This window comes from Chenopodium album, chromosome 20 (assembly GCF_948465745.1).
Source record: "Chenopodium album chromosome 20, dcCheAlbu1.1, whole genome shotgun sequence".
Lineage (NCBI taxonomy): Eukaryota > Viridiplantae > Streptophyta > Magnoliopsida > Caryophyllales > Amaranthaceae > Chenopodium > Chenopodium album.
The window spans coordinates 10171864-10316042 of NC_137853.1; the positions used below are offsets into that span (position 1 = coordinate 10171864).

The 144179-nt window shown below is 34.8% G+C and overlaps 6 protein-coding genes and 1 pseudogene across 13 annotated transcripts; 2 read left to right on the plus strand and 5 right to left on the minus strand.

Moving 5' to 3' along the window:
* Positions 1 to 5053: 5053 nt before the first annotated feature.
* LOC145598885 (echinocystic acid 23-monooxygenase-like) lies at positions 5054 to 10115 on the minus strand. The gene is made up of 5 exons (XM_081655286.1): positions 9821 to 10115; positions 7462 to 7679; positions 6282 to 6526; positions 5697 to 6114; positions 5054 to 5482 (listed from the first exon to the last, which is right to left on the minus strand). Exons 1-5 carry the CDS (start codon positions 10113 to 10115, stop codon positions 5054 to 5056), a joined length of 1605 nt encoding a protein of 534 aa, XP_081511412.1.
* Positions 10116 to 16076: 5961 nt separating this feature from the next.
* LOC145596774 (uncharacterized) lies at positions 16077 to 28711 on the minus strand. The gene is made up of 8 exons (XM_081652973.1): positions 28707 to 28711; positions 28010 to 28120; positions 27856 to 27922; positions 19897 to 20017; positions 19756 to 19814; positions 17400 to 17533; positions 17291 to 17316; positions 16077 to 16573 (listed from the first exon to the last, which is right to left on the minus strand). Exons 1-8 carry the CDS (start codon positions 28709 to 28711, stop codon positions 16428 to 16430), a joined length of 669 nt encoding a protein of 222 aa, XP_081509099.1. The 3' UTR covers positions 16077 to 16427.
* Positions 28712 to 35637: 6926 nt separating this feature from the next.
* LOC145596775 (echinocystic acid 23-monooxygenase pseudogene) lies at positions 35638 to 36485 on the minus strand (annotated as a pseudogene).
* A 17812-nt stretch (positions 36486 to 54297) lies between these two features.
* LOC145597398 (LIMR family protein At3g08930-like) lies at positions 54298 to 66100 on the minus strand. Its single transcript, XM_081653553.1, has 14 exons — positions 65615 to 66100; positions 65414 to 65499; positions 59977 to 60095; positions 59634 to 59744; positions 59236 to 59334; positions 58991 to 59113; positions 58364 to 58426; positions 58198 to 58262; positions 56274 to 56383; positions 56076 to 56190; positions 55928 to 55993; positions 55095 to 55205; positions 54942 to 55008; positions 54298 to 54799 (listed from the first exon to the last, which is right to left on the minus strand). The coding sequence occupies exons 1-14, from the start codon at positions 65962 to 65964 to the stop codon at positions 54752 to 54754; spliced, it is 1533 nt and encodes a 510-aa protein (XP_081509679.1). The 5' UTR covers positions 65965 to 66100; the 3' UTR covers positions 54298 to 54751.
* A 960-nt stretch (positions 66101 to 67060) lies between these two features.
* Positions 67061 to 71273, minus strand: LOC145598978 (meiotic nuclear division protein 1 homolog). Its single transcript, XM_081655377.1, has 12 exons — positions 71162 to 71273; positions 70673 to 70733; positions 69785 to 69865; positions 69385 to 69501; positions 69190 to 69228; positions 68975 to 69082; positions 68822 to 68884; positions 68674 to 68725; positions 68467 to 68511; positions 68296 to 68375; positions 68006 to 68084; positions 67061 to 67222 (listed from the first exon to the last, which is right to left on the minus strand). Exons 2-11 carry the CDS (start codon positions 70673 to 70675, stop codon positions 68013 to 68015), a joined length of 660 nt encoding a protein of 219 aa, XP_081511503.1. The 5' UTR covers positions 70676 to 70733; positions 71162 to 71273; the 3' UTR covers positions 67061 to 67222; positions 68006 to 68012.
* A 2594-nt stretch (positions 71274 to 73867) lies between these two features.
* LOC145597714 (E3 ubiquitin-protein ligase APD2-like) lies at positions 73868 to 81288 on the plus strand. Of its 2 annotated transcripts, none has more exons than XM_081653952.1 (10): positions 73868 to 74317; positions 75931 to 76037; positions 76219 to 76344; positions 76519 to 76609; positions 76924 to 76998; positions 77106 to 77188; positions 78418 to 78564; positions 79185 to 79251; positions 79842 to 80148; positions 80769 to 81288. In XM_081653952.1, the coding sequence occupies exons 1-10, from the start codon at positions 74032 to 74034 to the stop codon at positions 80842 to 80844; spliced, it is 1365 nt and encodes a 454-aa protein (XP_081510078.1). In that variant the 5' UTR covers positions 73868 to 74031; the 3' UTR covers positions 80845 to 81288. The 2 variants fall into 2 exon arrangements, with proteins under 2 accessions (XP_081510078.1, XP_081510079.1); XM_081653953.1 differs by having other exon boundaries at positions 73875 to 74317; positions 79185 to 79257.
* Positions 81289 to 89649: 8361 nt separating this feature from the next.
* Positions 89650 to 114548, plus strand: LOC145597447 (uncharacterized). 7 transcript variants are annotated; one of them, XM_081653616.1, is made up of 28 exons: positions 89650 to 90035; positions 92746 to 92905; positions 94067 to 94159; positions 94299 to 94419; positions 94500 to 94674; positions 97297 to 97471; positions 99954 to 100082; positions 100232 to 100391; positions 100578 to 100798; positions 101707 to 102309; positions 103848 to 103916; positions 104059 to 104175; positions 104258 to 104503; positions 106503 to 106550; positions 106646 to 106774; positions 109066 to 109230; positions 109321 to 109383; positions 109476 to 109583; positions 109700 to 109783; positions 109877 to 109924; positions 110326 to 110400; positions 110863 to 110955; positions 111052 to 111132; positions 111220 to 111291; positions 112735 to 112779; positions 112870 to 112953; positions 113684 to 113787; positions 113884 to 114548. In XM_081653616.1, exons 1-28 carry the CDS (start codon positions 89812 to 89814, stop codon positions 114026 to 114028), a joined length of 3837 nt encoding a protein of 1278 aa, XP_081509742.1. In that variant the 5' UTR covers positions 89650 to 89811; the 3' UTR covers positions 114029 to 114548. The 7 variants fall into 7 exon arrangements, with proteins under 7 accessions (XP_081509742.1, XP_081509738.1, XP_081509739.1 ...); XM_081653612.1 differs by having other exon boundaries at positions 100232 to 100798; XM_081653613.1 differs by having other exon boundaries at positions 94506 to 94674; positions 100232 to 100798.
* Positions 114549 to 144179: the final 29631 nt, after the last annotated feature.

Consider the following 144179-nt stretch of genomic DNA (forward strand, 5'->3'; position numbering starts at 1 on the left):
AACTATCAAAAGGGGACGGAGGTAGTATTAATTAACAAAGAGCTCACATCATGCAAGGGAATGGGGTTTGAAATCAATGCTGACAGTTTTTTCGACGGTGAAGGTAAGCGGTAAAGTTTGTCGCCACATAACTTTATATATTTTGACTGTAAATGAGCTATTACTCTAATCCACTAATCGAGCTCAGAGCTCGTTCAATAAATAAGCTTAAATCCAAATATACATAATAGTCTATTCAAAAAAAAAATATACATAATAGTAGTACCAGGCCTGTCCCTGAGGCAGGGCATCCGGTGCCGTCGCCCCGCGCCCTAGGGAAGGAGGCCCAAGTTATTTACTACTTTAGATTTAAATTTTTTTTTTAAAAGCAAAATATCCTAATTATACTACACAGCTATATGCAGCTTTCCATATCATATTCAATTCCCCAAATTTCAACTTCCAAACATAATTACTGCTATATGCTTTCCTAATTAATTCCCAAAAAAAATTATTAATTGCCATGGTCTTAGTCTCTTCTCAATTTAATATATATATTTAAAGGAGATTTTTTTCCTGAGATTTTAGAGAGTCACGTAGAATTTATATTTTTAAAAAATTATTATAGCGCCACATAGGATTAATATTTTTAAAACGCTACAATAGGATTATGCCACCTAAGATTAGTTAACGTGCCACGTAGGATCTATAATTAATACTAAAGTATCCCGTCAAAAATATAATTAATACTAAAGTAGCAACCGCTGATGTCATCTTTTTTCAAAGTTGTACACGTGGCGCTATTTCATTAAAAGATTTCCCGCTCAAATGCTATTTATTTTTTTTTTTTTGAAAAAAATAATGCTATTTATTTTAAACAGATATATAGTAGCTATTGTTTAGGTAATTAATTTAAAATAAATACATATTATTTTGGTAATTTATGTTCATATTAGTTTGTTAGAGTCTTTATAGGAGTTGTTATCATAATTAAGGTCAATTAAATTGAACTTATGAATATTGTAAACTCATAAAAAATTGCAAAAATCCCAAGATATATTACTGGTGAATCCGTGCATTGCACGGGCACTAATCTAGTTATAATTTATAGTTATATCCAATAAATAATTCAAGTGTCACATAAGCATAATTGACCAATGAGATTTTAATGGTTACATATTATGTTTTGAGATTAGAACTTTTATCTGATACGGAGTATTTTAAAACAAATTCGGAGAAAATGATATATTATGTACAACTAATAAAATAACAATTGTAATCACATATATATGAAAAAATATTTTTTTTAAAAAAATAGATCGACCCGTAAATCACACGGGCTTCATCTAGTTGGAATCTATTGTTATCTTCTTCACGTTAATTTATTTTTACATTTTCTAACTTCATTAATCTCCTAAAACAACTCTAATTCAAATGGTCTTCTTCTTATTTTTCTTTGATTTTCAATGGGATTAGGTTCACAATATTTACCTATACAAATAGTACTACATCCAATTCTTCTTCTACATGTAAACAAATTATTTTCAATCTTTTGATATGTAATCCTTCATCCAATTTTTTTTTTAATTTCTTTTTTTTTCTTGTGTATATAATGTAAATCAATGTTTTTCTAATTTTATATGTTCTTTTGTGTGAATTAACATATTTTAGTTGGTTTCAAAAAAAAAAATTATCATATTTTATTTCATTGCTGGCTGAATTATCATAAAAAATTAAATGTTATTTTACATTTTTTACTTTACACGATAATTAGGGCCCAATTTCTCATTCTGCCCATAGGCCACCAAAAAGCTAGTAACGGGCCAACATAATACATATACTCAGGCCCCAATCTTTAGAACTGTTCTTCTCTGCTCTGCTACAATCTGTTCTGCTTTACTTTGCTCTGCTCTTCTCTACTTAAAAATAATACTTAATATTGAATTATTATAATAATAATAAATAATTAATTAATATTTACCAATAATAATAATTAATACTTAATACTTAATAATAATAATAATTTTTTATAATATTATAAATTAATTTTTAATAATAATAATAATATTATAAAAATTAATATTGAATAATAATATTATTAAAAATTAATATTTAATAAATAATAAATAAATAATTAATATTTAATATTTAATAATTTTAATAAAAATTAATATTGAATTATAATAATAATATAAATATGTAGTAGTAGTAGTAGTAGTAATAGTAGCAGTAGCAGTAGACCAGTAGTAGTAGCAGTAGTAGTAGTAGACTAGTAGTAGCAGTAGCATTAGCAGTAGCAGTAGAAGCAGTAGCAGTAGCAGTAGCAGCAGCAGCAGCAGCAGCTGTAGTAGTAGTAGTAATAATAATAATAATGACATCTGCTCTGCTCTACTTTGCCTAGAAGCTCAAAAGAACAGGGCCTCAGTTTAAATAAGTTCACAAATTACTGGTTTATGGTGGATGAGGCTTTCAACAAGAGTTTCTGAATACAATGAGGCTTGAACTTGAGAACTCCTTTAAGCGACATTAAATTGCTTACTACTTGAGTCAACTCTTGTTCAAGTATACATTTTTTTTTAATCAGTCACAACAATGAGAATTTCACAGAGTCAATGCACATTATATTACTTAAAATATCTTAAGTTGTATTTTAGTATAAATTATAAAAAGTTGTATCATATACAATTTATTATTTCAGGATCCCTTGTAACTAGGGGTGAGCGAAAATTCAGGGTACCCTGATATGGAACCGGAACCTGTTCGGAACTGCAGGTTTCAAACCCGGAACCTGTTGATCAGGTTCCGGTTCCGGGTAATAAAATTAGGAACCTGTTGCAACAGGTTCCAGTTCCGGGTAATAAAATTTTGGTCTAGAACCTGTAGGGTACCCTTTTAGTACAGGTTCCCTATATGGTACATGAAACCGGAACCTATATGGTATTAAATATTCTAGACAATTAGTGTAGGTTTGTTATATTTGAAGTACTATACTAAAGTTGTAAGCTTTTACCGTGATCATCTATTTTTTAAAAAAATAAATTTGTCATAATTTATCAAGTAACTATTAAGCTTACTTTGACAGACAGGGTACCCTGTTTAGGAACCGGAACTTGCAGGTTCCGGTTCCGGTTCCCAATTCTTAGGAACCTGTTGCAACAGGTTCCGGTTCCGGTTTCTATTTTTAGGAACTTGTTGCAACAGATTCCGGTTCCGGGTTTTTCCTGATATTTTTACAGGGTACCCTGCTACGCTCACCCCTACTTGTAACTATATTTAGATGCTATTCAACATAGTGTGATTTCTAACTATCACTTGATAGTTGATACTAAGATTCCACATAACTATAGTTAAATTGAATATGTTTCTAACTAACTCGAATAATAAATCCCTTACCAAACGTACTCTTAGTGTGATTTTTTTTTGGCAGCTGAATCTTAATATCCAGATTCCATTGTTGACTATAGCATCGAGTTGAAATTTATTTTAGATTGAAAACGGACTAACTTAATCAACTATCACTGCATTTTTGTATTGACTGTCAGGCCAAGCCTAGACAGACCTGGCAATCCTAACACGACCCGCGACCTGAAACTTGACCCGAAATCATTAACTCGAAAATGACCAGAACCCAAACTAACCCGACCCGACCCGAAATAGAGTTGACCCGAACATGACACGATGACCCAAACTAACCATATCCGAAATTGACCCAAAACCCAACATGACCCGACCCGAACTGACCCGAAACTGAAGTGATCCGACCCGATTTTAACCCGAATTGATTGACCTGAATCGACCCGACCCGAAGTGACCTAACAAAAGTGACCCGAACCGAAGTGATCCGATTCCTGCAATGAATAGGGTGAAATGGTGAATGAGCGAGTCTAGGGCTTCTTTCTTTCGTTCCTCGATAATCATCACGGTTTTTTTTTAACGATTTTAATTTATTTTTTCAACTTTTTTTATAAAGTGAATTTATTTGGTGACCCAACACAAACTTGAATCGACCCGAACTAACTTGAACCAAATTGACCCGCGCCGACCCGAACTTGACCCGAAGTGTTGGCTCGAATTTGACCCAAAACCTAAATTGACCCGACCCCAATATTTGCTGACCCGAGTTGACCTGACCCGAACCCGACTTGAACAACCCGTTAGCCAGGTCTAAGCCTAGTACAATTTAGATTAGACTCGCTTTAAAATGTGTGTTATCCATTAGAAATTTTGATACTAAGCTGCCACCCCAAATTAGAGGTGATCATAAATTCAGGCTAGGTCGGGCCTTAATAACAAATGTCATGCCCAAACCCGTCCAAAAGTAGCGCACTTGTCAGGCCAAAATGAATTTTTCAGACTTTTTTCGGGCCGGGTTTGGGCTTTTAACTAAATAATTGTTGTTTGTCTTGCCCAAATCCGCTCTATTTTTGCGCCGAGCTAGTAGGTCGGACCATTGTTGATCACCTGCCTCTACCCCAAATATACTACCTCTGCTTTTAAATACTTACTCTATTTCTCCGTACGCGAAGTTAAGGAAAAAATTGAAGAAAATAATAAAATATGGAGGTAGTGGGGTTGGTGAAAGAATAAAAAATTGTAAAAATCAAAAGTAGTTGAGAGAATTGGAGGAGCAAGAGAAAGAAATTAATAAAATATAATTTATGTTGGGTTCACTAGTTGAGAGAAATGAATTAAATATTGTAAATGCTTTCCAAATAAGAAAATTGAGCAAATATTTAAAACGAACGGAAATAAAAAGCGGAGCAAGTACTTAAAAACGGAGAGAGTATTTTCATTAGCTAATGAATAGCATTTCTCAGCCAAACATATTTGTATTTTGATACAAAGTTGCCACCCCAACTATAAATTCTTATTAGCTAATCAATAGCTTATCCCTGGCAAGAGGGGTAGGGACTAGGGAGTGTATGACCATCACAAATTTGTGGGTTAAAATTGAGACCTAGCAAGTCTACATTCAAGCTGATCTAATTTTGAAACAAAACTACAAGGTGAAACATATAGCTTTATAAGCTAATGGAATAAACACAACATACTACGAACATACAAGGCTACAAGCTTAAAGTTTATGTAAAATAACGGGGACACCATGTTGGGGTTGAAGGGCTATAAAGGTTGTAGGAGCATGAGTGTATGATGGAGAGATCTCAAAAGAGAAGCGTTGCAAAATCATAGACAATGCCATTTTAGCCTCAATCAGTGCAAAACTTTGACCAATACAAATCCGAGGTCCCCAACCAAAAGGGAAGTACGAATTAATCCCCTTAGTTGCCTTTGAAATCCCTTCTGAAAATCTATCCGGTTTGAATTCTTTGACATCTTTACCCCAAACTTCAGGATCCAAATGAGCATGGAGTATTGAAAAAGATACTGCCACCCCGGGTGGTATAACTAAATTTCCTAATCTTGTCTCACTATCGTACACCTTTCTTGAAGTAGCAACAATAGAAGGATACAACCTTAGCACCTCATACAGTATCATTGTCACCTGATAAGAGTAATCACAAACAAATTAAGCAATAAGTACGTAATATATGTACTACCTCCTTTTCGTATTAAGTGCAACAAAGGACTGGAGTAATATTTGTGAGATATAAAATATTCCATTGTTTTATGTAATAAGAAACGGAGGCAATATTTGCATTCATTAAAAGTGTCAAAGTATATGATAGGCTTGAGGAACTAATTAAAGATGATCTTACTATCTTTAAACGGCTATTTAAGCCATCGAAGTCAGGGTGGTTCATGCCAAACGTAGCAAGAACCTCTTCACGAGCTCGTGTTTGCCATTCTTGGTGCTTTCCTAACAAAGCGATTGTCCATGCTAGCAACACTGAGGTAGTTTCTTGGCCAGCTATGAAGAATAACTTGCACTCGTCGATCACCTCTTGGAAGCTCATTGCAAGATCAAGACGCTTCTTACGACTACTTTCACTCTCACTCTCACTCAATTGTTTAGCCTGTTTAGAATTTGAATCCAAGAGTATCCCCAACAAGTCATCTTTGGCGGGTTCTCCAGCTTCTATTGCTTTCTTTCTTGTATTGATTATCGTCTTCAATAAAGTCTTAATTTCGACATTCATTTCATCCATCCTCTTCTTGCCTTTTGTTGGCAAATATCTAGTGAGAACATATGATCAAACATTAATATCCAACTGTAATTTATAGTCTCTAATAATGTCAATAAAAAAGTTGGTTAGTTTTGTCAAAATGTTACAAGTTTCAACCCTTGAAAAGCAAATGTTATAGGTAACAAATAGAAATTGAGAATAAACAGTATAACTTACTTCCATCCTGGGATATAAGAATATTTGATAAGACGAATAATAAGTTCCTTCTGCTCTGTGAGAAGTTCAAATATCCTTCTTCCGTCCTCAAAGCTACTGCCAAATGCAGCTCGAGAGATAGCATCTGCAGATAATTTCGTAAAATGAGGCCAAATATCTACTTCTGAAGAGCCTGTTTCAGAAACTATCTTCTCCCACTTGTTTAGTGTTTCAATGACACTAGTTTCAAATGCTGGGAGCATTAGCTGCACGAGCAGTGAAGTAAATCGGATTAAAACCAAGCTCAGATGTTATGTAGTTTCCACATATCGTGTATAGTTTAGACTTATAATCACCCTACATATGTATAATATGTTATGTATAGATATAATGAACATTTGGTAAAACTGGCCTTAATCTGAGTTAATTATTTGAATGGACTAAAACTGAAGTTTATATTGGTATTACTTTTTAACACCCTTTTTTCGTTTAAAAACCTAATTCGGTACGAATATCTTAAATAGACTCCTCAAAAGCAATAAAATTTAATCTCAATGTAGTCCTCTTACGGCTATCTATCCCTTAAACAATATGAAAATTTTAAGCTACAGGCGGTGGTACCAAGCATGGTACCACCAAAAAACGCGGAAAGAACATGTAGCTAATTTGTAAAGAACGTACAACTATTTTGTAAAGAACATACATCTGTTTTATAAAGAACAACTAAATGTTATTTTTTTTTTATTTATCTAAAGAACATCTGTAATATTAATAAAGAACATCTTGTAAAAAAAATACTACTAAAGAACATGATAATATTATGTAATAAACATTATTTATATATACCCACCATAATTTAAAGACGAAATTTAAAGAACATTTCGCAATAAGCAACGAACATACTATTACAAATAAAAGTACATTACACTGACAATAAAAGAACATGGAAATATGTTTTTTTCACTCTTTTTTGGTAAAAATATGTTCCTTTTACTTAAGGTATGTGTTCATTACAATTTAATAGTATGTTCTTTTCACTATAGTTTTATGTTCTTTACATTTGTATAATATGTTCTTTCAGCGAGAAATGTCTATACAATACATGGTACAGGCGCCTGTAGGAACCATGCACTGTAAACAATTGGACATAATAAAAACAGAAATAAGCACTTGATATTGGGACGGAGGGAGTCATATATACCTTTAGCTTATCGAGATGAAAAGCAGGGTTGAGAATTTTCCTGTGTTTTACCCATTGATGGCCTTCATAATTTGCAAGTCCAGTTGAAAAAGTTTGAATAAGTGGATTCAATTTTGGTTTACGGAATTCGTTCATCCTATTGAATCCATCCTTTATTTGCTCAGACTGTGTGATAAGTATCGTTGGCACAGGGCCCGTCCAACTGAAACAATTTGAACCTGCATTTATGCATTTTTCATTAAGATCTTCATCTCTTGTGCATGCTCCAATTTCATTCAACGATAACTATTGAAAATTATATTTTGGGGATTTTGAATTAATCAAAATAAATAAAACAATTTCTTATTAGCTCCATCGATCAATGTACAAAAATACTACAGAGTAAAATATAATTATAAGATAAAATAAAATAAAATAAAATAAAAACAATTTCTTGTGATCAAAAAGGGAAAAAGAAATCTTAAAAGCATAGCCCTATCTATTTCACCTTCAAAGAACAATATTTAATTATTTAGTAAGAAAAAACAATTTATTATAAATAATTTCAATTCAGTAAATATAAGTTCAATTCAGTAAAATCGGTAATTATGAAGAATAAGGGCCTATTCACATACGTTGAAATTCAGTTCAGTTCAGTTCAACTCAGCTCAATTCAGTTCAGTTCATTTCAGCTCCTAATTTCTTCTCTTATAAAATATTCATTTCAGTTCAGTTCAGCTTAGTTCAGTCAATGAGAACAGGCCCTAAATGTAATTGAGAATCTTTCAAAATAATTTCAGTTCAGCAAAAATAATTTTAGTTCTTTAAAAATAATTTCGGTTCAGTAAATATAAATTAAGTTGTGCACCAAAAGAAAAATATTAACTTTGATAAAAAAATAATTCCAATTCACTTAAAATAATTCAACTCATAAAAAAAAAGGTGAAGTGATCAAGGCCACAATATACCATAAGGCCCATGTTCACTTCACCTTGAAAAAAAATTAAGTAAATATAATTTCAAATAAGTAAAAGTAAGTTTAGTTTAATACAAATAATTATACCAATAACTATCCTTAAAAATAATAGAGAATCAATAAATATAATTTTTGTTTAGTAGAATTAATGTCAATTAAGTAAAATAAATTTAAGTTCATATATAACAATTAATTTTAATTCAGCTAAAATAAGGTTGAGAGAACAATGTCTTATATTTTTAAAAGGATCTTGTTAACGAACGCCCCACGAGTGTTAGATAAGCATTTAAAATATTACCTTAAGTGGTATTAATTTGGGAAAGCATGACAAAATCACTTGTCGATCAATGTAATTAATGTTATTTTTTTATTTTATCATTTCTACTTTTAGCTAGCTTATCCAACGCTCTCGTTATATTAGTTAGGTTTTGCCTTTAAATTTTTTTTTTTTAAAATCTTATGTTTGAAGCACTAAAGATTTACCAAAACGTGCCACTACGGCCCATTTTAAGAATAGAATCATATCACGTCATCTAATATACATTACATATGGGAACAAAAAAAATGATTATACAAAGGTCTAAATTTGGGTCCAACAATCCTTAATTCCTTACAATAAGAATATACTACGAGTACGTAATATAAGTGATAGAGACATCGAATATATGTAAACAAAATAATATACTCTACCAAAACCTCTGAATAGAATATTCCTAATACATTCTATCTCTATCAACAAGTCTTCGTTATCAACCTCGTACTTTTAATATACTACCTCCGGTCCAAATTACTCGCAACTTTGGGGTACTATTTGTGAGATATAAAATATTCCAAAGTTGCGAGTAATTTGAACCGGAGGTAGTAGTTTCATTTTGGATTTTACTCGACAAAAAATAGCATGAACTCAATCGTTTTTACATACCCAATATTTAGCATGAACTCAATCATTTTTTATAACGATTGAGTTATATATTTAAGTATTTACCCCGGCCACTACCTACACAACACATCGAAATTAAAATAAAAAAAATTAATTGTGTAAACTGAGCAGGAACAAGAGCAGAGAGAGCCTTATGATGAAGAGTAACTTTTTTAGTTTTTTAACATACAAATTCTTATATGTGGTCACACTGTGTGACCAACCATTATATGGGTTACTTGAATAATGTTACAGGGGTTAATTTGTCAATGTTATAGCTAGGGATTACTCAACCAGTGTTATAAATGTTACTCAGTTAGTATACAAGGATTATGTTACTCGGCCAGTGTATGTAATAATAAGGGTTACTCTGAAGCGGCTAAGGTGTGGTAAGCCACACACAAAACACATTGATAATCCTTTTGTATACAATATATAAACTCACTCGAAAGGTGCACCAAATAAATAAGCTTAAAAAAAATTACCAGATTTGGTGAGAAGTCGATGGAGTAAGGGTTGAATACGATGGTAATAATCATGAGTAAAAGGAATGGGGTTCACCATAGCTTCATTACGAAGTTTGGAGGCTTCCTTCATGTCTCCGATCAAAAACCGGTACGAGTTTCCAACAAGACCTTGTTTTCGAAGCGATTTCTCTAAACTCTTGGGCGTAAACCAAACAAAGTTTATTACTTTCAATAGCCATCTCAATACCACAATGCATAACAAAACACCAAGTGCATTCACAATCAAACTTTGGCTCTTGAAAATGACCATCATTTTTAGACTTTAGATATTTATTATTTAGAGGTCGTTTTCAAAGTATAGAAATATTCCGTGACTTATACGGAGTAATATACGAAATATATAGTTGTACTTGTACAAACTCCAAACTCCGAAGTCCTCGAGGTACACGAGAGAGAGTTGATACAATAAATACGATAGAGGTGCCTTGCATTTGCAATTAGGCAGCTGATTACTATTGGCTGTCTTTAGATCAACAGATTCAACACATTGGAAAATCAATTACTTTAACGATTTTGCTCACATGGCCCCAGTCTGATAGTCTCGTGCTACGGGCAGTTATGATAAATAATTTGTTTTTTTTGTTTTGATTTATGACAAGTAATGTACATACGACATGGCTCAAGAATCTTTTTTATTGCACGAAAATCAGATGTACTTTGTAAAATATTTCCTCCGTTTTTTGTAGAGTTGTAAAAGTTTGACTTTTACACTATGTTTAAATAAAATTAAATGAGTAATCATGTGAGATCTTGTTAGATTCGTCTCGATTAATACAATTTTAATATCTAAGGTTTATAATTTTTACATATTGGTAATTAAAGATATTAGCGATTGAAAACATGCGTTTGCAAGTGTGAAAAGAGAAGTGTTGCAACTATTAAAAACATAAGAAATAAATTTTTATACTCTCTCTGTTTTTTTTATATGCATCAGTTTGACCGGTACATTTGCCGAGACGTTACTTTGACCATTAATATCTTTAATTATGCATTAGTGAAAATTGTAACAAGATTAGATTATGAAACTAGACATTATGACAAATCTAATGATATATTATATAATAACATTTATTTATTTTTAAGAGGTAAAAAAATTAAGTCGACCATGGTATGTGAATAGTGCAATTGTCAAAGTGATGCATATAAAAAAAATGGAGGGATTACTACTATTTTTTTTTTTTTTAATATTACACCACTTGTATTTTAAGAAACTTCCTTGACCACTTTAAGACAGATCGATCTTAAGAAGATCATTGCCTACTCCTCAGTAGCCCATATGAATTTTATGACTATTGGTATGTTTAGTCTAAACATACAGGGAATTAGAGGTAGCATTCTACCGATGTTAAGTCATGGACTAGTTTCTTGAGCGCTTTTTCTATGTGTTGGTGTTCTATATGACCGACATAAGACTCGACTTGTTAGATATTACGGAGGTCTAGTGAGCACCATGCCGAATTTCTCTACCATTTTCTTCTTTTTCACTTTAGCCAATATGAGTTTACCTGGCACTAGCAGCTTTATCGGGGAATTTCTCATTAGGAGGAGCTTTCCAAAGAAATAGCTTAGTAGCCACATTAGCAGCGCTTGGGATGATTTTAGGCGCGGCCTATTCCCTTTGGCTATATAATCGTCTGGTTTCTGGAAATTTAAAACCCGACTTCCTCCATAAATTCTCTGATCCAAATGGCAGAGAAGTTTTCATATTTATACCCTTTCTTGTTGATATTGCACCTTTCAACCATGAGGTTGGGGGTTCAATCCCCACTAAAGGCACTTTGAAGGTGGGGATTCCTTACCCTTCCCCCCTCACTCTCAAAGTGTATGGCCCGCAAATATCGGACCAAAAAAATCGTCAGAGTTGAGGTTCGGTCAGGATCCTTCTCCTTACCATTTAAAAAAAATTGTTGATATTGCACCATATCCATTTAAGGAAACAAATATTGCACCATATACAATAAAGTAGTGTAAATACGACAGTGGTGCCTTGCATTTGCAATTAGGCAGCTGATTACTATTGGCTGTCTTCTGATCAACAGAATGGAAAATCAATTACTTTGACAATGCTGCTCACATGGACCCAGTCTGACAGTCTCGTGCTAGGATTTTTATGGGGGCAGTTATGATTAATAATTAATAATTACAGTAATAATTAATAATTAGTAATTACTCCCTCCGTCCCCAAATGATAGTCCCTTATGAGTAAAAATCACGGTTATTAAGAAACTTAAATAAAAATAGTAAAATTATATTGAAAATATAAATTTACATTGGGTATATAAAATAGAAGAGAGATAACGTAATAAAAGTATATTGAAAAACAAAATTTACATGAAAAAGTAAAATTTGTACAAATATTGTTGCAATTGGAGGAAATTTTGATAAAAAAATGGATATTAATAGTACTTGAAAAAAAACAAATGAGACTATCAATTTAGAACTAAAAATAGGTTGTAAGGGACTATCATTTAGAGACGGAGTGAGTAGTAATTTATTATTAATAATTTATAATTTGTAATTTGTAATTAGTAATTAATAATTACTACTTTATTAATAAATTAGAATTAATTAATTAACTTTATTAATAATGATACTTAACTATTATAAACTAATAATAATTAATATATAAAAATAATTATTAAAATAATTAACAACAATTAATTATTAATTAGTAAAAAATACTCGTATTATATTATTAATATAAATAAATAGTAATTTAAATAATAATTATTATTTATTATAAATTAACAATTAATTATTATTAATAGTATTGCCTCAAAAAAAATTATTATTATTAGTGATTTAAACAATTAATTATTATTAGTAATTTAATTAATAATTATAATTATTTGCAGTGTATATTACAAAGATAATAAAATAACTAATGTCCTTAAAAGTCATTTTCATATAAAACAACCAACAACCAACTTTATTAAACATATTTATTAACAGCCAACAATCAAACAGCCACCATAAAAAGGCAATACAAACAGCTGCTGAGACTAGCCAAGAGAAACAACTTGCAGCCAACAGCACAGTCAATTGTCAAATAAGGCCGTAATGTACATAACGACATGGCTCAAGGATCTTTTATTGCAAGAGAGTCGGGTGTACTTTTGAGAATATTAATTTGTACTACCTTCTTTGTTTTTTTTTTTTTTTTAATATAGTTTTACAAGCATTACACCATATTCATTTAAGGAAACAAAATGTCTCTATTCATACTGCAAATAATCAAAATACCAACTTTACTTTAAAATTTGATTAATTTTTTTTTTTTTTTTAGTTTATGCTTACATAACATGGTTAATTTTGTACTTTTACTCTTCTCTCTTCCTTTTTTCCATTACCAGCAAAATTGTGTCAAACTGACCTATATGGTGCGATAATAAAAGAATGAAGCAAGTATATGTTTTTTTTTTTTAATGTTATACATTGACCCGCACATAATTTTAGAAAATTTAGTAAAAAGTAATGTGAGAAGAATGAAATAAATAAATTTAAAAAAAAAGTAATGCTAGATTAGATGTGGAGCATGACAGTCTCTTCGGAGACATCTGATAAAATTGGAACGATACAGAGATGTGGAGCATGACAGAGAAGTGATGTACCAAATTAAATAATAACTTTTTGCTAAACAATAAAAAACAAATAAAAAAGTACAATTATAACACTTTAAAAAAAAACACACACGCACACACAACTAATCAAAATGGAGAATTAAGGGTTTGTTTGGCTAACCATAAAATGTGTTAGGGTAGTAGTCTAGTAGATAGTCATGGGAATTTGTAAATAGGGTGATTATTTGGTTAATTGTAAAAATATCATAGAGTAAGGCCTTGTTTAGATCAACTTATTTTTGCTTATTTCAGGAAGGAAAAAAAAATATTTAAAAAAAAAAAAGAAAGTTCAAATCAGATCAGAAAAAATAAGTTTAGTTTAGACCACATCAGAAAAAATAAGTTCAGATCAGAGCATCGTTTTATGTGCATTTTTTCATCACTAAATATCGATAATTTTGCAATGAAAAAAATTATGAAAATCACTAATAAAATAAACATTATTACGAATCTAACAAGACCCCACTTGATAATTTTTTCTTTATAGATTATCGTATATGTAAGGTCAAACTTTGATCAAATTTGACATTTAGATCAGATCAGACCAGATCAGATAATAAAAAATAAGGTGACGTAAACAAACCTTAAGAATTTAAACAACTACCACAAATAAAAAACTTTACACAAATTCTTGATTAAGGCACAATTTCATTCATTTATTATAAAACGGGTTAAAAGTACTATCAAAGTACTTAAAGTCACCCTTATATACTATTATAAAAAATTGTCATTATCCTAATATAAAACTTACACTTAAAAAGCACTTTTAATGTATTGGATTAATCATATTAGCCTTCATAACAAGTATCCACACTAAGGGCCTGTTCACATTTACTAAACTGAGCTGAACTGAACTGATTGGAGCTGAGCTGAACTGAACTAATTGGAGCTGAACTGAACTGAACTAAATTGAGCTGAAATGAACATTTTATGTGAGAGGGAAATTAAGAGCTGAGCTGAACTGAACTGATTGGAGCTGAACTGAATTGATTGGAGCTGAACTGAACTGAAATGATTGGAGTTGAACTGAACTGAAATGAAATTAAGTAAATGTGATTAGACCCTAAAATAAGCAATTAGATATTATAATGGAATATTTGAAAAGATTTGGACAAAAAAAACAATTATTAAAGGATGACATATGTATCTTTTAGTAACAATAATATCGTTTTCTTAAATCTATAGACAATATTCTTTAAATCTATAGACAGTATTCTTTAAATCTATACTTCTATACTTCTATAGACAATATTCTTTAAGCAATCAATAGACAATATTCTTTAAATCTATACTTCTATACTCTATACTTAGTATTTAAAAATATAAACCACAAATCATTCAAATGCCACATGTCATCACAAATCACTCATATGCCACATGTCACCTCCCTTAATCTTTACTTTTTTGTATTCCCTTTTTAATATAGAAAACTAGTGTGTATCCCGGATGCCCCGAATTTTACTTTCAATATCAACAAATATTATTTGACCTATAAAATATAAATTTTATATTTAAAATAAGAGTGGACAACAATAACTATGAAACCAACTAAATAAGTGCGTGCTCTCAAATTGATGTTTAATACAAAGTATTTAGTATATTTTAATTGAGTATGAAACATAATTAAACAATAGCAAAGATGGTTAGAACATTAGTTTAATTCTTATTGGTTTTGTGTTCAAACCTTGTAATAAGCATTTTTATTGATGTGGCATATAATACATGTGAAAGGTGATGTGGTATATATCTAATACATGTGAAGGTGCCACGTGGCACATACTCCGTTTTAGGAACGTTTTTTAATATATAAGTATAGATTAAAATTAATATGTTATATAATGTTTAAGTCTTTAAACATTCCATAAATTACAAATTTAAGTAAGAAAATGAAAAGTTTTATTTCCACCATAATAAAATAAAGTTGAACTAATTAGTACACATTACATAACTGTATGAAGTATAATAAAAATAGTCTTTTTATCTCTAACTTAAACTTAAACTATAACTTAAACTAATAACTAATTTCATATCCCACAAAATTCATGTATATATACCTAACTAAATTCTTTCATCCTTTTTCACAATTCCATCCTCACTCTTTTTTTATTTCTTTCATGTTTTAGGAGCAAGTGAACTCCATTCACCGCAATGGTCATGAAACAATAAATTCGTAATTCCGATCCAACTATTAAAAAACATACATATATATAAAAATAACCTAAGTAATAACCCATATATCGAACATGTCAAAATGCTTGTATAAATCTTAACTTCTTAAGTCTAACACCTACCATTGTTAACCTAAATTTCAATTTTGACTAGTTGCATTAATTATCTTTTTACATTATAGGAAGCTCATTTGAATTCCAAATTACCCAAACTAGAAAAACAAAAATTATTGTTCAAATCTATCTTTATTGTTTTAATTAAAATTTATATTAATTACTACCTTCATTTTTTTAGTTGACACATTTTAGCTTTACACTATTCACATACTCTCCTTTGACCGTGTTTAATGTTTTATACATAATAAATATTTCCTTCCTTTCTTTAAATTAGCAATTGAATAGAAAAGAAATGTCCAACGTAATACATATTTTTAAATAGCTGATTTAAGATATATCCTTAATTTCTTTTGTTGGAACCTTCATGCAGAGATGTCCTGCAATCCTATCCTATTCATTTAGCAATTGAATAGAAAAGACATGTAATTACATGAAGATTCCATTTAAACAAACTCATACCCAAATTGTGTTTTCTTCCTAAATTTTCATCAGCAATAACAACCCAAATTCATGACACTTAGATATGAGACAAAAAATAGGAGTAAAAAATACAAAGAAGTATATAAAGTGATAATAGAGAGAACTCTCACGGTTTTTCTCCCCTAGTGCTAGGAAAGTCAATCTTAACCATTTAACCTTACTCTTCATCGAATTAGGTATTCATTCCTTAGAGGTGATGCAGTAAACACGAGATCCAAGATGTTGCACCTCCATACCAGCATCCTCACAACCCTTGTAGAAAAGGGTTTCATCGTCTTTTCCTATTCGTCGTCTCCAACTCATCAAAAATGCAGGATAAGGTAATCCTGAAAGAGTTGCTCACAAAGAACTTAGTTTCTAAACAAAAAGTTTACAAACAGATCACAAGTAATTGACACAAAATGAAGAAAATAAAATGGTCAAGATAGAAGAGAGTATCCCACCATCCTGTTTATTTTGAGGTAGCATATTCATGTTCCCTTTCGGTTGGTAAACTTTTAGAGGCAGATTATGTATATATAAGAAAGGGAGAGTGGGATGTGCGAGGTAGGCAAGATCATAGTAATTCCTAGGCTAGAGAGTGGTGCCCTAAAGGTACTAAAATCAGAGACTAGTAGCCTCAAGCTACCCTTGTTTTGTTACTGCCATTTTCATATTAATCAAAAAGCTGCCCATTTTCCTCAAAAATCACATCTTTATTGCATAACTTAATATTAATACAAGTAACCACTAGAGTGTTACAGATCTGAGGGAGGTAAGCCAATAAGAAAGGTAGGGATCGAAAACAAAGGAAGAACAACATTAATATGGAATATGTTTCTACAAACTTATTAGGGCACAAACAAGAGGGTAAAAACCCAATATTTATCGCCACAATAATAAACGGTTTTACAAGTAGCACAAAACATATTCCAAATAATAAAGATGGTTTGCGCATTAGATGCACACTAGCTTTTTATTTGTTATGGAGACCCAAGAATAACATATTCAAGATTAAACAGAAACATTTTTTCATTCATCAAAACTCAAAATGAAAACGTCACCAAACCAAAAATGCAGATTTAGAAGCCTTAACATAAGATTTCAGCTCCAATCTTGACTAACTTTGCAATTAAAATAAATAATACATAAAATAAGAAGAAAGGGACATGCCTCCCCAATTCAATGACATGCCTCCCTTCTATCATAGAACGGTTTTGGACCAACCATTCAGAAAAAGCAAATGTACCTGGCCAGAGCAAATTCGCATTCAGCTGGTGGAAGGAGAATTCCCGAACGACCAACTCCTGCAATTGCAAGAAACACATAGCTAAAGATGTTGAATAAGACATTAAAGATAGACCAATTCCTCTTCACATGCGAAAGCCCTGAAAACAGGAGCAAGAGGCATAAGGCATGGCATTACAGGCAATATTTAAGTCATATCAGATTTAAAAGCACTTTCCATTGCGGTGACACATCTGACAGCTGTAACCGATTCGTCAATTAAGAAAAATAAAACAGTTTGCCAACTATATACTGATGAACATTTCTTGCCACAGCATACAATCAGACTAGTAAGTATCAAATGTCTATCTGCTGAGTTCCAGTATGCTCAACCTATCTCCTCGCCTCTTGACCCCAATGCTAAGCTGTTAACCCCCTTTTCTTTGAGTCAAGCTAATGTTGCCTTTAACCCTTCCACTTTGGAAGTGGGGATTGGGGATGTCTGTTACTCCTCTGCTAAGATATGGCTAGGAGGATTCATTTGAAAAACTCATGCTGAGGATGCTAATATGGCTGAGTACTTAGCAATTCTTATTGCTGCTGCCTGGTCTAAATGAAAACAATTGGATGACTTACTCAAAAATTGTTGTGGCTGGTGTTAATGGTTTGCAAAGGATCAGAGATAAATATTTCAACGGTGCCTGGAGGCTGGAAACTTGATGTTCTTTGGAGTTTCAATTCTCCTGCTTTTGCTGACTGGGATAGCTCCTGTCATCTACTCTACTGATCCTATGTACTTTGATTGTAATGTGGATTTTTTTTATAGTTCCTGCTACTGATACTTCTCTGAACTTTTGTAATTTAAGTGTCACTTTGACACATAATTAATCTATTCTACCCCTTCAACCAAAAAAAAAAAAAAAAGAAGTAAGATGTGATATTTAAGGCCTATCCGTTATAAATATAGGCAGGCCATTTCACTATTTAAAGCAACTCATTTTAAAGACTACTGATAGAGATTAATGTTACTCAAACTCTTCATTTCTCAAGTACCCATGTCGGAACTCTAAGCCTCTAACACTCCATGACTATGAACACTTGATACTTCACATTGAATTAAAAACATGAAAAAAAAAAAGAAAAAAAAATTAAATAGCAAACATGAACAAGTACACTTTGTCTCTAGATAGTAAGGTTTTAAAAAGCATTAGTAACCTGCCGATGAGATATAGAAGATGTTAACCAAGATATTTTATATAGTTTACTATAACCTAACTTAAAACCTGCAAAAATTGTCCAATAGTGACCGATCAGCACTAAATGAAAAGAGCTCAATCTTTTTCTAGTTACAAGTTAAAGAAGCATCCAGCTCAAGTGCATAAAACAAAAAAAAGGGGTTTCAGATAGCAAGATTCAGCGACCACATATGGGTCATTGATAGCTATTACTTCATTGGTTGCTATTAGTTTTATAGGAGCTAAATCTAGTCATACTTGCAAACATCATTACAAATCATTCCCTCCATTAAGAAACAATAGCCTCATAAACTATTTCAAGATGTCTGGAAAATACAAGCAAGTTCTCTAAATAGTTACTCGTATCTATCGTTAATGCTGGGTTTTTTAAGATGTTATCATCCAGGAGTCTTTGAATTTATAACAGCACCTAAATGACAATTATGACATCTTTGATACAAATCACGAAAACTCCAATACATCTAATGAACTCCCTTCATTCTTTTATGTTAAATGAATAGCTGAACAAGAAAAGTTTAACATAAAAAGTACTGTAAAAAAAAAAAAAAGTACAACCTCTATTCTTTTATGTTCAACTCTTTAGCCAGCTCCTTTTTGTTCTATATACTTTGCTTTATTCTATTTTAGCTTGATCTTTTTATCATTAACACCCACACACATACAGAGTAGAACATAAAAGATCAGATGGAAAATTACTCCACATGTAATATAATTATAAACATAAAATTGTTTTCGAATCAGATTCCTCTTTCTGGGATCTAAATAGAAGCAATTAGCCAATTACATGCCATATTTCAGTGAGTAAGTTCAATAAAACTGCTCTTTTTTACTAGCAGCGAACTAGCAACACAAAATTGAAATTAGATTAAAATAGCTAACAAATTAGAGATTTCAATTTGTTCTTGATAAACATCAAATGGTTTTACACTTGAATCTCAACAAAATCTGAACTGCATTGCACTAAAGCAATCAAAAACTGCATGCAAATTACAAAATTATTAAGGGAAAAGATGAAATTGAAATGGGTATGTATGAAATAAACTCACCATTCCAGGAAATTGGTGGGTTCTTTCAACAAAATTTTGTTGGGTATTGGGTTCTTCATCTGCTTAAGCAAAAATTGGCGGTAAAATTTGTAAGAAAAGTTGAATTAAAAATTAATTACTTAGATTTGAAGAGAGATGTACCAGAAGAATTGTCAGAAGTGTTGCCGAAGAGGGGAGAAGAGAGCAGTCTCCATTTTCGTACTACGAAAAACGGTGAACAAGACGGCGGAACTGCAGTGAGATTCTGACTTTCAAACACATCCTAATAATACAATTAGGTTTGTAATTTAGGCTAAGTGCGCTTGAATGCATGATGCGCATGGTACACTTAATTAGGTGTATGGGTTCTGTATTTCAAAAATTGAATCTAGTTTGATAGACATAATTGTGACTTAATAAAGGAAGCTGAATAAGGCCCCGTTCTTTAGATCTGCTCTGCTCTGCTTTGCTTTGTTTTGCTCGGCTGAAATCTGCTCTGCTCTGCTCTGCTAAAATCTGCTCTGCTCTGTTTTAATCTGTTTTGCTCTGCTTAAAATTAATACTTAATATTGAATTATAATAATAATAATGTATTTAATAATAATAATAATTAATTAATACTTAATGATAATAATAATTAATATTTAATAATAATAATAAATAAATAATATTTAATAATAATAATTAATATTTAATAATAATAATATATAATTAATATTTAATAATAATTAATATTTAATAATAATAATATTATTATTAAAAATTAATATTTAATATAATAATAATTAATATTTAATAATAATATTAATAATATAATTAATATTTAATAATAATAATAATATAATTAATATTTAGTAGTAGTAGTAGTAGTAGTAGTTAGTAATAGTAGTAGTAAGTAATACTAATATTAGTAATAATAATATTAGTAATAATAATAATAATAATAATAATAATAATGAAATCTGCTCTGCTCTGCTCGGCTCTGCTTTGCTCTGCTTCAATATGCTTTGCTTTGCTGAAATCTGCTCTGTTCTGCTCTGCCCAGAAGCTCAAAAGAACAGGGCCTAAGTTACATAAGCCATATTTTATATCCTATTTGAATTACAACTTTTGTATAAATCTTATTTTTCGTAATTTTTTCTTCAACATTGAAAAACAAACATTTATAAAATCAAATCCAATATGAATCATTACTTAATACTTCCTTTTTTTTAAGTTGCGTCACTTTGCAAATTGCGGAATCCTAAGCAATTTTTGGAGTTGAGAGAGATAAAAGAGAGTTTATTAACTAAAAACTAAAGTGATACAACTAATTTGAAACTTCCGTTTTAAGGAAATGATGCAACTAAAAGAAACGGATGAAGTAAAACACGAAGTTTAAACTATGTTGAATCTTATATTGTCGAACTATAACTTATACTACCTCCGTTTTTATTTAGTTGACACGTTTTGACTTTAGCACTATTCACACACCTCCCTTTGACCGTGTTTTGTGCTTTATAAGTAATGAAAAATATAGTCATGCGGGATCTTGTTAGATTCGTCACGTTATATTGTAACACCCCAATAATTCTCTCTTTAAACCTGTGAGGACCCTAAACAATATTCAAGAGAATTACTGGCGTGCTACCGCCACGTGTTCAAACATTAAGGCTTTATCAGAAAATAGCAGCGGAAAAACTAAATCAGTTATAAATAAGTTTCAAAACCAACGAATGAAACCAAATTAAGTCATACAACTTGGAACCATTAAGGCCCTTATTCAAAACCCAATAAAAGTAGTAAGTGATTAAATTCAATGTTCAAATAAATTCAAACCCAAAAGAAATAGTGTCGAATAAAATCGAATTAAAATAAATTCAAACTTGCAAAAGAAATAAAATGCAAACAACCAACTTTCTACTCAAGATCCCACAACCCTGATGAATGCTGCATGTGTAAGAACCTGTGATAATTCTGCTCCCCAATATTACAAGTGTAAAAATTGGATCGTCACATGGTCATTGAAAGGCGAAGGCCATGACCAAAGAAAGACACACAAAGCACGCAATCAGCAAAGCTGAGTACATACAAGCTGCAAAATAAATTAAGAAATCCATAACATGCTACTAATAATCAATCATCATGCATCATTAAATTATAGACTCAACACACGACTCAACTATTTATATTACTAAGACTCCATTAATTAATAATAGGTAAATTATTATTTTTATTCATTGGATTACGCAATAGACAAGGTTGTCCAACCCATGCTCCATTTGGAACATCAATAAAAGAAAAACCCCATGCCTCCTTTTGGAAACATCAATAAACATCCAACGACCACGGGCGCGACTCCGTGACCGTAGTTAGTATGAGATCTCACCTAACTCCTAGTTTTGAAAAATATTTGAAATAAGAGACTCGTAGATCAGACGGCCTCGAGAAAAGTACACGGCTAATACCCCATGTACCCCCAACCCCTGATTGTCATTACTCCAGAAGTGCACCAATCCAGAGTTTTATTGCTCATCCATCTTGCACTTTACATGATTTACAGGTTTAGACTTGGTGATGACTCATATGCATAACAATACAATCAATCCAATATCAATTCAATAAAGTAAAACAACTTTTCAATTTCAATTCTTGATTTATTAGTGGCAAGCAACATTTATTATTTATTCCTTTACTACCTCGGTGTATAAACACCTTGAGTGCATAAGGAACCCCAAAACCTCAACCTCGTCTTAGAAGACTTAAATTCTTCCTTTACTCATCCTGCTTGCATAATCATGAATGAGTAATAAATTAATCATTACACCAATCATATACCTTTGCCTCTAAGCGCACCTTGCATAATTAGAGCACAAATAATACTTGCAATATAAAATAGTGCACGTCATACGAAATTCACAATGTATAACCAAACAATTTAACTTAGTCATCCCTATACATGATACTAAGTTCTCGATTCGTCGTCCTTAAACATGCACCTAAAAGAAAGGTTTCGTAACTTGTACGTACCTTGAGCAAACGAATTGGTATGCCACTTTACTAACTAGAAATCACCTTCAATAAACTCATCTCCTAAGCCAAATAATAACATCTCAATCAATACCCAATCAATCAAATTTACAGCAATACTAACTTACTTTAAAACCTTCAAAATCCAAATCAAACAACACTTTAAAATCTTCCCTTTAGTTAAAATTAAAGGCTTATATATAGTTCTTTAAATTTTTCTTCATAAAAAACTTAAAATACACTCTTATACATGAAATTACAACAAGTTCAAAGTCTAATAAAAATCTGAAAATTATATAAAAACCCCTAAAAGTCTCCCTTTTTAATGGGTGATTAAACCCTCTTTATAAAACATCAAAAGTAGTACTTAGAAACTATTTCCAACACTTAAAACTTCAATAAAAACATATATTTATGCTTAATTAACTTTAAACATAATTAATTTTATTAATCAAACTCAAGGATAATATTTTTAAGTATAAAAAAACTTCGTTAAAATCAAAAACTGCCCGAAAATCATATTTAGAGGCTGAATTTGGCCACGAGAGGGTGGTTCTCACTACCAAAGGTAGTGAATCTTTCTTAAAACGTTGTTTCCACATAGAAAACACTACTTTTTCATCAAAATCGGATGAGTTCAGAATCTGATCGGGATTAAAACGGGATTAATATTAACGAACGAAAATCTAAAAATTAAAACACGAATCTATGTGTTCAAAATAATCTGGAATTAAGTTAAACTAATCATTAGTTATAATCACCAAAATTTCAAAACATCATTACTATAAAAGCCCTAAATCAATTGTTCATAAAAACCCTAAAATCATGATTTTCAATAAATTGAAACCCTAGGTTTATAATTCATAAAATATGAAATTTATAATCTTTATACCATTAAAATATAATTTGATACTAAAAATATAATCTTTATACTAAAATCAAAACCCAAAACAATTAAATTAACATTAAGCAAAATAATGAAACAAAAGAGGATGAAAATAAGACTAACCTTTTTGTGTGGGAAATTTTTGGAGATTCATGGGGTATTTATAGGAGAGAATTATTGTAGGGTAAAAAGAAAGATTGGGCCTCATAAAAATAATGGGTCGATTAAGTAAACAAATGGGTTAGGCTTGTGTGATTGGACATAAATTGTAGAATAAAGGTGCATAAAATAATTTGTTCAATTAATTTTCGACCCAGATTAATAATTTGAAACTTTTAAAATTAAATTATGAAAAATAACAAATAAATATTATAAATAAAATAAATTTTCATTTATAAAATATTTAAAAATACGGGAGATTACATATATACTTTCAAAATATCAACTTTTCATAATTTTTGCTTATCATTAATTAAAGATATTAATGATTGAATAAATGCATTGGCAAACGTGACTAAAGAAACGTGTCAACTAAAAAGAAACGGAGGAAGTATTTTTTTGCACTTAAACTAATATTCATTTCTATTAACTTTTTACTATATTAACCTTTTTTTAAAAAAACTTAATCCATAACTTTCACTAAATCTAACACCCTCTATTTCTAATTTAAGGATTAAGGAAGGCATGACCAAAATGAGATGGAGCAATATAATTGTTGTCTCAAATGCAAGAAAGAGTAACAAAGAAAACAAGAAGAAGAAAAATAGAGATTCACATGATTCGCCAAACAATGTTCTAACTACGACAATTGGAAAAATATAGTTTACAAGATCGATTCTTAACCTAAAAACACAACCTGATTCAGAAACTCCAATTGATTGAGCTAACTTCCTTGCAACTTACAAATGATTTCGATACTAAACCAGAAATGGAATGAAAAATACTCTATTCACTTACTTGAATAAGTAAGGACAAAAATAGCCAAAATATGCCAGCAAAGGGATCATTCAATACTTAACAAGCCTTCTAACCAGTAGATGATTTTCATTCCCCATGATCAATGAAGAAGAAAGAACTAAGTAGATATATCCTAAGATTTGGAAGTGAAGCATTGCGCTGAGGCGAGAGGTCCAGAAAACAAAGGGCTCTGAACTTAACCTTCCTTCTTTTGGAAGAGGTAGCCTAATAATGTATCTCACAGATGTGAAAGTCGAGATAAAGGGAAATTCAATTTTAAAAAATGGGATCCAAAACCCTAGTTTTGCCAACCGTATAACACCCACTCTTGGAACTTATCTTCTAAGCAAGCTCAAATTCTACATAAGAAAGACAACCTCGCGCGGGAAGAGTAGGATCCTTTTACAAATAATGGGGAATTCGTCTCAATCCTCAATCCCTGCAGCGGCCTCAAAAGCAAAGGTCATGTAGGTCACGTGACTTGCACCAAATGGTAGTTGACTTGATGGTTCCGTGACCAATTGTTATCCTATCTCTTTCAACATCCGCTCCATCCTCAACTTGGATAGGAAATGTAGTGCGCTTAGCTTCGGAAAGATCCTTCTACGTGTGTGCGCGTTATAAAAAACTAGGCGACCTCTTACTCAAAGCCCAGTCTATCTTGCTCTATGGGTCCAGTCAATGAAATGATTCGCTTACAGGACTTTTGGAAAAAGGTGCAAATAACCAACTAACTTATATAACTGCAAAACAACTCCAAGTGGTTAGTGAACTATTGAAGTCCATAAGTTCCCGTCCACATTGAGGAGACAACCCAGGTGAAGCAGAAGAAGTTGTTGTGCTCTTGTGGAATCAGTGCTTCACCAAATGATGCTCTTTCTAGGAATCTTGCGCCACACACTTCATCTGAGAATCAGAAGCCAAAAATGCCACCCAAATCAATGCCTTATATAATGTGGTGGAAGTAACCTGCTTGCAGTTTCATAATTAGGTTGGGTTTCTCTTCCCCTTTAATGGGGCTACGCCATCCTGATTGAAGTGTTATTCACTCACCTCAACAGCAGTCACGATTCCCAATAGTAAGTTGTAGACGTATCAAGCGAGGCTTCCTTTCGTCTTTAGGTTACTAGGCCTTTTTCACTTTTGGGGGCGAGGTCTACTTGGTGTCTACGGACCCCTTGCTATCCAGATTATAGCAAAGTCATTTCATGAGTGGGAGATGTCTTTAGCCTAAATGCAAGGAGGATGTATAGCCTCAAATGAGTCAAATCCTCTACAAAAGTAGCTCTTCCTTTTCATTTCATCACATAAAAAAAATCTACCTTTCAAACTTTTATAGCAATCAGGTAAGGGTGGGGCTAAACTTTTCTAAAATTAGGATTGTTAAGCTCACTCGGGATTGTTCTGACATCCAAAAGGCAAGCTACATTAGGGTTGGTTCACTTTTCTATTATCGACACAAGTTTAAACAGTGTCTTGAACTCTTGGACTAAAACTTGTATATCAACCTCAAATTCCTCAGCTTGTATTAAGGTAACGAAGGCTTCCCATACTTACTTTCCAATTAGTTTCACTTCTAGAGCATAGCTAAGCACTCGAGCTTTTATCTTGTAGAAAACTTATTACAAAATCAAGCGATATTTATGGCCCAAGTAATTTACACAATTGGTGATTTTGAAACAACTTATACTGTTATCTATAATTACAAAGTAAAAACTGGATTGAGAACTAAGACAACCAAATGATCGAATTAGGAGCATCATTTCTTCATTTTAGAATGTTCCAATAGAGGTATTTTTGAAAGCTATGCACAATTCTAAAATCATCAATACTATATACTAAAAGACACACCAGCAATGACACGTGTCATTTCCTGGTGTGTCCCTTATCTTTTTATTTTATTTATTTGCTTTTTTTGAAAAAAAAGTTATATTAGGAAAAAAATCTTTCTACATATAAGTAATAATTACATATGAAATATGCAACAGTAGAAGATTTGATTTAGCTTTCCAAAAAAAATATTGACAACTAATAAATTAAGCAAATAAATTAAAAATAACATTCTTAACATACAAGTAATTTGTGACATGTGAATGTGGACAATTTATTTAAGGAATGAAAGACATATTATAAATTATCTACGTTTATTACAAAAAAAAATTATATATTAATTTCATAATTTTTTAACCATGTAATAGAAGCTACGTGCTTAAATAATAAAATGTGAATATTAAATCAACAAATAATATATTTTATCATTTTTTTATTTTGTCATGTTTTTAAAATCAATTATTGAAAAGTACCGTGCATGGCACGGGAACTAACCTAGTTGTTAGTAATTGCATTGGCCATTAATCAGCGTTTGTGGACAAATAATACAAAAGGTAGTGGATAAAATCATTAACAAATGAATCTAAAAGGACAAGTCACAATGCAACTAGACGATCATACACTATCCCGGACAATTATATTACAACAGCATGACGCTTGTACCCTCCGGGCCAACCCCGCCTCCCTGTGCCCAAAAAATTTCTCTATAAGTCCTAGAGTTGATTTTACACAAATTAAACAAGAAAAATACATACAATGAGAATAACAAGTAAATATAGTTGGCCATGATGCAGCATCACTCTCAACTTGCTCAAACCACAACCAGATTCAGAGTCTTATGATACTGTACGCCAAAACACTCCAGAACGAGACCAAACTAAGTTCTGTGCAACTTCAAGACCTTCAAGTGGCTGATTTTAATCGATATACATGATCAAGAGGAGATCTGTATCCTGCCAGAGGTTTTCTTTCTCCGCCAACCTTGTGTTGGATTGATTCAAAGTAACTAGCTATTTTTTAGGTGAATTTGTTAAATGTTATTGATAAGTTAGAGTCTTTAGAAGTAAATGGTTAGTGGCTAATTACGTGGGAGTAGTCATTGTTACTGTTAGTGGAGTCATGCATAGTGGGTTAGTTAGAAAAGATCATGCTCCTAATTATTAGCTTTAGGTTGTTATTCCATATGCTATTTATATTCAAGCATCTCTGTATTCTCGTTGTGTAGCGGTGATTTAATAAAATCAGTTTTTGTTTATCTCCATTAATATTATTTCACTTAAGTCTTAGTTTCAACACCTTGAAGCACATACAAGTAATCAGCATAAGACCCCCAAGAAGAAAACTTTAGTTCAAAATTTTAAGCATAACTAAATAAGTAAATAATATATCTAGAATTCGCCTAAATACCACGGGGAATAAAGAAAATTTCATGAACTTACAAAAGCCGCATAGTAGAGGAATGTCAATACGGTTAATGCAACAAAAACAATCTGAAACACATTATACCTGTAGATAACAGACAAGGTCAGCATTTACAAAAAACCATAAACAGAAACACTACGGAGTATTAAACAAGGGTTAGAGTAAACAGACTTGTATAAATATTTGATGCCGCGAAGAAACTGTAGTGTGTGGCCAAATATTTCACCAGCAGCAGTTGCTTGGGCATAATATGCAAATGCAGTAGCGCAGAATTGGATCACACTGAAACCAAAGAAAAGGGACCGTGATCACAAGTTGAATCAAAGATAATAGCATTCAAATGTATAACAATGACAAAGAAGCTCAATTAGTAGGAAAGACAAGTAGAAAGAGGCAGGAAGGAAGAAAAAAGACTGGATGACAGGATGAGTAGGTAGAATATGCAATATAATCATAGAATTTTCCTCCCCATCCTACCAAAGTAAAGAGTAAACTAATGTCAACCAATGCCCCAATAGCCTATGCATAGGTATGGGATCCAAGCCTCCTTCTGGTCTTAGTTGGGGGAGAAAACGGATAAAAACAACACACTTTGAGGGATAAAGTACGGTAAAATCAGAGCAGAAAAAACATTCTTGGCACATATCTGAAAACAAACATTTACAACACCTCTATGCAATAAAATCAGAATTTAGGCCTGTAACCTTCTTCAAATAATATCAAGTAAAGTTAATTTAAGTTCGGTTTAGTAATAAAAAAAAATAAAGTTTAATCAGTAAAAATATGGTTTGGCTTCGATTTTTGGGGAAATATGGTTTGCGGTTTGGTTTGGTTTTTCGAAAATTATAAACCAAACCAAACCGTAAACCGCATTTTAGTATTTATATAATTTTTAATTAAATTAAAATAGTTATTATATATTATAAAAAAAATTAAAAAAAAAAACATGAAAAATCATTAGAAGACTATACGGTCAGTATACTACTATACTCTATACTCATTCTCAAATATCAATACTTAAAATTCAATAGGTCATGTAACTCATATTGCTCTTATTGTGTTAGCACTTAATTAGTTGGTTGTTATTTTTATTAAAACTTTGTAGTAAAATTTAATCCCTTTGGGCTAATTATTTAAACTTTATTATAAATTTATTAATATTTGACAATTTTTTAGGAAAAAATGTCGTCTCATCATAAACCGCAAACCAAACCGCACAAAATCGCATTATTACGGTTTGGTTTGGTTTGGTTTCAATACTAATATGGTTTGGTTTGGTTTGGAAAATTGACCAAACCGTATTTTGCGGTTTGGTTTGGTTTAGACTCAAACCGCACCAAACCAGACCATGTTCACCCCTAACCAAGGTGATGCATTGCAATGTTTGGGATGGTGGTGGATACAAATTTGATGATGAGGGATAGTACTTGGTTTACTAGCTTCCCTTTAAGCCAATGAGGACATTGTCTGATTTAGCTTGAGGGGATTTCTTGTATATATAGGTACTCTTTCTTTCCCTTTCTTTTTATTTTTCTTTGGTGTGCTTAGTTTAGTTTCTAATGCTTTCTTAGTCTAGTTTTCTAATGCTTTCATAGTATAGTTTTTATTGCTTTCCTATATGAAAAATACAAACAAATTGAAAAACTAAAAAAATCCAAAAATACGTTCCAATGAATTGTAAATCATGCTTCCCTGTGCCCCTTAATGAAAATTTTTCGAAATTGTTTTGATTCTTGGTTATTGATGAAAAATATTGTAAATTAGTTGATCATGATTTGATATTTGATTGCCTTGGAACCATAACATGCGTCAATTTTGTCCAACTGCTTGTGAATATAATGCTTGACTAGTTGATTTGGTTAGGAATGTGTGTTAGTTCCTGGTATGTCAATGAATTTGAGTATTGGTTTGCAACTATGAGTAGTGTTTCATGGCTCACTATTATGCACATTGTGGAGGACGAAGCATTTGTTTCTTAGGTGGCCTTCAGATGATTTAGATACATTTGTTCCCTTCTTGCTATCCATGTTGTTGCCTTGACTTTTTGTTGATTATTAGCCACGTTACAAGCCTACTTAGCCCCATTGGTTACCAGTCCCAAGCTTGGCTTGGGGAAGCTATATTAGTGAGTGAGGCAAGGGAGTTTGTGGTGTGCTATTTGTTTGCACAATTGGGTGGTGTTGAGAAGTTATTTATTCTTGATTGTGGTCACTTTTTATGATTATGAAAGTTAAATCTCTTGAGAAAAAAAAATAAAGCATGATGTTGATAAGAAAAAAAGAGAAGTTCAAGAAAAAAAAATGAAAAAAATTAAAAGATTGAACTTCAATAGAAAAAAAAGAGTAAAAAGGAAAAAAGTGTTCAATGTTCAAATGTTCTAAAGTGAAAGTTGATCAAAAGAAAGAAAAAAATATGATGAGTTTCAATGAGAAAAATCAAGTTTAGAGAAATAGTTTAAAGTTTGTTTATTCATTCAAGTTCTATAATATTATAATTTTATGAGTGAAGTTGTAAGTGATGGTGAATTTGTGAAATATTGATTTGGTTGTTTGGTGAATTTTTGTAGAGTTGAGTTATGTTGAGGATGATTGGTCATTAATTATTTTTTACCTTGGTTTTATTAGGATTTGGCTCCCTTTAAGCATGGTTTTTCTCTCACATTATTTCCCAAATATTTCCTACCCATTACCCTAGCCTTACATTACAAGCTTTAAAGACCTTCCGACCGTGTGCATAGAGTCGTGCAAATGTGAAAGTGTTGTCTATCAATGCAATGAATGACTTGACATATTCCGAGTCGACTATTGAGTTGAGTGTATGTCTTTTTAAACACACAAGAGTGTGAGTTGGGAGGGCATTATTCACAATTAAAGGGGTTGGGGATGGAAAGCGATCGAGTTGTACATCTTTAACTCGCCACATAAATGAGAGTAGAGTGTGTGAGCACTAGTCTTGAATTCTATATGCTCTTGTGGTTTTCTCTATTTGACAATTGTTAGGGAAGATTGGTAGTTAGATGGATTTGATTGATTGACTTTGATACATGTTTGTCAGATTTACCTTGAATTATATTTATTAATTTTAATTGTATTTGGGATGAAGTATTGATTTATTTATTCATTTCTTTGCTTTGTGATAAGCAAAGGTTTAGCTTGGGGGAGTTAGCTAATCCAAAGGAATCTCATCTTAAAGTAATCAAAAGGATACTTAGGTATCTAAAAAGAACTGATGATTTATGCTTATACTATCTAAGAAATGAATCATTTGATCTAGTTGGATACACAAATGCTGACTATGCAGGTGATTTAGTTAACAGAAAAGGTACATCAGGTATGACTCAATTCCTTGGACCATGCGTAGTTTCTTGGGGTTCCAAGAAATAGAACACAATTGCTTTGTCCACAAAAAAAGCTGAATATGTAGCTGCTGCAGCATATTGCTCACAAATGCTATGGATAAAACAACAAATATGTGACTTTGGTTTAAAATTTGAATGTGTTCCAATTTATTGTGATAATACTAGTGCTATCTGCATATCAAAAGATCCATTACAACACTCTAAAGTCAAGCATATCCACATTAGACATCATTTTCTAAAAGATAATGTGGAAAAAGGCTATATTAAGTTAGAATTTTGTCCAACTGATAATCAAATTGCTGATATTCTGACTAAGCCTTTGAGCAGAGAACGCTTTGAGAATATGAGACTGGAACTTGGGATGATCAAGCTGAATTGATTGCAACTGAAGTTCCCAGATATGGCATTGTCAACTACAGGATCAATTAAAAGAAATAAAACATCTATCACAATATTGGTGTGATAAACATAACGGGAATGTCACCGTTGGTAAATTCTTGGAGGTTAGTGCAATTAACACTTATTTAAAACTGTACATATTATTCAAGGTAATGTAGACATGTATATGACTTGTTCCATGAATTTTAATTTTCGAAAAATTATTTTCTTTTCAAGAAGAATTATCTTCTGGAATTATCTTTTATTAATTTCAGTGTAAAAAGATAAGTCTTGAATTGAAATTCCATCCAGATTAACTCTCAAAAATAAGATAAAATTCATTGTTCCTAAAACTAACCCTTCAAATTCAATACACCGCCTCACATATTTACCCCCTTATAAATACTCCCCCAACCACTCCAATAACTCACCGTTACATCAAATTAAACCTCTCAAACTCTCGCGACCACAAAATTTCTATAGCTAAACCACAATCAACCATGGCCGATGAAAAACCTAAGACTCAAGATGAGCAATGACCCACCGGATCTCCTAGCCCACAACCAATTAACTCTAAAATTCCTAAAGCCCCACTCAAGACCACCTCAAAACCTAAAAATACCAAGCCAAAAGCTCTTGAAGAAACTGCAACTTCCTCAACCGGAAGTTTACCCATCATCCTTGACCGAGTTGCTCTATGGAAGAAAAGAATGGCCAAAAGATAGGAGAAATCGCAGGAGGAGCAAATTATTGAAATCGATGCAATGTCAAAAGAGGACAAACCTAAAGTGCCGAAGGATGATTCTGAGGGGGAAGAAGATGACAAGGCTTTGGGAAAGCAAGCTGAAAGGTATGTTGTAGGCTATAGAATTGACGATGCATGGTATAGCAGAGTGAATTTCAAAATTTTAGATCTGCTTAAGTTCCAGGGTTGCGATTTCATGTTTACTGTTAAAGCAAACCACTATTTGTATCCACTGGCTATGGATGAATTCTGTAGGGAATGTGAATTTGAAGATGATGTGTGTTATAGCAAAGTTAATGATGTTGAGGTTGATGCTGCTAGACTAAGAACTCTACTTCAAGTTCCATGTGAGGGGTTTGATACTTATATGAAAGGGGTTGTAACTGTGAAAGTGGCAGGGCATACTAAAACTAAAATAATTAATTATTTAGGTGGTAAGAAGGGAGTGAGTGTTATGAATCACAATGATCTGTCTCCATTGCACAAATTGTTGTTTAATTTGGTGAAAAAGTCCTTGGTTCCAAGGACACAAAAGAAAAAATGAGTTGTGCTACCTAGAAATGGCCCTAATATTTTGCATGTCAAAAAGAATCAAAATCAATTTCCCAGCACTTATGATCCAACATTTAGAGCATTTCATAGAGAAGGAAATAAAAGTATGATATGCTGTAATTCTTGCTTTTGTGTTTGAAGATTTGGCTATGAAATTGAAGGACTTTTATGGGCACATGAGGGAAAAAGGAGAGAATGTGATTAATGAAACCACTCTGAGGGGATTGAGTCTTGATGTAGTGAGGGGGAAGTGTGTGAAGTATGAAGCGCAGGAGAAAAAGGGGAAGGAAGATGATTCTCAGCTGAGATGACCTGTTAGGAAGAGTAGAAGGCTCTCTGTTGGAACTCAGGTTAGGACAAGTGCTAATGATCCCTTGGAGCTAAGCGAAGGGGAAGGAGGAGTTGATGAGTTAATCACTGATTTGTCTAACAGACTTATGCAGGTAGAAGGGCAGCTCCTTGACATGGCATGGATGATGAAAGCAATGGAGAGAAGCACTACTTCTCAAGCAAAGGATTTTCATAAATCCATTTCAAGCCTGGAAGCCAAATTGAAGAAAGCTCAAGCAGACAACAAGGCAGAGCTTGAGCAGATCCTCAAAGCACTTAAAACCAGATTACCCTTGCAGCCTATCCCCAGCCATCCCTTAGCGTAATCTATTTATGTTGGTTTTGGAACACTGTTATGTTTTCTTGGATGTTTTAGAATTATATTTGCTTTTGAATATATTGGAACTTGGTCTGTAATATTTTAAGCACTCTGGATAGTTGGTTTTTGTTAAATTTGGAATTTTTTCTATATATGCATGCATTGTTGCGAATAAACAGGAAAATTTGTGTGAAAGTACTAGCTTAAGAGAGCTAGTCAGCGCTGCTTCCAGCTTCCCACATTCGATGAATTGCCTGTGGGGCTATGAGTAGATGAATAAAATCTTTGAAAAGTCAGGTTTTTTATAATGCCAAAAGGGGGAAAAGTAGGAGCAAACTTGGTTGTTCTAGTTTCAGTAAAGTAAGTAACAAAGGTTGTTCTCTTCTCTGAAATTTTTATTTGCTTTTCATTCTTTCTGTTTTGTTTTACTTTTTGTTTGTTTTACTTAGCTTATATGAAAAAAAAAACTGAAAAATGAAAAACTAACCTTCTGTTTATTTACTTTATCCTCAGGAGTTTGCTCAGTTTGTCATCATCAAAAAGGGGGAATTGAGCAAACTTCCATCTAATAAGGATTTTCTAATGTTGTGTTGTTTGCAGGTTCAGTAAGCTCCGGGAGTTGAAGTAGGAACTAAAACAAAGAAACTTTACAAGATCCATGAGGACAGGTAAAGACAGAAGAAGAGTTTCGAAAATGGAACTTCACGAAGTTTCTTAACAGGAACTTCACAACGGGTTGTAACGACCTGGTTCCGGTGTAATGCGGGGGCAAACCTCAACAACCAAGGATCAGTGCAGAGATCAAGATATCAACTGAAAAAAATGGACTTCATAACTTATAGTTGTCTAAAAGATAAGTTTGTTTAATAGGTTGATGTAAGCATGTAAATGGTTGTTATGCATGGAACTTGTTAGAAATCAGATTAAGCTGGGCAAGCTCATTAAATCGTAAAAGATAATTTCATTTTTTATGAAAAAGTATTTATTTGATTTTATCTTTTGATATCTGGTTTAACTCGGTTTTATCTTTTTCATAAAATTCTATCTTTTAACTAAGACGAATTTGATAAAATTGGTTTTCAGATAAACGAAATTAAATTTTTTTTTATTTCGATTTTAAAGTAATAAGATTAGATTTCTGTTTGAGCTTATCACATTTTGCGAAAACCCTACTTTGTGAACTGAGGAACCTCTATAAATATAGAAGTGATACAGTGAAGCAAAGTGGGAATTTAAGCGTGAAAACCACTTAGTGCTTAAGGGTAAGTTTGCCAAAGGTTTAAGCTTTATCATTTTGATTTCGGGTTTCATGTGTAGCTTTCCATTTATGTGTTAAAGTGAGTCTTTGTGTTGTAATTGGTTTTAGGGTGAGATTGTGAAGTCTCTACAAATTCACGTTTGAGTGTATGAGTTTGAATTCTCTAAACTTCAAGTGATAGTGAGTCAACCTGAGTGTGTCTTGGGTTGCACAGTGATAGAAAGGAACCTGAGTGTTCTTGGGTCGAGAAAGGAACCTGAGTGTTCTTGGGTCGAGAAAAAGGAACCTGAGTGTGTCTTAGGTTTGGTAGGATAGGTTCCTATCAAGTGGCAAGTGTCCGTGGTAGAACTTGCGAAGCAAGGTATGTGTAATAGGTTATACTAGGAGAGTTGCCTATTATAGTGGAGTTTGTTTGAAAGTCCCGAGAAGGGCCGGGGTTTTACTTTCAGTTAGGCCTTAGAAAGTTTCCTTGTAAATCTTGTTGTGTTCTTTAAGTTTCTTTTATGTTTTTTTTTTTAATTTCCGCAGAAGTTTCACGATTGGAACCTAATACTATTCACCCCCCTCTCGTAATAGTTCATCTAAACTAACAAAATATATACAAAAGCTATAAACAAATACTCGTACAAACTTATTGAAATTTATAACACTATCTTTTTCAATGAATAACTAAGTGTTACTCGACCAAATAATTAGTCTATAGTAAAATAAAATAAATCCAAGTTTATATTGAAAGTGAAATTTCATGACACGTAAGGTTTAAAAAAAAAACAACCAAATCTAACCAAACTTTAATGTAGAATACATAGATTAAAACAACTTAACTGCAAAAGCAAAACATAAAATCAAACATGCTTAATTAAAGTTTACGTAAGATGATAGGGACGACATGTTGGGGTTGAAGGGCTATAAAAGAAGACGGAGCATGGGTGTATGATGGTGCGATCTCAAAAGTGAAGCGCTGCAAAATCATAGACAACGCCATTTTAGCCTCAGTTAACGCAAAATTTTGACCAATGCAAATTCGAGGTCCCCATCCAAAGGGGAAGTATGAATTGCTCCCTTTAGTTGCCTTTGCAATCCCTTCTACAAATCTATCTGGTTTGAATTCTTTAGCATCATCACCCCAAACTTCGGGATCCAAATGTGCATGGAGTATTGAAAAAGAAACTGCCACCCCGGAAGGAATCAGCAAATCTCCTAGTTTTGTTTCACCGTCGTATACCCTTCGCGAGGTTGCCACTACTGGCGGATACAACCTTAGCACCTCATAGAGTATCATTGTCACCTAATATAATCAATTAAAAATAGATGAAGTATACAATCTATATATTATAACTTATAATTAATACGAGAAGTATTTCAATCAATTAGTAGGGAAGTATAGAAAATTTATGGTTAGTATGAAAGAAAAAAATAAATCTTACCGTCTTTAAACGGTTGTTTAAGCCATCAAAGTCTGGGATGTTCATGCCAAAGGTTGCAAGAACTTCTTCACGAGCTCGTGTTTGCCATTCTAGGTGCTTGCCCAACAAAGCCATTGTCCATGTTATCAACACTGAGGTGGTTTCTTGGCCAGCTATATATGTAGAATAATTTGCACTCGTCGACCACCTTCATTACCTTTAAACAACGAGCGTAGTTCTCCGTTAGGATTATCCCCCCTGCCACCATTGACCTACCAGAGACGCCCTCGGACATCGACATCTTTTGTTTTAGAGTCCATTACAGAGGTGGATGAGTCTGCGTTAGGATCATCAGCGCATCAGTCGAAGAAAAGGCGTACTTCTTAGTTGTTAGATAACTAGAAGCAACATTACATTGTACCTGATGTGTTAATTTTGCTTTGGTTCATAGTTTGATGTCAAATTATGAAACCTTATTTATTTTGAAGAAAATCATTTGGAATTTTGAGTAGTTAAATTTGATGTTTTTTTTAGTACGAAATCTGATTTCTTAATTGGTCTACTTTTGAGAATTTTTGTCAAGGTGTATTGCATTTTCAGCCGGCTACTAATGGCATTATGTCTTATTAATCCCAATTCCCTATCTTATTTTTTTTATTGATTAATAGCTTTTTCAGGTTTCGAATATATTAGTATCAGTGGACAGAGGGAGGACTGTCATAAAGTGAAAAAAAGTTACAGTTAGAACCGCTACTATCAATTGCGGTTATATATGCAATCCGCCAACACCAGTTGCGGTTCTACGCTGAACAAAAGTTAAAAAAAATCAAGGTAAAACCCGATCCTACGTGGACACCATCTAGGGAATTTGTTTTTAAAACGACCCAAAGCGGGAATTAATTTTGATTTGAACAATTTCTAGGGAAACCGTTCATTAATTTCCCCGGCCTCCTAAACTTTAATTTTTCCGTTTTTTTCTGAATTTTTGTAGAATTATTAATTTGTCTACAAACATTGTTATTTAATTATTTACTAGATGAAGCCCGTGCGATGCACGGGTCGATCTATTTTTAAAAAAAAATATTTTTCATATTTATGTGATTACATTTGTTATTTTATTAGATGTACATAATACTCCCTCCGGCCCCGAATGATAGTCACTTTTGCCATTTTTAGTGACCCAAAATGTTAGTCACATTTGTTTTTTTCAAGTACCATTAATATTATTTTTTTACCAAAATTCTCTAACATTTGCATAAATATTTGTGCAAATTTAATTTTCCCATGTAAATTTTACTTTCCCATGTACTTTAATTACTTTCTCTCTCTACTTTTTTGCATACTCAATGTAAATTTACTTTTTCAATGTACTTTCTTTAATTCCCGTGATTTTTCTTCAAAAGTGACTATCATTCGGGCTGGAGGGAGTATATCATTTTCTCCGTATTTATTTTAAAATATTAGATAAAATTCCTAATCTCAAAAGATAATATTTCGTATTTAATTAATGTAACCATTAAAATGTCATTGGTCAATTATGCTTATGTGACACTTGAATTATTTATTGGATATAACTATCTACGTGGCTTGTTAACTAATCTTAGGTGGCATAATCCTATTGTAGCGTTTTAAAAATAGTAATCCAATGTGGCGTTCTTATAATTTTTTAAAAATAAAAATCCTACATGGCGCTCTAAAATCTCGGGAAAAAACTCCCCTTTATATATATATATATATATATATATATATATATATATATATATAAGATTGTAATGATAAGTTTTTGACTTACAAATATATAGGGACTTTTATATTTTAATTTCGATAATCATTATTTTTAAAAATTGTGCATGGCTTGGGAATTATCTAGTATTACACTATTTTCACTTCTTTTTCCTATTAATTAGTACATAGTATTAATTAATTTATGCCTAAGAAAGATAGAGATTTTAATAGTTACAGAATATTTAAGCTTGTAATTGATCATAGATTACGGAAATACAACCATAAAATTTTACTCCCTTCATTATACTTTTTAAATTAATCCCTTATTTAAATGAAAAAATGCACCTTACTCAACTCATGTGGTGTGGGTTCTAGTAACTCTGCCACTTAGTAACTTACATTCGCTCAATTTTTATGTGATGGATGTGTGTCACTATTTACTAAATTACATACAAAACCCTAGAACTGTTAATTCGGGTATTCAAGTCGGGTTTGGGTCAGTTAAATTAGATCTCGGGTTAAATAAGGATCAGGTTATGTCGGGTCAATCTAGCTTCATATCAGGTTCAGGTTCAGGTTGGGTCAATTTCAGTTCAAGTTATAACGGATTGTTTACCTTTTCGAATATAGGCCGGGTTCAATTCAAGTTAAAATCAAATCGGGTTCAATTTCAGGTTCGGGTTGTGTTGAGTTGGGTTTGGATGGGTTAACAAGATGGTACATTCGGGTTTGGGTTAATGTTGATTCAGGTTTTAGTTCAAGATCAATTTTAATAAATATCGATGTGACCAAGTTGAACTATATAATTACGCCTTTCATAATTTGATCAAGCATCATCATTATTTATTAAACTTATATACGAGTAATAAAGAACAAAGATATATAAGCGGAACAAAAGATTTTATTAAATCGGATTGAGGGTTTACAAAATTATACCAGTATATAAGCTGAATAAAAGGTATATAAAATTTTCCTAAACCTTCCATAACTCGGGTTCATGTTTTAATTGGGTCGGGTACTAGTTCGGGTTCAGATTGTTTTCAGGTCGGATTTAATCAGTTGACGGTTACTATCAGGTCGGGTGCAGGTTCGGGTTCAAGTCATAAAGTATAGGATCAAATCGGTTTTCGAACAAGATCAGGTTAGGTTTAGGTCGGGTTACATGTCACTAGTTTCACCCCATTGTTAGAGTACAGGTTGGTTCAGATCATTATCAGTTAAGTTCGGGTTCTCGGGTCGGGTTAGTTTTTGCCAGCTCTATAAAACCCTACCATACCATCTACTTTACATATGTTTACCTGACATTAACATAATAATAAATTAAAGACCAATGGAATAATAAGGAAAATGTGTACCCAGGGCCCCGAAATATTGAGGCCCAAATTTGTAAAGAGGCCCAAATCCTTATATCCCTACCTTATAAAAAGTGGAAGAATACTCTTATGAATAGTGGATGGACATTTATATCCCTAAAAATGCCATATTTACCCCCATTGAATTCAAAACCCTTAAAATTGTCTCATGAATCACCCAATTAAATTGATTAATTAGTTGTGTTATTTCAATATTCAAAGCATTTTTTAGACTCTCCATTTACATATTTACCCCCATTGAATTCAAAAGCCTTAAAATTGTCTCTTAAATCACCAAAATTGATTAATTATTTGTGTTTATTTCAATATTCAAAGCATTTTTAGACTCTCCATTTTTTAAAAAATATATAATTATATGATGACTTATTTAATTTATGTTACTCGTCTTATCAGTAAGTATTTAAAAAATTACTATGCAAAAGGGGAGAAAATCATCTGTCCCATAATTTGTGTCCCATTGGTGTTCCACTAAATATGATTGGTTCTTAAAATATTTATTTGCCTTTTAAAATTTGAGAAGTGGGACTTTGTAATTATTACAACCAATGATATTAAATGGAACACAAATGGAACACGAAAAATGGGACAGAGGATTTAAACCCCATGGGAATATGCATGACATAAAAACCACCCATCATAATTCTCCTTAAAAGGCTAGTCATCTGCGCGCGTAAGATTCCCTAGTATATATTAAAATAAAATAATAAAAAATGCCTGACTTTCTCACGCGTGCGTAACATGCAAGCTTCCTTCTTCCTCCTATTTATTTACTCCAATTTAATGCTCAGTATCTTCTACTCTAAATTACTTTAAATTAACTAAATATTTCTTCCATCTTCCTTCAATTAATTATAACTAGATGAAAGCCCGTGCGATGCACGGTTTATCCATATATAAATCTCAAAAAAATATATTTTCGTATAGATTCTAAGTTTTTTTTTTAATTATTTGATTTATTTTACTATTTAATAATTTCAGACAAAAAAAACACACATAATATTTCAATTAAAGTGTTATTGCTGTTACAAAAGTATATATTTTTTAATGCGATTTATAATGCGACTTTATTTATTGTTGTTTTGTATTTTATTTGTGGTTTTTATTTATATGACAACTGAATTTAAAAATATGAATAAATTATAAATATAATATCTTTCAAAAAAATTTTGTAAATATGATATTTTTATCGGTTACATATTAGGATAAAATCTTTAATGTGAAAAGATATTTTTTTTATTTTGTAAATAATTTAAATCCTAAATCATTATTCATTGTTTTTTAAAAAATAAATATATTAAAAAATAACCAAAACATGTATATTATTTATCTTCTATTTCGATAGAATCACCAACTTTGTTCACACATATATCTCTTCCATCTAATCAAAATGGATAAATAAAACATGTTAGCATAAATAAAATTAATATAAAATTAATCTTTATAGTCTTATAAAATAAATCAATATATTTACCAGGACGTGAAAAATTGTTGTGAAATTGATCTAAAAATTTTAATTGTACAAAATCAAATCTATGCATTAGAATTTTTTCATCGTCCCCAATCGCCCGAACAATAGTATTTTGAAAAATTAAATCATTATTTTGTTGTCACTGGCAATGCACTGGCAATGCGTGTGATATTGCTTCTTATTGGTAACGATTGAAAAGTAACTAATTGAGTAAACTTTTCTTTCGAATTGATTTTGAACGAAATTGTACAAAGTTGGCTTTAATTGAGGCATGAACGCAATCAATCATTCACCCCGAATTGAAAAATACTTATAATTAAGGAATAATTTTTATTTCTTGTCATAAAAACTATCAAGATTATCTTAGATATATAAATCCTATATCTAAAGATGATTTTTTTTTAAATCTCAAAAAAATATATTTTCGTATTTGATTTTTTTTTTCTATTTAATAATTTCAGACAAAATAATAATAATAATAATAATAATAATAATAATAATTTAATTAAAGTGTTATTGCCTATTACAAAAGTATTATTTTTTTAATGTAATTTATAATGCGACTTTATTTATTGTTGTTATGTATTTTATTTGTGGTTGTTAGTTATATGACAATTGAATTTAAAAATATAAATAAATTGTAAATATGATATCTTTCAAAAAAAATTGTAAATATGATAATTTATCGGTTACATAAGGATAAAATCTTTAATGTGAATAGATTTTTTTATTTTTTTTATTTTTTACATATTTAAATCCTAAATTATTCGTTGATTTTTTTTTAAATAGAAATATTAAAAAATAATAAAAACATGTATACTATTTATCTTCTATTTCTTCATCAAATAAAACTGGATAAATAGAACATGTTAGAAAAAATAAAATTTATATAAAATTAATCTTTATAGTCTTATAAAATAAATCAATAAAATTTTTGTAAAATTGATCTAAAATTGTAATTGTACAACATCAATCTATGCATTGGAATTTTTTAATCGTCCCCATTCTCCGCTTCTTATTTGTAACGATTGAAAAGTAACTAATGGAGTAAATTTTTCTTTCAATTAATTTTGGACGAAACTATACAAAGTTGGCTTTAATTGAGGCATTAACGTTAATTTGTTCAATTAAGTTAATTTGATGACTTGATTAAGCTACCTAAATCAGAAAAGAATTGTTTTAATCATAAAATTAATTAATAAAAACTAAAAAGGTTTATAAAAAAATTTAATAAATGTAAACGATTTATGTAGATATAATACCTTATCATACTTTGTTTTTCCAATCATTATTGCTCGAATTTAATTCGTTGATTAATTAAATTAGATCTACATATAAAAACAAAATTCAGAAAACAAAACATAAACATATAATCATTAAGCATTTTTCCAAATAAACAGAATATAAGCAATAATCACAAATATACATTTAAACATGGATTTTAAAAATAAAACTAAAAATTACGCAGCCACTGATGACGTAAAACTGACACAAAATTATGACACAAAATTCCCTTGATTTAGTTTTGTATTGATATGAAATTTTATTGGTGTTGTAAGATGTGTCAATTTATAGTGATAGGCATCAAAATTTTTAATTTAATTATTATTAAGAAATAATTTTTATTTTTTATCATAAACACCATCAAAATTATCTTAGATGTATAAATCCTGTATCTAAAGATAATAGTTTTCTTAAAAGATAATTTTTAGTTTTTTAAATAAGTTAAATCCTTATAGATCACTATTCGTTGTTTTTAACTACGTGGCAAAATTCTTAAATTTCATTCGTCACTTTTGTTTAGGTGGCAAGTGAATTTTTTAATTCTAAAATAAAATAGAAATCTAATTTTTAATTGGTCAAAAATATACCTTTGCTTATGTGGCGCGTCGAATGCTCTCCAAAAATGCCTACTTTATTTATATATATTAGATTTGTCATTAACTTTCTCATATTACCCAAACTTCTCAATTTTCCAAATAAAACTTATACCTTCCTCTTTCAATTATAGCGGCTATGCAAATGATTTTCTTGCTTTTTAATTTTGTGTTTTCCATAGTTAAATCTCTTAATTTTCGTATTTTAACTGCATATTTGTCTTTTTATTTTTGTTAAAAGTTTCTTATTTTAGTTTTGCTATGATCTTATTATTTCCAATTTGCCATTTTTTAAGATAGAATGTCAAGAAACATTGTATCGGATTCTACCTAATTGATTACTTGTGATTTGCCCAGTTGGAGCAAACAAGAATTTTGTGTATTAGATTAATTGTTGCTGCAAACTTTGTTCGAATCCACTTTGCAATTTCAATTTGCATATATTGACGGTGTAATATATGCAAATTGAAATAATTTCTTATATTTTGTATATTAATATTGATTATTGAAATTATTTCTGATTATAAAAAAAAAATAAAAAAATAAAAAAATAAAAAAAAACCCTACATTTTTAAACCCTTATATTAGGGACTAATTTTTAAGCTTAGAATAGAGCCCCAAAAAAGATCAAGACAACCCTATTGGAGTTTATGATTTGGTGAAACATATTTGTCACTTCCTTTATTCAAATTAAGTTTTGTAACATGTAATTAGTTGGAGAGTATAAATAGGTTGTATATTATATTAGTTCATTTTTAACAAAACATAATCGAAATATACCTTCACTCCTCCTTCCTCATCTCTCTGTACTGACCAAAACTCAAGCTCTACTATAATGGCTTCCTTCTCTCTTCCCTTTTCTTCCTCTTTAGATTCACAAACTTAACATGGTATCAGAGCGGGAACGATCCTAGCTCCATAATTCCGCACAATTTTCCTCTTGAATGTGAATCCCCAATTTATTTTTTCCCCAAGATTTTCTTTCGAATTTTCGCTCAAAATTAAGTTCGCAATTGAGCAATCCCCAATATTTTCAATCACAATTTGTTTTTTGAACCTTAAATCAAGCAATTATCGATTCTTGGATTTTCCCCAATTTCTAGGGTTCTTCCAAATTCATTCTTTATTGTTCGAATTTGAACAATTAGCAACAAATTGTAAAAGGATGCTTGTTCGACCTTCTGTATTTGTGCAATTTCGACCAATTTCCGGCAAATTTGATCCGTTTTTGGTGGTTTTATGGGTGTTTTGTTCTTGAACATTTTCCATCGATTTACGGGTTTGCAAGTTTAGGTAATTGGAACTTCGGTTTGATTGGCTCGCAGATTTGCGATTGCTTAAGTTTTCGCTCAATTTTCTGGGTTTCATGTTCTAGCCTTCGAGATTAAAGGTTATTTCGGATTCAAGTTTCTGGGTTTTGTTGCCGAAATTACTGTTCGTGAACTTCGGTTTCTAGGTTCTTCGGGTTCGATTGGAGGCTACTAATTAGTGTTTTTTGTTGATTGGGTTCTTGTTAAGCTCTGTGGTTGGTGGAGTTTGCACCTCTGTCGTCATCACTGCGAGTTGTGTTCTCCGATGATGATTGGAGGAAGTTGGGTGTGTTCTGGTTTAATATTACTTCCCACATTCCTGATTGGCTTGAGACTTTCTGCGAAAATCTGGTATAATTCTCATGCTTTCAATCCTTGCTAGCTTAGCTCGGTGATTTGGTTTTTTTGGTGTATATTGATTGATTGGATTTTCGGGATTGATGATGGTTTGTTGAAGTCTGTTGGATTTTTTTTGGTTAATTGGGTGATGGTGAGAGTTTCTGGTTGTTTCCTTCCCAAACACATTTTTTTTTCTCTCTTTTTCCTTTTCCTTTTCCTCTTCTTCCTCAAATTGTAAAGTTTATTCTTCTCGGATTATTAATCAAATTCCCGAGGTTAAATTTGTAGAGAGTTTATTTTATATCCTATTCTTTTGCTGCTTCTTTTGAGGCTTTATTTGATGATCATTTGTGATCTATTTTGACCCATGGTGGTCCTTTTTCTCAAGACCCATAGTTGGTCATTTGCCCATAGTGGCTTGTTGATCGCCCGTAGTGGCTTGTTGATTGCCCATAAAGGCTTGTTTTGCCCATAGTGGTTTCTTTGATGATCCATTGAGATCAGTTTTTCAAACCCAATAGGGTCATTTTTCAAGACCCATAGTGGTTAGTTTTGTTGTGGCCAAAAGGTCAGTTTTGAGATCCTTTGTGATTAATAAAGATGGGCATTGTGTCGTAGACCTGGAAAATGGGTCATTCGAGTCAGGTATGGGTTAGGTCAAAAGGTTATCGGGTCAAGTTTGGGTCGGGTCGAGTCATTTCGGGTTTCAGGTTGATTTCGGGTCGATTGATAATCGGGTCGGGTCGGATATCAGGTCAACACTTCGGGTCGAGTTTGGGTCGGGTCGGGTCAATTTTCGGGTCAACTTCGAGTCGAGTCATATTCGGATCGATGCGTTAGCTTAAATTCAACTCTATATATATATTTATTTATTTTTTTTACGAAAAATTCACTATATTTATTAAGGCTACTTTTTTCATGGAATATAGTAATTTTTTAAATTGACAATCAATTTCAAGATCTTCTGAAACTAGAGAGGGATGCTCTAACTGATTGAGTTATACTTCACTCTCTTATTGATCTTAGTTTTAAACTTTTAATACTCTTTTTATCTATTTCACTATTGTAATAAGGTAATTTGATTGCGATTTTTTTCTATTTCGGTTTGCTAAGGTCAAGACTTTAGCTTAAATAGATTCTGGTCATTTAAGGTATAATTTTTGTTCGGGTCACTTTGGGTTTCGAGTCTACTTGGGTCAATTCAAGTTAAAGGTCGGGTCAACTACGGGTCGGGTCAAATTCGAGCCTTGGGTCAACTTTGGGTGGGGGTTGTTTCGGGTCTCAGGTCGGGTCATCTCGAGTCGGGTTGTATCCGGTCGGGTCATTTCGGGTTCGGGTCAAGGTCGGGTCAGTTCCACATCGAGTCGGGTATGGGTCGGGCCGGTTTAATTCGGGTTTTGGGTCAATTTCGGGTCACTTGTTTCAAATCGATTTCGGGTCATGGGTCGGGTCATTCGGGTCATCGGGTCTGGGTCTGAATTGCCATGTCTATCGTGTCGTGCCGTCGCGGGCAGTGCTTGGCCGTGCCGGGGTGGGGCTCGTGCCATGTCGTGCCGTGCCGGCTTGGTGGCGGACCGTGCCGTGCCGTGCCAAGTTTTGGCACACCCTAGCCCACGGCACGACCCACACACTTGGCGGGTCGTGCAGTGCCGCGTGCCACCTCGGTTTTTAAATTTTTTTATTTTTAAAAATATAAAGTTATAAATAATCGATGTATATATATATTATAAAAATAACGTGTCGGCGGGTCGTGTCGGCGGGTCGACGATCGTGCCTGTGTCTTGCCGTGCAAATTTTTCAACATTTGTGTTCACGGCAAGTGGGCCGCCGTGCCGTGCCGTGGTGGAATTCTGTCGGGCTCGTGCCGCCCGTGTGCCGGCACGACTCATGCCCACCTTTAATGATTAATTTTAGTGAGACCCATTGAGGCTCAATTCTTCAAAGACCCAAGTGGTCAATCTCAGGCCCAAAGAGGTCAAATTTTCAGATCCTTTGTGATCATTTTCTTCTCATTTTCAGCTTCTACACACATTCTTCTTTTCCAATTCATTTTTCTCTCTTTTATCTTTCCATTTTCCCTTTTACTATTTGTGTTCTTGGTTCGAATTGGAGTTGTCCATTTGTGATTGGTGGTTGATTCAATTGATGTATTTTGGAGGATGGGAAGTTGCTTCTTCAAATCACGGATGTCGAAATGTTAGAAAAAACATACTCTACTTTTCATGCAAACAATGTTGTCCTGCAGACACAATATCGTGAAACGGGTTTTACAAAATATTATGAAGGAAAATTTGTAAATTACCACCCAAAAAGGGTCCTGCTTTAAAATTACCACTCATTAAAACTTTTATTTTAAATAAACACCCATTAAATTAAAAAAAACATTTCAAATTACAACCTTTTTTGGAATTCCGATGGAAAATTTGGTTGAGGGCCCCACATAACGGCTAGAAACGGCGAATTTGACTCTTTTAAATGTTTCCCTCCTCGATTTTTTTTCTTTATAAATTATCCAACATCAATTCACAACTTTTGCCCCAAATTTCATCCAAATTTTCTCAAATTGCAACTAGTACATATCTGAAATTTTGGAATTAGGGTTCCTGGGGTTATAAATTTGGGGGTTTTCTGCAAGTTTGAAATTAGGGTTCGTGGGGCTTTAAAATTGGGGATTTTTTGCAATTAGGCTACATGTCTGAAATTGTAAAGGGTCCCAATTGCTCACCTCAGGCTCGCCATTGACATCACCATTTGACAGGAGTTTCACCTACGCGCTTTTGGTCCCCGAAAAACACATCAAGATGGCGACTTCAACAGCAAATGCAAGTACAAATAGGGTCCCAATTTGCAAAAAAAAAAGTTAGGGTTCTGATTCAACCCTTAAGGGGTAGGGGTAGTTGCAAAGTTGACAGAGATTAAAGGAAGAAAAAGGGGAAAGATTGATGCTTTTAGATGAATTAATTGAAGAAATTGATGAGAGAAGATGTTTTTTGAGTTTAATGTTTCAATGAGAAGGTTAGGTCGAGGGAAATGAAAAAAAAGGAGGGAAGTTAATAAGGTGAGGCCCTTAACCGGATTTTCCGCCGGAATTCCAAAAAAGGTGGTAATCTGAAATTTTTTTAGTTTAATGGGTGGTTATTTAAAATAAAAGTTTTAATGGGTGGTAATTTCAAAATAGGATCCCTTTATTGGTGGTAATTTACAAATTTTTCTATTATGAATTGACATCTTGTCTCCTTATGGCTGAGCAAAATAATGAACTGTTAATGAAAAATCACGCCCAACTGGCTCTACTCCATTCCCTAAAGCGAATGTAACATCCCATAGTGGGAAAGAGCAAAAGGTTAGAGATCACATCAGCAATTGTGGTTGAAGTCGTGGTCGAGATCGTGGCCGCGGACGTGGATATGGTCGTGGTCGAGGTGGTCATTTTGGGAATTCATACTCTCATCAGAAGTAGGACAGTAAAGATAAAAATAAAAAATGAGAAGGACAAAAATGAAAATATATGCTACCGTTGTGGAGGAAAAGGCCATTGGTTACTTGTGTGTCGAACACCAAAACATCTAGTAGACCTTTATCAACATTCACTCAAACAGAAATGAAAAAAAGTGGAAATAAATTGGTGTATGAGGATGACGAAGGTGATTTTGATTACGGTGATACAACTCACCTAAAAGCAGCTGATTTTTCTCAATTCTAAAGAAAACAATTGAATAAATTATAATCCACTGGCAATTAAACTCTATTAATTAGCTTACATTTATTTTATTATAGAATTTTATCGTGGTACTATAACTTTGTGCTTTATGGGACAATTGTTTTTGGACAATTTTATGTTTTTAGACATTTTTAGTATTTTATTCTTTATTTTCAAAAAATAAAAAAAAAACAAAAAACGATGTCAAACAAGCTTAAGATTTGGTTTTCATTTTATCAAGTAAACTAATATACATATGGGACCCCATTTAAAGAATAGAATCCTATAAATAATAATCTTGTATACTATATTAGTTAGGTTTTTCACAAATTTTTATATGCGGCTGGCCACATGGTACGACAGGGGTTACTTGTAAGGTGTTAGTGGTTTTGTTAGGTGTTTTTTGATATTCTGGGGTTACTTGTATGTGTGTTATTGATTTTGGTCAAGGGTTACGTGTAGGGTGTTACTGGTTTAGTATAGGGATTTGGTCTGGGGTTACTTGTAAGGGCTACTCAGAATAAGAGTAACATTAGAATACAAGTTACACCTACAAATAACTCATACAAGTAACCCCAGAATATAAATAACTCATACAAGTAACCTCATAATATAAGTAAAACCCTACAAGTAACCCCAAAATACAAGTAACCCTGCCGCACCATGTAGCATGCCGCATTGAAAAACCTCTGTAAGATTTTATATTAATTTTTTTAATTTTTTGAATAAAAAAGTTTGTATATTACTAATGTAACCCTAATCCTACAAAAAAAAAATTTATACATAATAGAATGAACGAACTCAAAAAGGTGGACCAAATATGTAAGCTGAAAAATACTTACCAGAGTTGGTGAGAAGCCGATGGAGTAAGGGTTGAATACGATGGTAATAATCATGAGTAAAAGGAATGGGGTTCACCATAACTTCATTACGAAGTTCGGAGGCTTCCTTCATGTCTCCAATCAAAAACCGGTACGAGTTTCCAACAAGACCTTGTTGTCGAAGCGATTTCTCTAACCTTTTGGGCGTAAACCAAACAAAGTTAATAACTTTGAATAGCCATCTGAATACCACAACGCACAACAAAACACCAAATGCATTCACAATCAAACTTTGGCTCTTGAAAATGACCATCATTTTTAGACTTTAGCTATTTATTATTTGGAGGTCTCAAAGTCTCAAACCATAGTAATATTCCGGGACTTATTCAGAGTAATATACGGAGTACTGTACACATAGTTGTACAAACTCTAAACACCGAATTTCTCGAGGTACACGAGAGAGTTAATACAATAAAGTAGTGTGTATTTTTTAATACGACAGTGTTGACTTGCATTTTTAATTAGGAAGCTGATTACTATTGGCTGTCTTTTGAATTTAGATCAACAGATTCGAAAATCATTTACATCGTACTTCTACGATTTTGCTCACATGGGCTCAGCCTTACAGTCTCGAGCTTGGATTTTTATGATAAATAATTTGTTATTTTTTTTGTTTTTAAGTTATGAGAAGTAACGTAACGACATGGCTCTAGGATCTTTTATTGCAAGAGAATCCGATGTACTTTTGAGAATATAATTTTGTAATTTGTACTACGAATACTAGTCAAAATGAGTACTAAGGGTTTGTTTGGTTAACCTTAAAATGTGGGAGGGTAGTAGTCTAGTAGATATTCATCACAGGAATTTGTAAATAGGGTGATTATTTGGTTGATTAGAAAATCTTGCATGGATCCAGCTTACGTGTGTTGCCTTGTGTAGGTTGTTAACGGGGCCCAGCTCACCCAGCAGAACCCTTGGATCCATACCTGAAACAATTGGCACTAGAAGGAGGGGAAGGTTCATCTAACTTGAGGTTCACCAACTGAGTAAGGGAGTAGTTGACAAACCACCATGGCCGGGGAGGAAGCTGTACAAACACCCATACATAAGGCCAATGACGCCAACCAAACACCACAAAACACCACAGTAACCGTAGATCCCAGAGGATTAGCCAAGAAACCCAAATCCACCATCTCACAAAATCCAATCCCATTGGATTGACGTCTGCTGCAGCTAAAGCAGCGTCGAAACCAGTCGATCCGATAGGATCTAGTTCCGTTTTTAAGTACGATATGCCATTGACAGGCGTGAACAATGAACCCATTATTTCCACACCTATAACCCAAAAACCGCAGCCCGTAAACATGTCAGCCATTCTGCAGAACCTCTCTAGGTGCAATAAGGAGCAGTTGAAAGCAATGACAGCAGTCCTTGCCAACTTTGGTAAGGGTGCGAGCCCATCACCAGTAGCAGCAACTACGGAACCAACGGTGAAGAAGGCAACACCCACAACCCTCACCCCAGAGCAAAAGGAGCTCATCCAGCTGAGGAAGAAGGTGTTGGAATTGGAAGCTCGGAATCTGAATCGAGAGTGGAGCGTGGAGGAAATAACCTAGTGTAGGGAATATTTCAAGTATTAACCCCAAATTTGAACCCCACTATGATCATACACTTAAGTATGGTGGCGTCTAAAGGGAAAGAAAAGAGAGAAAAAGAGTCGCCAACAACTTTTAGGAACTTGTAAACCGTTCACGAGGTGAAGGTTACACCCCTTAACGATCCATGAGATCGTCAACTCCAAAAGGTCTAGAACCAAATAGGGTTTGGGGATGAAAATACGAATCCAATGTAAAAGAGAAAGAATTTGCCCTATAAAATAGGCCTCTACTTTATTCTACTCGTACTCATATGCGCTTTCTGACTAACATGCAATTAATAGGTTAACCCTAAACCTGTTTAATCTATGTCGGTTGAATATTAATGCACAAATACTATTATTGGCGATCACTTGAATTAAAATCATATTAGCCTAAACCAAATTATTAATTATCTTATTAAGCGTGATTTCAACTACAAATTCCCTTTAAACATGCATAAAAGGCTTGATCAAGCAATAACAATAATATATAAATCAAGCAACATAATTATCATAACGATAATAATAATAATCTAAATCATAATAATAATCATAATAATAACAACCAAAATCATGTTAATAATAAAGCTTAATAATAATAGCAAGATCCTAGGCATGATACTAACAAGATTAATAACAAATCCTAGCATGTCACTAAACAATAAAGATCAAAGCTTTAAACCTAACATCGTACTAACATGATATTAGAAAAGAGTAAAGGCACCCTAAACATGATTCTAGAAAGCATTAAATAACATCCTAACATGATACTAGGAATTAATCAAATCTAAACATTCTTTCTACATTGAAATTAAAAAGAGAGTAAACTAATTACTTACTTTGAAGCCTCGTACCTCTTTCTAATAACAAAATACATGCGTTAGTAAACTCCAATGAAAATAATAAATCAAAGAATTAAATTAAAGAATCGAAAGAAAGAGTTATAAAGTTTAGACTGGATTTGGGACCAAACCCTCAGAATAGTATAAACCTTTCACGTCTAGAGCAAAGGCAACTTCGAACTTGGCTAGGTGTTTCTAGATCTTGTGAGTGCTGAATTGTGTTTGTGAAAAACTAGAGAGATGAGAGCTTAGAAAGAATTAAGAGAAATTAAATTGATTGTTGATGAATAAAAACGGAGGTTCGGGACCCTATTTATAAGAAAAATAGTCCGAAAATAGGTAGAATTTAATAAGGAATAAAACTCCATGATGTCGCCAATAAACCGACCTTGTCGCTAACTATCGCCACGCGACAAGCCTTGTTGCGTGGCGACAAGCCTATCGTTGGGCAACAAAGACAGTTTTTGCGGATTTTGTTTTTATCATATCTTTTGATCCAGAAGTCCAAATAACGCATATAATATGTCGTTGGAAAGCTCTTGAAGTCTACTTTCCAATACAATTAGAATTATATTAAAATATTTTGTAGAAAAAAAGATATGGCCGAAATAGTGGGACGATGTCGGTTTTGGATAGAGTTTCGTATTTCTTTCATATCTTTTTTGTTATAGCTCGAAATTAATATTATAATATATCATTGGAAAGATAATTTTAAGATCTATCCAACCATATAAAATTTGGATAAAAAATATGAGGCACGAAAATAAAATCTGACTGTCTTTGAATATCTTTAAATTCGAATAGAATTAGGACTCTAAAAAAAGGAAAGTTTTATATAAAAAGGAAAGTTTTTTTATTTAAATCAAATTCTATGATCTTATCTTTTCAAAAAAGGATAATTAAGATCTTTTAGAATCTTATAGAAACTTCTAATCAATCCTAATTAATTTAGGAATAGGATTAAACCTTTGGACCTCCTCATGATTAGCTAGGGGTGTTCAAAAAAACCCGACCCGATTGTCCCGACCCGATTTCGCGATGACCCGGTAAATAACCGACGGGAAAATTAGGTGAAAAAACTGTTTTTTCGGGTCGGGTATTCGACCCGGGAAAAGTGCCTTCTATCCGGGTCGGGACATGGGGCGCATCTTTTCATTTTCGGGTACCCAAATACCCGATAAAAAAAAATAAAAAAAAAATCGCTCCTAAGTCCTAAGCTAGTAAGCCCAGCCCATACCAATATTGAGAGGAAATTAGGGTTCTCTATTTCTCAATCTTCCTCTCTCTCTCTCTCTCTCTCTCTCTCTCTCTCTCTCTCTCCGCCGCTCATTTCCTCTCTCTCTTCATGCCTCACTCTCTCCTCTCTTGCTGTTCCTCTCTCTCTCTCTCTCTCTCTCTCTCTCTCTCTCTCTCTCTTCTTGCCTCTCTCTCTTCCTAGTTCCTACCTTCTTCTTCCTTGAGTTTTTTTAATGGTTTGTTCACAATTTTTTTAAAGGTTTGATTGAACCGCCTTTAATTCGGAATTTCACAATTAATTAGCTTGAATTGCTGCGTTTTGGAGAATAAATCAAGGAAACACTCTCCGTTTCGAACACATCCTCAACATGTTTCGATTTCTTATTGACTTTTCCAAACATAAACACTCGAAGTTTCGGAGAAGCTGAGCGAAGAATCGAAATCGGGTTTGAGGTTTCGACTTCGGCTTAGATTCCTAGCAGAACAGGTTTTACAGAGAATAGGTTTTTTTTTTTTTTTTTTTTTTTTGTAAAAGTTAGTCACTAGAAATCTGGAATTTTTACAAAAAAAAAATGCAACAGGTTTATTGCTGGAAGGTTTCTGCTGTGTAATTTGTTTAACTACTTTTTATTTTCTACTTTGAACTCTAGTATTTGGCTCTCTGCTTGTGGTGATGAGATTACCTTCATCAATTTTCATTGTAATACTTTCGATGTAAGGATAATCTTTTATTTTATTTTATTTTTTTTGAAGCAATAATCTTTTAACATATCTATCTTCCTATTTTGTGTTAGAAAAAAAAAATTAAAAAAGTTATTGAAAAAAAAAAGTGATTCGGGTACCCTATGTCCCGACCCAAATTATTCGGGTCGGGACATGGGATAGATTAACAAGTACCCGAAAGTTTGGGTACCCGAAAACCCGGGTACCCGGATTTGAACACCCCTACTCATGATCATTGGGTCGTAGGTAAAATCCGATTTGGGCCCATTTTAGTATTTTGGCCATAACTTCCTCATTATTCATCGGAATTGGGCTTATAATATATCGTTGGAAAGATCTTTTCGAGCCCCATCCAACTACACTATTATTGGACCTTTATCATGGACCAAACTAAATTGGATTGGATGTTTTCATAAAATAGAGTGGGTTTTCAAAAACAGAAAGAAAGATTTTTAAATACAAATAACCGCATCACTTAACCTTTCACACTTTCACTTCATTCGATTATGGTTCAACGCGAAAGGTATCCATCACTGGGTTTGGTTTTGGGGAGACACAAATGGGTGTCTACACAAACTTATATAGCAATTAGGTAAGTCTGGGGCTAAAGTTTTCTAAAATTGGGGCTTTTTAAGTTCACTCGGGATTATTCCGACATCCAAAAAGCAAACTGCATTAGGGTTGGTTCACTTTTCTTTGATCCACACAAGTTTTAAACAGTGTCTTGAACTCTTGGACTATAACCTGTATATTGACCTCAAGTTCCTTAGCTTGTGTTAAGGCAACTAAGGCTTCCCATACTTTCCAATTAGTTTCACTTCTAGAGCATAGCTAAGCAGTAAGCACTCGAGCTTTTATCTTGCAGAAAACTTATTACAAAATCAAGCGATATTTATGACCCAAGTAATTACACATTGGTGATTTTGAAACAACTTACAGTGTTATCTATAACTACAAAGTCAAAACTGGATTGAGAACTATGACAACCAAATGATTGAATTACGAGCATCTTTTCTTCATTTTAGAATGTTCCAATAGAGGTATTTTTGAAAGCTATGCACAATTCAAAAATTGTTAGTAATTGCATTGACCATTAATCATTGTTTGTGGACAAATAATACAAAAGGTAGTGGATAAAATCATTAACAAATGAATCTAAAAGGACAAGTCACAATGCAACTAGACGATCATACACTCTCCCGGACAATTATTATATTACAACAGCATGACGCTTGTACCCTCCCGGCCAACCCCGCACCCCGCCTCCTCCCTGTGCCCAAAAAATTTCTCTATAAGTCCTAGAGTTGGTTTTACACAAATCAAACAAGAAAAATACATACAATGAGAATAACAAGTAAATATAGTTGGCCGTAAAGCAGCATCACTCTCAACTTGCTCAAACCACAACCAGATTCAGTCTTATGACACTGTAGGCCAAAGCACTCCAGAACGAGACCAAACTAAGTTCAATGCAACTTCAAGACCTTCAAGTGGCTGATTTTAATCGATATGCATGATCAAGAGGAGATCTGTATCCTGCCAGAGGTTTTCTTTCTCCGCCAACCCTGAAGCACATACAAGTAATCAGCATAAGACCCCCAAGAAGAAAACTTTTGTTCAAAAGTTTAAGCATAACTAAATAAGTAGATAATATATCTAGAATTCGCCTAAATACCACGGGGAATAAAGAAAATTTCATGAACTTACAAAAGCCGCATAGTAGAGGAATGTCAATACGGCTAATGCAACAAAAGCAATCTGAAACACATTATACCTGTAGATAACAGACAAGGTCAGCATTTACAAAAAACCATAAACAGAACACTACGGAGTATTAAACAAGGGTTAGAGTAAACAGACTTGTATAAGTATTTGATGCCGCGAAGAGACTGCAGTGTGTGGCCAAATATTTCACCAGCAGCAGTTGCTTGGGCATAATATGCAAATGCAGTAGCGCAGAATTGGATCACACTGAAACCAAAGAAAAGGGACCGTGATCACAAGTTGAATCAAAGATAATAGCATTCAAATGTATAACAATGACAAAGAAGCTCAATTAGCAGGAAAGACAAGTAGAAAGAGGCAGGAAGGAAGCAAAAAGACTGGATGACAGGATGAGTAGGTAGAATATGCAATATAATCATAGAATTTTCCTCCCCATCCTACCAAAGTAAAGAGTAAACTAATGTCAACCAATGCCCCAATAGCCTATGCATAGGTATGGGATCCAAGCCTCCTTCTGGTCTTAGTTGGGGGAGAAAACGGATAAAAACAGCACACTTTGAGAGATAAAGTACGGTAAAATCAGAGCAGAAAACACATTCTTGGCACATATCTGAAAACAAACATTTACAACACCTCTATGCAATAAAATCAGAATTCAGGCCTGTAACCTTCTTCAAATAATATAAAGTAAAGTTAATTTAAGTTCGGTTTAGTAATAAAAAAAAATAAAGTTTAATCAGTAAAAATCAGTAACTTTATAGAGCAAATATACAAATAATAGAGAATCGTTAAATAAAGTTTTAATTAATAATAAATAATTTAAGTTCAGAAAAAATAATTTCAGTTCAGCAAATACAAGGTTAAGAGAATATGGACTGATCTCATCTAATCCAATGTTTTCATTACAGCACCATGGTGCCAAAACTGACATTAAATGATATCAAGCAAATAAAAGCCAAGATTCAAACCTGATAGAGCAAAGAAGAATCAAACCAACATTGAACAAAAAGGAATTCATGAGAGTCGCTCCCCACCTGTAACCAAGTCAATCATGTAAATTACAATAAAATTCCAAACCTCAATGAATGTAACAGGTACTTCAGAGTTCATTATTACTTCATGGGATGGATGGTGATGAAAACTAATTTTAAACCAAGCATAGTTGCTCCAGCAACAACTGCCACAAGAAGATAGAAGCAGAAGAATGCGAATGCCACTGTACCAAGCAGCCCTGGAAAGCAACAAAAAAAGAGTTTCAGATAACAATCAAATAACCAAAAGTAATAAAAACAGTGGTGTCACAAAGATACTCACCCCAAACATCATCCAACTTGATGAAGATATAATTCAAGAAAGGAGATAGTGGAGGCCTAATTATCAGATATATTAAAATATGTGCAATCCAAGCCACTGAAACAATCAACCTGAAACAAAAAGCAGAAAAAAAATAACGAACTAGACCATGTCAATCACATGGCAGACAATCTGTTATGTAAATGTATCCAATTCGACAAATGAATACAGATCCTATAATAAGTAAGCAACAATTTGACACAGCAAGAAACTTCCTAGATAGTTCCAAAGAAGCAAAGAGGAAGTAAGCTGATATGCATCGAATCTAATACTTTCTATGTTTTTTTCCTAACAGCACTTAGACTTATGCAATAATCACATACTCTAATTTGACTAGCTTTAATGATTTACGGTTAGAGAAACATATAGTCATGTGGGGTCTTGTTAGATTCGCCTTAGTTTACACTTTAGTAAGAACTAATTTTTATAGTTTTTAAATTATTGGTAATTACATATTTGTGATTTTTTGTAATTAAAATAATGCATTGGCAATCATGATATGAGAAGTATTGCCAAAAAAAAAAAAGACAAAAGAAGTATATCCAACTCCTAAAAGCTCTCCACACTTGCATTCCACCATACTTAGAAAGCAAGGATAGAAAAGATAGAAATCAAAAGTTTGATTTCAATGGGATTATTTGGCAGTATTACTCGGATTCTTCAATTCACTTAAGTACCTGTGAGTCTGTGACAGACCCTCGACACTAGAACGTGGGTACACTTATACACTTCAATTTAGTTCAAAATCAAGGAAAATTTTCACAAAATAGCTGAGGCATGCACTTGGACACATACCCTTGTCGAACATGGGTACCCGAGTCCAAGTAACATAGCAATATAGCATGTTGATATATTAGTCAAAATTTATTAAAAAACTAACACCATGAAGGGTTGTGGTTTACCATATTACTCTTCCATCAGTTTATGGTCTGCTATTCATCCTTAGCTAACCCTCTTCTAAAGGCAAAGAATCTGCCGACAATGTCTTCTTTACCAGTGCTAAAAAGGAATATTATTGGTTTCAATAACCTTACTGCTGGGAAACCCAAAGAAGCAATTCCCAATCCAAACTAATTTCAACATAAAGTAACCACTCAGGTGGAAAAATATAAGCAACTGTCCCCTCACTCCCCTGCTCCTATAAAGCTAATTTGCTATAACCAATTCCACAGTCCTACAAAACGACAAACCCAATAACCCAATAGGGAACAAGCTATAACTTAAAGACCACTAGGAGACGACAATAAGAGTACCATTGGCAGACTAAAAAGGCCAATATTTATCCAACCTTATGAAAAAACAGCAAGTATATGACAAAAGGACAAATTCTTTCCAGTAAGACAAAGAGTCAACAAATGAAGAGAAAGGAACATCAGTCTGCCTCATTTCAACATCAGTGCTCAATTAAAAGGATAGACAGAACCGTGATAAAAGCATACATGAAGACATTTATCAGTAATATCAAAGGGTATTGTTATTATTTTGGCTGATTGTAGTAGTACTGATGATTACTTACCTTAACACAGTTAACCTTCATGAGAAACCACATACCTAACTCTGAGTAAAAATTTTACAAAAAATCTTCCATCTTACAAGGCATTTAATCTGTTCACTAAAAAAAATGTTATCCTGAACTAAAATTTACATGGATGACCTGATCAAATTCTGCATCAGAACCAGAGTTAGAGCAAACAGGATTTTTTGTAATAAAATATAGGCTCTTAAACTTCATTTATCTAAACCAGATGCAAGCTAACCAACACAAGCAAACTCCCACGTTAACCTAAAAAAGAGTAAAGCGGCCACAAGCGAGAACAGCATTCAACAACACCAGAGTAAATCAGCTCAAGATGGAGTATTAAAATTCAATTAAATCCACACTCACCCTAAGATTCCCAATATGAGCTTTGCCAAGTATCCCAGTACAGTAAAAGCCCAAGCAGTCTCAGCCTGAATGAACCATAAGGATGTATTAGTAAGACACATAGTAAAGAAAAAGAATACAATCATCAACAATATGGACACCATCAATTCAAAGTAACAAACCCCACCTTGTCCCCTTGAGGATACATTTCTTCCAAAGCATTCATATCCTCTTCCAGTAATAGCAACTCCTACAAAGCAAAACAAATTAATTATAGTTTACAATTAACAAAAACCAAAACACTTTTAACATTAGACCTACATACAGCAACATAAACCTCTTGGTGTGATCATGGCTTCTTCCATTCCGAAAAGAGGGGGGTGGACTGCACTTTCTATTAAAAATCACTTTACCCTTAACCCATTAACGAAAGCAGCCACCTTTGCCTCATTTGCAATTCAATGTTGAGACATATAATTTTCAAAATGCAATTCTGCAACAGTGCACTCACATCTAGATTGTTTGGATATAATACCAAGTTTGAAGGAGTAATTTCAAAACTATATGAAGTGAGGTGTTTTTGAAAGCTTTATATACTACTTGTACAATTCTACGAGACTTGGCTAAGATATGAGAAACTTAAGCTATTTCCCCAGTTCCATTATTCCTCAAAAACCACTAAGGTCACTCACTCCCCAAAAGCAATTGCTAAAGACCAACATCAAGTAGATATGACGTGGAGCATAATTTGGAAAAAAGCATGAAATTATGAAGAAAGATTACTGAAGTTGATCCAAAATAAAAGCTACCTTACCTTCTCAACTGCTTTCACATTTTTACGCCATTTCCTGCCCTTACTGCCACTTCTTTCCTCCTGATGAAGAGCATCGGCAGTTTTCTTCAATTCTCTTGCCTTTTTACCAAGCTCGGTAGCTTCCTAATAGACATCAGCAGGACATGAGAAGCACAAAAAGATGCAATGGCACATATAGAAATAATTTGCAATAGAATCATAAAATTCTCAACATGTTTTCAAAATTAGATGACCAAAGAGAATACCTTAATATACTGTGAGCGAGTTATAACAGCTTTCGGACGCCTGAAGAATGCAAATATGAGCCCCAAAGGTAGACAAGCAATACCAGCACCACCAAATATCTAGTTAAGGAAACAAGGTTCAATCAGAGTCATTCAGACTTAATTTTAAAATTATTTGTAAAACATCAATGTAAACGATGCCTCAAGAAGACAGTAGGACAGAATAGCTAGATAAGATCAAAGTATTTCTGCAAAAAATCATCCCTACGAAATTTCAAAGAAAGGAATTCCCTAAAAAACTGAAGACAGTCAGACATAAGTCGTTCACTATTAATGGTCTTAGGCCTTAGGGAATAGCAAGAGTGAATAACTATCAATAAACACAAATATGTAATGGCATTTGAAAAGGAAGAACATACCGTGAAAAGAACAGATCCTGCAACAGTTGCAAGAGCAACAACGTATTCTGGGAAGGTTGTACGCATTGTCCATGTAGTCTCTGATGAAGGGCTAGCTGCATATGCAGAGCACTAGATAGAAAAACAAGCAAACATAAAGGGAAAGTAATTAGAAACATATTGGAATAACCAGATTGCTCCCTCAATGTCAAAGCATATAGTGTCCATGCATTTAACCATTCATATATTTACTTAACTTTTTCCAGAAATTTTGGGGAGGGGGGGGGGGGGGGGGGGAGGAGATTTACTAGAATGACCAGTACATAAAAGTTCAGGATAAATTTGACAATGTTATGTTCCTAACCTGCCGTGAATTACCAATACATGGGGAGGAACTAGAAGCAAATCCATTCCATGAGTTGGGAAATGTAGTTGTGCTAGAAGAAAGATGTCGAACAGTAAAGTCCACCTTACCAACAACACCTGAGACATTAAGACCGAAGTCAGATGCCGATAATGGATAAACATTAAAAGAAATAGTAACCTTTCCACAAACATAGATTGAAAAAAAATATTCATACTAGTCTAAATCATAATGACATACTCCCTCTGTTTTTAAATACTTGCTCCATTTCTCCATGCGCGGAGTTTTAGGAGAAATTGGAGAAAGTATTAAAATATGAGATATTAGGGTTAGTGGAAGGTAAATTGGAGGAGAGAGAATCTAAAAGTGATAAAATTGGGTCCCACTGTTTTTTGAGAAATGAATTAAATATTATAAAAGGTTTCCAGATAAGAAAATGGAGCAAGTATTTAAAAACAGCCGCAAAAGGAAAGTGGAGCAAGTATTTAAAAACGGAGGGAGTAATGATAGGAGGTTTGTTCTTCGGTTCTAATTTGAAAATACAACAAGGAATTTAAAATTAAAATTTACAAAGCAATTGAGCAACGCAGATTTTAAATTGACATAATGATTGAGTTTCATAATATTTAAGTTCTAAAAATAAATCAAAAAACCCTGACATACCAACTACGCAGCTTTTTTTCTTTATTTTCACCAAATAAGATATTTACACGGCAAAGTTACAACAATTAAATTTCACAAAAGCCCTCCAAAACTTCAGCCCAAAAGGGCGCGTAAATAATTGTCAAGAAGTTCAAAGATTCTCTTGCATCAACAACTCAGTGAAAAAAATACCCATATAGATAAGTATTCTTAGCCCACAGTTGATTTGGAATAGATGGAGTCAAATCTGAGGTGGAAAAGGTAGAACTTTAAACCAACCCACCACTTGTCAAAGGTGTTTCTTTTGTTTATAACACGATTATTCCTTAACCTAGAAGAAAGAATAATAATTAGAACTCTCTTAATATAAGCCCAAAGGCCCCACATCTAACCCATCGCCATTCCCACATATCACCTACCCACATCTACACCCTCTTGTCAGTTGTCCACTGTTTGTGTGGTTTACTTGGTCGATAATAGCTCGCATCCATTTTAAACAAGCAAAACCCATTTTTGGTCCTTTTTAATACTAACGTACAACTTAGTACCCAACTAAATACCAATAAAATTCTTTATTTGTATCAATTAGAATTCAAGGCTTACCAATATACTTCCTCCGTTTGTTTTTAGTTGATATGTTTAGACTTTTGGCACTGTTTACAAACTTAACTTTGACTAGATTTTGTGATTTATAGTTATAATAAATTATAGTCATGTGGAAATATTTCATTAATATCTACTTTTGATCAATCAATCAAAGCCTTAATCCCAAAAGTGGGGTCGGCTAACATGAACCAAATTTGATTATTCCGTGTAGTCATCAACATAAATCTTTCTCCTCCATCCCTTACGATCCAAAACTTCATCCTCACGTAAATCCATGCACTTCATATCCTTCCTCACTCCTTCCAACCAAGTCATCTTTGGTCTCCCTCTTCCTCGTTTAATCCCTCCATGGTCCCACTCTTCCACTCTTCGCACCGGTGCACCCTCGGGTCTCCGTCTTACATGTCCAAACCAACGCAGACGATTTTCCCTTAATTTATCTACAATGCCCGCCACACCTACTTTCTTGCGAATAACCTCATTTCTGATTCTATCTCTTAAAGTGTTTCCACACATCCACCTTAACATGCGCATTTCCGTAACCTCCATCTTTTTAATATGCTCTTTCTTAGAAGCCCAACATTCTGTACCATAGAGCAACACTGGTCTTATGGCAGTCCTGTAGAATTTTCCCTTCAACTTTAAGGGAATGCTGCGGTCGCATAACACTCCCGTGGCCGCTCTCCATTTAAGCCACCCTGACTTAATCCTGTGGGTCACGTCTTGATCAATGTCACCATTCTTCTGGATGATCGACCCTAGGTACTTAAAACATTCACTCATGGTCAAATCCTTTCCATCCAAACTCACCACTTCATTGCTTGTCCCCCTCTGAGTGCCAAAACGACATACCAAATATTCAGTCTTACTCCGACTTAGCTTAAACCCTCTAGATTCCAACCTTTGCCTCCATTGCTCCAACTTGACATTAACCCCATCCTTAGTCTCATCCACCAAAACGATATCATCTGCGAACAGCATACACCATGGAACCTCATCTTGAATTGGTCTAGTTAATTCATCTAGAACCGTTGCAAAAAGAAAAGGGCTTAATGCAGACCCTTGATGCAATCCGATTGTAATAGGGAAATCTTTTGTCAACCCTCCGCATGTCCTCACATTTGTTGACACATCCCGATACATATCCTTAACTAGGTCTACATACCTTCGTGGGATACCTTTCTTCAACATTGCCCACCAAAGTATCTCTCTTGGCACCTTGTCATATGCCTTCTCTAAATCAATAAAGACCATATGAAGATCTTTCTTCTTTACCCTATAAAACTCCATCATTTGTCTTATCAAATGGATTGCCTCCATAGTAGATCTCCCAGGCATAAAACCAAATTGGTTATCTGAAATGCTTGTGCATGCCCTCAACCTTTGTTCAATCACCCTTTCCCACAACTTCATAGTATGGCTCATAAGCTTAATTCCTCGATAGTTAGAACAATCTTGAGCGTCTCCTTTGTTTTTATAAACCGGGACCAAGGTGCTCTTCCTCCAATCTTGTGGGATCCTTGTAGCCGTCCATATCTTGTTGAAAAGGTTTGTTAACCAATCAATACCAATCTTACCCAAACACCTCCACACCTCTATCGGTACCCCATCAGGGCCAACCGCCTTCTTAGGTTTCATCTTCCTCAGTGCAATCTCCACCTCTACTCTCCTAATCCTTCGCACATACTCCATGTTGATTTCTTCATCACTCATAGAGGTATCTCCTATCACAACTCCAATACTTCCATTAAATAATTCATCGAAGTACCCCTTCCACCTGTCCTTGATGCCCTCCTCTTGCACTAGGACCATTTGGTTCTTATCTTTGACACACTTCACCATGCCAATATCCTTCCTTGCCTCTTGTCTTCTCTTTGCCATCTTATAAATGATCCTTTCTCCCTCCTTGGAATCAAGCTTTTCATAAACCTCCTGATATGCCTTTTCTTTTGCTTGGCGAACAGCTGCCTTTGCCTTACTCTTAGCCTCCTTATACGCTGCAAAGGTTTCATCACTCCTACATTTTCCTAAGGCTTGATAGCATTCCCTTTTTTGCTTAATTACTGCTTTCACCTCTTCATTCCACCACGAAGTATCTCTCTGTACCGAAGTTCTTCCCCTTACTTCCCCTAAGACCTCTTTGGCCACTCTTAGGAAACAGTTCTTCATTCGTAACCAAGTCATGTCCGGATCCACCTCTCCATCCCAATCCGCTTCTTCAATTACCTTTTCTGTAAAAACCTTAGCTTTTGCATCCCTTAGGGTCCACCATCTTATCCTTGGTTCTTCTTGTCTAACTTTTTTCTTCGCCTTCTCTTTCAGACGAATAGTCATTACCAATAGCCGGTGTTGGGTGACCACACTCTCCCCTGGGATAACCTTACATATATATATACTTTTGATATCTACTTTTGATAAAATTTTAATAATAATTCAACTTTTTATTAATTAATACTTTTCAATAATTAGATATATCAATTGTTAAGCTTGTGGGTTGGCAAGCGTGATAAAATAAACGTGTTAACTAAGAAAGAACGGAGGAAGGTGGTCTTTCTTGGTGTCCAGTGGGTACAAACAATGACAAAATTAGTGCAAATAAGGGTCCAAGCCATTATGGGCTGTTTACCTAAGATCATTCCCTCCAACACAACCCAAAACTAACATCAACTATCTCTCATCTATCCTGATCTCTTTTTCTCACTTGTAGGCCTATGGCTCATGCATAGAGCAACTTAAACATTAAGCAAAGTCTCTAAGACTCCAATTAGGGTCCCACACAAAGGGCTATAGGGGGCCTCACCCTTGTAATAGCAAAAAGGCTGCATACACAGCCTATGGCCATTAAAACAAATCTAATTTTTGCAGCATCTCTCCTGCCTTAGTCAACTTATTCACAGTCAAAAGTGTCAGCCATTTTTCATCACAGATCAAATCCAAAAATGAGAAAGAATAGGAAAGAACTGCACCAATTGCTCCTCATATAGTCCTACGTTGGCAGAACCACCCAACGTAAAGTTGGATCAGTAACCAAAAACAGAGAATTTGACCACAATAGTCTTTGACCTGGTATCTACATTGATAGATATAAAGGGGGAGTTGGGAAAAATATATATATATATATATATATATATATATATATATATATATATATATATATATATATATATATATATATATATATTGCAGTCATGCAGGGATCAAGGATGGAAAAAAACCATATTCAAAGCAGGTTACAAAACAGAAACACCAAAACGTTTATGAGACTACAAACAATGCTCCATGTCCACAAAACAAGCCCTTTCCCATTTCTCTGGATCTTAACCCTTTTACTTTACAAGTATTATGTTTTGCTGAGTAGAGGTCTAAAAGGATAAAGTTGATGAGCAGTGTTAAGTCAATAAAGGGTAATAATTCCATTAATTCATAAAAGAAACAAAATGGTGTTTCTGACCAAGTGGCTGATTCAGTGGTTCCCAACCAAAATACCCCAGTCCTGTAGTTTAGATGAAAATTTTTAGTTCTCAGTTATAAAACAATCTAAGTGGTGTCCGATTCCTGACCTTAAAGCAGCCTCAACAATGGCCAGTGAGGGATGGGAAGTATCTAATATTGTTATCAGATTTAATGTTTCCATCGGTGCTCAATTCAGTTGACCAAAGGCTATTAGATCCATGGGGCCATATTGGAGGTCTTACTTCTTGTTGATAAGAGATAAAGACAAAGACTTAGTTGGACGTACGCAACCTCACTTCTATATTACATGGAGACTCTCTTTGCTATACAATGACCATGTTTTAAATGAGGAAAATCAACAAGGGTATAATGTTTAACTAGTTTAGTAAAAATGGAGGGATAGGGGTGATAGGTTCTCCTACTTCCTCCAAAATTCTATGTTACTCACAGATGCCAAGAGTGCCAGACTAGGATACAGTGTCCAAATCCGACATACATACATATTATAGGATCACATCCCATTCCAAGACATTCATCACAATATAACTGCAGGATCAATGAGTTCCTCCACAAATCAACCACCCCTACTTTTATCCTCAATTCCTAACACCCCAATTCATTTCCCTCATTCCGACACGGCATAAAAGCAACTCCTCTCACATCACATTGAAAATGCACATTTGCAAATAGGCCACAAAATAGTCAATACTAAGATCAAATTCAAGTAATGCCTCACCATATAGAATTCCTAACGTAAGACCGCACACGACAGCGGTAACACCCACCCAGATCGCCGCGCTTTTAACCCGCTTTCCAACGCTCCTGCAACCACAACAACAAAACCCCCAAATCACACCCATCAACATCATCAAACAAAATTCATATTCAAAACAAAAAAAAAAAAAAATCAACAAATCAGCAGAGCAATGTACCATACTTGTCCTGGTCTCCCTCATAGTAGAACATAGCAAAGGGAATCACAAAGAAAACAAGAAAAGCGTCGATAATATAAATAGCAAGCCAAAGCTGCTTCATCGGCAACGTCAAATGACAAGCGCCATTGTAGAGAGCATGACGACAAGCATGCCGATTAGCGACGTCAGCAGGAAGCATAAGAATGGAGATAACAGCAACAGAAAGCCCCAAAACGACGACGAATTTAGGGAAGTAAGCTTGATTAACATCATCAGGATGCTGGTAATTGATCAAAAGGTAGACATTGAAGACGAAGACTAACACAGTTACGATAATGGCGACGAGAAGCAATGCTAGATTGAAATCCCCCATTGCTAAATTTGGGGATGAATTTTTTTCTAGGGTTTGAGTTTTAGATCTGATTTTGAGGAGAGAGAAAGGGATGAAGGTGTTTTTTTAGTTGATGATTGTTTTGAAGGAGGTAGTGGGAGGTGTGGAATTTGGGTGATTTGACGATTTTGTCCTTGGGAAATGGGTTTAATTACGGGTTTTGATTCGGAGTTTGGAAATATGAGAAGGGTAGTATGGGAATAAAGGGAAATTATGTTCGAATTCTTCTGGTTTGAAAAACTAATTATGAAACAGCCTGTCTGAAATAGTAAAGCATATTTGCTTAATCATTTTCCTTGACTCACTCGTTGTATTTTTGTTTTTTTGTTAATATGGTTTTTGAAAGGAAATTTATTTGTGTAATTCTTAAATATTTACTCCTATTTTTTTCCTAGTGTCTCAATTTCGCTAACACATAAGCAGAGTTTTGACTAATTTAATCGGTATATTTGTCAAGTAGACCTGTTACCAATAATTTTATAATAATCAATAATTATAAGTACGAAAAATTGAAATTTAAAAACTATACATTGAGATTATTCTAACAATTACTCACATACTGTGTTTAATCTTATATATGGCATAAATATTGGTCAAATTGGTGAATGTAAATAGTGTAAAAGTCAAAATGAGACACTTTAAAAAAACGAAAGGTAAATATTAAAAGTTAGATATTTGAAAATTATACGTTGTAACAATTCCTACAACTACCTACATATAGTAACTATGTTTAATCATGGAGTATAAAGCACAAACATTGGTCAAATTAGTGTAAGTAAATAGCGTAAAAATCAAAATAAGGCACTTAAAAATATCAGCTCTTAATTCTCAGCTCAAACTAAGATAATCAACATTTTTTTTTCGACATTTTTATGACACATATTCTTAGCAAACTTAAAGGAAGATTTAGCAATCAGTGCTACATGCTATGAAGTATATTTCATACGAGTGATACGACTTCCATGAGATCATTACATACAAAGAGTAAACGTGAAGGACATGCTACCACAGTACCACCCATTATAAGCGAAATATGTACATTTGTCAATATGTATGTCAAATGACATTGACAAAGGCTAAGCTAAACAAAGTTTGCTAGTTCTAGGGAAATGGATAGAGCTGAGCAGTTTTTACAGCAAATTGGTCAAACCTCAAACACAAGCAGATACACATTACATTCAGTCTTGTTCTTCACGAAAAATTCCTCGACTAGCAACCAGCACAAATGATGCTTTCCAGTCTGCAAGCATAAAAGTAAACTCATTATCAGCAATTAAACACATAGCGTATAAGACAAACTTGGACAAACTTTCAATTAACACCAGACATTGATGATCATAAAATTTCAGGAAAACTGAGAAAGACAAGCTTTTGAGCAGAAAAATGGATGAGGCGACATTGATGACATCAATTAATATAGCTACATAAGCAATCTTGCATCAGCTACCATAAGCCCTTAAACTAGCCACAAGAAAATAAAAAAGAAAGCAAAGAAGCTGCACAATCTGCACCAAAAATTTGAAATGTAGTCAAAAAGAAGAAAATATTGTGATGAGCATTGACATTTGTAGATGCATTTGGTAATTAAATACAACGAAGCAATATGCAACCAGAAGGACAAATGCAACACTAGTTCCGTTGGATTTGAGTACTTTCACTTTTTTACCAAATGAGCAGTCATTTTATCAGAAAGAATTAACTCTCAAAATTTCCTCCCCTTTCAACATAATGGTTAGTGTGCCCAGACAACAGACACCTTGCGCTTCCCCCCCCTCCCCTCTCTCTTTTTCTCTCTTCCCCTTCACCCATAGTCCCCAACCCGGAAGCAAACAATATCTATAATATCAAAATTGAAAGAAGAGCTCATTAATATATGAACATGAGTGCCAAAAAAATCAAATCACTGAACTGAAACAAATAGTAAAAAGTACATATGCTGACCAAAATGCTTAATTAAGCGACTTATGCCCTTGATACATAAACAAATATGCATCTATGCCAGGCAGCATAAAGATATATTCACCTTCTAACTAGTTATCTGGAGCTCCAAGTGAAGAAAGATTTGGTAACTCAATATAGTCAAAATCATCTGTTATTCCAGCCTGCAGCACAAAGGAAAACATCATAGAATATTATTTGTAGAACAAAGCTGTCAAAACGACAAGCAAAAATCCTATCATTTATACTTTTAAGTTTTATAGCTTTTGAAGTTGCAAGTCAAAGCAGCAAAGATGGTCACAGGCAATCAATATAGTACTATTAAATAGATGCACGTAGTCAAAATTCAAAAATTGAGTAAATTAAAAACGATACCTCCTGGTACATGTGTTCAAGTTGTTCTTTAGCCTGTGGAAAATTGTTAGCACACCATTGCCGCAACGTGAAAATATTATCTGTGCATTGATTATGAGAGGGGTTAAAAACACAGGCAGCAACTAGTAAAATCTATCTATAGCATTATAAAGGAAAATAACGGGTTCAAACCTGTCCATCTGTTGGCAGCTGAGTATGAAACTTCTATAGCTTTTTCTGCCACAGGCAACATTGACAGTTCAGAAATCAGTCATTTCTGAATGGATATCAGCTAACTAATTTACCAGCAAGATCAGAAGACAAAACAGAGATAGAGCAAGAGTATTCTCTTCAGAACTACACAGTTGAACATAGAGAAGAAGAATATATGTTCCTTACTCATTGTCTCAAAAGCAGCAGGATCATTATCTGCATACTGGGCCAGTTCCTCCTATTGAAAATAATTATCAGATAGTGTTATCAAAATCACAAAAAAAAAAGAAACTTCCTTTTACCAATGCACTGTGACAAACTAGGACAAACCAACCTTCAGTTCATTGTGCTTCAGCTGAACAGATTTTAACTCGCTTAAAGCCTCATCTCTCTCATCCTTAAAAATTCAAATTGCATATTAAGGCATTGAATGTCATTAATACAGCCAAAACATTATTACAGCTCAATGATAAAGCTAATGACTGACAGATTCTTCGCGTCCTTTCTTCAGGGCAGCGCACTGTTCCACCAATTCACCATAGTGCTTCTTGCTGGCATGAAGATCAGATTCTAGTTTACGAGACACATTCCTAAGCTGTCAAACCATAAATTCAGATTATATTGTTGAACCAAGTCACATGTTCCCTAAATTTCTAAAAGTTCAACTTAAGATCCATTGTAAAATGCATTACAAATGATTACCTGATTCCCAGCAGTGCTAGGAAGACTCCAGAAGTAAATCTAGCAAAAGAAAGATGGTCAGCCAATCATGCTTTAATGTAGCCGGGAAAAATAACTAAGTCAAACATGATAATGCTATTCGTTGTCACAGCATGGCAAGTCATGTCATTATTCTGAGTACATAAGTAAATCACTTTCAAGTTAAGACATTCTTACAGAGCTTCCAATCTTGTCCTTCAAGACAAGGTCATCATCCACAAGACTTTGGATAACATCTTTCACTGATTGACTAATGACACCTTTCTTTGGCCCCATCTTTTCAAGTTCCTTAAGCTGAAATTAACAACAGCAAAATCATTCAAAGTGCAGGTTAATATAATGGACGAATGTCTTGAAAAGCATACAGATAACTAAGCTTGAGGAAGACAGTAGTAGCTCAACCATATAGAACCTAGCTTAAGCGAGGATTGTAGCATGTTAAGTTGCTTCTTTATTGCTGCTAACATTACCCCCTAGTTATAAGCATAACAATGGTCCACACTTTTGCATTGTTTTAAATCCAAATATCATAAAAGAGGATGTAAGAGACAATACAAAACAGATGATTTGCACTTACAAGGTAGAAATCTTGTGAGTCATAAAATATCTGAAGCATTTTCTCACGCTTCTCTTCAAGTGAAAGACCTCTCTTCTTGGACTGCCACCGCCATTTTGACAATAAACGATAAGAGTTCTCGTAAATACTCAACTTAAAACAAGTAGCAGATTCTATTATTACTTGAAACAAAAAATTTATCGACAAAACAAACTTAAACAAGCTAATACAATGTAGTGAAAAGGATACAAAACAAGGCAAAATAACAGAATAATGATTGCAATATTGCATTACCCCGTTCTGATTAAATTCACAATTCAGATGTCTAGACTCTATAAGTCTATAATGCAAAATGGGTATCATAAAGGGACAATCAATAGTAATTAAACTCAACATGAACATTCCTGTCCCTCATCCTGTGATCCATCTATAACTCTTCATTCATTCTTATTATCCATGAAAATGTACCTCACTCCCCTGATCACATAATATGAGTGCGTAAAGAGGCTCGCAAACCTCAATTTTCCTTTCTTTCTATTTATTAATATATCTTGACACAGAAAATCCGAAGTCAAGTCCAGTTTATCAAAAGTTTCTCGCACCTTTTATTATCAAAATTTAAAGCGTGTAGCAATGTATGTCACATCATTGGCATCCATTTCAGCTCCAAAATGATATAGCTCAAGCACGGGTCATTGCCATATTTTGCAGCAAGAGTGTAGGACATAAGCACTCGTGATGCTTCGTACTCCATATTAGAGTATAACAGTGACAAGAAGATGAGGCAGTATATTGGCAACTTGACAAGTATCTCGTGTATTACCACGAGTACAAGTATAACTTATTAGTATGTCAGATGGAAAAGTCAAGGCATAACAAATTTATAAGTAGAGCAAAATGAAAACTCACCATGTTTGCAAAACACTATCAATGAATAATCACCCACAGAATCAACAGGGTTTCCAAAACCCTACAAAATCGAAATAATTCAAAAGTTTATCAATACATTCACAATACACTTGCAGAAAGCAGATTCAGAATTTTTTTCAGATGAAGAATAACAATCGAAATGGTATGCAGTTAATATAAAAGCCCAAAAAAATAAAATCAAAATGCTAACATAGGTGAAAACAATTCCAAAATCCAAAAAGGAAAAAATTAACGAGAACAATTTTGATATTTTGAAATATATATCATGCAATCAAACAAACTAATATCATATAACGCACAATTTTGGTCAATTTATCACAATTTCTCAGCAATTAGTACATTACTCCTCCAAATTAACCAACAAATCAATACATCAAAACAAAACCTGAAGATAAAACTTATATTTGTTTTGTAAAATATGTGAGTTTAGGGCTAAATATTGAACACAAAAAGGGAAATTTGACTAACCTTGGAAGAAAACCTAAAGAGAAAAGGAAATGGTGATTTTGTGAAGATGATGAGCTTGGTCTATTCTAGAAACAGTAGAAGTAGGGAGTACTATTTTCTGCACACAAGCCCAATAACCGCCTAATTCCGAATTTTTCAAAAACAGGCGGTGAGAAAAATAGAAAATCCCTCTTTCCTTTCCCACGAAGGGCTTTACGGAGAAAATACAAGTTTATCTTATTTGATGATTTCTTAAATAAATCAACAAAATCCCAGTCAACATGACATTTTCGTAAATAAGTCAACAACTGTTATTAATATGCAAGTCCCACAAATATAGACTTATTTACGAAAACATCGTGCTGACTTGGATGATTTGTTGGTATATTTACGAAATTGCCACTAGATAAACAAATTTCGTTTATCTCGAAGATCAATGGGGCATCCTCGGCTTTACGCCTTTACATGCTTCGAGGATTGGTTGACCTGTTTTTTGTTTTAAAAATCTCTAGTACTTAACTAAGTTTGGTGGAGGTGTTAGAAAACTCACCTTGTGATTTTGAATAAACTACTCCGTATTTATTAGACAGATTTACTCGTTTTCTTCCTTTTAACCCTCTTTTCATATTTATCTGACCAATGAAAGTAATAAAATTGTTCAATTCACTTCTATTTTGCACACTAGTGCCACCTACTTTGCCATCAATACTCAATAGTGTATTCTTATCCTCAGTTTAGAAGAACAAGTACGACGGCGGGTTGAATTAGATCTTCTGCATGTCGTCGGCGAATTGAGTGGGTGCAAAGTGTGGTACGGTAGTCGAGCATTTAATTTACTATGAAATTTAAGTGTAACATCTCAATTCGAATTAAGTTTGCTCACAAATGTCTTTCATACTATAAGGATTAGAAGTTAAGTTTCCTAGTGGACTATTGCAGCAGACAATGCCCACTTTAGAGTTCATGTTGGCTCTCATTTCATAGTCCACCGATGCCCTAGTATTGCACTCTTTATTCGAAGCAAATGGTCACCTTATCAAGAATTCAAGACAGATGTCCCCAGATATATGAAGAATAGGAAGCACTGACCTCTACGGCTCTATCCCTATTTCATTCAAGAGTTCCTATGATGTGGAGCAACAAATGACACCCATTTGAGAGTTTCAACCATCTCTCATTTGGCAGTCTACAATTGCTTAAGCGGTGCACTATTATTCAAAGCAAATGATTGTCCTTACTAACTATGTTAGTCCTTTTTTTTTTTTTTTTTTGACAACAGCAAGAATGATAGTCCTTTTGGGAGAAAGCCATTCACAGGGGCTAGTAGGAAGTGTTCAAGAATCATGTATTCAATTCTCCTCGATTTAAAAGAACAAGTACACTGGTGGGTTTAACTACTAGATCGTTTACAAGCTGTCAGGTGAATCGAGTGGGTGCAAAATGTAGTCGAGTGCATAGGGTTGTTCGCAAATATCTTTTTATGGACTATTTTGTACTACAGTTTATTGTAGTTTTATATTATTTTTCTTTACTTGGTTTCAAATAAAAAAAAAATTATCTTCTTTACGTATTATCTTTGTTCCAAAAAAAAAAGCCTAATTTTTTTTGAAAGAAAATATAGCCAAGATCCAATTCCGCCAAAGTAATAACGTCATGGGGAAAGGACCCAAACGAACAAGCTAAAGGGGGTGTTTGGTTAATGTATTTTGTGGATTGGAAACGGATTCGAACCGATACCGTTACCGTGTGTTTGGTTAAAGAGCATGATAGCAATTACCATTACCTAAGAATAATGGTTACCCCTTCTTTGTTACGTACTTCTTGAAATCTTAGGGTAACAAATACCTTTACCATCCTTTTAACAAATACCATTTCCATGATTAAAACAAATAAATGAAAAGGTAATAGCTAAATGATTCCTTCCCCTAGGGGTGTCCATTCGGTTTTCGGTTTGGATTTAGCCCAAATCCAATCCAATCCGAACTAAATTTCGGTTTTTAGTTTTCAAATCCAATCCGATCCGAATTACTTACCAAATCCGATCCGATCCAATCCGAATTATAATTCGGTTATTTAGATTCAATCCGAAAATCCGAATTAAAATACATTGCTAAATTTTTTGGGTCTAATGCAATTACAAAAATAAAATTGCAATAATAAAATTCAATTCTTGAAAGTATAGTAGTACATGATTTATACAAGAGTTGAAAACATAGGCTACATTATTAATATTATTATAATCACGAATATAGTTTAACATGATTAATATTAACAATATTTTTTTTGTAAAATAACGCTTTCATAATTCAGTTATTTCGGTTTTTTTGATCCGAACAAGGTCAATCCGATCCGAAAATCCGAATTTTCAAAAAAATTCAATCCGATCCAAATTGATAATTCGGTTTGGATTGGATTGGATTTCAGTTTTTATCCGAATAATGGACACCCCTACCTCCCCCCATCTCTGTTTGTTTCCTTTCCACTTTGATTCCATTTTCCGCACCAAACGCCCCATTAGAGTTATTATCGGCTTCCCACCTTACCATTAGGTGAGCCTTTTTTTTTTTTTTTTTTTTTTTTTTTTTTTTTTTTTTGTGTAAAACAGAGTTGAATTACAAAACAAATATCAATATAATTCCATAAAAATAGAATTAAAAAAATATCATAATGCTAATGATAAATTATCCAATTACCTGCCGCCTTATTAGTTGACATTGACATCAACTACCACTCTCTCCCCCTTTTCTCATCCCAATCTCAACAGAAGACCACCGAAGAACTTCCCACCAACACGCAAAAAGTCTTCTTCTTTCTTCTTCCAATTCCTCTTAAATCTTCCCCCTATTTCCCCCAATTTTCTCTCTCCTAGGGTTTACAATTTACCCCCTTTAATGGCGGCAACATCTTCGACCTCCTTGTCCCCGCCACCGTCGGCCGACGAAGGTCCGTCGACTTCCTCGACGACGTCGTCCGGTTTTCCGACGAGGTTGCCGGAAGTTTTTTCCGATGAGGAGAGAGAAGTGGAGTCTTCGCCGGAGCTTATTCGGCAGCAATCGAGTATGTCGTATCGTGTTCGGCCTGTGCAGCGTCGGTTGTCGTCGTCGCCGGGGATGGAGGACCCGCCTGCTGATGATACTTTGTCTTGTGTTATTGTTATTCTAACTTTTTGGTTCTTTGGTAATTCCTCTTTTCCTTTTACTTGTTATTAATTCATTAGTTGGTTTGTTTGATGTTGTTACTTGTGCTGTTTTTGTGTATGATTAGGTTGAATTTCAATTGTGATTTTGGATTGTTGTGTTGTTGATACTGTTTTACTTTTTTGAAGCATTGCATTGTTGAGCAATGGCAATTTAGCTCGTAATCCTGGAAAAGTTACTTGATTTGGTTTTTGATTATTATTTTTGTTTGGAAGAGGGTAAAAAACATGGGATAGCAATTAGAAATGACAGAAGAAATCAACCGAGGACTGTATGTTCTTGAAAAATTTGAAGGGCTAGTCGCCTAGTCGAGGAAGAATTTGATGAAGTTATCCTGTATCAAACTAGAGTAGGAAAGTGTAGGATTTCTACAGAACTTTAAATAAGGCAACTAGGATTCTGTATAGTGTAGACTCTAGGATTTTGGCAAGTATTCATTCACCGAGTCAATCAATCAATGCCTTTATCCCATAAGTGGGGTCGGTTACATGAACCAAAAGTGATTATTCCGTATGGTCATCCACAAATATCTTCCTCCTTTATCCCTTACAATCAAATACCTCATTCATGCAAGTCATGATAACAAAATTCAAGAAGCATGGTAAAAGAGTTAAAAACATTACATTTAAGTTTGATGAGTTTCTTTCTTAATTTGGAAAGTAGGCCTTGAATAAAAAAAGAGATGCATCTTTGTCAATCAGAACTCAGAAGTATGTAAAGCCATGAGCTATAATAAGTCTGTATTGACCCTGCTTGTGGACCTGGCCTTGGGCTGGGTTTGCTTTCCAGGCACATGGAGTAGTCTCACTTGGACATAAGATGTATAATTAAACTGCCTTTCCTTGTCAGCCATATGAATTAGGCTCACTTAGATAGTTAGATGTAAGAGCTATAAGTTAAATTGCCGTTGCTTGCTAGACATAAAAAGTAGGCTCATCAAGAGGGCTATGATTCCATTTGTTTGTTTCTTTGAAAGAGGCACGAGTGTATGACAGGCGGAAAAGATTTTTTGATAGACTTTTTAAAGTTGCTCTTGTAGCTTGGAAAGAAGAGGATGAAATAAAGTTGGGCTTTCTAAAGGGTGATTTGGTGGTGCAGTTGGGTAGAAAGAAATAAATGGTTTTTGAGAGTATACCTCCCCCGGGGGGGGGGGGGGGGGGTGGGGGGTGGGGTGTGATATTTGGTGGTGCAGTTGGGTAGAAGGAAATAAATGTTTTTTGAGAGTATACCCGGGGGGGGGGGGGGGTGGTGGTGGTTATTTTGTATAGTTGAAGTCAAGAATAGGTTATGGTATTGAATGTTTGACAGTCTCCACACCTCCCTTAAACATTACTTAAAATTTTGCATGATGAATGAACAGCTTTAAACTTGAAGAGAGTAAATCGATGATCAGCAGTTTCTAAATTTAGCGTCAAAATTAATAATCTGTTTTTGATGCACATTTCCTTCCATCTTTTCATCTGTGTTTGTATCTGTTGCCAATATTTTCTGTTGTTTTGAGGAGGTTGGACTCAGTCATGCAGACTGAAATTCACAACCCCTGGTTTTATGTTATCTCATATGCTAATTGACCAAATGTCATCTTTCTTGCAGTGTCTATGACACTCATTATGGGTATTTTTGGATCGGAAAATTTACAAATTGGCCCATATAGCTCCATTCTGTTACGGGCTAACCCCTTATTTGTACATACTGTAAAGGTAAACATACATACAGAAGTGCATTTCTATATCGAAAAGAGATCTTATTGCTTTTCTATTTTTATTTTTGTCTCCCATGGAATGACTTCTGAATTCTGCTCAAGTGCATGCGCTGCAGAAATGGAGCTGCTTTTTTTTTTTTTTTTTGTTCCTTATGATTTTTTTGTTTGTGTATTATTAGGTGGAAACATCAAAGCATATGAAGGTTGCTCCTGTGCTTTATGGGTTCTATGAAAATCCTCCACTAGAGATCACTAAGATCTGGTCTGAATCTGTGAATGCTTCTATTAAACCGGAGTCTCACAAGGCACGGCCCTTTTTTTTCTTCTTCCGTTTGATTTAGTCCATTCTTCAACTTTTTGATACAACCAATTTTCGAGCTCCCCTCATCATTCTTTTAAGTTTTGGCTGTATGTCTGCTACTTTTGATTATTTGATTGACTTTATAATTTGCTTCGTTTTCTTTCATTCAACTTTCTAGGAATGGATATATTACTTGAATAAGGGGTCTCAGATCAATATATCGTTCAATGTGGAAAGCTCATCTTCTTTGTTGCTCGTAGTAGCAAAAGGTATGATTATATTTTCTGAGGTTTATTATACTTCTGGATTTTGCTACAAGAAATTTTCTGCATTAAACATACCCGTTGTTATCTTTGCAGTTCACTTTCTCATTTTTTAGTTTTGGTATCTGAGGGGAAATAAGGGGGAAAAAAAGTTTAGGGGAGGTATCGGCAGGAGTGGGGGTGGGTTAGAAGCTCCTCAAAGGGAAATACTATTTAGTTAGGATAAATCTCAGGGCATCACACCTTAAGATAGGGAAATAGAAAATGTGTTTGGGTAGAGAAGGCATAAAAGATTCAATTTTTGATCTCTTATGTTTCAGGGATTGAAGGACTTGCTGAGTGGCTGGAGGATCCTTCATATTCAGATGGCACTTTGTCATGGAATGTCATACGTGGTAAGATTTTGTTTTGCTTATACCGACATGCACTTACAAATCTGTATGGTTTAACCTTGACTTGCATGTTGAAGCTAGTCTTATGTTGATCAGCTCTTTTATTTCAGGAAGTGGTTCTATCACACAGGATATATCAAGATCTTACGACTATTATGTCGCTGTTGGAAATCTTAACTCTGAGGATGTGGAGGTATTTTTTTTCCTATTAATCTACTCTAAGGAAACATGGCCTTTTCTCTGTTGGTAGACATGGATTTTGTTGACTTGCTGCAGTAGAATTTTCTATATTTTCATCTAAATAAGGCTTAAACCTATGATAGTTTACATTGCTCTTAATTGCCTTGATTTGTAAGTCATTGACAGAGCGTAACCATTGAATACTAAGAGATTTGATTTGACAGCCTTAGCAATGTCATTCTGCCGTGCCAGTTGAGAAAGCCAGTGTACTGTACTGAAGCTTCACTTTTAGTCTTCTTCTTCTTCAAAAAAAAAAAAAAAAGCTTCACTTTTAGTTGTGACAAACAGCTGGTTACTTTCTCAAAGGAGAGAATGCAGTCATTGTTTGAAAAGTTTAATCACTGACCTAATTTGTCTCCGTATTCATACCCAAAGGCCTAAGCATAGGGCTTGTTCGGTATTGTTGACTTCATTGTTAGTTTCTAAGTTGTTGGTATTTAGAAATTACAATTTATGTGATATAGGCTGTGTACTTAAACTTAATCATACTTGTACTAATCATGTTAATTTTGAATATCGACTACAAAAAAGGGGAAACTACTTTTCCGGTTTCCATATTTTTGTGAAATTGGAAGCACAAACAAAAACGAACAAGCCCTTAGATATTTAAAATCACTAACCAAATTCCTGTGTCATGAATTTTCCCAACAAACAATGAAGGGTCAAATGTTCACATGCTAATATTCCTTTTGTTTAAGTATGAAGAATAGGTTAAATACTTATTCTGTGCACCTTTTGTATGAGGGGGATTTTAAATGCCAATAGTATTCCAAATTGATGCACATCCACTCTCAATCTTTAGATCTCTCCTAATCCAATGGCCCACATTGGTTATTGTGACACTGTGAGAGTGAAAATTTGTACAAGGACTTTGGAGTTATTTTAACATAATTAGAAAATTTATGTAGTCTTCATACAGTACTATGCTCAACTAGAAGTCAATATGCCAGATACATATTGTACTAAGAATGCCAGAAGTCAAAATGTCAGATATGTTTCGCTTCTTATCCTTACTAATTGAAAATATTACTGCTAGTTTTTGGCACGTACATACAAGTAAACATTCTATCCTGGCTTTGGTTTTAATGTTCTGCATCCACTGTATGTGATGACTTCCTCTTTGTGTCGCTTTTAGAGTAATGCTGATTTTTGGGATTGCTTTGCTGTCGTTTTTCTAAACAGGTTGAACTGAATCTCACAATATTATCTTCCATGCATAACACTGCATTTTCGTACTACAAGTGTAATTTGACTCAAGGTTGGTGCAATTTAAAGATTCCTTTCCCAGGTGGAAATGCTGCTTTGTTGACTACTCCAGGACCATTAGAGGTGAGGGCTTATTTTGTTACTTGTACTTATGTCTATGCAAGTGAGGGACACTGTCTTTGAGTAGCTTTCCTTCTCTATTATCCTTTTATAATTAATAGGTGTTCATGCGTATAGCACTCATTGTTTAGATGGCCGATTTAAGGAGTGCAAAGCCAACTGCTGAGAATATATAACAGACAACTAAATCATGTCAATTGTGGTAATAGCAACAGGCTAACAGAGAGTTAATGGGAACATTAGTATTATCAATAACTATAGTATTTATAGTAAGAAACATCTTCCCATTACTAATATGCACATGTATTCAATTTTGCTCAGCCTAAACCCTCGAGATTCTTAGTTTTGTCTCAAGTCTACATTACTCCAACTTAGAATTAATTAGGGTTGGCAGGAATAAAATATGTTCCATGAACCTGACTCTAGAAACATACCTCTAGATACTCTGGCTTTGGCTAGTTTGCTTCTTTCTTTATAGGCCTTGAATACAACAAGCTGTATTCACGTCATGCATTTCTGGATTGTGTTGAATTGTTGATTGTCGTGTTGATGTATGATTTTTCATGGAATGGTAATCTATAAGCTATTCAATTTATATTTTGTTCATATGGGTATGCTTGCAGGGTTTTGAAAACAGCAGAGAGTATGTCAAACTATCTTATGAACCGCGCTGGATGACTTATTTTCTCGGTATAGGTAGTATTCATCTTTTTCTTCTGTTGTCATAATAGAGATTGCTATGTGCTATAAGAATATGTTGACACTAAATTGTGTAATAAATGATAAATTTGACTATCTGTTCTATTGGCCTTTTCTTTTTTAAATAATAATGAAAATGTGAAGTTTAGAAAATTATAGCTTTTGTATATCCTTTAATTTAGGATCATTGTTCATAAACCAGAAGTAAGGGAATGGTCTTTTCTATCTATAGTAATATATAAAGTGAAAGGGGGTTTTGGGTGATAAATTTCACTTTCCCAAAATATCCCTTTCATCTTTTATAATTTTTAACCTCTATGATTTCATCAATTTATCAGAATAAGGTAGATAATATTTCGGGAAAAAAAAGAGAATCGAGCCATGCATGTAAATTTCTTATGATGCACACGCAATTTGCGTGTGTCTCATAGCTTGTTATAATGATTGAAAATGTGGAGTTTAGCAAATTTTGGCTTTTGGATATCCTTTATTGAGGATTATTGTTCATAAACCAAAAGAAAGAAATTTTGTAAATTAGTATTGCTGGAGTAAATCATAAATTCTGGTGCTTGTAAATGTAGGTGGGATGACTTCGATCATGTTATGGGCATTCAACTTCTTGAATAGAATCAGACGTAACATGGAAGAATCTACCGAAAACCAATCAGGAGACTTGGGATCGGAGAGAGCTCCCTTGTTGTCTCAGAAAGATGATGAAATCTCTAGCTTGGGTTCTTCATATGATTCTGGTTCACAAAATGATGATGAAGCCCAAGAGGACTTGGAAGAAGGATGTAGGCGACTGTGTGTTATTTGTTTTGATGCACCTAAAGATTGCTTTTTCATTCCTTGTGGCCACTGTGCCACTTGTTTTACTTGTGGGATAAGGTATATGCTCGTTTTTCTATGTTTTCCTGTTTGCTTTACTACATTTTTTTTGTGCTTATTGGAAAAGGTTAAGGGCTAATGTGAGACTGAGTGGGCTGGGAAGCTGGACCATTTCTTAATGTTGTTATGCGATCCTAGTTGTAAGCAACGAGCTAATTAAAGACTTAGCAAATCTGGGAGTCTGGGACCCTGTTTGCCATCTATCTGTGTTTGTGTTATTAGGCTAGTAAGCAGTCAGATAATGGAAGAGCAACTTATAAAGACAGATATAATAAAGAATATTATAACTTGGATGATAATCATATAAGTTGTACTTGGTATGATCTATATTTATGTCTCTAGGGTCAATAAAAGGGTAGAATGGCTAATTTGAGCTTCACCAATACCGTATTAGGTTGATTTTTTGTAAAAAAAAGGTTTTAGGTTTACTTTGTGATCAGGATTTTTGCGAGAACAGGGGGTGGGGGGGAGGGGGTGTGGCTCACAGTAAGAGCAATACTCGTTACTATGATCTCATTGCATTTTCATCTTTTGCTAGGGTATACTTACTGGATATGTGCTATCTGATTGTTTTTCATTCAGAAAATGAATTTTATTCTATGCTTTGTCCATTTTCTCAGAATCGCTGAAATTGCCGGTACTTGCCCTATTTGTCGACGCAAGATGAAAAAGGTTAGAAGAATATACACTGTCTAATGTGAGGAGTAACATGCAATCCCCCAGTTCTCCATCTCTCTCGAGGCTTGTAGCTGGACAGTTTGAGAGCTTATATTTTTAGCCTCTTATATTGCCATCGGTTGAGAATGCATCATTACTTATATAGGGCACTCTTGGGTGAATGGTCAGGCCTTCGTATTTTTTCTGGGTTAACCATTTACCATTTCTGTACTATTGCATTATAGTCCAGACATAAACAGATACATGTAAATCATTGTTGGGATCACTAGGCAGGGTGAAGAGTACAACTGCTTTTCAGTTGGCTTCTCTGGATAGTCTCAAGTCTTAACGTTCGCCTACTCCCTTGTAATTTTCTCTCCTCTTGTGTACAGATACCTGGATAGTATATTTATTGTATATGTCAAAAATTCAAAATGTACGCTCTTGTATTATTTCATTGTAAATCTATAGTATAATTGTCTATTGAGGCATGTCCCCTTAAAAAGATTCAAGGAGTAAGAAAGTTTAATGACAATCAATCAATCAATATCTTAATACTAAAAGCGAAACCAGTGATGACACATGTCATTCACTGGTTAAAAATTTTCCCTCCACTCTATAGCTTTCCTTTTTTAATTTTTTTTATTTGTCAATCCTTCATGAAATACATTCATAGCCTATAATATTTACTTTCCATTTGGGTGATTATATTTTTGTCATACACACTCAAACAAATTATTTTTATATGTATATATTTTACAGTAATTCATTTTATATGTATAAATATTGTAATTCACTATATAATTTATTAAAATCCGTGCATTGCACGGGACTTTAACTAGTTTTACATTAAGAGACTGCCCTAACTTGACATTTATCGCTGCAAAATTGTTGATGGGTGAGTAATCGGAATAGGAGATGGATCTACGGTTTCGATTCAAGGTGATCAGAAAAGGGGTACTCCCTCCGTTTTTAAACAATTGCTTCTCTTCCCTTTTGCGTACGTTTAAAATGCTTGTTCCATTTTCATTTCTTTATTTGGAAACTTTTATAATAATTAATTCATTTCTCCAAGCTAGTGGACCAACATAAATAATATTGGGTTTTTCTAAACAATACCCCTGAAGTATTCACTTTTCCAAGCTGTGTCCACTCATTTTTAAAATTCCACGCTGTAACCCCAAATTACTTTTAGTGTGTACAATGTAACCCTCCACTAATTCTAAAGTTAACACCGTTAACTTTTGCTAAAAAATCTGTTAAAAAATTAAAGGAAATTCTCATTGGTAGCCATATAAAATTGGACATTCTCAATGGTAACAAATTTTTTTGCAAATTCTCTTAAATAGCATTAGTAATCTAAATATTCTCTAACATAGCATTGTTTTACTAATTCTGACCTGAATAACCTAAAATCACTAATCGGGGTTAAATAATCATGTGTAAGTTACTAAACCACCCCCAAACCACCAAGCCACCTCCTCCAATCCCCACCGCTGAAACAGCTTGCTGCCATTCTCTTTCCTACCGAACAACCTAGCCACATCTCCCCTCCACCTCGAAACCCTTAACCATCCTTTCCTTTCCTCCCCAAAACCGTTTTATGTAGCATTCATTATAAATTAGGGCTGAAATTGACTCTTGCGGCTGCTATTTGCGACTATTATTATTGTTAATGGACTGCTGCGTGTGTTTAAGTGCTTGAGGCAGTGCTAAAAGCTGGTTTTTTGTGCAGCGTTTAGGAAGAGTTTGACTAGTGGGTGCTATGTGCTAAATACAGGGGCGGCAGGGGTAATTTTGTGTGAGTGTGATTGATGCGGGTGGAGATAGATGGTTGTTGTTGCATTGGTTGGTGGCTGCTAGGTTGCGCATGCTCGCAGGGGGTGCGGCAAGGTGTTTCATGGGTGGGGGGAATTGAAGGAGTGATGTGAATAAGGGTGGTAGAGGGAGGTAGAGGGGTGGGAAGGTGCCAAGGTGGTGGCTGGGTGTTTTTGATGGTAGGGGTTAGATAGGAGGGTGGTGAGGGTATGGTGGTGTGGTGGTAAGGGAATGTAATTAACCATGATTAATCGCTTAATTATGTCAAAATTACTAAAATAACTCTATATTAGAGAAAAATTATAAATCTATTGTTATTTAAGACATTTATGGAAAAATTTTGTTACCAATGAGAATGTGCAAATCTATATAGCTACCAATGAGAAAAACCCAAAAATTAAAAATAAACCCCTTACTCCTCCAAACCCACCCACCACCAACCCCTCTCTCCTCCAAACCCAGTGAACCCCACCCCAGCCACCAGACTTCACCCAAGCCACCGCGCCCACCCTACGAATCGCACCCATCCTGCGAATCTCACCCAGCAACCACCGCGCCTAGCAAACGACCTCACCTAGCCACTAAATGTGCCGCGCACCACCGCCGTTCCTTAGCTTGGAAAAATTTCGACCAAAATTAAATGCATATTCATGCAGATTTTAATTGAAAAAACAATTAAAACAAGTTTTGTGTATTTAATCTCAAACTAATTAAACCAAAATTGATGAACTTAACAATGAAAATCAAATTGGGGAAAAAAATTAGGGTTTTCTATTGTTTCGAACCAAATCTTTAATTTCAAAACGAAAACAACAATAACAACTTAATTTTGCAATCCGGATCCGATGAAACTAAAGCCCTAAACTAATTTATTGAAATTTTCAGCAAATTTTCGAACAAAATTCCTCCATTCTTGCGAACACTTTCTTTGGTGTAGGTGAGTTGATGTGCGATGATGGTGTTGTTGGTGTATGGTGGTGATGAGTCTATTTTATATATATTTTATTCCCCGTCCTACGGTCATATTTGTGCTTATTTGAGCTCTACGGAGCTATTTTTATTACTAATATACGTTTTTTAGTGTTTTTGTAGAATTGGTATTATTTTGTAGGAATTTGCAGAATTATAATAATTCTCGAGCTTATTAAACCACTACGAAGATATTGGAGTTTGATCGTATTTCATGACCGTATTTTTGAAGCTCAAGGCCGTGCTAAATAAAATTAGTTCGGTGATTAAGGGCTCGATTTGGGAAAGGATTAACTTTACAAGCTACCCATTAAAGTGCTAGTCCAAATAGAGTAATCAAATATTAGGCTCAAGCTTGGGCCCAAAGTAAAAAGAAGCCCGGAACCAAAGTCAGCAGCTTGGGCGTGAAGGAAGCGGGCCCGATCGGGCGTTGAATGTTGCTTTGTCGGTTTGTTTGGGCCTTTATTGTGGAAAGCCTAATAGCTTTGTTAATTATAAAACGGGGGAGTACGTAGGCTTTTTCTGGAGTTTTTAGTTTAAGTGGATTTGGATAGTTTTTGTTAGGAGTTGACTTTAGTTTTTTGGTTTCAAATTTTTACGCAACTTTGGAGATTTGTTTTCATAGTTACACTGTTTAGTTTTCTTCCGTCTTTAATTATTCTTGATTTTGTAGTTTCATTGCTTATAATTATATGCTTGTTTCTTTGTTTTGCCCACAGTTTAATTTGATAACTCTCGTATTAGTTTGTTAATAATTTATTATTAGCTCTTAACTATGTTTTCTTTAATTGTTTTGATTAGTTTAGTTTTAATTATGAAAGAGTAGTTTAATTCTAGGGTTTATGGGGATCCATAAATAATATGAAGGGGTAATTTATTATTGTTAATTGTCAATGTTGATTAATTTTCTATTGATTGATTTAATGCTATGCAATTAGATTATCGCTGGTTTAATTGTATGAGTTCAGCAATATTGATTCGAGATTCGAGAGATGAGAATTAATATTTAGGCTTAGTTTCAATAGGCGGACTAATTTATAAATGGTTAGGTCGAGATTCGAGAGATGAGATTTAATATCGGTAAATTAACTCTGTGATTGTAATACGTAGCGAAAGCCCTTTATGATCTGATTAATTGATACATTGATGATTGATTATTATGTTTTACCCTGGAATATTATTTATTGGTGAACCTATGCCCTAGGTCTTTTATTCATTGTTTTTCCTCCTACTTTTATTTCTCCCTACTCATATTCTTCGTAGTATAGTTCCTTTAAACAACAACTCTTGCTTACTTTAATAATTTAGATTATAATAATTAATTAGGAATAGAAAGACTTGTTTCCCTGTGGATTCGACCCTACTTCCCTATCTACATTAGTTAGAAAACTTAGATAATTGCTTTTGATTATGTGATACGACTTTAGCCTGTCAAGTGGTTGTTGGTGTGTGGCGGTTGCTGGGTGTGGTGGTTGCTGGGTGCGGTGGTTGTTAGGTGTGTGGCTACAGTGTAGACACTAAATGTACCTTGAGGGTACATCATAGAATTTTGAAATTGGGTGGACACACCTTGGAAAAGTCAATACCACAGGGGTACTGTGTAGAAAAACCTAATAATTTTTTATTAATTTCATATTCCCTCTCCTCCAATTCTCTCAACTACTTTCGCTTTTTACAATTTTTTATTTTTCTATCTACACTATCTTTATATTTTATTACTTTCTCTAATTTTTCCTAAAATTCACCGCGTGGAGAAATGAAGCAAGTATTTAAAAACGGAGGGAGTATTATTTATTTCTCACATTCATTCACTTAAAAAATTGTGGAATTTCCTTTAAAAAAAACTAGAAACTTATTAATACCTTGTTGAAGTTTGGAAGTAAATTATTGGTCGGACTCCATCAATAGCTAAACAATGTTTGTAGTAGCCTAGCTAAACTTCATGCAACTTATTATCTCAACTAGTGAGTAGCCCGGGCGTTGCCCCAGGTTGCTACTTTTATAGTTGTGCAACTGTTAATTTTTAGGATCATCTAATAGTTTGTATTTAGTATGTGTCTCCAATCCTTTATAATATATTGTGCAAGATTAAAGCATAAATTGACAATTAGCTTAGATGGTTAAATAATAAATTCTCTAGTAAGAGGTCAAGTGTTCAAACCTTCTCATCCATATATTAAATACGTAAACACGCAAATCGAGACATTTCTTTATACGCCAAAATGAGGCATTATGTTATTCTTTTGCTAAATTTGAGTTCAATTTGGACCCTTTAGAACCAAAATAGCCTCCAAAATCTATAACGAAACCATTTTCATCACACAAATCGATAAAAAAAATATTATTTAGTGGTGAGTGGGCTCCACTAACGGAATAATTTGTTAACGGCAATGTTACCGTATGGAAATTAAATATATTTTAAGGTTATAGTGTAGATTTCTCAAAAAAGGGGGGGTACATCGTAGAAAACGGAAAGTCAAAGGGTTATAATGTAGAAAAACCCGAATTAGCGGCCTTATTGTGAACTAGTAAAATAAGAAAAAAAAAGTTGATGATGTGATCAATAAGTAGGCAATAGTAGCAAAAAGTGGCATAATATTAGAATTTATAACTTTTTCAATGTTAAGAAAAATACAAAGTTGATTGAAGTTCACATGCATGTAGTACCGGTTAATGCAATGTAACCTACTACACCACTAAGTACAACAATGCCAGTTTTAATATTGTAAAAATTTGCCTATAAAAGGGCAAGTTCATAGTTGTAAACCGATGCAATGAAAAATATAATTCTACTACACAATACTTCAATCTCTATTTCTACTTCTTTACTTGAAATGTTTACCTATTTATATTGGTAAAGTTTTTAACATTAAACAACATTTATGAAAATCACTCTAATTGTGAATAATTGAAATTTCTCAATCAAACATAAAGAGAGTATATTTTTTTTACTTTCACTAACTAAACTACTACTCCGTATTTATCCCACCAAATAAAGGTGGGGGAGGAGCGGTTTGGGGAGTTTTTTAGGGGTGGGGGAGGGGTTTTCAAGTGTTTTTCAAAGGGAAGGGAGGGGGACTTTTAGGAAGAGTGGATGGTGGTTCAAAGGAAGGGGGAGGGGCAGTGGGACGACAAGTGGGGCTAGACTGGGTCGCCGTAGGTAAGGGTGGGAGAGCCGGGAAGCTTGCTCACTCATGGAGGTGACTTTTTTAAAAAAATTAAATTAGAAATGATTTATATGTTAAAAAAAAAAACCAACTATAGTTAAAAATTTAATTATAATTCATTATAAATGTTATGATTGACCTAATATCTTTTTTGACAATCAAAAGAAGAAAATTTATGAAATATTATCCTTGTCTCCAAGGATAGCAGACAAAACATTAGGAGTACAGTCCTCCATTAACACTCTTAACGCATTATGGTTCAAAGAGGACTTAGCAATGAGATGAGCAACCTTGTTACATGATGTAGGACAAAGGGCAAAACTACAAGACTAAAAAATACTAGTCAGACTTATAGCATCAAAGACAATAAATTGAGTTGCATGTTTCTCTCGTACAATTCCTTGGAGCATCTTCACAAGCTGAAGGTAATCATATTCCATCTCTAATCTTCTCAGACCAGGGTCATATGCCAGAGTGAGACTAAATAAAACAGCCTGAGTTTCAGCTTCTAAAGGGGAACACTCAATAGAGATATCCATACTTGCAGTCATCATGATATCTCCAACATCATCTCTAACGATCATCCCAACTCCGATCATACGCACCATCAGTAGGGAGGGCAACATCAGTGTTTAGTTTGAAGTGGTTGGCAGAAGGCGGTTTTCACTTAACAGTAGTTGTCACACCTTGTAGCTCAATGGGTGCTCACGTACCATTGCTGCTTCAAATTCACCAAGCAAAGCCATAGCCTTCGAACAAGCAGCCATAGGATGACTTTTTTTCTTTTAAAAAACCCACGAATTCCTCATACCCCATATTTGCCATACAATCATCATCACTGTTTCTCAACTACGAGCCACTTTACACTTATCAATCATGTCAACACACCAGTCATAAAATTTGAGAATAAAGCGGCTCGTATCAATTCTCACAGGTGATAAACGACACATAAGATTGCTCTCCACACACTCAAGAAACAAATGAAGAGTTGTCTCATTTGCATCCCTACATCGGGAGCAAATCCTTTCCACTTTTAAGCCTCGATTAGCAAGAGTATCCATTGTTGGGAGACCCTTTGCCACAGCTCTCTAAACCGGATTTTTGAGTTTTGACTTTCTAAGGAACATCATTATTCCAGATTTTGCACCATATCTTATTAGCAGGAGACGAGCTTGAACAAACACTCCCAACCTGCTTTCTTTCAAGTTCTAAGTGATAAGCACTTCGCACACGAAAATCACCATTTTTTGTGTGCTTCTGCTACAAAACATCCTCCTGGTCACTGTTAGGAATTTTTATCTTCTTTATAGCGGCCACTTCAATCTCAGAGAGTAAATCTCTGAGATCTCGAATTCTCCATTTGCGTTATGAGAGATCAAGCCAGCCATCCACAGTAGCTTTGCACAAGCAGGGGAGAGAAAATTTTTTATTTCCAGGGAGCATGGGAATCCATTTATTACCCCACAAGCGGACACTTCTCCCATTACCAATAAGCCATCTTGAGCCTTCAATAATCAGGTCCCTTGCAGAGACAATAGAGCACCAAGTGTAGCGTGCGATTGGGGATATTTTTGCATCCTAATTTGTTGAGCGCTGAAAGTATTTCCCTTTCAGAACCTGAGCTGCAAGAGAGTATGGATTTGTAGCAATTCTCCATAATTGTTTAGCAAGAAGGGCACTAGTAAAAGCTCTGAGATCTCTAAAGCCAATCCCACCTTCCTTCTTAGATTTACAGAAGGTACATAGTTTTATATGCCGCTGGCCGCACTGTACGGCCAACCACAATTTTTTTTTCTCTCTCTTCTATCTCTCATCTCTTTTCTCTCCTCTCCTCCATTTTCTCATCCATTGAAGCACCGACTTCATGCTCCAACCCAGATCTACATCGAATTCCTTCTCGAATCCGGCGAAGAGCTTCACTCAGATCGTCGTTGTCTTCGGATCTATCATTTGTTGTCGTCGTGGTTAGAGGCTGGTTAGGGTTAGGGTGGTTTCGTCGTCGTGGGTTATGGGTTGATCTAGGTATGGCCGGCTGTTCGTGGTTCGGTGAGGGTTCGGATGGGTTTTGGGTGTGGGTTGTTCGTGGGTGGGTTTAATGGTGGTTCGTTTCTGGTAGAAGTGGTTTGGTGGTGGTTTCGTGGGTGGGTGGTGGTAAATTCGTGGGTAGAAATGGTTTGGTGGTGGTTTCGTGGGTGGGTAGTGGTGGTTAGGGTGGTTTTTGGGTGTGGTTTCGGTTGGATCTGGGTTTGTTAGTGGTGGTGGCATGGCGTGATGGGGCGCGTGGTTGGTGGTGGTTGGTTGTGTTGGTTGCTAGTCGTGATTGGTGTGGGTTGCTGGTTGGTGGTGTGGGTTGCTGGGCGTGGTTGGTGGAGTTTAAGGTTTTGAGGTGGTGTAGGATTAGGGGTTACTTACTTGGTTAGGGGTTACTAGGTCCGTTCAGGGGTTACTAAGGGGGTTACTAGGTCTGATCAGGGGTTACTTGGTACGGCCAGGGGTTACTTTGGGGGTTACTAGGGGGATTATTAGAGGGGTTACTAGGGGGATTATTAGAGGGGTTACTTAAGGGGGTTACTTGGGGGAGTTACTTAGGGGTTACCGGAGGGGTTACTTAAGAGGGGTTACTTGGGGGTTACTGGAGGGGTTACTTGGGAGGTTACTTGAGGGGTTACTAATTGGGCACCCTGCCGCACCGTGCGGCCAGCTGCACTAAAAACGCACTGTACAGAAGGAGTTTCTCCTAAGATATAAGGGCCAATTTTCAAAATAATGAATACGGTTTTTTTTTTTTTTTTTTTTTTTTTGGTTAAAAAAAAATTCATTAGCTGATTAAGGTAAATAAGAAGTCTTCTTCGTCCTTAATTTTCTTTTACAATAGTTACCAAAAATGCCCAAGTGCTTTATAACGATTTCTCTTTCTCAGTCTCTCTAACGTCTAACCCCTTGTTCTCCCGCTCGTCCCCCATTAACTTTCCCCCAAAAAAATACAGCAAGATCTTGATATGAAGCAATTGCAAAATTCACAAAATTAATCAATCAAGAAGAAGAAAGAATAATGGTGGGATTAATGGCGGCTGGTTCTGAAGAAAGAATTCAGAGTCTCATAAATTCAATTACTTTTGCTGCTGATACCCCTTCAAAGCTCGATAATTTGCATCAACTTAAGCAGGAATTGTTGGGCTTAGAAGATGATACTACTGTTTCTTTCTCTGATTTCCTCCCTTCTTTGTTGAGGCTTCTTTCAGATTGTTTTAGCCCTGTTCGTAAATGCATTACCGAGTAAGTTTCTCATTTCAGGTTTTATTTTTACTGATTAAAACTTATTTTTACTGATTTGCTATTGGATTATTCTGTTCGCGGCTTGTGGGTTATTAATTTGATTGTGTTTTTACTAATTAAAGCTAATTTTTATGGAATTTGATATTTTTAGTTTGTGGGGTTTTGAGTTTTTGTGGATTGGAGTTGTATAGGATGATTGTTGATTGTAAAGTTTAGTACTTGTACTAGCCATTCTTGTTTGATATTTGGTTTAGGGGTTTGTTGGAACATTGATATTACAAGAATTATTGGAAACATTATGTAGATACTTATAAGAATGTTTGGGGAAGGACAATTCAGTATTGAGAATTCAATGATTGATTTCAAAGCTAGTAGGAATAGTGTCAAGAGAGGTGTTTGCATTTTTGATTTCGGTTCATCAGGAGGAGGATAGTTTGATGATAAAACCTTAGGGATTACCTAAATGGGTTTAAGATTGGTATGGTGAGTTTTGGCAGAAGATTGAAGTATCATTTTTATTTTCTAATGTTACAATTGTAGCAGTAGAATATCACTTTTTTTTATTCATTTATTCAAAAATAATATGAAGTAGTTACATACACTGATATACTATTTTAGAATGTCTAGAAAAAGTTTACATAATTTCAAATATTAAAAATTATAAATTGGGCCTCTCAACGTACCCCTCTTGAATTAAGTGCCAGAAGAAGAATTTAAGGATAAAGTTACTGTATTGGGCATATCGGTGACATTGTGGTGGATCCTTAATTTTAAAGAATTGGGAATGTGATGATTATGGTGAACCCTTAATTTCATATTAGTTTACGTACTATGATAATATATGTGTGAGCTATAGGAAATCAGGAATCCTAACTTCTGAATGTTAGAAACAAAATGCAATGTTTTGCTTGACAAGGTGTCACATAAACAATCAATGTTCCTGGGAATCTAGTAATAATAGAAGTGCTAATGATTGAAATGAAAGGAGGCTAAAATTTCTTCTTTATTAACCGATCTTCTTTTATTCATCCAATACATCGTAAAAGGTTTATAGTGAGAGTTGTTGGCCTCAAGATGAACTTGTTTGTTTAAATGTTTTAAACTAGAGTTTGGTAAGGTTGGCTGATTCACTTGTCAAGCTACTTGTTTCATACATTTTTTTGGTGTTTTTTCTATTTGTTGGTTCCTGCACGGACAAGTTCCTCAGCTTGTGTCCTGCTGTGAATTTAATTTCCAGGATGCAGGTTGTCCTTTTCCACATAGGAATCTCTTTCTTAATTATTACTGTATTTCCTAAGGAGGGTTCTTATACTGGTGGATGAGGAGTAGAGGCAGGATTCTCTTCAATTGATGTAAGAAAGATCTTCTTAATTCTTTCTTATGATTTGTGTAGGATTGTTTGTAATTTTAAAGAAGACTAGGAGTTCCCTTGTGGCTGAGTGAATTGCATATAGAGAGAAGCAAGAATGTTTAATTTTATTCCTAAGGGATAAGGTGAATTGGGTTTTATAGCAGTGTCTAAAATCCCTTCCTGATTGGGTAAGGTAGCTTTAGCAATTCCTGTTGAATGGTATTTTCTTTTGCATAAGGTGATTAAAGTTTATGTGGTCTCCAAGCAGTGGCGGATCCAGGATTTTCGAACTTATGAGTCACCATCAATAATTAATCACTTGTTTCAATCCAAAAATTATATTAAAAAAGTTATATTTTACCAAAATGATTTCAATCCAAAAATAAGACATAAAAAATACATACTATACTATAAAACTATTAAATTAAACTAACTTTATGATTTTTTCCTTAATTAGTTTTGTGGGAAAATATTAAATTTGTGCAACTAAAAACAAGAATTATTTATTAAGAGACCAGTTATTTAATATAACAGGTCTCTTTAATGAAATATAAAAGTAGCGCAAAAAATTATTCATTATCAATGCCTCACAATAGCAGCAACAAAGAGATCGCCTATTTGATATTTTAATAGGCGGTCTCTTTGATATTTATAAAACAGACAATGGTCTAAACTCATATAGAAGCAACAAAGAGACCGCCTATCTGTAATAGGCGGTCTCTTTGATTTTATTTATTTATTTATTTTTTTTTGCTGGTGAGTCATGTGACTCACTGTGCACCTTAATAAATCCGCCCCTGTCTCCAAGGGAATGGGTGAGAAGCTTTTTTTGATGGGCTGAAACCAAACTAGGCAGGCTTATGGGGAATCGTTTTTAAAATGCAATGTTCTCATTATTAAGACTTTGATTGATTCCTTCTGATACAAAATCCTTCAATTCCCATGTCTCCTTACACTAACGTATGTTCTCCATTAGATGGACTTTTAAACCCTCAGCTTACCATATTTTCCGTCTTCTCTTTGCATATTCCTGATCTGTAGGTGTAGTAGCAGAACACCAGTTCCATGCTTGATTTTTTTTTCCTGGGGGCGGGGGAGGAGGATCATATATATGTTTGTTGTTATACTTTTATGTGTTTATTAAGGTTAGTGAGCTTGAAGCAGATTCTGATATTGTTGCTTTTTTGGGTAAAAGAAAGGCAAAAGTCCTTTTTATCTTCTTAGATTGGGCATTGAAGGTCCTAGCACTTTCCCTTGGTTAAAAGTTGGATTTTCTTTTACCTTCCAATTTGTTAAGATTTTCCCTCCCTTCTTTCTAGAAATTCATCAATCTGTCTGTTGTTTTTATCCGGATTCTAGGGTAATTGGTGAAATTGGGTTGAGGCATTTGGAGGTTTTACCTGAAATTACACCTGCACTGTTGACTGTTGTTGATGATGATACTCCAGCAGTGGCCCGGCAAGCTATTACATCTGGCACCAATATATTTTGCTGTACCATGGAGAAAATAGCACTACAGGTACTCTCGTGTGAGATATGATCCATTAAATTTGTTTGATGAAAAGATGAATCTGTAAATATTGGACATTAGTTGTTAAGTGTATTATCTAATATCATGCTGGTGGGAATATAGTGACCCAGATAGGATGAGGGGGAAGGGGGGGGGGGTGTTAGACTGTTAGTTTGACCCAGTTATGGCTTAATTCTGCTAACCTTGTAGAGGCGATTCCTTGAGTTTTCCCATGTCACTGCAGAGAATCTGAGTGAGCTTGAGACTTGTTATAGCCTAATATGCTGCATTTAAGGATGTGAGCCAAAATGAGCTTGAGGCTTTAAGCACGTTGAACTGGCTTGGCTTGGTTAGCTCAAGTTCAGCCTCGGTGTTCATTGATCTGTAACTCTGTAAGAGTTCAAGCCTGGGATTGTCTTTCAGATTACTGCTTAGAAATTTGTATTTGTGAAATCTTCCTGCTATAAGGTTTTCTGATTCTCCTGCACTCATTTTTATTTTTTATTTATTATTTTCCCTTTAATGATTTTTTTCATCAATTTTATTCTCTCTCCTTTCTTTTTTTTGTTTTGAGGAAGTTGTTTTCTCCTTTCATTAAAGGGAACAAGTATGCAATTGCAAAGCCTTCTTAGGAGAGTGATGGTATATCATTTCCAATATTTAGGTTGGGTTTTAATTCTCCCGTTTTTTTTTTTTTTTTTTTTTTTTTTTTTTTTTTTTATCTTACTACTTTTCGTTTTGATGTATTCTTTTTTTTTTTTTGTTTAAATTTTGTTTGTCTTCCTACTTTTGCTTTATTCTTTTTATGGTATAGAAATTTCCACTTTTATCACTCCTTTTCCCATCACATGGTCTACATAACACTATATAATAATACCAATGTTTCTAAACAACTTTCTATCTCCTACCTAAAAAGTAAAAAAAAGGGACTCACTTTCCACTTACTACTTCATTTTATCTGAACAGTAAGTAGGAAGATAAAATTAAAAAAAAAAAAGAAAGAAAGAAAGAACAGAGGGATAATGAATTATCAATGCATGTGTAGAAGGGCATCAATTTTGATGTGATTCCAATTTAATATGATGTCAAATTAGCTTAACTTATCCCTGGATGGTTCAAACCATTTTCCTTACAAATGTTTTTCGTCTCATCTTATTCTGGCAAGTGTAGGGGCTAAATGCAATCAAGTTGGATGATTCGCTTGAGTCAGCGTGGGAGTGGATGCTGAAGTTGAAAGAAAAGATATGTTCAATAGCTTTTGAGGCATGTTACCTTTCATAAAATTCTTCAATGTCTTTTTCAATTGTACACAATTTTTTAGAAATAAGTTTTCAGTGCTCTTATTCGATAAAAAAATCTTTCATTCTGTATGTATCTGATGAATACCTGTATTTAGTTGCAGTCTGGAAGTGATGGAAAACGATTGTTGGCTCTGAAATTTGTTGCAGCCATCATTCTTATTTATACTCCAGACCCCAATGGTGGTACTGAGCTACCACCTCATCTTATTAGTGATGGTAATGGTATGGACCATAGCTTAATCTAGCTATTAGTATTTACTCAATGATTTTTGTTGATATAATTATTAAGCATCTGATCTTAGCTGCAGGTAAGGAAGCAGGGTTCAGTATTTCATGTGTTCGTAGAGGGCATCCTCTTCTGAAGCTTGGGGATCTGTCAATGGAAGCCAGTCAAAGTTTGAGATTATTGCTTGATCAGCTTCGCCTCCCCATCGTGAAATCTCTCAGCACCTCCATGGTGGTTGTGCTCATTAATTGGTAAGCCATACCCCTCTAATGAGTTCTTTTTTTGCTTGGAAAATGATGTAAGGTTGTTTGTCTTAGTAGCTCCCTAGTTAATACCCAAGCAATGCCTGGTGTTTCCTTTTTTGGTCTTGAAGTTTAGTATTTCAAGTTTTATACCTGAGGTGTGCTTTTATTTGAATACATATATGAATAAGAAATGGCATTATTTACTAAATCGATGTACAAGAAATCTCAAGGTTAGTTGCGCCTTGGTTCCCCATCGGTGTGCCTCAATAAAGTGGTGTGCACTATATTAAAAATTAAATATAGGAAAAATTGAAAAGAATAATCCCAGCTTTGGCTCATTTTCTCACAGCAGTCCTACCTTTGCGTACGGTATTCTAAAAATAATCTCACCTTATACCCCCATCTTCTCAAAACGGTCCTTTTTAATTATAACCAGTTTAACCGGTTAAATTTTTTTTTTTTTTTGAACTTTTCTTTTAATTTCTCTCCTCCCTCCTTACCACTCTCCACCAAGCAATCACCACCACACCTCCATAACCACCACTTAACCACCAACCCACTAAATAACCAAACTGACTCCACCGTACCCCACTACCCACGGCTCCACCTTAACCGAACCCATCGCTACCCAATCCCCACAAACGCCTCAAAATCTCACCCCCTTAACCTAAACCCACCTGGATTGGAAGGAGAGGGGAGTCGGCCGACTTCGATTTGTTATGCGGGCGCTATTTTTGTTCGAATTGGTGGCTATCAAAATTGTTGTTGGGCTAAATGAATGGTGGAGTGGCGCCGCTGGTGAGGTGTGTTGTTGGTTTGGTGGTTGGTGGTGTGTGAAGTTGGGTATCTACGGCGGCGAGGCACGAGATTTGTGGGCTGTTTGCGGAGGCGGTTGGGAGGTGAATGGCTTTAGTGCGAGTTTGCTACTCGGGTGATGGTGGTGATGGTGGCGAGGGGGTGGTTTCGGTGAAGCAGACGTCCGGCAGAAAGGGAGTAACCAAAGGGGGAGAGGAAAGGGAATTGCGGAATACCAACAACTAGATGGGTCTGCTACTCCGGCACGTGAAAGGGTTCCGTTTACCCGAAGGCAACTGAGTCCGGCCTGCGGGTTGCTGGTCCGACGGGAGAGGGAAGGTCCGGCAGGGGATGGAAGAGGAAGCTAAGATTTTTTTGTTTTATTTTTTTTTAAATTTTAAATAAGAAACCAATTAGAATGTGACACATGGCAAGTGACCTTGTCCCATAGGTTACCAATTTCACAAACTGGTTAAAGGCTTGTTTTGAGAAGATGGGGGTATAAGGTGGGATTATTTCTGGAATACGCAAATGTGGGATTGTTTTGAGAAGATGAGCCAAAGGTGGGATTATTCTTTTTAATTTTTCTTAAATATATTCCGACAGGCAAAGGGGGGGGGGGGGGGGGCTTACCTTACTTTCGAAAGTAGTTGCTTCAGCTTCAACTGATGTGCGCCTCAAATGTGTCTTGGGTAGTTGGTTGCATCTCAATCATGCGCTTCTGGTGCACCTCATAAGCTTCTTTGAATTCATCTCACCTAGATCACAAAGTGTCTATCCCAATCACTTATCGCCTAGGTGCTCTTGAGGCGTGCTTTTCATACACTGCGCTATACTCTGATTTCCAATATCCTTGTTTTTTTTACCAGATTTTACTTAAATGACAATTTGATATATATTGCTGTCATTTACTAAGTGTTGACCCAATTACCCTGATGCACCTATTAAATGCTTTAACAAAAAGGCCTTCTGTTCTTGAATCAATCCTGGGTATTACTAGATGAGAGTTTTTAAACCTTCAGAAAGCTTTGGAATCTTAGTCCAACTTGAACAGCTATGAATGCAATGACTTATTAATTGTTGGTTTTAGTATAGCTGTATCTAAGCACAAGAAGAGGGCATTATTATTATCCTGCCCTGAACTTGCCTTACTCTTCAAAGTAATAGTGATGCCATTCTTCCCAGAGTCAACTGCTGGAAATACTTTAGTTTTGTGAATGATAATGGGGTGGCTTTAATATTTCTGGAGAAAGGCTGTGGTGATTGACGACTGGAGTAAGACAACTGTGGAACATTTTACCACCATCTTTAGATGTTAATTGACCTGGGTCAGTAGTCTTTTATTCTATTTGAAGTTTACATGCAGGAAGCACAACAAAGATTAGAACTTACCATTCATGTAGGAATGAGTTATATCTGTAAACTGTAATGCAAGGGTTTTCATTTATTGTTGTGGGGGAGATTTGTGGATTTGTGGCAAATGTTCAAGTGCTGTGTTACACACATCTTTTTTGTTGTTGCTGTTGCTGTTGTGTGTGTAATTGCAAGTCTTTCAGCATATCAAATGATATCACTGTCTTTGAATTGTTAATAAGATAAGTGATGGCATAGTCACCAGAAATTAGATCCTCTTAGGACAAAAGGAGAACATACTATCAGTTCCTATTGTAAAAGCCTTTGTTAAGACCATGAGGCCATGGCCTTCTGATTCTTGTCATAATCTAAATATTTATATCTGTGTTCCAAGTTTTCTTCCTTTCATAATCTTAAGATCCTCATGAATTTTTCAGACTGCTTGGTCTTACTTATATATTTTAATTTATTCTTTACCAGTTTGTCGGCCATTGCTGTGAAGAGGCCATCCTTCTATGGACGAATTCTTCCAGTCCTTCTGGGTCTGGATCCTTCAAACTCTGTTATCAAGGGGTTGCATGCTTATGGAGTACAGAATGCTTTAAAGAATGCATATCTCTCTTGCTTGAAGTGTGCACACCCTAGTGCTACCCCGGTAATATCTTTTACCCTCCTTTTTTGCGCTGTTTCTTATGTAAATTAATAAAGTTCTGACTACCTTGGTTGTTGGTATAGCTGTATGAAGACTGTCTACTTAATTTGATGATCGGTTGATACCTTGGCTGTTGGAGTAGCTGTAAGCCTGTAATGACTGTCTACTTAATTTGAATGATACACATTAGATAATTAGAAGTCATATTTTTTACCTTTTATACATTTACTCATTTTCTTTTATAAATCAACTTTCTCTGGTTCATAGCTATCTTTATCTTTTAGGTATGTGACACTTTCTAGTCATACTTGACCTGTTGAAAAGTTTCTTATTGAAAGTGGCCTCACTAGATTGGGATTTGATACTGTATTTTGTGTAAATATGGATGCTTGAAGCTGGCATAGCAGTGAATGACTTGCATGTGTATAAGAGAATGTTTGGTTTTTTTTTAGTATGAGTTGAATTACAAATGAAGCTGAGGTGGTATGGGTTTTATACCATGTGTTTGGGTATGTTTGAGAATGAATATTTTTACTTTATTTGATATCTGAAAATTTGGTATGAGCCATACCCACCTCCGCTGTGGGTTTGAGCCTTTGAGGTATGGGTTTAGAAATTAAAACTATGTTAAACAACAGACAGTGATGACATTATTAAAGTATTACCAGTTATTGGATGTTATTTTCTCCCTAAAGCTCCTGCACTCTTATCTCATCTAGAGAAGGAAAAGTATCAACTTTGTATAAAACCAGAATTGCAGATTTTCTCAAAAAAAAAAAAAAAAAAGATTATAACAAGTGAAGAAAAAGTAGCCAACAAAAATTTCTAAGGGTAGAAGAATGTAAAAAACTGTGAAGATCGAATAAAACGCTAACTATTTAACTCATAAATGCTATAGCATCTCTTTGCCTGAATTTTGCACCTAATTTGCGCCATAATATCCCCCTCCCCCTACAATAAAAAAGAAAAAAAAAAACTAATAGCATTAGACGAAGAAGAATCGTTTGGTGATGCCCTTTTAGTGATGGCAAAGTGTGGTGATTGTTTTTCATTATTTTTCTCTTTTCTCCTTCTATTATAGCTAGGGTTTGTATCCAGAGTGGAATGGAGTTAGAATCTTAGGGGGAAGGTGGGTATGTGATTCTTGGTAGTTGGGGTGAAGTTAGATATTGCATGTTATGAGATTCTAAGGCAAGAAAGTTCAACCAAACAATGGAACGTATTCTAGCTCAATTTGAATCCATTCCAAAATCTCTAACCAAGCTCTTCGTTGATTTAAAGGTCCCTCAACTAAGTTAATAAGATCATTTGGTGATATTGCATCCACAACTATAATGAGAATTGAGATGATGAGGTTTCAATTGGGCAAATTGTTGGTCACCTTTCCACAATTTCTTACAACAACAATTGGGAGGGGACTGGAACGTAACCACCTAGAACTGATTCCCGATCCGGATTAGCCTAAAGGGTGAACCGGGTGGAACACCAAAAAAAAAATAAAAAATATTATATGAGACGAGCTACACCATTAGTTGATGGTGTGAAAAATACAAAATGAGGTTATCAATAATCCCATATATGGACTTACTGAACATTATGAGGTTACTGACAATGTATGTATGGGGTTACGGGTTACTGATGGAGGGTTACTTTCACTGATCTATTCACTGCAATCATTCTTGCACTATCCATTGTCAAATCACTCTTCAGAAAACCAACCTGATGCTTCCTGACCATGGAACTGATCCCTTTTTCCCATGTGTCTTTCCTTTTTGAATCCTTATCTGCAGAAGATGAGCTTGAATCATTACGGTTATTTAATTGTATGACTACCAGATCTCTCTCTCTCTCTCACACACACACACACACACACACACACACACATAATCTCTGCTATATTTTTGCGGAGCCTGTGCATGTTTTTTTAGCATGATTTACGGTAAGTATGACTTCACTGCTAATCAATCAATCAATTAAAGCCTTAATCCCATAGGTGGGGTCGGCTGGTCGGCTACATGAACCAAAAGTGATTATTCCGTGTAGTCATCCACAAAAATCTTCCTCCTCCATCCCTTATGATTTCACTGCTAAATTTAAAATTATTACCTTGCCATGCTCCACCCTAGGTCTGAATATACTTGGATAGAGTGTGTCTCCTTTGATTTGGTAGATTTGAGGATGCTGATGGATTAGAGTCTTTGAGCTTTAGGAGAGTCAGTTTAAAGCTGCAAATTTATTTTGACTCTTATGAGGAGGCATTCACTAGTTCCATTTTATCTTTCTGGCTACATTATTGTGATGTTATAAATGGGTATTCCTTCGTAGGACATAGAAGATGGTTTGCTATAGTCTTGCTGAGTTGTTGACTTATTTAATGTTGTAATTTTTACCAATTGGACTTACAAGTTGCAGCGGGTTAAATAATGAGAATTATTCTACTAAAACATTATGCTCTTTTAGCTCATGATATCATTGATTTCTTCAGTGGCGGGATCGATTAGTTGGTGCTTTGAAGGAAATGAATGCTGGGCATTTGGCAGAAAAAGCCCTTGAAAGCATGTGCAGTAGCAATGGAAATGTGAAGCAGGAAAAGGCTGAGCTAGTTGCTGTTAAGGTATCCGCTTTTGGATTTTTGAACTGAATATTGATTTTTCTTTTTTAGATGAGTAACTTTTATGTAGCATTTGCTTAAATGTACCAGTTTTTCATGAAAGAAAACTTAGATAATTTGCTCAAATTTGCACCAACCTCGGTATCTGACAGGAGGAGCAGTCACTTGACATCCATGATCCAGTGCATAATAAGGCGGGTAGAAAAAGATCCAGTGACCTGGAAGTTGGTGACAGGAATGAAGATGATGATACACCTGGAAAACGTGCCCGATCTATGAACAGTTTATCAGAAGAGCTGAGTGATAAGTCAGGTGATCTTCGTTCTTCTGTCGAAATTAAGTCTGATTCACCTGGGGTGGCAAGTGCATCGAAAGAAGATGATTTGGGGCCTGTGCAGCAACTTGTTGGGCTTTTTGGTGCCCTGGTTGCTCAAGGTGAAAAGGCTGCTGCATCTTTGGAGATACTTATATCAGGTATCTCTGCTGACTTACTTGCAGAAGTGGTTATATGGAACTTGAGAAACCTTCCTTCTACTTGCCCAAAGGCTCAGGGAGATGAAGAACTTCAAGCAAATTTGGGTTTGCATTACAATAAAATTGATGCTGATACCCCCTTTGATCAACTTTCATCATTTTTGACAAATGCCATTCACTGTAGCAGTTCCGAGCTCATATCTGCAGCAGCTGATGTCAAACCACCAGTGTCACATGACATTGAGGCAAGCATCTATATTTTTCTTGTTGCATATTTTTAGTTTCAAAGATGTCATGTTGCAGGCCCCTTTCCCCTCCCCTTTCTTTGCACCCAATATATAAATAAAAAAATCCATTTAGCTTTAGTTTTTTAAAGTTTGATTAGTGTACAAGTAGTGCTTGGTCACATTTAATGGAAATTTAGCTTCCTGATCATACTTAAAACTAGGAGATAACTCCAGCAGAACCACTATCTATGAAAAAGTACCAAAGGGTAAAAGTGGCTGGAGTAATGACAGGCTAAGTGATGGGGTTCATGGAGGTAATGTGTTTTGGTTTCTTGAATTTGTGAGTATTGATTGTCAGATGTTTGGAAGCGTGGATTTATATGATTTGCTTTGAGGGAAACTGTTTATTGCTCTATGTGACTAGTGGAATTGGGGTGTTCTGGTATTGTGCTGTATTTGTAGCCTGTTTATGGTTGGTTACACCTGGGTTCTTTTCCCACTTATTCAAAATTCCTCTGTATCTTGTATGCAGTCTTGTAACTTTTAGCGTCTACAATGCGATTGTATCCTCTCTTCATGCTGTAGTGATGTAGTTCTGTTCTATGAAATTATCTTTTATCGAAAATAGTACAATGGGAAAGCAGTCTGCAACTCTATTACACAAAAACTGAAGTCAGTCATTCCTAAAACCTGCATTTTGTTACAGATTGTTAGAATTATGCTCTTTTTTTTTTTTTTTTTTTTTTTCCACACAAGCATATGCTCTTTGTTCACTAAAGTTATAAAGAACTATTTTTCTCGTGTACTTTTTTTTTTTGTTGGAAATATACTCCGTATATATATATATATATATATATATATATATATATTTTTTTTTTTTTTGTTCTCTAGTTTATTTGAGTTTCGTGTGTACCCTGAATTGACAGCATCCGCTTCTAGAAGAATCTCATGCTATGGACGTTGCTGATAACATTGTGGCATGTGCTACGTCAAAAATTTCAACTGGGCTTGTTGATTCAGATATGCCATGTGCTTTCAATTCTGGTAATCTTTTGGAAGTACCCAAGGGGTCAGCTGTTGCCTGTGAGTTTCAAGATATGGGACCTTCAGATAATGCCATTCCGGGCTTGGATAATGCTCATAGCGATGGATTCCTTGACGCTGTTGCTTCTTCATCACTGGCCTCCACAGATCAGGATGATGGAAGCCAAGATCAAGTTACAAGTGTTGGGAAAAGGTTAAAGGTAGAATCACTTCCATCAGTGTCAACTGAGAAGTCTGAGGAACTTAGTTCTAAAACTGCTGCAGCAGATGCAAGCACAGGGATGGCCTCTACAGCTAGTTCCCTTGGGCCAGTTCACCAGTTTGTCTTGCCTAAGCTCTCAGCACCTGTGATAGACCTTTCTAGCGAAGACAAGGATAAGCTTCAAAAGCTGGTATTTTTGCGCATTGTGGAAGCATACAAGCAGGTTGCTGTCTCTGGAGGTTCACAGCTTCGATTCTCTTTACTTTCTTATTTGGGAGTTGAGGTAATTATTATGCTTTAAAATTTTAATCCTTATCCTTCAGTTAAGGTGCTTTTATATTTCTTATTCTTAGTGATGGGTTCGTTCCTCAGCAAACATTATTATAAAATATTTCTTTCGCGGATTGAATTAGTCAGCTTACTCAGCTAGTAGAAAGTGTGCAAACCCAGTTTTTTTTTTCAATATGAAAGACAGCAAAGAACTATCAAACTGTAAGGTTTCAAAATTTTCCTCTTGGGTGAATCATATTTTTCCTTTATGCTGAGTGAACTGGCAAATTTGATCTCCAAAGGATCTTTCAAATGATTGTTTTATCAAGAGCCTTCATTGAAAGTCCTTGCATGGTAAATTATCCTTGTTCTTGTAAAATTGAAATCTCTTCATTTACTAGTGCATGATCTGGTATGATTTCAGGTAAAGAATTGATGTTTTATAAAGAGAGAACTTCCGTCCAGGAAAAGAGGATTTTTTTGTGTCATTCTAAATGATTTGGGGTGTAAATTTGTATAATGGCTTTCTGAAATACCTGGTTTTTAAAGTTTCTTATTCTACTCGAAGAAATCCTAAAGCTGTAGTTTTAAGTTAACATTATTTTTTTTTTTTTTTTTTTTTTTTTGAGTTTTCTTATCCAGACAAAGCATTTAGTTTTGAAGATGAAAACTAGTATTTAGGTATTTTTTCTATATGAGAAATTTTTATTTCAAGAAATTGGGACCAAAGTGTACTAGATATCAAGGAAAAGAATAGAAGGATTCCTGCTTCACAATACATCAGAATGATTAGGGAATTCCCCATGAGGCCATGATTCTGAGGCCAAAGTCCAAAGAGAAGCTAACATCTTAAGATGTCAAAATATTCTGTAATATGGAATTTAGGTCATTCCTTTCTATCTAAAACTTTGATATAGGAAAGAAGCAAACTAAACTATTTTATTCTTCTTCTTTTGCCTTCCAAACTGCATACTTATACTGTATGACAGAGGAGTAAACCAATAGAATTTTACACAAAAAAAAAAAAAAAACCCCCATCACCTTTGAGGATGTGTGATTGACTTTCCTTTTTTCTATGTCAGAATTCTGATGCCTTTTTAACTACGGTGCAGCATCACTATTTTCTAGGGGACTTAGGCTTTTGATAATTTCTACCTTTGTGAATATGGATGGATTAAGTAACTTTTTAAAGTTCAAATTTTATGTATTTATACTCATTAACGTTTGGTGAGAACATTACCTTTTTTATTTGCTTAATAGACCTGGATGCTGAAAGTAATATTGTACAACCTTTTTGAAATGAACTTTTTTAAAATTGGTGCATCATTCTGCTACCTTTTTTTTTGGGGGTGATGTGTTAATATTAGAAAAGCAGCTTCATATCGAATATTAGAAAATCTGAGAGAAGAAAAGTGATGCGCTGGAATGAAGCAGATAAAGATACTGTGTTTTAAATTTTTACTGTTTTTTAGTCGGGTGTCCCTTTGGTTTTCACTACCATATGTGACATTTTTCTGTGCTTTGACCTAGTTTCCGTTCTTCCTTCTGCAGCTCTCATTGGACCTTGACCTTTGGACATGTCTACAAACACACATATTGTCAGATTACATAAATCATGAGGTGATGTATATTATTCAATTTGCCGCTATTGACATCATGTTGCGTTTGTTTCTATGATATTTGTTTGAGTCTCTTATGATTGTTTTGAAATATGATTGTCCAAAAATATGCACTACATGAACTGAATCACTCAATGTTTTAGGGACACGAGTTGACATTGCGTGTCCTCTATCGATTGTATGGGGAGGCGGAAGAAGAGCGTGACTTTTTTTCTTCCACAACTGCTTCTTCTGTATATGAAACTTTTCTTCTAAAAGTGGTGGGTATACAGTCCTCTATTTTGTCACTTTCGTTCCATTGGACATATATTCTTTGTGGTAAGTTGTTGAATATCTATGCAGGCAGAAACACTGAGAGATTCTTTCCCACCATCGGACAAATCTTTGAGTCGTTTGTTCAGTGAAGTTCCATATCTGCCCAAATCGAGCCTTAAATTATTGGAATGCTTGTGTTCACCTGAGATTGGAGATAAAGATGAAAAAGGATTGCACAATGGAGATCGGGTTACTCAAGGTCTCAGTGCTGTGTGGAGCTTGATAATGCTGAGGCCAACTCTGCGTGATGTGCTGTTGAAAATTGCTTTGCAGGTCTGTGTTTTTATCATATTTAATGATTTTATGTAGATGTCAATCTCTAATTGAACAATGATCTAAGTGTAATGTTCCTTTAGAAGTTAGCTGTGATCGGGGATGCCGTTTGAAGGGAAATGGGGCTTCATCTTTATTTTTCCAACATCTACATAGATGTGTTAACATTCTGATAGATCATCCTTTTCTTTTGGGATATTAACCCTTGAATCCCTAGAGCTCATTATGAAGTAATATGCTAAAATATAACCTCATATGCCGGAGATTCAAAGATGACCCTATGGTCCTATTTGCACATTTTTTTGGATGAAAATTAATGACGTTATAAAAGAGCCTATGGCTATGAACCTTCCTCTTCTTCCTCAGTCTTCACTTATGGTCAAAAGCATGTGAAGAACCTATGGCTATGAACCTTCCTCTTCTTTCTCGGTCTTCACTTATGGTCAAAAGCATGTGAAGAACCTATGGCTATGAATCTTCTTCTTCCTCAGTCTTCACTTATGGTCAAAGCATGTGAAGAACCTATGACTATGAACCTTCCTCTTCTTCCTCAGTCTTCACTTATGGTCAAAATCATGTGAGCATGTGGCAGCCATAATAGCTTGCATGGACAAATTTAGAGGGGATGCAATGGGTACAACTACAACACAAGAAAATCTCAATATACAAGGGTCATTATATATGGGGGGAAATATCCTAGAAAATCTCAAATCTTAATTATAAAAAAATAATAAATAAAAAAAAAAAGGATTTGAAAATACTAGAGGAAAGATTGAGAGACATCATGAAAGACAAGGTTTGAAAAATAAAAATCACAATGCCATCATGCATGAAATCAGTGAGGAGCTGTGAAGTGTTTGGAATATATGTTGTCTATCCAATTTAATTCCAGCATTAACTAAAAGGGAAATATAAGATAGATGATTACATTGTTTCCATTGCATGCATTGCATGCCCATTTTATAAGGAAATACTAAATTTGTTCAATGCTCCTAGTATGTCTTTACATTACAAATATGATATAGCAAAAGAAGAAAATAAGGTGGACACCATATAATGAATTTCAATGGGAATAATATAGAGAACGAAATAAGAAACTATCACGGTCTAATGAACAATAAAATGCAGAATTTATCATTTAAAATAATAACAATTATATATACAATATAATTCTTGTATTTTTGGAGATCACATTATAGCAAGTGGTAATTTTTAATTGTTTATAGAAACAAGTTATACCAAAGTGTGCGCAGAATTATCTTATGGACATGTGTTGTGGCTTGTGAGAAGTTGTAAAAATCTGTGACAGTATGATTCTTAGCCCTTTAAGAGATATTCTAGCTACGCCATAATTCTTATAGGATTGTTAGTGGATTTTTTTTATTGTTTTAGAATTATGTATTTTGAAGAATTTTCTAAGAAGTGTCTTCTTATTCTCCACTTTGTAATTAATTGAAGTTATTTTTTTTATTGCTATTCAATGAAAACCATCAAGAAAGGAAATAAATATATTGTAAATGTGCGATAAATTGAAACAATTATGCAAATTTGTGTAGAGAAGTTATATCTATAACTTTTAATTTGTGTCAAAAAAAAATAAGTGACTTTTAATTGTGAATAGTGATCACGAATCTCACAATGATTAAAACACCTTTTTAAGTTGCTTGTGCTTGTTTGATATATCTTATTAAATTATGAAAGACTATAGCATATGTTAAGTATGAAATGTTAGGACTTAGGATTAACTAAGAAGATAATTTTGAAGAGTATAAATATAAGGATGTGTAAGAAAATGGGTTTAGCAATACAAAAACAGCTTTACCAATTTACTACGAGACTTCTTTTATAGAAGCTAGTGCCTTAGTGATAATGATAATTATGTAACTATAGGAACTGGGATCTAATATAGGGGTCGGACATGATTTAAAATGATGAATCTGTATACGCATTCATTCTGTATCGATATCAAGTCCTCTGATAAGCTTTTCTCCTTCCAAAGAGTGCAGTGCATCATATGGAGGAAGTTCGTATGAAGGCAATACGTTTGGTATGTCTACTATGCTAACAAATAAAGCTTTGTATATGTACTATTCAAGTGCACATATCACTTGTGTGCCTTTTATCTTATTTCCTTTTTTGCAGGTTGCAAATAAATTGTATCCGCTACCGTCAATTTCCCTGCAAGTAGAAGAATTTGCTAAGGAGAAGCTGCTTACTGTGGAAAATACTCATAGTGCAGATGCTGATAAATCAAGTATTCAATCGCAAAAGGTGTGAATTGCTTTTCAGAACTTGTTCTTTACATAATAATAAGAGGAGACTGAATTTCATTAGATTACCTGCTAGATTTCATTCTTTCTGGATCCACCCCCCCTCCCTCCGCCTCGTATACTAATATATGTGTCTACTTGAAGGATTTGAGCGGTTGCTTTATTGTTGATATGCAAACTCATATGTGGAGGAGAATTGCTATAATAACTTGTTTGATCAGTGGAAGGAATATTTTGAAATTACGGATTTATGTTTAGGGGACAATTCTCATGAGATGGATTTTTCACTCATTGGATGTCTAAATGCAATCCATCCTATCAATTCTAAAGTAAAATAACATGCTGTGTGAAACATGAAAATAAATAGTACTCACCATCTTCCTTCCTGAGAACTTCATAATACACAGTCAACCTCCCAACAACCAGTCTCGGCTTCCCTAGTTAACTCGCTTGATGCCACTCCGTGGTTGCTGTCCTTGCTGATGAACCATTGCCGGTTTCTTTGACAGCCTCTCAATCAACGCTGCTTTGTGGCATTCCACCCAAAGCAATGACCCCCAAAAATTGGGGTGGGTGAATCACAAATTATAGGGGATAAAATGTGAAAAAAAAATTAAAAAAAAAAAAAAGAGAATAGGACAAGCCCATCATACTTTGAGGCTTTGAGCTGCCAGTACATACCTTTTTCTGTTCTGGAAGTTTTGTTATTGATTTTAGGTTCATCATTATTTTTTATGTTTAGAGATTTTGGATCAAATGAGAAGGGACGTAGCTGATGGAAGTGTACAATGTACTGATAGCTCATAAAATGATGTACTAGTCTTCATCCTGAAAGATACTGTACCCCTCGTGTTGACTTAGCATAAGATTTAGGATCAAATCTCGTAAAATATAGTACTTCCTTCGTTCCCTTTTTTTTTTTTTTTTCCAGGTTTCAAATCTTTGTGAAAAGTCAACAAGGACGTCATCAAAAGGAAGGAATTTCTCAAAATTATCGATTGGCTCAAATCATTAAATATCCAAGCTGAAAAAAGGCTTTTATGTCAATGAAATGGTGTCCCTAGACTACCTGCACTCTAGAGCTAATATATGGTTTGGGCAACCCTCCGGCAGATTAGCTCCATTGTTATATGTAGGCTGTTCAGAGCTACCATTGTGGGGAAGGATCTTTTTGTAAGAGATAGTTGGCTGAGTAAGACCCATTAAACAGAGTAAGGGTAAGGTGAATTTCTTTCTGATGACATGGTAGTGAAAGATTGAAGAGCTTTATACACCTGCCTAAGTCCTGCTCTTTTATATTAATATGGCACCAAACACTATTACTTGAGCTCTTGAAATCACGGGAAATGCAAAGAAAAATGGGTTTATGCAATAAGACACCCTTTATTACTCTATTTTATTTGATGTTACTCCGTCCCATAATAGTGTACCCATATACTCACCCTTACCCCATTTCTTATACATAGTTACTCACTTACTCCATCCCGTAATAATGTACCTCATAAAAAATCTTCCTTATCTTTTAAAACACCCTTACCCTAAAGCTAATCTGAAATTTACTCTTGATTCTTATATGTTAGTTTTGCTTTGGAATAGAAACTATCAAGATTATCATTTTTCTGAATGTATACTATGTGTTTGTCAGTCAAATTGGTAGGATCTTTGTTATGATTGTTTTTGCTTCTGCTGGTGATTTATGACTGACTGCGTAGCAGGTTATTTAATTTACGGTGGGCTTGTAGATCACCTGAAATACATTTGACATGGGATTTACTACGATGAATGAACTTTAGCCAAGCATTGGCATGATTAAAAATTGGGAGAACCCCCCCCCCCAAAAAAAAAAAAAAAAAACGTGGGAAGCCCCTTGCTTTTCTTTTCACCCCCCCCCCCCCCAAAAAAAAAAAAAAAAAAAAAGTGGGAAGCCCCTTGCTTTTCTTTTCACTCTTGTCGTTGATAGAAAGTGCTCCCTTGGACATGGATCAGCAGATGGTGAAGTGGTCACATTGATGTGATTTTAAATTTTATAATTCTTTGTCCTGATGAGGTGACTTTTTTTCTTTTTCCTACTTCTTGCTTCTTTTGGCCCCTTTTCTTCTGGTGATGTGCAAACCGCTAGTTTCCTCTGGTAATGTGGTAATCTTTTGTTGATGGTTTATCATTCTCTGCTTTAATTTGAATTCTGATCCTGATGTGCTTTTGCATTTGTATTCTCTACGGTTGCATTCCACTTCGTGTAAATTTCAACCTGTTTTTGATGTCCCCTTACCCCGTTGTTTTTAACTTGATCAGAGTCTTGAAATAACTTTGGCTGCGAAAGACCAATCGACAGGGGAAACGATGGCCGTAGAATCATCTGCTCATAATTCCCCGCCTTGCACACCTGGAATTGCTGCCAGTACTTCCGTATCTGAAGCACAACAATGCATGTCACTGTATTTTGCCCTATGTACAAAGGTGACACATTTATCTTAGTTGGTTGTGTATGACTTTGTTATCTGTTGTCTAATTGAATATTTTGTCTTTTGTGGTTGACTTTGCTTGCAGAAACATACTCTTCTTCGCCAAATATTTATCATATATAAAAGCTCACCCGAGTCAGCGAAACAGGTGTATTTGGATTTGCATATGATATGTCATTTGACTTGGTTATTTATGCACTTTTTAATTTGCTCATTCTTATACTGTTTGGTTTCGTACAGGCAATTCATAGCCAGATGCCTATTCTTATTCGGACAATGGGTGCATCACCACCTCTTCTTGAGATTATCTCTGATCCACCTGATGGAAGTGAGAATCTTCTGATGCAGGTTTGTTCAGATTTATTGTACCTTAGAGACTGATATTTCCTTGCATTTTATCCTTTTATGAGGCATGTGGATCTAAAATGCCCAAATTCTGAGACACATAATTTTCCATGCTATAGGTTTTGCATACTCTTACAGATGGCAGGGTTCCATCTGCAGAATTGATATTTACTATTAAAAAACTTTATGAGACAAAGATAAAGGTATATTATATTTTCTTTCTTTATCTCTGCTTCTCATAACTTTTATGTAGAATTGGTAATATACTAATGCATCTTTACTTTTGCATGATACAGGATATAGAGATTCTGTTTCCAATATTGCCCTTTCTACCAAAAGATGAGGTTCTTTCTACATATATGCTCCCTATGTTATTCTCTTTCATGCATGTTTGTAAATGATACTGTGTAGGCATTTGATTTATCACCTGCAGCTTGCAGAGAAAATGCTACTATCTATAGAAATTATTTTCTTAGATAGTTTCTCTGTAGTTACTTGTTGGATAGTGTATAGTATAATTTCCCTCACCTTTCAGCGTTGTTAGGGATGGTAATAGCATGTAGCATATCATCAACCTGTTTACTTGTGTTCATCAACTTCCAGAATTCTAGGTTAACTTTGTGCTGAATGAAGCTACATCTGAGATACAGTTTCAATGCCTGCACATCATCATTTTATAGCTGTATCTCTAGGTTTTTGGAGTAGGCAATTGTTTGAGTAATTGTTATTGACTTTGTATTGTCAGGTGTTGAGGGTCTTCCCTCATGCTGTTAATCTCCCCCAAGACAAGTTCCAGGCTGCTCTTGCACGCTTGCTGCAGGTATATTCTTGCTAATTGTTATTGCCGGTTTGGAATAGTATTCTACTACTACTAGGATGTCGATCTGAAAGCAGTAGAAATTTTGTATTGCTATTTTTTATTTTTTTGTTAATCTTAATGTATTATTTCAAGTAAAGACGAGGAAGATGACAAAAAGTAGAGAGAAGACTTTTTATCTCAAGTTTAAGATGTATTAATCTTAAACTGTCAAATTGAACTACCTATTTGCTATTTTTTTCATCCTACTAGAGCCTGGAGGATGTGAGTCATGATTTGTTATTCTTGGAAGTATCCAAAGTGTTAACGAAAAACCATTGACATTGAGAAGTTCTTTGTTTCATGAAATTCATTGACTTATGATTTTGAGTGAAAAAACCATCCTAGCTCGATAGTTCACATAGATTCAGCAACTACTTAAACCAGTTCATGGAGTATTATCTAACCGAGCGAATTGTTTTGCAGGGTTCGACTCCTAATCCTGTGCTAACTCCATCAGAAGTGTTAATTGCCATCCACAGCATAGACCCTGATAAAGATGGAATTCCTTTGAAGAAGGCATTTTTCTTGCCACCATCTTTTTATTTTTACATCTGCTTCTGTCTAATTTCCCATCTTAATATGATCTTGCTTGTATTTCCTATCCATGAACAGGTGACTGATGCATGTAATGCTTGCTTTGAGCAAAGACAAATGTTCACACAGCAAGTAATTGCCAAGGTTCTGAATCAGCTGGTATGTTCTGAACAATCTTCTGTTTTCTCTTTATTTTTTTCCCTTATGTTAATCCTGTAGCCTTTGATTTCGTTATTCTACTTGTAGGTTGAACAGATTCCTCTTCCATTGTTGTTCATGAGAACAGTACTACAAGCAATCGGTGCTTTTCCAGCTTTGGTGAGAAGGATATTATTTTTTCCTGCATGCTATGATATCATATACTTTGCTCTTTCTTTAATCCTCAAGCCTTTAGACTTTAGAGCTATGTTCTTTTATGTCTTTCTTTAATTTATTTGTTGTTGAAATAAGCAATCAATGATTTGCTTCTTTTGTCTGAAACAAAGCTATATAAACTCTGTTGCTTGGCTAGTTGTCTTGATGTGCTTAAAATGCTCGAGCCACTTACTATTCGTAATATGTCTGGTTAGAGAAAAAGAATAATAATAGTATCATTAAAAATAATAAATTAATAAATAACCTCTTTTAAGTACACATCTTGTGCATCTAATTTGGCTATTTCATTTGTTGACTGTAAGTCTTATTAAGGTCTCTTCCGTGAGTACTTTGGTGTTGTCACCGGCTTTAGGCAAGATTAATACTCCCTCCGTCCCTCTTTACTTTTCCCATTTCCATATTTGGTGTCCTAAAATGTGTTTCCCATTTCCTTTTATAATTATCCTCATCAGGCCTTCATTGGATAATGTTAAAGACACAAATATACTCAAATTTTCTCTAAAGATGTACCCACTATGAATAAAAAGTTAATGGGGACCATATCTTATAAGTTCCAAAATGACTTAAATGATATATCTCCTTTTTGTCACAGATTAATTATTAAAACCAAAAAAAGGACTACCTTTACACTTTAATTGTATCATGTCCCAAATTCCTTAATTCGCATGAAAAAAACCTAAACGACAAAAGTAATGTGGGACAGAGGGAGTACTAGTGATTTGCTCCCACAAAGTATGACCAAGATATGCTATTTTTTCAAGTGTTTGCTTGCTGTCTTTCTTCATTTTCAAGTTGCCGAATATTTGTTTGACTATATGTATTAGCATACCCTAAGTTTGATCATGTCTAGCTGCCACTTTCATTGGGGGATGCCATTTACCTGTAACTGCCACTTACATTTTTCAACTACTACCTTTAACTGCCACTTTCATATTTCAAGTATTTTAAGTGGTGAGATCATTTGTTGCTTTGATTTAGTACTAGAATACTGTGTTATTATTTAATGGTGCATGCTACTAGTACAAAGTACCAACTAATAGGATTTGATCCTAGGTCTAGAGTATCACCCCTCAAGGCTTTAACCAACTAAGCTACTTAATCATCCACCCTTGTGATCTGTTCATGCATTTAGGAAAATATTGCCACCATATTTTGTAAGATTTGTTACACCACACATTTTAATTGTGAGGCAGGATTTTACACTTACTCATAAATTGAGGCAACTTCTAACAACATTTTTTTGCCTTACATTTCAACCAGCTTAGAGTGACCTTCTTGGTTATTGGTATTAGAATTAGTGTATTACAATGGTTTCTGAGTTTTAGTATTCATTTGCATTTCAGTTTGAAAAAGATTACTCTAAATTTTTCTTTTTTCACTCTGTAGGTGGACTTTATAATGGATATCCTTTCTCGACTTGTAAGCAAGCAGGTAACATTTTCAGCTATAGGTTGCCTTGCTATTTATCTCTCAGTACCTTCATGTTTCCTTGAATCTTATGATTGGCACATTTCCTAACAGATATGGAAATACCCAAAGTTATGGGTTGGATTTCTCAAATGTGCTCAATTGACACAACCTCATTCTTTTACCGTGTTGCTTCAGGTACGTCCAATGTTCTGATATGTCTGTTTTTTTATGAGCCATCTTTTCTGGGGCATTTTATCAGGGGATCAAGTACACTACTAAAATAGAAACAATGATATTTCAATTCAATATGGTTCTAATATTTCACAGATGAATGAAAACTGAAAACTAAAGCTGCAGAGCTAAACAATTCCATTCCTCTTCAAATACTGGGATCCTAAGTTTTATAGAGCATCTGAGTCCATCTACCTGCTTCTACCCAATAAACTGAGAGGATTAAAAAAATGGCTTGTAGAATTCTTGGTTCTTCCACTTAAAGCTTATCTAATCTTCTTTCGAAAAGAGATTGAAGCTTTTCTATTCTGGTTTACTTCTTACTCGTAAATTATTCAGAAGAATAATCCTACCAGGTTTTAGCATTTTTAATTGAGCACATGTAGACTAGCTTGAATCTGGGACCTATAGAGAGCAACTCTTAAATTACTTTTGCTTGTTGCGATTAAGCGCATGGTCGTTTGCAAAAAGATGATTTCATTAGAATTATGCTGTCTGCTTGCAAACTCCTTGAAGACCAGACAGTTTGTGCATGACACTGTTTAATAGTGAAACTAAGTTATACTTTCTTTGGATTGTAAAATCACATTGGCCTGACATAAGTTTGTTTAGAAAAATGTTTACAAGACATGAATTCTAAATATTCGTGGTGCCTTTGGAGTTTTGTTTTAAATGTTAGTACTGTTTTTTCCAGTTGCCACAAGCTCAGCTTGAAGCTGCTCTAAATAAAATTCCTGCACTCAAAGCACCTCTGGCTGCTCATGCAAACCAGCAGAACATTAAATCTTCTCTCCCAAGGTATGTCCAAAATGATCTCTGTTTTGTGGCACATTTGACCACCTTTTTTGTCATAAAATCATGGACTGGGGATTACAATTGCATCTTTGGTCTCAGGTCTGTACTTAATGTACTCGGCATCACCTCTGATTCTCAAGCTGGAAGTCAGTCGCAGTCAGCCCAGCCTGAGGCTGAGGATGCAGGCAGCTCTGACAAGGATGCCGTCCCAGAGAAAAGTAAAGAATCATCCAGTGGAAGCTAGAGTAACTGGTTGAAGTTCATGCATAAGTTAGATTACAATTAACGCTAATATCTTATACAAGTATCAAGTTTAAGCTTTTTACCTACTGTCTTATATCAACGTTGAAGTGCACATGATTTGCATGAAGCTGGTTAGAAAATTGATGAACATGAGAACCAAAACATTTGGAGGTGTATCAAATGGAGCGGCTTTGCAAAGAGTCCAACGCATATATTGCATTTGAATGTTGTCTGTTCAGCAGAGGATTGTATGCAGTCCGTTGTGAAAAGGTTTATAACAAAACAGAAATATATATTATAGGTGCGGATTTTTTATTTTATTTTTTCGTTTTTGGTGTAGAGACCCACAAAGGTTATATAGTAGATGAAATTTGGTTTTGGGTAGCACCAGTAGATTTTATTAAGCTAGATGAGATCCATTAATAGGACTTGAATTAATATCATGTATTTGTATCCAACATACCAGCTGATATACAAAAAGGAAACCGATTCAATGTCTTAACACATATTTTATATGCAAATATATAGATATTGGTTACTCGCACAACTTTTTTTGTATTCAGTTAGCTCTCTGGGTGTGTTCAATTCACCTGATTTTCACTGATTTGAACTTATCTTAACTTATTGAACTTATTAGACCTTATTAGAGTTGTCAATTCGGGTATTCAAGTCGGGTTTGGGTCGGGTCAAATTAGGTCTCAGGTTAAATCAGGATCAGGTTATATCGGGTCAATCTAACTTCAAATCAGGTTCAGGTTGGGTCAATTTCAGTTCAAGTTATAACGGGTCATTCACCTTTTCGGGTATAGGTCGGGTTCAATTCGAGTTAAAATCAGATCAGGTTCAATTTCAGGTTCGGGTTGTGTTGAGTCGGGTTTGGATGGGTTAACAAGATGGTACATTTGGGTTCGGGTTAGTGTTGAGTCGGGTTTTAGTTCAAGTTCAATTCTAATAAATATCGATGTGGCCAAGTTGAAATATATAATTACGCATTTCATAATTTGATCAAACATCATCAATATTTTATTAAACCTATATACAAGTAATAGAGAACAAAAGTTATATAAGCTGAACAAAATTTTTTATTAAATCGGATTGAGGGTTTACAGAATTATACTAGTATATAAGCTGAATAAAAGGTTATAAAATTTTATTAAACCTTCCATGACACGGGTTCATGTTTTAATTGAGCCGGGTACTAGTTCAGGTTCGGATTGTTTTCAGGTCGGATTAAATCGGTTGACGATTACTATCAGGTCGGGGGCAGGTTCGGGTTCAGGTCATAAAGTATTGGATCAAATGGGTTTTCGGTTAAGATCAGGTCAGGTCAGGTTACATGTCACTAGTTTCACCCCATTGTTTGAGCACGTGATGAGTTCAGATCTTTGTCCGTTAAGGTCAGGTTCTCGGGTCGGTTCAGTTTTTGACAGCTCTAGCTATAACCACAATTTGATGAAATTTTGAGGTTTCGGGGCCCGGTGGAAAAAAGTGTTGAGACCCCTTGGGGATATATATCTCGGGGTCATATAATTTCGTTTGAAACCATATATGATCATTATATGTTGTCATAAACGTACGTGGTAGGCTTGAGTTTACGAAATCAATGCAAGTTGTGAACGGGTAAAATGACCGTTAAGGGGCATATTAAATGGTTCCACCGACCCAATTGAATACCCGAAGGGTATTAGGGACCATGGTAAACATCTCGACAATTTTTATTTCTGGGCGAAAAAGGTAAAAAAATTACAAAATTGAAGGCTATATCCACGCTTTTTGATAAAAATTTTGAGGTTTTGGGGCCTGGTGGCGTATATCCTTGAAACACTTAGGGATACATCTCGAGGTCATATAATGCCGTTTGAAACCATATATGATCATTATATGTTGTCATAAACGTCCGTGGTAAGTTGACTTTATGAAATCGGTGCAAGTTGCAAACAGGTAAAATGACCGATACATGACATATTGGATGATTCCACCAACCCAATTGGACTCCCGGAGGGTATTAAGGACCATGGTAAACATCTCGACAATTTTTATTTTCGGGCGGAAAAAGGTCAAAAAAATTACAAAATTGAAGGTTATAATCCACGCTTTTTGAGGAAATTTTGAGATTTCGGGGCCCGATGGTGAAAATCCTTCAGACCCTAAGGGATACATCTCGGGGTCATATAATTCCGTTTGAAACCACATATTATCATTATATGTTGTCATAAACGTCCGTGGTAGGCTTGATTTTACGAAATCACTTCAAACTGGGAATGAATAAAATGACCGTTTAAGGGTTTATTGGATGGTTCCACCGACCCAATTAGATTCTTGGAGGGTATTAGGGACCATGGTAAGTTTCTCAACAATTGTTATTTTCGGGCGAAAAAAGGTAAAAAAATTACAATATTAAAGGCTATAATCCACGCTTTTTTAGAAAATTTGGAGGTTTTGGGATCCAGTGGCGAAAAGTGTTGAGACCCTAGGGAATATATTTTGCTGTAATATAATGCCATTTGAAACCATATATGATTATTATATTTTGTCATAAACGTCCGTGGTAGGCTTGAGTTTACGAAATCATTACAAGTTGTGAATGGGTAAAATAACCGTTTAAGGGCATATTGGATGGTTCAACCAACCCAATTTGACTACCGGAGAATATAAGGGACCATGGTAAACATGTAACACCCCCAAAATTCGAGTCTTTTAAAAACAATAAGAGTAACCTTTAACTTTCAAACCGAACCATCGAACCCTGGGAGTGTTACTGCTACACTTATTTTCCGTAGAAAATAAATGCAAAGCAAAATGAAATAATATTAAATAAACTAAGTGGTCTAAGTTGTAGCAAAATAAAATAGTCATTACATCAAAACTGCAATTATTTTGAAAACACTAGTTAAAAGGAAGTAATTAAACTCGGAAACAACTAAATTGTCTTAGCTATGTGATTATTCTAACGTCTCCTCACACGTAACCGAGTACCCTCTTACCAACCTGCAAAATAAATCAGAAACAAGGAAAAGAGAGAAAACTCCCAAAAATCAGATGAACTGAGTAATTCCAACTCCATCCTGTAAAATAAATAATTTTAGTTCAAAACATATTACACATAATATAACTTCATAGACATCATAATACTCAACCAAGTTCAAATTATCTCATAACATATTATTACTTTATTTAAGAAAGGGAAAGAGAACGCCAGTAAGTCGGGACTAGTCCCTGTCACCACTTACTTTACAGAGGGTCGCGCGTAACCTCAAATGGCCATAAAATAAAAACAGAATGTCCCTAGTGTGCACACCCCTCACTAATACCCAGTGATTAGGAGGAAGACTAACGGTAACATACAATAATTGAAACCAACTAGTAGCAACCATAACTACTAGTGGGCAACCTGTTCTTCACCCTTTCGGGTTTCATTTCCCTTCTTAAGTTATATTTCACTGTACATTTTATTAGGTTACATTGTCCGATCACATTGCACACAAGCATTGCACAAATCAATTTAATCCTGAGTAACAATATTTCAATTCCAATATTATTAGCACATAGTCGTTCCACATGACATACTAATTATAACTCGATTCTCAATAGGCCTTAGAGACCATCAATTATATATAATCAATCATCTAATTCCCAAGATTATATTTATATAAAATAATTCATACGAAACAAATAATCATATTTTTTTTTTGAAATTACATATACTAGTTCACAAAATAGAAAAACTCATATATAATATATATATGATTCCATATTATCATACGATAGCACACTCATCACATATAATTACATAAGCACGTATTTGACACATAATATTTCAAAACAATTTCCTAACGGGATTCTAGAGATGATGGACATTGAAAATTACCTTGATCGTGCGTAAAATCTCAAGGTAAATAACCTCCGAACGTTCACCTAGTAGCCTCCGTCTACAAGTAAACAGATAAACAGGTCTAAGTTAGCATCATTGTACACGTATTACCTACTACTAAGTTAGAAATCTATAAAAACTCATATAATCAAAATATAGAAGTTACATAATAAGGTTTGGTTTTATAAAAACAATGATTCATAAACCAAGATCAACATATTTGACGAGTAAAACAAATCTTGAGACGATTCCACTCGAAAATATTCCATCACTCTTACTGACAACTCCTAACCATAAAATTCCTTTTCTTCTGTAATTGTGTTTTTTTTTTTTTTTTTTTTTAATAATAAACCGAAAATATTAAATAATTAATATATATATTTTAAAATAATAAATTTAAAAGATTATACTAGCAAAGGAAATTTTGGGGTATTACATCTACTCCCCCTTAAAACAAAAGTTCGTCCTCGAACTTTAAAGTTAGCTCTTAAATAAGGCTCACACTATGACCAAAGGTAAGTTAGTATTACATTCTACCCCCTTTAAGAGTTTCGACCTCGAAATTTAGCATACCTGGTCAAAAAGTTCTGGGTAGCGCTTTTTCATTTCATGTTCAGCTTCCCAAGTCGCTTCTTCAGAATTCTGATTAGACCATAGCACTTTAACTAACTTTACCGCCTTATTTCGAGTACTTCTCGTTTTAGTGTCGAGAATTTTCACAGGGCGTTCTTCGAAAGTTAAGGTCTCATCTAGCTCAATAGTCTCGGGCTGGATAACATGGATAGGGTCATGAACATACTTTCGGAGTTGGGACATTCTACCAAACCGCATGACTCCCTTGGTAGGTGATATGCTACCTCTCCAACTCTCTTCAATACTTCATACGGGCCAATGTATCTAGGACTCAACTTCCCTTTTCTACCAAACCGCATGACTCCCTTGGTAGGTGAAACCTTAAGTAAAGCCTTTTCCCCGACTTCAAATTCCATTATTCTCCTATTCTAGTCTGCATATGACTTTTGTCTATCCTGAGCTGTCTTCATGTTTGCCTGGATAAGCCTAACTTGCTTCGTTGTTTCTTCAATCATCTCTGGCCCCAAAGTTAACGACTCACTGATATCGTTCCAACACAAGGGACTCCTACATTTTCTCCCATACAACGCTTCATAAGGTGCCATTCCTATGCTCGCATGATGGCTATTATTGTATGAAAATTCGATCGTAGGTAATCTTTCGTCCCACGATCCGCCAAAGTCCATCGCACAAGCTCTCAACATGTCCTCCAAGGTCTGGATTGTTCTTTCTGTCTGTCCATCTGTGGCAGGGTGAAACGCTGTGCTAAACTTTAGGATAGTACCAAATGCTTGCTGAAACATCTTCCAGAACTTCGATAAAAATCTTGGATCTCTGTCTGAAATAATGTCTTTAGAAACTCCATGTAGCCTCACAATTTCTTTCACATAGGCATCTGCCAACTGATTCACATTCCAAGTATCCCTTATTGCTATGAATCTTGCTGTTTTCGTTAGACGATCAACTATGACCCAAATAGCATTCTTCGCTGCCCTTGTAAGTGGTAATCCCATCACAAAATCCATAGAGATAGACTCCCACTTCCATCCTGGCACATCTAACGATTGCAGCTTCCCTCCAGGTCTCATATGTTGTATCTTCACTTTCTGACATGTAAGGCACTTTACCACAAACTCGGCTACTTCACGCTTCATGTTCGGCCACCAGAAATGTTGCTTAAGATCCTTATAGAGCTTATCTCCTCCTGGGTGTACAGAGTACGGGGTGTTGTGAGATTCTTCTAAAATCTTCCTTTTGAGATCTTCATTTTTAGGAATACACCATCTCCCTTTGTATTTCACTGTTCCACTATCATCTACATCAAACTCAGTTGTCGCTCCTTCTTCTTTCATCTTTCTCACCTTGGTCAACCACTCATCTAACATTTGCTTCTCACGAATCTCATCATATACGGTAGGTTTGACTGACATTGCATTCAACTGAGCGTTTACCTGACCATACTCTACAACCTCCAAGTTCAACTTCCTAAATTCTTCACAAAGTTCCTTGGCTAAAATCATCAAGTTCACTGTATGACTTGTCTTCCTACTCAAAGCATCAGCTACCTTGTTCGCCTTTCCTTCGTGATATAGAATGTCTGGGTTGTAATCAGTTAGCACCTCAAGCCATCTCCTTTGCCTCATGTTCAAATGAGTCTGTGTAAATATGTATTTAAGACTCTTATGGTCCGTATACACCTTACATATCACACCATACAAATAGTGTCTCCAAATCTTGAGAGCAAACACTACAGCTCCTAGCTCCAAATCATGAGTAGGGTAATTCTGTTCATGTTGCTTGAGCTGCCTTGATGCATAAGCTACAACCTTCCCATGTTGCATAAGTACACACCCAAAACCATTCTTAGATGCGTCACTATAGATTTCAAACCCCTCAGTCCATGATGGTAAGGTTAAGACTGGTGCTGAGGTGAGTCTTCGCTTCAATTCTTGAAAAGATTGCTCACACCTCTCATCCCACTGAAACTTACTAGTTTTCTTCATCAAATTTGTTAAGGGTTGAGCTATCCTCGAAAAGTCTTGCACAAATCTTCTATAGTATCCAGCAAGCCCTAAGAAACTTCTCACTTCAGTCACACTTTTGGGTCTTGGCCAATCAGAAACCGCCCGAATCTTAGATGGGTCCACCGCAACTCCTTCCTTTGAGATCACATGGCCTAGAAATGCTACCTTCTCTAGCCAAAATTCACATTTTGAAAATTTGGCATACAACTTCTTTTCTCTAAGAATCTCTAACACTTTTCTTAGATGTTCTTCGTGCTCTTCTCTATCCCTCGAGTACACCAAAATATCATCTATGAACACCACCACAAATTTATCCAAATATGGCACAAAAGTTCTATTCATGAGATCCATAAAAGCTGCCGGCGCATTAGTGAGTCCAAAAGGCATAACAGTGAACTCATAATGGCCGTATCTCGTGCGAAACGCTGTCTTTGGTATATCTTCCTCAGCAATCCTTAACTGATGGTATCCTGTCCTCAAGTCAATCTTTGAAAAGATCCCAGCACCTTTAAGCTGATCAAACAAGTCCTCGATCCTAGGCAATGGATATTTGTTCTTTATAGTGACATTATTCAACTCTCGGTAGTCAATACACAACCTTAAGGATCCGTCCTTCTTCCTCACAAATAAAACCAGTGCTCCCCAAGGTGACACACTTGGCCTTATATAACCCTTTTCCAGCAACTCCTCTAACTGTACCTTCAACTCTTTCATCTCTGCTGGTTCCATTCTATATGGTGCCTTAGAAATAGCTCCAGTTCTAGGAACTAAGTCTATTTTGAAATCCATCTCCCTAATTGGTGGCATCCCTGGGATTTCATCTGGAAACACATCTTGGAATTCTCTCACCACTGGAATGTGATCTATGGACGTCTCTTCTACACTCACATCTTGCACATGGCATAAATAAATAGGGTAGCCCTTTCGGATATAAGAATGAAAAGTCATGGCTGACACAATACTAATCCCTGGTTTTGACACAACTCCTGGTAAGAGATTCTATTCCCCTTTGGCCCCCTAAGAGACACCTTTTGGGTATGACACTCAATTCTAGCCTTATACTTGCTAAGCCAATCCATCCCCAATATCACATCAAAGTTAGTTAAGTCAAACTGAATAAGGTTAGCAAGCAACTCAGTTCCTGCAATGTTAACTGGAATGTCTTGGTATATGGATCTACAAGGAACTACCTCCCCTGAAGGAATTGTTATATTGGTTTGACACAAAGATGAAGGTTTTAAAGCATGTTTATTCACAAAAGAAGTGGCTACAAAAGAATGAGATGCCCCAGAATCAAAAAGTAAGTAAGCAGGTTTTGAGTTCACGAGAAAAGTACCCGTCACAACGTTGGCATTAGAGTCAATCTCGTTCTGGTTCATGACATAATTCTTCCATTACTGGTCCTACCATTGCCATTGTGGTTGCTTCCTCCGCCATTGTTGTTGTTTTGGCCATTCCCTCCTTGAGCATTGCCATTTTGGCCCTGAGAATTGTTGTTGAAGCGGTTGTTATAGTTTGAGTTCCTCCCATAACCACCTCCATTATTGCCATTGTTGTTACCTTGCCCATTCTGAGCCTGATTATTGCCATTCTGCTTCTTTGGGCACTCAAATTTCTTGTGACCAACCTCCCCACATTCAAAGCAAGTAAGCAAATCTCCATTGCAGTTGCGTCCTGGATGGCTCTTGTCGCATTTACGGCATGGTCGATTGCGAGATCCTTGCTGATTCTGTTGTCCCTGGCCCCGGTGGTTGTTGCTTCGATTGTTGTTGTTACGACCTCCCTGCTGACCATTTCCACCATTCCCATTGCTATTTCCCCCGAGGCGTGGTCTCTTGTCATAACCTTGATGGTTCGATGAGCTCTCACCATTCCCTTTCCTCTTATGCCTATCCTTAACCTCCTGCTCACATTTCGAAATCCTTTCGATATTACAAGCTCTATCATAGGCCTCCTTATAGGTAGCAGCAGTACCAGCCCCAATCACCTTCTTTTGAATCCTAAAAGTCAATCCATCTTCAAACTTCTGAGCTTTGGATCTCTCATCAGGCACTACATTGGGACAAAACCTAGCATACTCATTAAATTTCTCAGCATACTCCTGCACACTCATACCAGCTGTTTGGTTAAACCTACTGAACTCACTGTACTTCTGCCTCTTGATATGCTCAGGAAAGAAACGATCCTGATTGCTTTCTTAAAAACCTCCCAGTTAAAGTTCTGTTGAGCTCTTATAGTGGCTCCTTCATTTTCCCACCAAATATCAGCAGCCTCACGTAAATAGAAAGTGGCTTGGTCCACCTTCTGAGCATCAGGGGTACCAACAGCAGTAAAAATCTTGTCAAAGTCGCGTACCCAGTTCTCAACTAACATGGGATCTTCCTTCCCCATGAATAGTGGAGGTTTCAGTGCAGCAAGTTTCTTAGCCATGGCAGCTTGAGGGTCGTTATCATTGTTGTTGTTGTTATTCAGCTGGTTTTGCAACAACATTCCAAGATTCTGGTTCATTTGTTCAAGAGCTCTCAACCTTGCATCAAGTTGTTCAGGAGTCTCAGCCATTTGTGCGATTCTTCTCCAACGAGACCTAGTGTAAACGTTGTAATTTTGCATACACAATCTGCACAATTTCAACACTGGTGTTACCACCACACACATTTTAACACGACTTATTAGATCGTGTGAATTGCAATTAAATTAACAACCACATTCTTTCATGTCACACATCAGCACATATAGACAAGAATTAAGCAATTTATAGAGTCGTCCAAGCATCCAAACCAAATAATGCATCAACTTAGCATTAGACTATAACTTTGCGCATTGCTTTGTGATTTCACTATCACCTAACCAAGTCATTACTAGCCTTGACTAAAGTAGGCATAAGAAAATAAGAGCTTTGTTCTATATAAATACAATAGAAAAAAAATGAATTGATTTTTATTAATAATCATAAAATAGCAAGGTATATATATGTTAATCAAAATTATTTTATTGCAAAACCAGAAGAGTGTGACAATTGTCTTTGAAATACTAGTAATAAATAGCTTAATAAACTACTAGTTACAAATAAACCAAAACTGTAGTTTCTAGTCATAAGAAACTAGCTTTTATTTGCAAAATTAATATTAAAAAAAAAAAATTTAACCAAATAAACTAAACGCAGCTTTTAAAAAAAAAAATTCAATTATTATTTTCCCCTTGACTCTCACGAGCTTCACTTTCCTGGGGCTCATCCTCCTCATCATCATCCAGGTTATAGTCAAAGTCTCGCTTGGCTTCCATCATTGCCTTTTCAAGGTAGTCCACAGTAGGGATCCATCTTCCATCATAATAATACTTATCACTCGGTTTACCATTAATATATAAGTCAACATACTTCTTTGTAAGTTGAGCATAGGGTCCCCTCCCAATTAACGTGTGTAGAAGGATTTGAGATCGCCTCTCTGGAGTGAGATAATCAGATTGGCCATCAAGTACATTGTAATGGAAGTGTTCAATGCAGAGATTTAAGCGGTGCACATAGTGTCGAATGTTTTCGTTATAATTCATACGAATCCCGTAAGGAGAATCAGGTAATAAATGTGTACTCTTCCTAGCACTCGACTTTCTTACAGTTTTAAGTGCTCGTACCATCTAATAAAAGAAAGTAAATAACCACATAATAAGTATTAAATAAAAGTACTATAAAACACATAAATCCCTTATCGTGATTCCCACACTCACGGCTTTCCTAAGCTTAAATCAATTTTAAACTTATATACAAATTTTAAACCTAACTCTTTAATTTAATTCATTTTAGTCCCTAAATTTTGAAAAAAAAAACCTAGGCTCTGCATACCAATTTGTAACACCCCCAAAATTCGAGTCTTTTAAAAACAATAAGAGTAACCTTTAACTTTCAAACTGAACCATCGAACCCTGGGAGTGTTACTGCTACACTTATTTTCCGTAGAAAATAAATGCAAAGCAAAATGAAATAATATTAAATAAACTAAGTGGTCTAAGTTGTAGCAAAATAAAATAGTCATTACATCAAAACTGCAATTATTTTGAAAACACTAGTTAAAAGGAAGTAATTAAACTCGGAAACAACTAAATTGTCTTAGCTATGTGATTATTCTAACTTCTCCTCACACGTAACCGAGTACCCTCTTACCAACCTGCAAAATAAATCAGAAACAAGGAAAAGAGAGAAAACTCCCAAAAATCAGATGAACTGAGTAATTCCAACTCCATCCCGTAAAATAAATAATTTTAGTTCAAAACATATTACACATAATATAACTTCATAGACATCATAATACTCAACCAAGTTCAAATTATCTCATAACATATTATTACTTTATTTAAGAAAGGGAAAGAGAACGCCAGTAAGCCGGGACTAGTCCCTGTCACCACTTACTTTACAGAGGGTCGCGCGTAACCTCAAATGGCCATAAAATAAAAACAGAATGTCCCTAGTGTACACACCCCTCACTAATACCCAGTGATTAGGAGGAAGACTAACAGTAACATACAATAATTTAAACCAACTAGTAGCAACCATAACTACTAGTGGGCAACCTGTTCTTCACCCTTTGGGGTTTCATTTCCCTTCTTAAGTTATATTTCACTGTACATTTTATTAGGTTACATTGTCCGATCACATTGCACACAAGCATTGCACAAATCAATTTAATCCTGAGTAACAATATTTCAATTCCAATATTATTAGCACATAGTCGTTCCACATGACATACTAATTATAACTCGATTCTCAATAGGCCTTAGAGACCATCAATTATATATAATCAATCATCTAATTCCCAAGATTATATTTATATAAAATAATTCATACGAAACAAATAATCATATTTTTTTTTGAAATTACATATACTAGTTCACAAAATAGAAAAACTCATATATAATATATATATGATTCCATATTATCATACGATAGCACACTCATCACATATAATTACATAAGCACGTATTTGACACATAATATTTCAAAACAATTTCCTAACGGGATATAGAGATGATGGACATTGAAAATTACCTTGATCGTGCGTAAAATCTCAAGGAAAATAACCTCCGAACGTTCACCTAGTAGCCTCCGTCTACAAGTAAACAGATAAACGGGTTTAAGTTAGCATCATTGTACACGTATTACCTACTACTAAGTTAGAAATCTATAAAAACTCATATAATCAAAATATAGAAGTTACATAATAAGGTTTGGTTTTATAAAAACAATGATTCATAAACCAAGATCAACATATTTGACGAGTAAAACAAATCTTGAGACGATTCCACTCGAAAATATTCCATCACTCTTACTGACAACTCCTAACCATAAAATTCCTTTTCTTCTGTAATTGTGTTTTTTTTTTTTTTTTTTTTAATAATAAACCGAAAATATTAAATAATTAATATATATATTTTAAAATAATAAATTTAAAAGATTATACTAGCAAAGGAAATTTTGGGGTATTACATCTACTCCCCCTTAAAACAAAAGTTCGTCCTCGAACTTTAAAGTTAGCTCTTAAATAAGGCTCACACTATGACCAAAGGTAAGTTAGTATTACATTCTACCCCCCTTTAAGAGTTTCGACCTCGAAACTTAGCATACCTGGTCAAAAAGTTCTGGGTAGCGCTTTTTCATTTCATGTTCAGCTTCCCAAGTCGCTTCTTCAGAATTCTGATTAGACCATAGCACTTTAACTAACTTTACCGCCTTATTTCGAGTACTTCTCGTTTTGGTGTCGAGAATTTTCACAGGGCGTTCTTCGAAAGTTAAGTGTGTTTTTTTTTTTTAAATAATAAACCGAAAATATTAAATAATTAATATATATATTTTAAAATAATAAATTTAAAAGATTATACTAGCAAAGGAAATTTTGGGGTATTACAAAACATCTCGACAATTTTTATTCTGGGAGAAATAAGATCAAGAAATTAAAAAATTGAAGGCTATAATCCACGGGTTTTGAGGAATTTTGAGGTTTCGGGGCCCGGTGGCGAAAATCCTTGAAACCCTTAGGGATACATCTCGAGATCATATAATACCGTTTGAAACCATATATGATCATTATATGTTGTCGTAAACGTCCGTGGTAGGCTTGAGTTTACGAAATCGGTGCAAGTTGCAAACGGGTAAACTGACCGTTTCAGGACATATGAGATGGTTCCACCGACCCAATTGGACTCCCGGAGGGTATTAGGGACCGTGGGAAACATCTCGACAATTTTTATTTCCGCGCGAAAAGAGGTAAAAAAATTACAAAATCGAAGGCTATAATAATCCACGCTTTTTGAGGAAAATTTTGAGGTTTCGGGGCCCGGTGGCGAAAATCCTTGAGGCCCTAAGGGATACATCTCGGGGTCATATAATTCATTTTGAAATCACATATGATCATTATATGTTGTCATAAACGTCAGTGGTAGGCTTGATTTTACGAAATCACTTCAAATTGTGAACGGGTAAAATAACCGTTTAAGGGTATCTTGGATGGTTCCACCGACCCAATCGGACTCTTGGAGGGTATTAGGGACCATGGTAAACATCTTGGCAAATTTTTTTTTCGGGTGAAAAAAGGTAAAAAAAACTTACAAAATTGAATGCTATAATCCATGCTTTTTGATGAAATTTTGAGATTTCGGTGGCGAAAATCTTTGAAACCCTTAGGGATACATCTCGAGGTCATATAATGTCGTTTGAAACCATATATGATCATTATATGTTGTCATAAACGTCCGTGGTAGGCTTGAGTTTACGAAATCACTTTAAGTTGTGAACGTGTAAAATAACCATTAAAGGGCATATTGGACGGTTCCACTGACCCAATTTGAATACCGGAGGTCATAAGGGACCATGGTAAACATCTTGACAATTTTTATTTCTGGGCAAAAAATGATCAAAAAATTACAAAATTAAAGGCCATAATCCACGTTTTTGAGGAAATATTTATGTTTGAGGGCACTGTGGCGAAAAGCCTTGAAACCCTAAGGGATACATCTATCTCAAGGACATATAATGCCATTTTAAACAATATATGATCATTAAATATAGTTATCAATGTCCGTGGTAGATAGGTAGGCTCGAGTTTACGAAATCTCTTCAAGTTGTGAACGGCTAAAATGACCGTTTAAGGGCATATTGGACGCTTCCACCGACCTAATTGGACTATTGGAGGGTATAAGGGACCATGGTAAGCTTATCAACAATTGTTTTTTCCGGGCGAAAAAGGTCAAAAAATTACAATAATATTGAAGGTTATAATCCACTTTTTTTTAGAAAATTTGGAGGTTTTGGGATCCGATGGAGATAATCCTTGAGACCTTAAGAGATACATCTCGGGGTCATATAATGCCGTTTGAAACAATATATGATCATTATATGTTGTCATAAACGTCTATGTTAGGCTTGAGTTTACGACATCATAGCAAGTTGTGAACGGGTAAAATAACCGTTTAAGGGCATATTGGACGGTACAACCACCCAATTTGACTACCAGAGGATATAAGGGACCATGGTAAACATCCGACATTTTTTATTTCCGGGCGAACTAAGATCAAAAAATTAATAAATTGAAGGCTATAATCCACGGTTTTTTAGGAATTTTGAGGGTTTGGGACCCAGTGGCGAAAATCCTTGAAAACCTTAGGGATACATCTCGAGGTCATATAATGCCGTTTGAAACCATATATGATCATTATATGTAGTCATAAACGTCCGTGGTAGACTTGAGTTTATGAAATCGGTGCAAGTTGCCAACAGGTAAAATGACCGTTTTAGGGCATATTGGACGGTTCCACCGACCCAATTTAACTCGCGGAGGGTATTAGGGTCCACAGTAAAAATCTCAGGAATTTTTATTTCCGGGCGAAAAAGGTCAAAAAATTACAAAATCGAAGGCTGTAATCCACGCTTTTTGAGGAAATTTTGAGGTCCTGGAACCCGGTGGCGAAAATACTTGAGACCCTAAGGGATACATCTCGGGGTCATATAATGTCGTTTGAAACCATATATGATCATTATATGTTGTCATAAACGTCCATGTTAGGCTTAAATTTACGAAATCACTCCTAGTTGTGAACGGGTAAAATGATTTTTTAAGGGCATATTGGACGGTTCCACTAATCGAATTTGACTCCCAGAGGATATAAGGGACCATGTTAAATATCTCGGAAATTTTTATATCTGGGCAAAATAAGTACAAAATTGAAGGTTATAATCCACGCTATTGGAGGAAAATATGAGGTTTTGGGGCCCGGTGACAAAAATCCATTAAACCTTTAAGGATATATCTCGAGGTCATATAATGCCGTTTGAAACCATATATGATCATTATATGTTGTCATAAACGTCCGTGGTAGGCTTGAGTTTACGAAATCACATCAAGTTGTGAATGGGTAAAATGGTCGTTTAAGGGCATATTGGACGGTTGCACCGACCCAATTTGACTCCCGGAGAATAATAGGGTCCACTGTAAACATCTCGATAATTTTTATTTATAGGCGAAAATTGGTAAAAAAAATTACAAAATTGAAGGTTTCGGGACACAGTGGCGAAATGCCTTGAAACCCTAAGGGACACATCTCGGGGTCATATTATGTCGTTTGAAACCATATATAATCATTATATGTTGTCATAAACGTACGTGATAGGCTTGAGTTTATGAAATCACTACAAGTTGTGAACGGGTAAAATGACCGTTGAATGGCATATTGGATGGTTTCACCGACCTAATTGGTCTCCCATAGGGTATTAGGGACCGTGGTAAACATCTTGGTAATTTTTTTTTCCTCGTGAAAAAGGTCAAATTATAAAATTGAAGGTTATAATCCACGTTTTTTTTTAGGAATTTGAAGTTTCGAGTTTCGGTGACAAAAAGTTTTGAAACCCTAAGAATACATCTCGAGGTTATTTAATGCCGTTTGAAACCACGTATGATCATTCTATGTTGTCATAAACGTCCGTGGTAGGCTTAAATTTTCGATATCACTACAAGTTGTGAACGGGTAAAATGACCGTTTAAGTGCATATTGGATGGTTCCACCGACCCAATTGGACTTCCATAGTGTATTAGGGACCATGGTAAACATCTTGGTATTTTTTATTTCCGGGCGAAAAAAGTTCAAAAAATTACAAAATTGAATGCTATAATCCGCGCTTTTTAAGGAAATTTTGAGTTTAAGGAGCCTGTGGCGAAAAGCCTTGAGACCCTAAGGGATACATCTTGGGGTCATATAATGCCGTTTGAAACCATAAATGATCATTATATGTGTTCATAAACGTCCGTGGTATGCTTGATTTTATGAAATCACTTCAAGTTGTGAACGGGTAAAATGATCGTTTAAGGGCATATTGGATGGTTCCACTGACCTAATTGGACTATTGGAGGGTATTAGAGACCATGGTAAGCTTCTCAACAATTCTTATTTTCGGGCGAAAAAAGGTCAAAAATTACAATATTAAAGGTTATAATCCACATTTTTTTAGGAAATTTGGAGGTTTTGGAATCCGGTGGCGAAAAGTGTTGAGGCTTAGGGAATATATCTCGGTGTAATATAATGACGTTTGAAACCATATATGATTATTATATGTTGTCATAAACGTACGTGATAGGCTTGAGCTTACGAAATTACTGCAGGTTTTGAACGGGTAAAATAACTGTTTAAGGGCATATTGGACGGTTCAACCGACCCAATTTAACTTTCGGAGGATATAAGGGACCATGGTAAACATCTCGGCAATTTTTATTTCCGGGCGAAATAAGATCAAAAATTACAAAATTGAAGGCTATAATCCACGCTTTTTTAGGAAATTTTGAGGTTTCGGGACCCGGTGGCGAACAGCCTTGAATCCCTAAGAAATACATATCAGGGGTCATATAATGTTGTTTGAAACCATATTTGATCATTATATGTTGTCATAAACGTCCGTGGTAGGCTTGATTTTACGAAATCAATTCAAGTTGTGAATGGGTAAAATGACCGTTTAAGGGTATATTGGATGGTTCCACTGACCCAATTTCACTCCCGGAGGATATTAGGCTCTATGGTAAACATCTCGGCAATTTTATTTCCGGGCGAAAAAAGGTCAAAAAATTACAAAATGAAAGGCTATTTACGCTTTTTAAGGAAATTTTAAGGTTTTGGGCCCGATGGCGAAAGTGGCAAAATTGAAGGCTATAATCCACCCCATTGTTCGAGTATAGGCTGGGTTCAAATCATTGTCCGTTAAGGTCGGGTCCTCGGGTTGGTTTAGTTTTTAACAGCTTTAGGGTCTTAATACTTTTCGCCACGGGGCCCTGAAACTTCAAAAATTCCTCAAAAACTGTGGATTATATAGCCTTCAATTTTGTAATTTTTTGACCTTTTTTCGCCCGTAAATAAAAATTGTCGAGATGTTTACTATGGTCCTTTATACCTTCCGAGAGTTTAATTGGGTGGGTGGAACCATCCCATTTGCTTTTATATGTTTACTATGGTCCCTTATATTATTGTTAAAAGATATAGCCATGCTTCCATGTGGTGATCTCACTGTAATTGGGGAAAGAGGAGTTAACCTCATTGGTGGACAGAAGCAACGAGTGCAACTAGCACGCTTCTAATATCAGGATGCTGATCTTTACCTCCTAGATGATCCATTCAGTGTTGTTGGTCACACCGCGACTAGTCTATTCAATGTAAGAGAAAAGAAGCTCCCTTTCCTTTTGCTTAGTTCTAGTAAAAACAAACCTTTATTACTTAACTAACTTGAACAATTTTTGCAGAGATATGTCATGGGAGCTCTGGCGGGAAAGACTGTCCTGCTAGTCACTCACCAAGTTGACTTCCTACCTACATTTGACTGTATATTGGTTAGTTAGTTCATATCTTTCCTTGACTATTGTTCTATCTTATCCTTAACTCTGATCTACATAAGCTAAAGAAAATGCGTGAAAACTAAAAAGACAAATGAAGAAATTAAAGGCAGAAAATATTTTGTTTTCGATATAAGCAAATGATCATGTATATGTATCTTTTTTTTTTCTTTTGCAGTTGATGGTTGAAGGTCAGATAATAAAGTCAGGCACTTATGAACAATTGATGACTTCAAGCCTTGAGTTCCAAAATCTAGTCAATGCGCATAACAACTCAATGCAGTTCGACAATTGCAAAGAGAGTAGATCTCTACCGAGTCTTAAAAGTGATGAAAGAGATAGATTCAACCAGGACAAAGCACATGCGTCTTTAGGTGATCAATTGATTCAGAAAGAGGAAAGAGAAACAGGAGACAAAGGTTTTAAGCCGTATATACAGTATTTTAGTCATGGAAGAGGCTTCTTATACTCATCCTTGGCAATCTTAGCCCATATCTTATTCTTATTGGGCAGTCTATACAAAGTTATTGGCTGGCCAATAATGTTCAAAATCATGGTGTTAGTGAAGTGAAATTGGTGACAGTGTACTCAATTATAGGATGTAGTGTGGGAATTTTCTTGCTCGTAAGATCATTTTCTATTGTTTCCCTTGGTCTTAACACATCACGATCAATATTTACTACTTTGCTGAACTCCCTTTTTCGAGCACTAATGTCCTTTTTTGATGCCACTCCCCTAGGAAGGATACTAAGTCGGGTAAGATTATTAATCTTCTCTAAGCAAAGGTTGAGCATTCGTTGTCAATTATGGAAGGCTAACCTTTTATCTTATATTTTCTTGTAGGTATCTTCAGACATAAGTATCATTGACCTTGATGTAGCCATGATGGTAAGCATGGCCCTAGCGTCTACACTAACAGCTTTCTTTAGCTTTGGTATCTTGGCTATCGTGACCTAACAAGTCTTGCTTGTCATTGTGCCTGTGGTGTATCTGACTATACTCTTACAGGTACCTCCAAATCTTACACATTAAATTTGAAAACTATTTTCTGGTATATTCTAAAAAGTTCTCGCAGGAGTTTTTGATCCTGTTAAGATACTAAAACTTGAATTTAATTACATCACATGTATACAGAAATACTATTTTGCATCAGCAAAAGAGCTGATGCGAATTAATGGACTACAAAGTCCACAATAGCAAGCAATCTTGAAGAGGTCATTTCAGGAGCCACCACAATACGAGCTTTTGGCAAGGAAGATCAATACTTCTCAAAGGTTGTAGAGCTTATAGACAACAATGCCAGCCCTTTTCTTCCACAATTTCTCTTCCAATGAATGGTTGATACAACGCTTGGAGATGCTATGTGCAGTTATTCTCTCATGCTCCGCTCTTGCCCTGACTCTGCTTCCTTTTAGTGAAGCCAACTCTAGTTAGTTTCTCACCTCTCAAAACAACGAAAACAGATTGGTTAATCTTTGCTATTTTGTTAATTCTTTTATTACATTTTCTATTTGATGATGTTCTTGTGATAGGATTAATTGGGATGGCACTATCCTATGGTCTCTCCTTGAATATCTATCTTGTGAGTTCTGTCCAAAACTAGTGCATGCTGGCCAACATGATAGTTTCAGCCGAAAGGTTGGAGCAGTACATGCACATCCCTGAAGAAGCATGTGAAATAATTCAAGAAAATAGACCTCCTCCTAATTGGCCTGATGTGGGGAAAATTGAATTCTGTGAATTGAAGGTAAACTTGAGCTACACTTATATATAAGTATATATGCTTTATAACTGCCAAAATATAGCTTTCCGAAAAATAAAGTGTGATAATTAACAGGTTAAATATAGACCCAATGGTCCATTGGTTCTTCAAGGAATTAACTGCATCTTTGAAGGTGATAGCAAGATTGGGATCGTTGGGAGAACCGGAAGTGGGAAAACAACCCTTATCAGCACTTTGTTCCGTTTGGTGGAGCCTTCCGAGGGAAAGATCATCATAGATGGAATAGACATTTGCACCATTGGGCTTCATGATCTTATATCTCACCTTAGCATAATTCCTCAAGACCCAACATTTTTTAGTGGCTCAGTTGGCCACAATCTAGACCCATTGTCACAGCATACAGATCAGGAGATCTGGCAGGTGATGTGCATTTAAAGCATACGTTTTCATATTTTTCAGTCATCTCCTAAATTTAGTTTTAAGGTGTAAACAACAAAGTATAGTTTCTCATTCTGACTTGCAAGTGATTCTTCTACATGTGTTAAAAGGTTCTGGAGAAGTGTCATCTCCGAGATGTTGTTCAGGACAAAGAAGGCGGCCTAAACTCCTCGGGTATCACCAAAAAAAAAAAGTAACGGCATTTCCATTTTCAATGAGTAGATGTAGTAATGGTGATTTGGTATGCAATTGTACAAGATGGATCAAATAAGAGCATGGGACAACGACAATTATTTTGTCTAGGACGAGCCTTACTGAAGAGGAGGAAGATACTAGTTCTAGATGAAGCTACTGCATCCATTTATAACACCACCGATGAAATCCTCCATAGAATCATAAGAACAGAATTCAGTGACAGTACAGTTGTTACAATGGCACATAGAATACCAAGTGTAATGGATTGCACACAGATTCTAGCTAATTAGTGACGGTGAGTTTCTTCTTATTTCTTACGAACAGAACGCCTTACTTATGGACAGATGAAATATTTCGAAACTAATGAAAAATGTTATATTTTACACAAGGAAAGTAATAGAGTTCGACGAGCCAGCAAAGCTCATAAACAAGCATGATTCATTGTTTGGAAAACTCGTTAGGGAGTACTGGTCATATGCTGAAAATGTGAGTATGTACAAAGATCAACTGCACCGAGCTTTGTCTATTAGTTCCAAGTTTCTTGTAACATATAGGCATTAACAGTTTTAAAAAGTTAACTAGTGTGCTGCCCGGGCGTTGCACCGGGTTACTACTTTAATTAAATTGTTTCTTTATGAAATATGTTATCATCTTTTTTGACAAAATGAAATATATTATCATCAATTATGTATGTTATGCATAAATGTTAAAAATAATGTTACTAATTGATAAAGAATATAAATTGATAATTTTTAACACTCTATTGTTTGTGAAATGTTGATATTATTCCTCTTATTATTTTTTTTTTCAAACTACTCATCTCGTATTTCCTTTTTAATTGATGCATGTCATTTATAGTTATATTTATATGTAGAGATGACAACAATTGTTATTGGCTAAGGTGGTAAGGAAGTAGTTCTTGTTTCCTTGAGTTCTAGTGTTCGAAATTCATAAAAAGCTTTTTAATAATAGTATAAACAATTTTTGGAACGCTATGCGTTGCAATTAACTTTTCAAAAGCTTCATGATTAATGCACAGTTGCATACACAGTGTCTTCATTATTATATTTGGAATTATAATTGAATCTTTACACAAGAGTTTTGATTTTGAGCTTATATAACTTTTGATTTAACCATCCACGAGACAATATCAATCTTACTGTATACTCCCTCTATATCTAATACTTCGTATCAGTATTATATTTGGAATTATAATTGAATCTTTACACAAGAGTTTTGATTTTAAGCTTATATAACTTTTGATTTAACCATCTACGAGACAATATCAATCTTACTGTATACTCCCTCTATATCTAATACTTCGTAAATTGTTTCAGTTTTTTTGTGGCCGTATTTAAATAAATTGTTCCATTTTCTTTTTAGGAAACTTTTACCAATATATCTTTTATACTTTTACCAATATATATATATATATATATATATATATATATATATATATATATATATATATATATATATATATATATATATATATATAGTAAAAGAAATATAGTAAAAGTATAAAACAAAGGAAGTGTAATCTACAACTCCCTTTGTGCTTTAAAAATTATTGCTCAATTTTTCACCTTAAATTTATCAACTAAATCTTATGGTGATATTACTATACACCATATATATGTAAACTCATATACGTAGTAACTAAAATTATATGCATATAGAGACAAAATAAAGTATTGTATAATAGTATCAATTACTAGCTTTTATATGCACGTGTGCGTACTTCAAATTAAACAATAATTAAGATATCTAAAATTGGTCAATTCTACATCATTAGTTTTAACCAACAATTTAAAATAGATAAATTTAATGAGTTACAAATAAAGATAGTCCAATTATATTAGTTAAACCATAAAAACAAAAAATTACACTTTTTTTTTTTAATAAAAAAGCTACAAATACAACTTTATGAAAGTCAACAAAGATAACATTTATTGCAACAAATCTAATATCCTAGTACAATAATATACATGTAAAAAGGAAAAAAAAAAAAAAAGATGAATCATGCAACGGAAGCAAAGTTGATACAATCATACAATAATATACATGTAAAAAGAAAAAACAGAGAATCGAGCCTGATATATTCACACACATGAATTTTCGTGTGTCGCTTAGCTTGTTAAGATAAAGAAAATAATTAATCAAGAAAACCAAATATATAGCCTTCAAAAACTGTGGATTATATAGCCTTTAACCAAGAAAACCAAATAAGTTCTTAGAAGTTTTATGGTTTATAAAACTTTCTTCTTGATCCACAGCATGGAAAACATAATCTTCAAAATTAGCTGCTTGGATTTGAGAGTTCTCAGTCTTATTCCTAGCCTCAAGCTTTACCATCCATCACCACTGATGTTATTAATTTTTCCATGATAATGAATTATTCAAACAATGCAAAACATAGCCTAAGGATCTCATAATTAGAGTTGGGACTACAACCTCGCAAGTCAAATAGCTTAGAATGTTTTCTTTATGCAAGCATGCATGAGATTTGGCTTTCAAGCTTCACACTACAATAGAATTTCCCCTCTTAATAGTCTAGTACAAATTTGTTTATCTGGTACAGACCAACAGCCATACAATCGAGAAAAGTACCAAATAAAAGTGTGCAATATAACTGAAAAACTGAAAAAGTATTCAATCAATGAAGAAGAGAAATACTGACATACATTTGTATTGATTTTGTAAGACATGCTCTTATTTACTGATTTACATATGCCCTTTTGATTGAGCTAATTGTTAATACTATAACAATTTATATGCCTAAAGAACTTCCTACAAATAGAGGTTCACATTGTAGATAAAGTTGGTTCTTGATACATAGCCAAGTGATTAATAGCATGAGAAAAATAAAAGGAAAACATTTTCCTTAGGTGAGATATAGAAATATTCATGACATTAGCAAGTCGAGCAGTAGTGAATAAGGAGTACACAATGAGGACTTATAACACCTTTTGTGTGAAAATGACTTATGATTTAAATTGTTATCATCACTACAAAAAAAATGTCCATATAGAAACGGAATTCTAGAGATAGAATTTTATCCGTTTATAAATTAGAGACGGAATCAAAAAATCCGTTTCTAAAAGGAAAACATTATATTGAATAAGGAGTACACAATGAGGACTCATAACACCTTTTGTGTGAAAATGACTTATGATTCAAATTGTTATCATCACTACAAAAAAAAATGTCCATATGGAAACGGAATTCTAGCGATGGAATTTTATCCGTTTCTAAATTAGAGACGAAATCAAAAAATCCGTCTCTAAATTAATTTAGAGACGGAATTAAAAAATTCGTTTCTAAATTAGAGACGGAATTGAAAATCCGTCTCTAAATTAGAAACAGATTTTTTTCCGTTGCTAAATTAGCAACAATTTTTTTTCGTTGCTGAATCTAGCAACGGATTTATTTTCCATTGCAAAATTTAGAGACGGATTTTTTTTTTCGTTGCTAATATGAGCAACGGATTATTGATTTTGTCTCTAAATAATTTTTGAAACTAATTATGTAAAATATTACATTAGAGATGAATTATGTAAGCTAAATTCATCTCTAAACTAGAAACGGATTTTCAAATCCGTCTCTAAACTAGAGACAGATTTTAAATTCCGTCTCTAAAATTTCTTTCATTTATTATCAATTATGTGTGTAAAAGTAATCAAATAATATTTGGTATAGTTGGTAAGAGTTTCACTATGTGACATTGAGGTCATGGGTTCAACTCCTACCAATTGCAATTCTTGTGATTAGAGATTCAAGGAGCCTTACATGGAAAGCCGAGTCGAGTTGACCCGAGTAAGGTCTACCCAAATAGTAGCTCTTTATAGATTCAAAATGTTTTTTTTTCTATTGCTGAATTTAGCAACGAATTTTTTTTTTTTCCGTTGCTGAATCTAGCATAGGATTATTATAGTATTGTCCACTATCATTCGAGCTAAAACAATACTATAACAATCCTATGCTTAATCAGGGATCATTAGAGAAACAAAATCCCTATTTCAATTCAAAACATCAAAAATACATGACAATAATACATAGCCAATGGCTTCTTATACATATTGGACGACAACACTTTAATCACACCAACCGTCATTGTCACACCTTTGACATTGTAAGCAATACTCTTAGCTGATGTCAATCTAATCACTTATAGGGCTTGTCTATCCAATAATTTCCACTCATCTTCCGTCATACCCGATGGCTTACAAGGGGAAAATATAGGTTCTTTTGATACAAATAGTCCTCTATTTACATCTTCTAATTAAAACACAAATTTTTACCATCAAACTTCTCAATTTTCAACTTGCCTTCCTCCATTGCAAATCAAACACACAAAGCTCACTATAGGTTTTCAACAACAAAGATTGCAACTTAACATCCAAGATTCAAACTTTGAACACGTAAAGACCCAAACTTTGTGATAACTCAATCAGAAATTCAAGTTTCACACAAACCCTAAATCACTAAAACACCCAAGATTCAACCTGGCTCTGATACCATTTGAAAGAATTTAAAGGCTCAAACTCACTTGCAATCAACCCCAACAGTGAACAAGCAAGCATAACAATCAAGAACAACCATGAATGGAAAGAAAATTAAGCAAATAAAGGAGACGATGTTACTGTGGGAAAACCTGAGAACCGGGAGAAAAAACCCAACCTTGCACTATGGAGTAGTATTGATGATGAATGAAATCAAGAATTACAAGCATGAATTGTATGGAAGTCAAATGCTCCTCACAAACTCTCTCAAACCCTCTCTTAGTGATTAATGTTTGTGAATGCATCATAAAGAGGCTTAGTGAAGGTATATATAGTCTAGGTATAAAAATACAAACCTAGGGCTAAGATTAAAACGCAACAAACAAGTAAAGAAATCAGCGTCTGAATAGAGCACATGAGGTTTGACCGAACCTACCCAGAGTTTGGTTGAACCTAGATGGTTTGGTCGAATTTCTTGGAGGCTTGACCGAACCTGCTCTGGAAATGAACTTTCTACAGGTTCTGCCTTCAAACCCAGTTTGATCAAACTTTTCAAAAGTTTGGTCAAACAACTTCTTTGCATCTCCCTTATGGGTGAGCAAACCGGGTACCCGGTCAAAATTTTATGACCCAAACTTGGAATTAGTTGGAACCGGGTCCTAAAATTCGGAACCGGAATTGAAATTGGTTCAACCGGGTCCTAAAATTTAGGAATTGGACTTGGAACCACCGGGTACCGGTTTCGGTTCCGAGTACCACGCTAATATATGTAATTGTTAAAATATAATACAAATTATAATTCTTATTTTAGTTAAGTTCATTTTTAGCGTTTAATACTTATATTTATATATGCATTAAGCTATTTGTATTTATGTTAAGTATTAATAATATTTTTTTGATTTTACAAATTAGATACATTCAACATATTTATTATTTAAAATTTATTTAGTTAGCATATAATGGGTAACCGGATACCGAACCGGTTCCGGTGCCAAAAGGTTGAGAATTGGAACTGGAATTGGTTATAATTGGGTCCTTAATTTATTACCCAGAATTGGAACCACCGAGTCCAATTCTGGTTCCGGACCCGCCGATTACTAACCTATTCCGGTTCCAGTTCCGGGTACCCGTAACCTTTGCTCACCCCTAATCTCCCTTATGCCTCCATGATTAATCTAACTCCACGCCTATCCTAACATTAACAATCTCTCAAATTAAATGATTTGATGAGTTGGACTAGATGGCTAATGTATGCTATTTTGGTTTTTTTTGTAATCTTATTACTACGTGTTAAGTTCATAAGAGGTGTGTGATTGTGATGGGGTTATTACTTATTTATTCTTATACTAAATAAATTTATAAATAATAAGTTATTATGTTCTATCATGTGATTTTAGCTCCAATTTCATTATTTTATTTTACGAGGGTAATACACTGTAACCCTTAAATTAGGGGTATGGTATACAAATTTAACACCTTTATCATTTCATTTTATTTGTCTCATTGCCAAAAACTTACACAAAAAAATAATCGAACAATGCTAGATCAGACATGCTAGTAAATAAGGTGAATGGATGAAATAGCATTTGAAATAGAACTACTATGGGACTAAAAGCAATTAGTTTAGAGTCCTCTATCTTCTATACGACCCACCGATTACATGGGCTGGTCATTTAGACAATGATCCTCCTTTGGCCCATATTAATTAGACCATATACTTATCAAATTGATTGGTAACGGATAAATTAAGACATAAAAATGCAGCCCTGTCTTATCATGCAATCGTTATTCATACAAATTCAACAGTATGCCTTGAGCTTATGCTCGAACTCAAATGAAATTTTAGATATCGTGTACAACTTTTTTTTTTGGTTATTTATGAAATTAAGATACCGGAGATTGTCCAAGAAGAACAATCCAACTAGTTGAAGAACGTTTAATTAAAAGGGCAACTTGTCCAATCTGAATCACACCACTTTGATAATCGACAACTCACCTTCTAAAGATCAACCACCAGACTAGCTAAGTTGGGGTTTCTCTGATATGCCTTCTTAATTTAAAATAAACATATTCATAACTCGAAACAACGATTAAGGTTATACCTGCAATTTAAAGAAGCTGCAGCAACAGATAACTCAGCAGCTTGTTGAACAGTCCATTTCCCAGTACCCTTCATCCCAGTCTTATCCAAAATTTTGTCAACCAATCCACCTTCTGCTAAATCATCCTAAACCTTAAAGATATCAGCAGGAATCTCAACCAAGAAACTCTCAAGCTCACTATTATTCCACTCATAAAAAATCCCAGCTAATTCATCATTACTCAAACCACCCACATTCTTCAACACATCATGTGCTTCCGAAATCAATTGCATACCACCATACTCAATCCCATTATGAACCATCTTGACAAAATTCCCAGAACCACCTTCACCAATGTAAGTAACACAAGGTCCATCATCAACCTGAGCTGCAACCTTCTTCAAGATCCTCTCAACATTTTCATACGCGAATAGAGCAATAGTATATCATTATAGTGAATGAGTATACAATGATGACTCTCATAATACAAAAGGAAATATTTTCATAACATACAAGCACTAAGTCCAACAGGAATTCTCCAAAATTAAAGACCTGAACTCAGCCTACAACTTTCACAGGGAATATCTGGATTGATATCTTAGGCATTAAAGTATGGACGATCTCTTAAGTTTTTCCTCTCCTTGATTATTGTATGTATTTGGAATTTTGGATGCCCAATTGGTAGCATTTGGTGAATAATTAGCTTGAATTTATTAATTAATCTTGTGAATATTTAGCACAAATTGCAGAGATTAGTGCTTGTATGTTATGAAAATATTTATTGGATTGATTTATATCCAATAAATTAATCGGATTTTGATTACCAAAAGGTCTAAAAGTCACTCAAATTACACAATTGTATTGATTTCAAAAGACAAGCTTTTATTAACACCATTTTCTAACATCATTATTCTACTGAGCTAATACAATACTACAACAATTCCTAAGTCTAAGCAGGGATCATCACTAGAGACACTAAATCCCGATTTCATTCGAAACAACGAAATTACATGATAACAAATTAACAATACAAGGATACCTATTATATATGCTCTAAATCTAGAGCTATTTAGTACAACCACCATCATAATAATCTTTACAACATTCAGTAAGAGTATTATAACAATTTTGACCGAACCAAATTCGTTTTCAGTTCTATGGTCTCCACCTACACGTACATTAGCGGGAAAATTATTCGAATTTAAATGAAATTCTTATATCTACTAAACAAAACAATTATTATACAAACTACTATAAAAATGAGATTAAATTCAATTTAAAATGAAAATGATTACACACTTACAGTCTGCTTTTTCCAACATTGAGCACGAAAAAAGTATGACAACGATAAGCAGAACGGTTCTTGGTGACATTGGTGTTGGTTCAACAGATTTAGGGATAAATAAAAAGTGAATTGCGATGTTCAGCAGATTTGGGGAAGGAGGAAGAGAGAGAAAGTGTGTATCTTTTTCAATTTGATCTTGTAAACTGTAAATTTTTTAGGAAAATTTCACATTTGCTACCAGGGAAAGCACCCTATTTCACATTTGCTACCCCTTTAATTTTTTATTCTATACTACTACCACACAAACACACTAACTGTTACAATCACTACCCCTTTAATTTTTTATTTTTTATTTTATTTCCGTTAAGTTTATTATAAAAAAATAAAAAAAATAAAACCAGCCACCCAAAAAACCCTTGCCCTCCCCGTCAGCCACCCTCCCCCCTCCCCCTGCCGGCGGCCAGCGCCCAAAGAGGCGGCGGCCGGCATTGGAATCGTACCCCTCCCCTTCCCCACCCAAAACCGACAACCCTAAACCCTATTTCCCTGCCCAAAACCACCCTAAACGAGTTTTAGGGTTTCGCTTAGGGTGGTTTTGGGTGGCAGGGAATTGCGATTTGTGGCTGATAAAGCAACGCCGACGCGGCCGGAAAAGGGAATGGGGGACGAGGCCGGGGCTGGGATCGGGTTTTCGAGGGGAGGGGAGAGGGGCTGGGATCGAGGGGGTTTTCGAGGGGAGAGAGGCTGGGATCAAGGGGGTTTTCGAGGGGAGAGAAGGGGCTGAGATGGGGTTTTCGAGGGGGCTGGGAACGCGACGCCGACGCCGACAAGGCGGGTGGTTGGAGTCGCGGGGTCGGGGCTGCTGCGAGAACGGGGAAAGGGAAGGGGGGTTCGTTGTGGTGGCTGGTCGGCAGCAAGAAAGGGGCTTGCTGGTGGCTGGTTTGGTCGGAGTCACGGGAAGGGAGTCACGGATGGTTGGCTGGACGGTGAGTGGTGGTTGCGGTGACAGCTGGTGGAGTGGTGGGTGAGAAGAAGTGGTGGGTGGGAAGGAGTGGTGGTTGGACGGTGGTTGGGTGGTGGCAACGGAAATAGTAACGGTATCTGTCAAGTGGTAGTGATTTTTAAAAAACTCTGATTTAGGTGGTAATAATATAAAATAAAAAATTAAAGGGGTAGCAAATGTGAAAACGGGTGCTTTCCCTGGTAGCAAATGTGAAATTTTCCAATTTTTTATGAAATTCGGAGTAGAAATAAATAGGAAATGGACAGTGCTAGTATTTTGCTGACTTTTAGGTGGAAAAAATGTGGACTTCCAAGTGAGAGTAGTCAGTAGTCAGTTAGCCAAATTGTTTACGGTACTAGACTGGTAGATAGGGCTGTTCAATTTCGGATATCAGGATTTTCGGATCGAAAAGTCGGGTTTTCGGGGTAGATTAAATTTTCGGAAAAAATCCGATCCGTATCCGATCTGAAAATCCGAAATTTTTTTCGGATATCCGAAATTTCGGATCAAATCATCGGATTTCCGGATCGGATATTTTTGAACACCCCTACTGCTAGATATGTGAATGAAATGGCAAAATGTGAATAATATCTTTTGAATAATATGTTCTTGATTAATAGGTAGAATGTCAATTTTACTTGCCAATTTAGGGAACCTATGCTTAGTAATAACTCTGATGGTTTGGTGTATGCTATTTGACCGTCCATATAGTGTAGTTTTTGGCTCGTTGACAGCTCTAGTTAAGGGTTTTTTTGGACATGTGATGAGGACTTGTGAAAAATCTAAAGATGTTGAGAGGGTTACAAAAAAATATCAAATGCAATATGTTAAGTCGTTTAAAATAATAGAGTTAACTCAAAGTCACAAGTAGGAATATGGATATGAATATCATAAGCACATCAGTATTAACAAGACATGGTTAGGTGGCGTTTGGTTCAAACAATGGTATGGGTTTGGAATGAGGAATGAAACCTGGGTGGTATGGGGTTGGAACTTGATACTTGATTTCAAGTGTTTGGTTTTTATGTAGGAATGATAGTTATTCTTTTAATTTCAATTTTGATTTTGTAAACTGTAAATTTTTTATGAATGCCCAATGAAAATTATAGAGGTTAGTAGCAGTCTCCATTTGATCAACTCCAGTAAATACTCTATTCAGTATGCAACAGACTAAAAGACGAGAAATAACACAGTATTCACAAACAAAATACGAGTATACATTGCAGCTTACAATCAATATACTTCATATTATATACGTATATGTCAGATACAAAGTCATCAAATATTAGATGCAGAACACTTGAATATTATAATTATGCATCAGCAAGGTTCATCAGTTCTGTAGTCGACACTCGACATGTCACAGCTAAAGAACTGCAAGACATATTTAGTACGGAGTACAAATTGATCAACATGAGCTCAGTTCTAGCCATCTTAGGCGGGGATAGGACAGCCATTTTCCCTTAACAGTCAAGAGGTCCAAGTGATAATACCATTTTCAGAAGAATGGCCTGACCCAAAGTTATTTTCATGAAATTTAGTTTATGGTTTAATGCCAGCTCGTCAATACTTTTATATGTTTGAAACCATATATTATCATTATA

What these genes read in the sequence shown, in the direction of transcription:
- LOC145598885 (XM_081655286.1), bottom strand. Translation starts at nt 10,115, where the DNA reads ATGATGGTCATTTTCAAGAGCCAAAGTTTGATTGTGAATGCACTTGGT. An exon ending in TCGACTTCTCACCAAATCTG is followed by an intron (nt 7,680 to 9,820) that starts GTAATTTTTTTT and finishes GCATAAATGCAG; the next exon opens with GTTCAAATTGTTTCAGTTGG. An exon ending in TAAATAGCCGTTTAAAGATA is followed by an intron (nt 5,483 to 5,696) that starts GTAAGATCATCT and finishes TACTCTTATCAG; the next exon opens with GTGACAATGATACTGTATGA.
- LOC145596774 (XM_081652973.1), bottom strand. An exon ending in GGCATCAAATATTTATACAA is followed by an intron (nt 27,923 to 28,009) that starts GTCTGTTTACTC and finishes TGTTATCTACAG; the next exon opens with GTATAATGTGTTTCAGATTG. An exon ending in TCCTCTACTATGCGGCTTTT is followed by an intron (nt 20,018 to 27,855) that starts GTAAGTTCATGA and finishes TTGTATTATTAG; the next exon opens with GATGTGTTTGAAAGTCAGAA.
- LOC145597398 (XM_081653553.1), bottom strand. Translation starts at nt 65,964, where the DNA reads ATGGGGGATTTCAATCTAGCATTGCTTCTCGTCGCCATTATCGTAACT. An exon ending in ATGTGAAAGCAGTTGAGAAG is followed by an intron (nt 58,427 to 58,990) that starts GTAAGGTAGCTT and finishes TTTGCTTTGTAG; the next exon opens with GAGTTGCTATTACTGGAAGA. An exon ending in ATTCTTCTTTGCTCTATCAG is followed by an intron (nt 55,206 to 55,927) that starts GTTTGAATCTTG and finishes CTTTGGTTTCAG; the next exon opens with TGTGATCCAATTCTGCGCTA.
- LOC145598978 (XM_081655377.1), bottom strand. An exon ending in CTAGCACTGCTGGGAATCAG is followed by an intron (nt 69,083 to 69,189) that starts GTAATCATTTGT and finishes ATGGTTTGACAG; the next exon opens with CTTAGGAATGTGTCTCGTAA. An exon ending in TGCTGCTTTTGAGACAATGA is followed by an intron (nt 68,512 to 68,673) that starts GTAAGGAACATA and finishes TGCCTGTGGCAG; the next exon opens with AAAAAGCTATAGAAGTTTCA.
- LOC145597714 (XM_081653953.1), top strand. Translation starts at nt 74,032, where the DNA reads ATGGCGGCAACATCTTCGACCTCCTTGTCCCCGCCACCGTCGGCCGAC. An exon ending in TTAAACCGGAGTCTCACAAG is followed by an intron (nt 76,345 to 76,518) that starts GCACGGCCCTTT and finishes TCAACTTTCTAG; the next exon opens with GAATGGATATATTACTTGAA. An exon ending in GTCATGGAATGTCATACGTG is followed by an intron (nt 76,999 to 77,105) that starts GTAAGATTTTGT and finishes CTTTTATTTCAG; the next exon opens with GAAGTGGTTCTATCACACAG.
- LOC145597447 (XM_081653612.1), top strand. Translation starts at nt 89,812, where the DNA reads ATGGTGGGATTAATGGCGGCTGGTTCTGAAGAAAGAATTCAGAGTCTC. An exon ending in GTTCGTAAATGCATTACCGA is followed by an intron (nt 90,036 to 92,745) that starts GTAAGTTTCTCA and finishes TCCGGATTCTAG; the next exon opens with GGTAATTGGTGAAATTGGGT. An exon ending in GTGGTTGTGCTCATTAATTG is followed by an intron (nt 94,675 to 97,296) that starts GTAAGCCATACC and finishes ATTCTTTACCAG; the next exon opens with TTTGTCGGCCATTGCTGTGA.